Source organism: Cornus florida, unplaced genomic scaffold, assembly GCF_030987335.1.
Source record: "Cornus florida cultivar Cherokee Brave unplaced genomic scaffold, ASM3098733v1 CherokeeBrave_3.0.0_Hap2_Chr02, whole genome shotgun sequence".
In the NCBI taxonomy this organism is placed as follows: Eukaryota; Viridiplantae; Streptophyta; class Magnoliopsida; order Cornales; family Cornaceae; genus Cornus; species Cornus florida.
In genome coordinates, this window is record NW_026775572.1 from 50687073 (window position 1) to 50831251 (window position 144179).

At 37.7% G+C, this 144179-nt stretch overlaps 5 protein-coding genes and 3 pseudogenes across 6 annotated transcripts; 4 read left to right on the forward strand and 4 right to left on the reverse strand.

Annotated features, from left to right (window-relative positions):
* Positions 1-1091: 1091 nt before the first annotated feature.
* Positions 1092-5575, reverse strand: LOC132296224 (F-box protein SKIP23-like). Its single transcript, XM_059794435.1, has 4 exons — positions 5561-5575; positions 2077-2303; positions 1505-1962; positions 1092-1384 (listed from the first exon to the last, which is right to left on the reverse strand). Exons 1-4 carry the CDS (start codon positions 5573-5575, stop codon positions 1092-1094), a joined length of 993 nt encoding a protein of 330 aa, XP_059650418.1.
* Positions 5576-34676: 29101 nt separating this feature from the next.
* On the reverse strand, positions 34677-36385 carry LOC132296225 (F-box protein At2g17036-like). The gene is made up of 2 exons (XM_059794437.1): positions 35568-36385; positions 34677-34836 (listed from the first exon to the last, which is right to left on the reverse strand). Exons 1-2 carry the CDS (start codon positions 36383-36385, stop codon positions 34677-34679), a joined length of 978 nt encoding a protein of 325 aa, XP_059650420.1.
* A 3848-nt stretch (positions 36386-40233) lies between these two features.
* LOC132287038 (F-box protein SKIP23-like) lies at positions 40234-44483 on the forward strand. Its single transcript, XM_059789503.1, has 2 exons — positions 40234-41650; positions 43884-44483. The coding sequence occupies exon 1, from the start codon at positions 40278-40280 to the stop codon at positions 41619-41621; it is 1344 nt and encodes a 447-aa protein (XP_059645486.1). The 5' UTR covers positions 40234-40277; the 3' UTR covers positions 41622-41650; positions 43884-44483.
* Positions 44484-45496: 1013 nt separating this feature from the next.
* LOC132294953 (F-box protein SKIP23-like) lies at positions 45497-48409 on the forward strand (annotated as a pseudogene).
* Positions 48410-50818: 2409 nt separating this feature from the next.
* LOC132294954 (F-box protein SKIP23-like) lies at positions 50819-56022 on the forward strand (annotated as a pseudogene).
* A 1431-nt stretch (positions 56023-57453) lies between these two features.
* On the reverse strand, positions 57454-96151 carry LOC132294955 (AP-1 complex subunit gamma-2-like). 2 transcript variants are annotated; one of them, XM_059793005.1, is made up of 19 exons: positions 95783-96151; positions 92659-92961; positions 92331-92472; positions 90810-90983; positions 89898-90077; positions 85974-86128; positions 83027-83117; positions 82476-82639; positions 74944-74998; positions 74597-74719; positions 74369-74464; positions 65609-65736; positions 63170-63274; positions 62781-63040; positions 59381-59626; positions 59122-59297; positions 58383-58487; positions 57917-58008; positions 57454-57718 (listed from the first exon to the last, which is right to left on the reverse strand). In XM_059793005.1, exons 1-19 carry the CDS (start codon positions 95812-95814, stop codon positions 57715-57717), a joined length of 2631 nt encoding a protein of 876 aa, XP_059648988.1. In that variant the 5' UTR covers positions 95815-96151; the 3' UTR covers positions 57454-57714. The 2 variants fall into 2 exon arrangements, with proteins under 2 accessions (XP_059648988.1, XP_059648987.1); XM_059793004.1 differs by having other exon boundaries at positions 57454-58008; positions 95783-96150.
* A 7701-nt stretch (positions 96152-103852) lies between these two features.
* On the forward strand, positions 103853-114043 carry LOC132294958 (uncharacterized; annotated as a pseudogene).
* Positions 114044-115071: 1028 nt separating this feature from the next.
* Positions 115072-119099, reverse strand: LOC132294956 (uncharacterized). Its single transcript, XM_059793006.1, has 7 exons — positions 118731-119099; positions 118529-118609; positions 118241-118417; positions 117276-117446; positions 116694-116906; positions 116527-116615; positions 115072-116081 (listed from the first exon to the last, which is right to left on the reverse strand). Exons 1-7 carry the CDS (start codon positions 118822-118824, stop codon positions 115395-115397), a joined length of 1512 nt encoding a protein of 503 aa, XP_059648989.1. The 5' UTR covers positions 118825-119099; the 3' UTR covers positions 115072-115394.
* Between the last annotated feature and the right edge of the window lie 25080 nt (positions 119100-144179).

Genomic DNA, 144179 nt, shown 5'->3' on the forward strand with positions numbered 1-144179 from the left:
ATGCCGATATGGGTTTTGAACCTTTGATTGTTGCAGATAGATAACCCATGTAAAAAAAAAAAAAAAAAGTTTTCAACCCGTCAACCCGACCCAACCCATCCAAAAATATTCGGGCTGGGTTATAATCATAACCTACGTTGAATATAATTCGGGTTGGCCCAACCCAACCTGATTTGGGTTGAGGTTAGGTTGGGACTGGGCTAGGTTGGGCCAACCCAACTTGCAGCCCTACCTCTCAGCCACTTATTTAATCAAGTGCAAGCATTAGAAAAGGAAAAGATTCATTGCTTCATGGCACATGATCTTGGGTTAAGCCAAGCTAGGGGTGACCAAAAGACCTGCCAATGGTTTGGAAAAGAGAGTACACAACTGATCGACGATACTTGTAATGAATTTTGAAGCAAGAAATATGAGAAAAGGATTTTTATTTTTTTTGTACTCTGTTGTTCCATTTGACTATCATATATTAACCCCTTGAAAAACATTATATGTATGAATATAGAATTTCCTATCCTCTTAAAAGGACCACAACTTCCTAAGTCATGAAAGTTGAAATTGATTAGAAAGAACTATAAGAATGAAAACATTCAGTTGACGAAGATAATTAAAGCCGTTATTAATGATAAATCAAATCGCTGCAGTCGGAATACACTCAACTGACCATTAAATGAGGTATGAGAAAAACCTTCTTTGACTTGGCTACGAACTTCTTTTTCTCTCTTGAACCTCGTTGACTTGATAGCCGTCTCCTGAACCTCGTTGAGTTGATAGCTGTTTTTGTTTTGGAGAGTCGTTCCGGACCGCTCGAATTTCTTCCCCAACAATTACTATTCTGAATATGACATATAATGAACATAGGTGTGCACATTCACCATTAGAGAAAAATTCTGCACATAAATTATAATGATAACATTCATTTCATGTCATGTTTGGGGACCGTGGAATGGGGGTCTTGTAATTGTAATTGTCGAGAAAAATGGTTCAGACATTAAAGTCAGATAATTTAAATCAAAATCCCCAAAGGAAACATCAAAAGAATTTTTCTTCAATTTCACCATGTCTAAACTTAGATATTGAGAATGACTTGACATTCATTTCTTGATGGCACATGCTGTTGGCTTAAGCCAAGGGGGCGGTGGCCAAAAGATCTGTGAATGGTCCGGAAAATAAGCTAGAGGCCTGCACTTGTTATCCACAAAGCTGAAAACGCCAGTGCCCTCATACTCAGCAAACAAAGGTTCAGAAAAGTAAATGCAATCCCCTTTCAAACCAGAGAAATCTGGAGCCGAAACAGAATAGGAGCAGGCATCAAAAGCAAACAGCACTCGATCACCCAAACTTAGAATCTGCTCCCATTTCTTTTCCGTCTCATTCAACTTAAAAACTTTCAAATAAACCTTGTTAAGAGGATCATCTCTAGCTTACGACTCAATGGGATCCCATATCTCATCTTCATATTGGTATGTAAAAATATTTTTTCCCTTATCAATCAAAAACAAATCACCACACGACTTCACCAAACGTAGTCTTTCATCACAGCCATAATGAGGCCCAAACGATGCAATTGGCTTAGGGTTCAAGTCTGGACCAATCACTAGAGTCATTCCTCTACACCCAACTGCATAAAACTGTCCCTTGTGATGCACCAAGTCATGGTAAGAATATTGAGACTGCTCCCAACCAGCAATTCTGGTCCATTCCTTATCTCCCAACTTGAAAAACCACAACTTTCCATCTTCGATAGCCATGACCACCTGATCATCAACACCAGACCATGGACTCGAGGACACAACCACTTTCTCAAAAAGTGGAGAATCATCATCACTAGAAGAAGAATAAAAAGAATAGTAGGGTTCATCTTCCTCCAATTCCTCACTTGGATCAATATTAAAACAAAGACGATAGGATTTACCTATTTTGGTGATACGAAAGTTGAGCAAATTAAGTTGTTTAGGAAACTTTCTGGACATTTTAGTTCCAGAGAGAGGATGAAGGGCACGAAATTTGCCAATTTCAATTTCTTCAACCCTAACCAACCAGGGAATGGAATTTGGTGTGGGATTTTGTTAATTGGGCGGTTGGAGGAGGTAGATGGTGCTTTTGATGGGAGAGAAGTAACCGTCGACGCCTTTGCAGTTTCTAAATCGGAGAGGCACAGGAGGACGAGGAGGAAGGGGTTTGTTATAGAGTGGAATTGAGGAACGCCATGAACGACAGACGGAGCGCAATCGGAGATTGTCGATGCGAGTGTTGAGATGTTTTTCTATCATCACTGACAGGAGATCTTCTGGCAGTTGAGACCACTGGACTCTTCTGTCTCTCTACGCCATTCTTATGCTCTGAAACCAAAAGTTTCTCGAGGTGCTCGGTGACGGCGAGCTTACCGGAGAACACAATGACTGTTCGCGATGGCGACGCTGAACCACAGGGGCAGACGGCAGTGAGTTGAACTGAAACAGCGGCGGCAAGCAAGGATGAACCCACCGGACGGCGACTTTTGTTCTTAACGATGGTCGCGGATTAGAACGGTGGCGGTAACGACGGTATGAGTCGTGAAGCTTCAATGAATTACGACAATGGTGGCGATGAACTTGGAAGATGCCGGTGAGCTTACCGATGAGCAATGGAACTGAACTGGATATGGAGATTTGAGATCGAGTCACCTGAATACGGAGATTTGAAAGCAAATGAGAAGGATTTGTTGAAAATCAATGGCGAATGAGAGGATTTGCTAAGACTGAAAATTAGGGTTTCGAATTTGGGGGTTCTCTGTACAATGCGATATATATATATATATATATATATATATATATATATATATCCAAACTCAAGACCAAGTCCTCGCCTGCAATTTATTGGGTTTGTTCTTAGCACATGATGCTCTCAATGGAGAGAGACCCAGCACCAAATCCGATCAACCCCAGTATACAACCTGTTTAAATTGGAACCCATTTTGATGTTATAACTTCACAATTTCCTCTCATCTCCTTCAATTTCTTGTTGGCCCCAACAAATGCTACGAGATGGACACGGAGAGGAGGGTGGTGGAGGCTGCCGATAGAGAAGAAATACAATTACTATTTTATATATATATATATATATATATATATATATATATAATTCTCCACTAATTGAGTTGTCATTCTCTTATTGATGGAGAATTGTTTTTGTCCACTTCAATAAAATAATTCTGGGCAATTTTCATTGGACACAAGATTACAATTGTTACATCAGCCTATTCAAAAAAATAATAAAAATAAAATAAAATAATATATATATATATATATATATATATATATATTTAACACGAGGGTTAAATGGTAATTTTCATTTTCTGTTAACGGCTGCTTCACGGTTGCTTAACGGTTCTTGACTAAGTGTAACAAAACGATAGTTTAGAGGGTTTTACTTACTTCAGGAAGTTTCTTGTAATCGGGTTATAATTGAGGGTGAGTTTAATACCCTTAACCCTATAATATATATAATCCTTTTTCTTTTTTCTTTTTCTTTTTTTTTTTTTCCTGGCAAACAACAACAACAACTAAAGCCTCAAAAATCACTGTAAGTCAAGCTGTGCACGATGGAGGATATCCAATGGAATATGAGAAAGAATAATGTCTTCGTGACTATAACTTTGAGAAAGTTTAGTAATCATATGGGCTACCTCATTGCCATGTCTACGCACATGGCTAAGTCGAAACGAGAGAACTCTCTGAAGTCCACACTGAATATCATGAATCACAGCCGCCATTTCCACGGAACAAACATCAGCGTCCAAAACAGCCTTACAAACAATCAAAGAGTCAGTCTCAAACCAATAGCGAGGAAATGAAAAATGATGAGCCCATAACAGAGCCTTACGAAGGCACACAGCTTCAGCCAAAGAAGCATTCTGAGCTTTGAAAGAACAAAACACAACTGCATACATAATGAACCTATTTTCATCACGAAACACGGCCCTACCACCCCCCTAAAGGGAAGTTGAAGAGAACGAGGCATCCACATTACATTTGATCTCACCAACATGAGGGAGGGTCCATCCAGAAGCTGAGGGAAAAGAATTGATATTCGCTGTGACAGTAGCCATGGAGAGAGGAAGTCCAGACACCGAAGCTTCCAAAAATTCCCAATAAAGAGAGCTGGCTGAATTAACTATTCGAATATCATCCTAACATTCATTCTTAAAAATAACGGAGTTTCGAGCTTTTCAAATTTGCTAACAAAAAGTAGCAACAAAACTCAGAGCTTTAAGGCCTTCTGCTGAAATGCCCCACAAAGAAATTAGGCTCCCCCACCACTCTTGAAAAAAAGAAGGCTGAGTCAAAGTAAAATCAAACCAAAATGGCGACAATTTCCAACCACTAACAGAAGAGGGTCATAAAAATAACATATGAATTAAATTTTCCTCTGCAAGACCGCAGCGACAACATATAGAGTCCTTGCCAATTCCTCGGGAAACAAGATTAGCATAAACTGAAAGAGCATTTTTGCAGCATTTCTAGACAAAGATCTTAATTTTCTCTGTTGCTTTGCATCACCAAATTCCACACCATACTTTATTAGACGAAGCTAATAATTGATTGCCATCATCGGTTGGAGAAGACACAAAATTACTCCCATGCAAAAGTTTAGTAGCTAGATAATACGCAGATCGAACCGAAAAAATACCTTTCGATCCGGGGCCCAAATTTGTGTATCTCCCATATTAAAGAAACTAAAATGGCAGTGATGGATATGATTAACAATCGAAGTAGGCATCCATTTTACCACCTCATGCATATTCCAAGTGTTAGAAGAAGGATCAATAAGTTGAGAAACTTTTTGGGGACAAGCGGGGGATGAGGGCTTTTGAAGCGTACCAAGAAAATTTGGGATCCATTTGTCAAACCATATATCAATAGATTGGCCATTCCCAACAATCCAATGAGTTCCTTCTTTCAAAAGGCGCTGTGTGGACCAAATGCTCTGCCATGCCCAAGATGGATTGGATCCGAAGGAAGCTTGGAGAAAAGAACAATTCTTAAAATATTTAGCTTTGAAAAGCTGAAAAGCTAACCCTTGTTTCTGCACCTGGAAATTCTATCCATGTTTAGCGAGAAGTGCTACATTATAACTTGTAAAATCACGGAAGCCCAAACCACCAACATCCTTGCTTGTACAGAGATCGTTCTACTTCACCCAACATAGTTTCTTGGAAAAATTCTGGGAACCCCACCAAAACCGCCGGACAATAAAAGTTAAGGATGAATAAAGCTTCCTTAGAAGTTTAAAACACGATATCACATAGGTCGGGAGGGCACTTTACACAGCTTGGATAAAAACCTTGCGGCCTGCTGAAGAAAGAAGGCGGGATTGCCAGCTTGCCAAACGATTAACGACTCGTTGATAGACAAAGTGAAACACATCCCATTTTGATCTCCCAATGATGGCTGGCATGCCTAGATATTTCGCCTTCAGACCTTCTTAACGAATACCAGAATATTACATATCTCTTTTTTTCCCTGCTAAGGCATATTTTTAGAAAATAAAATGGAAGATTTTTGAAAATTAACTTGCTAACCTGAGGCTTGCTCATATCGATGAAGACTATTTTTTATAGAGGTAACTTCAGACTTGGAAGCTTTACAGAAAAATAATGAAGTCATCTACAAAAAAGAGGTGGGAAATTTTCGGAGCCTGTCTGCAAATTTTAATACCGGAAATAACATGATGATGACAAACAACTCGCAAAGAACATGATAATGCTTCAGCACAAAGAATAAATAAGTATGGAGAAAGAAGATCACCTTGTCGCAAACCTCGTGATGGTTTAAAGAAACCCACTGGATTACCATTAAAGATAATTGACATTGATACAGTGGAAACACAAGACATAATAAGGTTAATCCAATGAGCATGAAACCCAAGTTTTTCCATAATAGCTTACAAAAAAGCCCATTCAATACGATTACACGTCTTACTTATATCAAGTTTTAAGGCAAGAAAAGCTTTTATTCCTTTTTGTTTCTTTTTCAAGTAATGAAGAAGCTCATGAGTGACTAAAATATTATCAGTTATTTGATGGCCCGAAACAAAAGCGCTTTAAGACTCATGAATAAGACTCATGAATAATTCCATAAAGGATGGGTTTCAATCGATTTGCTAATACTTTAGCAATAATTTTGTAAGAAACATTGCATAACGTAATGGGCCTGAAATGTGATACTTGTGTTGGAGCCTCAGTTTTAGGTATGAGAACCAGGTTAGTATGATTTAAACATTTAAGCAAACTTCCAGAATGTATAAAACTAGTGACAGCTCCAACCACATCATTTTTAATTAACGTCCAATAACTTTGAAAAAAAAAAGGGGTTATACCATCTGGACCAGGAGCTTTACAAGGCTGCATCTAAAACACGGCGTGCTTTATTTCATCTTCAGTAGGAGGACGAAGAAGACGCTGGTTCATATCAGCAGCAACACATTGAGGGATCTTCCGGAGGAATTGAGCAATACCCATCGGGTTTTGAGACTGATAAAGACCGGAAATATTGAAGAAAGATATTTTGCACAATAGGTTCTTGATCAATCCAATGCCCATCCAGGTCCTCAATCCAGAAATGAAATTACGCTGACGACGACGCACTGTTGAAGCATGAAAAAATTTAGAATTCCGATCACCTAATTTTAGCCACTGGACGCGAGATTTTTGAGACCAATAAAGCTCCTCATCCTTCCAAAATCATGTAACTGTTGTTCTGCAATCTGGACCTGGTCTGGATAATACGGAAACACCTCTTCCTTGAGATGTTTTAGATTATGTTCAGCCTCCACAATCTTCCTTCGCGAATTAAATCATTTGCTTTGAGCCCATATAATAAGAGCTTTCTTACAGAATTGTAATTTTTTTGACAATTGAAACATGCGAGACCTATGAATATTAACATCCCATGCCCTCTGAATAACATCTCGGCATTGTTCATCGGGCACCCATCTAGCATCAAAATAAAATTGTTTCGCTGGACACTGGAAACGGGGCAATACATCAAGAAGGAGAGCACAATAATCAGATCCTGCCACCATTAAATGAGAGAGTTTTGCATTCGGAAACAAACCTCTCCATGCTTCTCCAGCCAACGCCGGATCGAGACATTGTTGAATATTTGCCAAACCATTCCTGTGATTACACCAAGTGTAAGGATAACCAATATAACCTATATCAAGGAGCATTCCTCCAATAACTCCTTGAAATTCTAAAAAACCCACGTTGGTTTAGCACGTCCACCATACTTCTCAGCCAGTGCTAAAATTTCATTAAAATCACCCAAAAGAAGCCATCAATCTCCCCAAGAAGTCTTTTTAGACTTCAGATAATGCCATTGATTGGCCCTAATTTGATCCACTGAACTGGCATACAAAATAGTTAGGAACTAATTCCCTTGACGTGGATTTTGAAAATCCATGGTGATTTGAAAATTAGTCCAAACAATAATTTGAAAAAGAGATTCATCATTCCAAAAAATAGCCAAACCCCCTGCTCTACCTATTGGATCAACACTCCAATGAAAACTATAACCAAGAGAGTGCTGCAAATTAGTAATATAATTCAGTGAATTCTTGGTTTCCAACAATGCCACAAAGGATGGAGAATGATTCCTAATAAGCTTTTTGAGTTGTTGGACTGTTGAGGATTACCCACCCCTTGGCAATTCTAGACCAGAATCTTTATGGGACTCGAGGGGGTCAATTTAGCATGAAGGACTGGACCAGTTTGAAAATTATTTGATGTAGTAGTGAATTCCAAAGTGGCTGGCAAAGAGTAAGGCGCATGGAGAACCGGACAACCCGTCGACGTCCCCTGATCAGCTAGATTGCCAACTAGAGCTAAATCTAAAACATGACTATCTCTGAGATCATTAGACAAAGAAGTAACACAAACCTGGGCTTGAGAAGGGGGTCCAATATCCAAGTCCGAGTTAACCATATCTCCATAACCACTATTCAAAACATGGGCCCCTAAAGGAGAAGACCCGATTCCGGATGAAGGGACAGGCCTAGCACTAGCCCAATCCGGTACAGTACCCATCCGTTTTGACCACAGTCAATAGCGTACTCCAGACGCCTCTTGAAGACCTAGGGTTTGGGCTCAACACCGGTAAACACCGCCGCTGGCCAATCAAACAAGCAACACACTACCCCACAACCCTTACTGTAGATGCCCAAAGTAAATACAAGCTCCAATGAATATTGAATCACAAATACTACAACAGTTACAGAACAAAAGCACAATCACCCAAAGAGACAAATCGATTCCCCACAATAAGACCCACAAACAATATTCTCAAGACACAGACCCAAATCTAAAAGAAAGGTAAGGAGGAGAGATAACAGAGAACAAGAATTTAACCAATAAGCTTCAGATACCAAGATCTAACACAACAACCACATGTAGCAGTACCCAGAACAAGAGAGCAACAAGCTACCTAAATCAGAAGGCCAAGCAACCAAGCTGGATACCAGCCCAACGAACAACCAAAGAGACTAAATATACAAAGAAGGAAAAGAACAAAACTCAAAGTGAGACAAGCTCACAACAAAAACTCCGACAAGCAGAGAACTCTTCAAAGTGAAGAGGAAGCTCTTATGGAAAAGGAGAAACAAAACCCATATATATAATCCTTGGTGAGCGGTACGTAAGCTGACTTTTAATCGTAACATTATAATCCTACTTCAATTTATTAATAAATTTTCCTTTTTTATATTCTAAGTAACTTCTTTATTTATTTTCTTACCATTATATTATTTATTATGAATGAAGAAAAATAAAACTAAATCTAAAACTAAAACTAAAACTAATCCAATTTAGTTAGGATTTTCGTCTCTGTTACTTGCCATGCCTCGCCAAAAAAAATAATTAAAAAAAAAAAAAAAAATCTTTCCTATGGCTAACAGCCGTTCAACCAAAGGCTAATTAAGATATTCGCAAAGCCAATAAAATTCTAGCGGCTGCAGTAATTAATTTGGTTTAATAACTTTTGAAATTATGATGATTATTGGAGGGACTAACTTGGTTTCACAATATGTGATTAGTAGTAATTTTATAATTTAATAGTTAATAACTTTATAAATAATATCATCAATCTTGTAAAAGTATTATGGGTAATTTACACTGATCTCTCCTATGATTTGTCATAATTACATGGACCTATCCACTTATTTGAGAATTTACACGTACCTCACCTAAAAATGAAACTAACCTACACGAATCTCCCCTCGTAGTGACGGACCGTTAAATGGATTAACAGTCCTGTTTAATTTACTAAAATGCCCTTAAGTTATTATAGTAAATGACTGGATTACCCATTCCGCTCTCTCTGTATCAACACCACCCACCACCATACTCTCCGGCAATAAATTCCGACAAACCACCACCATAACAGTGATAAGACATAAATTACCTTGCTCTCTATCCTCAAAACCGCTGCCACCACACCTCGACCACCACCCCCCAGCGAACCACCACCAATTAGATGAAAGGTCCCAAATCTTTGTTTAGTTCAAAATTTTAATTGCATATTCTATTTTATAGACCTTAGAATCAATTATAACTAATTGAAATGTAACAACTAACAAGAACAAAATTTTAATTATGGAATGGACAATATTTGAAAATGCACAATTCATGAACTATAAACAATCACAGAATCAGTAGTAGTTCTAATTATTGCAAGGTGTAACATCGTAACACTTGCGAGCCAACTTAATGTAATCCAATCAATGCAATATCTCTGCATTCGGGTCTTTCTCAATCACAACATCAGAAACCGTAATTTGAAGGGTACCTCTGTAGGCGTTGATCCGACCGTGAACCCGAGTGACCACGCCAAGTTGGATCTAGGAGGCAAAAGTGGCGGCCATATCGGTAATTAATCGAACATCTGATGGGTTGCGACGAGAGAAGTGTGGGGAATTGAGTTAGTTGAGCAAGAGCACGCAGGGGACACAACCAGTGTCATTGTCAACATTGAATCTGAGGAATCAATCGTATTTAAGCTTTCGGCAGGTGATGACACCGAGGGTTTCAGCACGTGAGAAGGGCGTGCCTCTGTAAGAAAGAGAGAAAATAAAATAAAATAAAAAATAATAATAATAAGTGGATCTGAGGAGGTTGGAGTGAGAAAAAGCAAATAGAAGGCTAGGAACTTTATGTGAGTGTTGTAGAGAGCATCCATGAGATAAAGAGAGAGAGAGAGAGAGAGAGAGAAAAAAAGTATTTTGGTGGATTGTTGTGTGTATATAGTAATATAAAGCAAGATGGGTAAAGAGAGAAAGGAAGAGGGCGGCGAGTAGAGTGTTCGGCTGCCGTAATGACTACTCCGGCTATGAATAGAGACATCAGCGACGACAATAGACCAGGCGAATTGGTAAGAGGCAGAGAAAGGAGAGAGAAACAATATATGGTAGGGATAATGGTATTATGGTCATTTAACTTAAATAAGTGGATGAGATCAGCAGAAACTGTCATTGACTGGCATTGATCGTATCGAAAGGAGGGTCCGTGTAAGATAGTTTCATTTTTAGGGGAGGTTCGTGTAAATTCTCAAACCAGGGGGAGGTCCCTATAATTATGGCAAACAATAGGGGAAGTCCGTGTAAATTACCCACGTACTATTTACACTAACTTGAAATACATATACAAATACAAATAGGCTTTAAAAAGAAAAATAGTAAAATCCTGCATTGTCATACTTTGCCTGGTGAAATTTTAATCAATATCAATCTATATACTAGCAATTCCAGACTTAACCACCAACATCTAAGCTACAATTTGCCTGTTGGTATGACTAAGAAACATAAGAAGTTTTTTTAATTAATGAAGTGGTAGGAATATTGTTGAAATATTTCTTTTCATTTTCTCTTCTTACATATAGGAAGTTACAACAATGCTTGATTAATTAAAAGTCAAACTAGTCTAGTAGTTAATTGCTGTATTAATTTAATGAATTTTCTCATTATTAAATTATTAACTATAACAAAATAATAATAATAATAATAATAATAAGAGAGATTGGTGTACAATCTATGTTCAACCTTTCTGAATCCTTTATCAACTTTTGTTGATGGCAGACGGATAGATAGATGTAACGGGTGGGCACTTACCCATTTGCCTAAAAGTTTAAGTTGTTGAGTAGTGCTACATACCCATATATTTATACCCCTCTCACTTTCCATCCGGACCCGATGTGGGACAAATATCCCTTATAACATTCTCCCCAACCTGAACTCACAACGTTTTCATTGCGATCGGGCCACCCTGCCTACCCAGATGGCTCACCCGGACGCCTTCCAGGCCGAGCGCTTGGTGTGGCACAGAATCAAAGACTGGGTCTGTCTTTGATACCAACTGTAACAGGTGAGCGTTTACCTAATTACCCAAAAGCTTAAGTTGTTAGGTAATGTTGCATACCCAACCATTTATACCCCTTTCACTTTCCATCTGGATCCTATGTGGGACAAATATCCCTTGTAACATTCTCCCCCACCTGAATAGAGGTTAGTGAGACCCTTGACAGCCATGAGGGTGCTCAGGTAGGCTGTCAGCATGCATTGAAGGTGTTCAATGGCATTTTTGTAATTATGCTAAAAAAATGAAGTTTGAAGTTTAGACTCGAGAATTTAATGGGAGGTACTTTGAGACCTTAGAAGACTGTTGGTGAAAATAGAATTCAATTTAGAGGTCCAAAGAATCTAATGTGGCCATTGTACCTCATCGGATATATGTGATATCTGTTCCTGTAAGAGTTATAATATCCATTATATCTAAGCTATGAAGTGTGGGAGTTGAAGACACCCCTCAGCAGCTATGCCCCTCAGATAGGCTATGGTATGCCTTGCATGAAACACGCATAGAGTGTTTTGCCAATGTGTTTAGGCACGGGTTGTACCACCCCAAGCTGGTGGCGCGAGATGGCTGGATCCAGACACTTAAGGGCAGACCAGCATGCGTCAAGTGCATGCATGTGACACTCTCAGAGCACATGTGCGAGTGTCCCCAGCCTTGTGCATGGCTTTGCACGCCATGCACCCATGGGCTGTTATGTGTGCTAACTTGCCTTTGGGCAATGATTGATCTGACTAAGACATGTGTTCAGTTGTAGGATTGTTTCGCATCACATCCTTCTAAACTCATGGTGCACATTCACATGGTGTGGACATGGTTTAGCGTTATAGCTAAGACGTTGGCATGGTTCAGTGCCATGTCCCAGACCAAGGAATGGTCAATGTGGAGTTGGCATAGTTCAAGGCCATGTCCTAACACACCAAGGTGTGGTTTATAAAAGGTGTGGACTTAATTGGTTCAACGCTAAGTCTTAATAAACTAAGGTATGGGTTCAACTTGGTTAGATTGTGGGGGTTCAGATTTATGGGTCATGGCACCCACATATCTCTTAGTGGGCAGCAAGTGTGCCTATCAGGCAAGCATCCAATCAGAATTAGGCATGTAGGAGCAGTTGAGATATGAGCAAAGACTTATGATCAGTTGTTCCAAAGAAGCCTTGTGAGTTCTGTTCGGTTGTGATAGCATATGCAGATATGCAATATGGCTTATGCTCAGGTATTACTATGGCATATTTTCATTGGTTGGTTTCCTGTAAGTTGGGGGATCTCCAACTAAACATATGTATCTATGTCAGACACAGATAGGTGATTGAGAGAGAAACTTCCATGATGTGCTTTAGGATTCTAATTGGGTTATTTGGCTAAAAGGTTGGGCCACACAACCTTTCATATTGTGTCTGGTTACAAACACATACATGCCAGTTATGGACAATTTTATTTAAGTGCCTATAAATTGGGATGCAAAGGGCTTGGGTTAGGCAGAATGTACATTGTTATGTATGCAATGAGTGCTTACGTCTCTTGTACGAAATTATGTCCTTTGTATTCTATTCAATAATATCAAAGGTTGAGACTTTGTCTTGTAAACTCTTTGTGCCTATATTTGTGTTTGTGTATTATGTGTGTTGTGTTGGCTGAGACTTGGTAACCCCAAGTGCCATTATAGAGAAAAAAATTCATAGTGTAATTCGTCCTTGTAACAATTGATATCAGAGCCCCGTTCTATGATGGCTGGAGGCAATATTCGAGAAAGAGTTTCCCGGTCGGAGAACTTTATGGGTTTTCCTATAGAAACAGAGACAGAGGCAGATGTTGCAGAAAGCCTTTTTGTCCAAATCAAAAATATGGCTTCTGAAGTACAGATCTTGAAGAATGATTCTAAAGGGGTGAATAATTCCATGCAGGCCACTAAAGAAAAATATATTGACCCATATAATGGAATTTGTTGAGTCTTTAACTGATGTCTTCAAGCAGAATCTGAAGGATGTGGAAGATGATATGTCCCTTGACGCTCCTGCATAGAAAATTAAGGTGCCGGATCTTAAGTCTTTCAGTGGTACCCGAAATGCCAAAAAAGTTAAAAAAAACTTCCTGTGGGACATGGAACAGTACTTTAAGGCTGCCCGGATCCCTGATGGTGAGAAAGTAACCATTACAAGCATGTATCCATTAGGTGATGCAAAGCTTTGGTGGCACACACAGACGGAGCATGATGCTTCGGTGGGCAGGCCTTGATTGAGATCTGGGAAACCCTGAAGAAGGAATTAAAGGATTAGTTCTTGCCTCAGAACACTGTATAGATTGTAAGGGAATTTCTGAAGAAATTGAAGCACATAGGCACAATTCCTGACTACGTGAAGGAATTCAGTTCCTTGATGCCGGACATTCGACATATGTCAGAAGAAGATAAACTATTCAATTTCTTGTCTAGCTTACAACCATGGGCTTAGGTAAAACTTTGTAGGCAAGGTGCGAGGGACCTTCCTACTGCAATGACAACATCAGATTGTCTGGTAGATTTTAAGATGTCGGGATCTACACTTACAGACAAGAAGAAGTCTAAAGATGGGAAGAAAGACAAAGGTCAGCCCTTCAAGTTCAAAGACAAGAAGAAGACAAGACCAAGAAGAGGGATAAGGGTTTTGGCAAGTCAAAGGCAGACTAAAACAAAAGGAGGAACAGTGGGACAAAACCCACCTCTGGTTGTTTTTTCTGCAATGGTCCCCATCGTGTTAGAGACTGCCCTAAAAGGGAAAAACTGAGTGTTATTGTCACTAAGAATTCAAAGGGAGATTCAGACTCGAATAGCCTAACCCGAGTTAATCCTCCACGGTTGATGAATGTTCTTACTGATGAGCAGTCCTTGTTCTAGAAATAACTCATGTTCATTCAAGTGACTCTAAATGGCAAAAAAGTGTTGGCTATGGTAGACACGGGTGCCACTCATAACTTTATTGCGCAAAAGGAAGTAACTTTAATTTAAAGTTGATTGGTAATTCTAATAAGATAAAGGCCGTGAATTCAAAAGCCAAGCCTATCTTAGGTATGGCTATAACTTCTTTGAAAGTTGGGTGTTGGGAGGGCCAAATCAGTCTTATGGTTGTACCCTTAGATGATTTTGATATAATCCTTGGGAATGATTTCTTTCTGAAAGCCAAAGTGGATGTTGTGTCGTATTTAGGAGGAATTTTTATTGGAGAACAGGGTTGTTCATACTTCATTCCATCAGTGGCTTTTTATGGGGATAAGGATAAAGGAAAACGTAAGTACGACATTGAGATGATCTCTACACTGCAAGTGAAAATAGGTTTGAAGAAAGGGAACTCTACCTTTCTTGTAGCCATGATAGAGATCAAACCAGACCAGCTTGTTGAAGTTCTGAATTTTGTTGTTGAGATTCTGAAGGAATTTTCAAACGCGATGTCTCCAAAACTTCCCAAACAATTGCCCCCTCGAAGTGTTGTGGATCATAAGATAGAGTTGGAGCCTGGTGTTAGGCCTCCTACTCAGGGCCCTGACCGGATAACGCCTTCATAATTGGCTGAACTGTGTAAGCAGTTGGATGAGTTGCTCAAGTCTGGCTACATTTAACCATCCAAGGCACCATACCAGAAGAAGCAAGATGGCTAAATGCGAATATGTGTGGACTATAGAGCTCTGAATAAAGTGAATGTGAAGAATAAGTACCCAGTGCCCAATAATATATGCAGACTTATTTGATAGGCTGTCAAGAGCATCCTACTTTACCAAGTTAGACCTGCGTGCAGGCTACTCGCAAGTGCATATAGCAGAAGGAGATGAACCCAAAACTACATGTGTAACTCGTTATAGGTCTTATGATCGAGTTTCTTGTAATGCCGTTTGGGCTAACCGATGCCCTAGCAACCTTCTGTAACTTAATGAATAATATGTTTTATGACTACATCGATCGCTTTGTTGTGGTTTATCTGGATGATATTGTAGTCTATAGTGAGTCCCTAAAAGATAAACACTTGAGATTGGTTTTCTTAAAACTGAAGGAGTTTCAGTTGTATGTCAAGAAAGAGAAATGTGAGTTTTGTCGCCAAGAAGTAATGTTTTTGGGACATTGGGTCAATGAAGGCCATGTCAGGATGGATAAGAGAAAGGTTAAAGCCATCCTTGATTGGTCTTTACCTATTAAAGTTACAGAAATGAGGTATTTTTTGGGTTTGGTAAACTACTACAGAAAGTTTATAAATGAGTATTCCAAGAAGGTCAGTCACTTAGCGGACTTACTGAAGAAGGACAAACAGTGGGTTTGGTCTGAGGAGTGTCAGAAAGCTTTTGAGTAGCTCAAACTGACAGTGTCTACAGAACCGGTTCTTAGACTGCCTGACTTCTGTTTACCATTTGAGGTGCACACTAATTCCTAGAGCAATGTTTTTGGTTCAGGAAGGCCACCTACGTGCCTTTGAAAGTAGGAAGCTTAATGTCACGGGCTTAGAGTTTCAGCACCACTCTAGTTACTCCCGTGCGTCACCAAGACGTTACTTCTACTCTCGCAAATACTTGGTTAGCCTAACTCCCTTAGCCAACACATTCCCTTCTCACTTGGCTTGCACACTCATACACACTAAGGCACTTAAGTTGGCAAGGAAAGAATACTTTTATTACTTTAAAGAATGTTTTGTACAAGGCTAGCACTCAAACTCTCTACAAGGTTCTCAAGACTCACTCTAAGACTTGATGACTACAAAATGAAGTCCTACTCCTATTTATAGGCATCCCCATCCCTAATGGATAGGTAGGATGCATTCTAACCAACGGTAAAGATCGATTCTCTAGAATCTTTTCCTACCTTCTTCACACTTCCATACTTATCCACAAGTATCTATAACATTCTAGAACTCTCCATACTACTCCACACAATTCTAGAGAACTCTAGAATATACTACACATAACTAGAATCTTCCACACAACACTAGACAACTCCGGAAGACTCTAGAAACTCTACTTGCCATGCAGTTGCCATGCAACGTCCTACTCAGCGCCTGCGTGTCGCCTGCGTGGCGTAACCTCCATAGACGGGGCATGACAATCTCCCCTACCCATTTCCGTGACGCCCTCGTCACGATTTTTTCAGCTGACCCAGCCTCTCGCAAGTCATCAGCACTTGCGCATGTGTCCTTGGCCCAAACGTACGTGCCCCCTTCGGGAGATGTGAGGTCTTCACGAGCTCCATCGTGTTGACTGCCACCTCTGGACTCTTCTTCTTACCCACGAGCGGCACCGTGCATGCGGCCTTGCCTTCCTCGCCCCCAAGTATCATTAACGCACCAAGGCATGGTAGTGGCGCGGCGTTGTTCCTGTCCATGAGCTCTAACCCCAGCACCATGTCGTGGTCGTCCATCTCCGCAACCTGGAACTCGGCCCTGCCCTTCCACCCTTGCATGCATAGCTCCACCTCCTTGCACACTCTGCTCACACGTGCCTCCTCAGAGTTGACGACCTTGATCCAGCCCTCTGTCTTGCGCATCTCTAAGCCAAGTCGTTGCACCTCCTTCGGGGTAATGAAGTTGTGCGTGGCGCCCGTGTCCACCAACACTTGCACGGCTTTGCTACCAACCTGCGCATCCACATAGCACACCCCGGCTACCTTCTTCGCCTTGCCCTTCTTCTTGGTGTCATACGCTATGCTATTGAGCATCTACATAGCCCCCATGCACCTGTCTTCATCACTGCCCACATCGTCCACCTTGCCCTTACCTTTATCCTTCACAAGGGCGCTCATGGTCTACTTGTTGGGGCAGTTTCGCAATATGTGCGGCCCTTCGCACAAGTAGCACTTCGGCGGCTCCCACTTGCCCTTGTCGCGGCGCTCCCCTTTGCCACTAGCTTTGGACCTCTCTTCATAGTCCTTGCCCTTGTCATGACGTGGGTGTCTCTTCTCATCGCTGTACTCATCATCACTGGACTTGGGCGAGCCCCTTTTCTTGAAGCGCCGGTCTCCTCCACCTTTGCCGTGGTCCCTCCTTGGAGACGTGCCCCTCTGGTCATCGCGCCTAAAGTCTTCAAGGCGCTCCGCTATAGCCATTGCGGATGCTAAGTCTCTAGGCTCCTTCCTTCTCAGCTCTGTGGCTACCCAAGACTGCAACCCATCAATAAATAAGCATACGCATTGCCGCTCTGGCATCTCTGGGATCTCCAGCATCAAGTTAGAATACTCCTTCACATACTCCCTTATGCTGCCCTTCTGCTTCAGGCGCTTTAGGTTGATTATGACGAGGTCCTCGACGCACTCATGGTAGAACTGCCTCTTGAGCTGCCTCTTGAACTTCTCCCATTTGTCAACCACTCTTGCGCCCCTACCGGTGAAGCGCTACCTCCACCATAGAGCGGTAGTGTCTGTGAGGTACATGGTGCCTGTCTGCACCTTCTCCTCATCATCCTCGATCTCCATACACTCGAAGTACCGCTCCATGTGCCAGAAGAAGTTGTCAATCTGGCGCGCATTCCTTGCCCCATCATACTCCTTGGGCTCCGGCGCCTTCTTCTTCCTTGGCTTCACCATGACCTCGCGCGCCTGGGAGAACTCCTTCTTGCACTCGGCAATCTCCATGTGCAAGTCGTCTACTCGATCATGCAAGTCCCTTTCCTTCTCTCGCGCTTTGTTGGCGATGTCGTCAATCAGCTCGTAAAGCTCCGCCATCCTTCTCTCGAGCCTGTTAACTTGGTCTCCGTGTAGACCAAGTGTGTGGCAAGCTTCTCCTCTAAGCTCTACTCCAAGACGTGGACTTGGTGGTCTCCTTCGCTAGCTATATCTATTCCAACAAAGCTCCCTTAACGAACCTGCTCTGATACCAACTATCACGGGCTTAGAGTTTTAGCACCACTCTAGCTGCTCCTGTGCGGCACCAAGACGTTGCTTCTACTCTAGCAAGTACTTGGTCCACCTAACTCCCGTGCACACCTTAGCCAACACACTCCCTTCGTGCACTTACTAGTGTTGTAGTGGCCATCGCCCTCTCCTCACTTGGCTTACACACTCACACACACTAAGGCATTTAAGTTGGCAAGGAAAAAACACTTCTATTACTTCAAAGAATGCTTTGTACAAGGCTAGCACTCAAACTCTCTACAAGGCTCTCAAGACTCACTCTAGGACTTGATGGCTACAAAATGAAGTCCTACTCCTATTTATAGGCATCCCCATCCCTAATGGATGGCTAGGATGCATTCTAACCAATGGTGGAAATCGATTCTCTAGAATCTTCTCCCACCTTTTTCACACTTCCATACTTATCCACAAGTATCTACAACATTTTAGAACTCTCCATACTACTCCACACAATTCTGGAGAACTCTAGAATATACTACACATAACTAGAATCTTCCACACAACACTAGACAACTCCGGAAGACTCTAGAAACTCCACTTGCCATGCAGTTGCCATGCAGCGTCCTATTCAGCGTCTACGTGTTACCTGCATGGCGTAACCTCCATAGGCAGGACGTGAAATTGAGGATGCTAAAAAGAGGTATTCAACAAATGAGAAAGAGATGACCGCATTGATATACTGTTTGAACACATGGAAGCACTACCAACTGGGGACCAAGTACGTTCACAGTGGTGATTGACAATTTGTCCAATACCTACTTCAAGACATAATTAGTTGGTCAACTGATTTGAACTTGAGGTCCTTCTTAAGATAACAAATTCTACTTTTCATAAGAAACTAGTTTTCCTAAATGTTACATATAAATATGGGCAGGCATGGACCTAGCAGGTGACCAGGGGGACGGATGCCCCTCCTGGGTTTTTAATTTTTTCATTTTATACCCTAATTTTTTTAAAATTTATGCAAAATACCCCCCTAAAATTACAATTAGCCCCCCCACTGGATTCTTTTTTTTAGCATTTTATACTTCAAATTTTGATAATTTATAAAGATGCCCCCACTAGAATTATAATTTGCCCCACTGATTTTTTTTGTTTTTTTTTTTTCATTTTATACTTTAAACTTTTTTAAATTTATTAAAAAAACCTTATTAAAATTACAAAAATGAACCCATCATATAATTTTGCACCCACAAATTAAAAAGCCGCCCCCCCTCACAAAATTTTCTGAGTCCGTCACTGAATATGGGTGATTCTTTTTATGAAAAATGTTCACCGTTAACATTTCTATGCTGCAACTTTTGCGGTGCTTGTAGAGCTGGTCTCATTTACAAGCATAAGAACAACATTTTAAGACCAAGTTGAGAGGTCACAATGTCTCTGTGAAACCACAATCCACTCATGCTTTCCGATGATTTCCATTTCTTTTTATGTTGCAACATAGATTGAAGAGCTTCAATATTCGAGTTCATAGCTTCTCACTTGATTTTCAAAAGCACAGGCGATTTAAACAACAGTCATGTAGTTTCAGTAGCACCACTGTAAAAAAGAGCAACTTGCTCTCTCTCTCTCTCTCTCTCTCTCTATATATATATATATATATATATATATTTATGTATAACTACATATTATTGACACCAAGAAGAGGTACTGATTAATATTAAGTCCGTCTATATCTTGTTCAATCACGTCTTAGAAGCTTTACTGTCTCCAGAAGTGCAAAAAGTCCTTTAATAGCTCACCCTACAAAGATCATGCAAAAGCTGATTCCGTTAGAATGCTAAAATTTTCAAATGTTTGGCGATAAACAGCTTATTTAACAGTTTCAGACACTAAACCAGAAACCTACAAATAAGAAGAAAAAAAAAACAAACAAACAAACAAACAAACCTTGTAACATATTTTATATGTAACACTTCATATGAAACCAGCTGTTAGGTCATATATTCAATATCACAACACACAGGTGCCAAGGTGGTGATGGAAAATAGATGTCTAGTAAGGAAATAGTTATGATGCGATATTTGTGTAGAAAAATTGTTGTCGAACTTAATGATAATGCACTCATTAATTTGTATAAGTGAAACCTACAATTAAGTTTTTTAAAAAATAATTATTAAGTTACGCAATAATAATTAAGGAAAAAATTTTAAAAGCAATAAAAGAAGAAGTTTAGTGCAATTGAGTTCACAAGTCACTTTACTAATACAACACTAAAGGACCCAAAACCCACCCTAAATTGAACACTGCCAGACTCTTCTTCTACGTGCACCGTTTGGTTGACGGAGACAAGCACTTTAAAATGTGTACCCTAACGGAAAAAAAAAGGTTTTATGGGTACTGACAGATTGAGGATCTAAGTTCCAAACACTATAGAGAGTCCATTAGAAGCCTAGACATACAGAACCGGGCGCATTGGCTCCAAGGCTTCTTTAAAGTCAGAAGGTTTTGTCCGTTAGAATGTGACAATTTTATAATTGAGGTACAGTTAATGGCATTTATTAGATTTTATGTGACATTTAATCAAATAATTTAATGCTCTTCCATGTGTTCTAAGTATAATCATCAAAACATGGTACAAAGGACAAATCAGAGAAAAAATTTCATAGAGATTTACACAACAAAACAAGTATTTACGAACCCCTCCCATGCATCCTTTTCCTCAGTTTCTGTCCACTTTTGGAAGGACAAGAAAATCACTGTGCAAGGTTTAGTGAGTCCCTCCTCCTTCCAAATCCTTCAATTTCTCTCCAATTTTTCAAAACAAAAGTTTTCCGCCCAATCACTACCTTTCTTTTCCTCTCGTTTCCTTAAAACAAATGATCACTTAGAAGATTAAATTAACAATAAAGAACTTCAACAATGGATAATTTGCTACTTTACATCAAATTGAATGTGCGATATCAGCATTTCATAGGAAGGTTACCAAGCCCTCCCAATGTATTCTCAATGTCTCATACTACTAGTACTTTATTCCTCCCTCTCCAATCTTTTCGTGGCACCATATTATTTGGTTTAAGCACCACGTACCTGAACATAGCTTCATCTCCTGGTTATCAATAAGGGGAAGGCTTTACACTCTTGATGCTAAGCTAATACTGTATAAGCACTTTACAAATTGTTGTTATCGATCTTTGTCTCTCAGAGTGGGAATCTATAGATAATCTGTTTTTCAAATGTAAGTTCAGTGCTCACATTTGGAAATTCATCCAAGAAGTTGATAGATTCTACATTTTGCAAGAACTGGTCAGAATTGGTTCAGTGGTGTTCATCTCATTGGGATTCTTCAAGTTTTTTGGTCCACAAGTTGCTCTTATCCGCTGCAATCTACTTCATTTGGTTAGAGAGGAATGCAAGGGCCTTCAGAGATCAGGCCACCTCATCGATCTCATCAAATAATTTCTCAAATCAAGTCATGCATCAGAGCAAGACTTGCTACAATTAAACTGAGGCACTGTTCAGATCTGAGGCTAATTACCTCTATATCAGAGCTGCATCTTCTATTCACGCAAGGTTGCTCCACTGCTTGTGGACAATCTTGGCTGCTGTCATAACCTAATTCATCTCCAGTGCTTGCATCTCAAAGTATTGAGATATTAACTTGCGTTCATTGCCAATATATCTTGGACTAAGCCAAGCTGTGTGCGTGGAGGGGGTGGGGGAGGGGCAAAAGACCTGCCAATGGTTCAGAAAAGAGAATACACAACTGATAGATAATTTTATGTATATGTTTGCCCCATTGAAGACTGCTACTACCTCTAGAAGGCCATAGGGCCAGATACAGCAATACTTGTAATGAATTTTGAAACCAGAAATATGAAAAAAGGAATTCAATTTTGTGTGTGTACTCTGTTGTTCCATTTTGAGTATCATATATTAAACTACTTGAAAACCAATATATAGATATATGAATATAGAATTTCCTATCGAACCACAACTTCAAAGTCATGAAAGTTGAAACTAATGAGAAAGAACTCCAATGACAAGTGTTCGCTACTTTTCATCAAATTTGATATGCCCTGTAGCTAGTCTTTGACTTGTGAATTATATTTGCATGTTATGTGACATAATGAACATATGTGTGAGCATTCACCATCGTGCTTATATTACAAAAGGAATGACAGAAAATTTACCATATAATGACAACTCGTGCCATGTTTGGGACTATGGAATAGGGGACCTTGGAATTTTAATTGGTGAAAAAAAAGTTCAAACAAAAGATAGATAATTTAGTTCAAAATTCCCAAAGGCAACATTAAATGGATCTTCCTTCAATTTCAGAGTGTCTAAACTTAGATATTGAGAGTGACTTACATTCACCAGGGAATGGGATTGGGAGTGTTTGGTTTGGGATTTTGATTGGGAGGTTGGAGGAGGTAGATGGTGCTTTTGGTGAGAGAGAAGTAACCGTCGCCTTTGCCGTTTTGACCTAGGAGGGGCAGAGGAGGAGGAGTAGGGGGTTTGTTATAAAGAGGAACTGAGGAACGCCACGAACGACAGACGGAGCGAAATCGGAGATTGTGTATGCGAGTGTTGAGATGTTTATTTAAGATCAGTGACAATAGCTCTCCTGGGAGTTGAGACCACTGGACTCTTCTGTCTCTCTTCGCCATTTTTGTGCTCTGATACCAAAAGTTTCTGAAGTTAGAGAGCCAACTGTAGAGTTTCTGTAACCTAATGATAATATATATATATATATATATATATATATATATATATATAAACCCTAAACCCTAGGCTTCCCATTCTGAAAGGTAAAAGTGGGACGTATGTAGGTTACCCTTCCTCGTGGGAAATTACAACTCGAGTCCTAGTGGGACGTATGTAGGTTACCTTTCTAATGGAAAATTACAACCCGACAAAAAAGTTCCATGTACAAGTTTATGCTTTTATGTACCCGGCGAAGCTATACAATCTAAAAATTTAAGTTATTAAGTGAAGTTAATAAAATATTTAGAATTCGATTTAAAATAATTTTAAAATGAGTAAGTTTCACACAATTCAGATATACTTATTTATTTTTTTATTTAAATTCGATATGCGTCAAATATCCTTCTAAGAGATACATAAGAATTAAAAAAGTTAAGAATGACTTGCACGGGTCAGCAGGATATATAACAATTCTAATGAATTAAACCACCTTTCTATATGCTTGTCCGACAAAAAGCTTTTCTCAATTATCAATTTCATCATGTGAGACAGCAAGTTCCACAACATTTTTTTTTTTTCCCAAATGGTTAAGCAAATATATTAATAATAAAAGAGATACAAGGGGCCCAAGAGAGGCCCAGAGGGAAACAAGAACAGAACAGAAAGCCAACCCAAACAGGGAAAGGCCAAATCCAACTATAGAAGATACATAGAAGGCCAAATCCAGAGAATGGAACAACAACGAGGAAAAGAATCCTCAACAACAATGTGGAGGATAGCCCTTGCTAACAGCGTTGACGGTTAGAAATGAATGTCTCAACAATTTCGGTAACAAGGCTGCTTCCAGTCCCCTTGAGGCTTATTTTAAATAGGGTTAAAATCACATAACTCCGTACTTTCATATTTATGCATAAAATTCCCACCTGAATTTTAAAAAAACAGTACACTTTAAAACATCATCACATTACCCCTACTTTGTGACAGATCCGTTAAGAAAATACACTGGTATGTGGGCCTTGAAGACTGCTAATACCCCTAGAAGGCCATCGGGCGAGATAGAGCAATACTTGTAATATTTTTTTTTTTTTTTTTTTTTTTGTTTGTGTGTACTCTGTTGTTCCATTTTGACTATCATATATTAAACCACTTCGAATTTCCTATACTCTGTTGTTCCATTTTGACTATCATATATTAAACCACTTCGAATTTCCTATCCTTAGAAGAACCAGTTGAAACTGATGAGAAAGAACTCCGACAACAAAGAGTTTGCCACTTTACATCAAATTTGATATGCCCTGTAGCTTGTCAATCATATTTGCATGTTATGTGGCGCATTCTCCACCGTGTTTATATTACAAAATGAATGATAGAGCATTCACCACATAATGACAGTATTCATTTTATGCCATGTTTGGACACCATGAAATCAGAGCTTTGAAATTGTAATTAATGAAAAAATAGTTCAGACATTAAAGTTAGATAATTTAATTCAAAATTCCAAATCAAACATCAAATGAATCTAGCTTCTTTCAATTTCACAGTGTCTAAACTTAGATATTGAGAATAACTTGCATTCATTTCTTGATGGCACATGATGTTAGCTTAATGTCACGTTCCGATTCCTAACGATGCCATGAGCATAGAAGACACGCATGCTGGTTGGCTAAGAACATTCATTGACTAGGAATAGTTCCAGGGAAGGGGCGTGCAGGACCACATAATGGTACTTCTTCAGAGTTCAGGCAGGTCAACTCGGTTCAGTGCGAGATGCTTGTCGCTGGTCGTGGACTTGACTATGAAGAAGGGAGTTGGTCATCCCTGCACAAACTGGTCGGGAGCTGAAGCCGTTCCCCTGACGAGACCAAGGCAGGCTGAAACCAATCAGCATATATTCTTGGGAGGGCAGGTCATGGTGGCTGACCAAGGCGCTTGCGCGAGCTGAAGCAACGCCTTGGTGCCGCATGGGCCGTGCCACTTCACCAAATCTCTAGGCCCATGACAAATGGTATCAGAGCAGGACTTGGGAAAAAGCACAGAGGTGTGCCCCCTTGTCGATCCGGGGGTCTTGAGAATGAAGTGGGTGCACTAAAGCGTCGGTGGGCAATCAATGCTGTTGGAGAAGAGCCTCCATCTTCCCATGAAGGTGCGTCCTTTGAAGTCGGAGGGCCGCGCACATCGGATGGCCAGAGGGCCGCGCACTCCAAAGTTCTTGCAAGTTCAAAAGGCGTGCAAACCGTTGTGAAGGGTGGGTATCAAGTCAGCTGGAGGGCCCTTTGTAATACCCCTAATTTTAAAAGGATAGTCTCGGAAATTTATTTTATGGTTCTATTGTAATTTTTTTCATTTTTATGTGTTTATTTGGCTACTTGTTTATTTGTTTTAATGGTATTTAATTGAATTGAGTTAATTGTAGTATTTGTTTATTTAATTATTTAATTGAGTATTTTGTTTTAATTATTTTTCTGGCTTAAATATATGTTACGTGGAAATTTGATTTAATTGTTTTATTGTTTTCTTTTGCATTATTTTGCTTTTAGGGTTTTAGTTTCTTCATGGTTAGCTGACTTAGTCTCTTCTTAAGATAGGGGAATTAGGTTTTCCTTAAGCCTATAAATATGTCATTAGACATCGACTTAGGGTTAGAAATCACAAACCCTACTTACGTATAGACAGAGAGACGTAACAGTGAGAATTGTGAGGAAAATAGAGAGGGACTTGAGAGAAAACAGAGAGAACTGGTTAATGCTTCGACCGTGGATTAAAGGTCGGACCAGGATGTGACAAAAGGAGTGTTGTTCGTGGTTGGAACCAAGGGCAACAGAGGAGTCGGGAACAGTAGGAATCGCCGGAAACTTTAGGAAGACGACGCTGAGGTTTTGAACCGAAACCTCAAAGGCAAGTTCTATTCCTAACTCTCTCCCTCTGACTTGTGTTCTTTGCATCTCTAACACAATTCCAGGATTAAATAAAGATTAAAATTAATCTAGTTTACATGTCTGAGATGTTTAAACAGTATGTTTTACAAATCTGTTATTGCTTGTTTTAAATTCTTTCCTGCGCAATTCATAATTTAATTGATGTTAATTGATGGACAAAGAATTTAATTAGTTCTAGAACACAATGGGAAACACTAGAATTAATCTGGTTTGCATGATAGAATAGATTAAAACAGTATATGTTCTCGAAACGGTAATTATTGGTTTTAAGTCTTTCATGCTTAATTCTTATGTTAATTGATGTCGGTTAATGAATGATGAATTTTAAAGTTTCTGGAACACACTGGGACTTAGAATTAACCATTACGAACATTAACCATGGAAGACAGAGGGTCTGGAACACGCCGGAGAAGGAAGACAGAGGCTGAGAAGAGTGGAGCCTCCTCTACTTAAAATTAGAGCCCCCTCTACCCAAGTGGAGCCTCCTCTACTTAAAATTGGAGCCCCCTCTACCCAAGTGGAGCCTCCTCTACTTTAAATTGGAGCCCCCTCAACCTTTTGTATTTTCCCAGTACGTGAAATATTAGGATTTTTGTTTCTCCAGGGATAAAGGAAATTCTGGACTTTGATGAGGGTTTTTAAATGAAGTATAAAACACATTGACTTAAAATTATTGGTTTAAGCTTTGGAAGTGGACATCATGATTTCTTTGGATATTAATAGGTGTGCTGTCAAGGATGGAGGAAGGTTTAAATTTTTTCTTTAGTTCTACTCTAGCAAACTAAATAGTTTGGTATGAAAATTAGTTTTTGGGAATTTATGACAATAATGTATATAACATATTTAAGTCCCAGGAACGTTGGTTTAGGATGTGGTTATAGATTTCATGAACTTTAGATATTAAATTGCATGCTGTTGGGAGTTCTAGAAGTTTTAGTTGCTAGTTCTAACTTAGCAAACTAAACGGACTGGTATGGAAGTATTTTTGGAATTCATATAATGTGCTCAGCTTATATTTTCTATGTACCATTATGTTATTCTCAGGATTTATAGTTAAAGATTGAAATTGATGACATGAAATTTAAATATGACTTTGCATGCCATCAAGGATATAAGAGGATTTATTTACTAGGTTTTGTTTTAGAAATTCAAACGAGCTAGTATGGAAGTATCGGTTGGGAATTCTAGTATAATGTGCAGTTTATGATTCTAATATTCATTATACCATGCTATGGACGTTAATTGGTGGACTATATAAATTTATGTTCTGTAAATTTTATGGAAGTGGATAGTTTAAATTGGATATCATTATTTTAGCAATTTAAATGGATGTTTCATGATTTTAATCATGTACTGTATGCATATTAGAATCTTGCTTATATCTGATTGCTATTATGTCGGACTCTGGATGTTTTTGATGTTCTAATGAATGTGCATCATTGATGGATGGATTGTATGCACCGGTATGGGACGGTTTCATACTAGGGGGATTAGCTCAAAAACGCTAAGTTCTACCTACTCTGGAATTAAGGAATGGATTAACTAAAAATTTAATCCTATTTTATTTGTAGTGTTAAGGCAACATATAGTTGAGCGGCACTACTATGGATTTTGGAATGGAATTTAATTATATTTTTATGGCACCACGTTATGAGCCTGAGTCTCAAAGTCGTTGGCTAGGGAGCGTATATGCATTGGGATGCATAGCTGGCTATGATGGTTAGGTGTGTACCCTGCTAGGCCTAGGTAGTCATGCCCACCTCAGGTGCGTTTTGCATAGGGCCTACTAGTCAAGTTGAGACGGGCCTGTAGTCTAGTGAGAGTCCTGTAGTGTGATTATATATATATCTACGGACTATTTAGTTATTATTGAATTGGTTAGGATGTACATGCGTATCGAGTCTCTGTTTGGATTGTAGTAGGATATAACTTGTTTGTGGGTCTGACCCACTTCTATTTTTCAGGTATTCGACAGTTCCAGTCGTAGACTTGATTGTGCTGTGCAGAGACTTTTACTCACTCTTCCGATGATGTAGGACTTCTCTCCATGGTTTAACTTTGGATGTTCTTTTAGTATTTGGATTTTGATTAGAGGTCCACAAGAGATGGATTCCCGAGTTGTATAAGATGGAGGATGATTTGTATAAGATGTTTTTGTTTATCAATAAAAGTTTTTGGGTTATCATTTTAGCTCTCTCAGCATTTTATTTATTTCTGTTTTAACTTAATTGTATTCTGTGTTCATTTATTGCTAATTGGTTTGATATCCTCGGGTGATCGGGCGTGGGCCTGGCCAACCCGCATCCAGAGATCTGGGGGTATCACACCCTTGTTTGCTCGGGGTGTCGCGGAGGCGGCATAACGTGGGGTTGCGTCCCGAAGAAGTGGGCGTCCCTTTAGCCCGAAACCCTATCATTGGGTGAATGCAGCCAAGGAAGCAATGGTGGGCAAGCGAGCATACCACTTGGAGGAGAGAGACTTTGGAATATTGGACGCAATGGAGTCAACGCCGTACTGCGATGAGGGCGTCGCAGGATTTAGGTGGGGGAGAATGTCACGTTCCGATTCCTAACGACGCCATGAGTATAAAAGACACGCATGCTGGTTGGCTAAGAACATTCATTGACTGGGAATGGTTCCAGGGAAGGGGCGTACAGGACCACATGATGGTACCTCTTCAGAGTTCAGGCAAGTCGACTCGGTTCAGTGTGAGATGCTTGACGCTGGTCTTGGACTTGACTATGAAGAATGGAGTTGGCCATACCTGCACAAACTGGTCGGGAGCTGGAGCCGTTCCCCTAACGAGGCCAAGGCAGGCTGAAACCAGTCAGCATATATCCTTGGGAGGGCAGGTCGTGGTGGCTGATCAGGACGCTTACGCGAGCTGAAGTAACGCCTTGGTGCTGCACGGGCCGTGCCGCTGCGCCAAATCTCTAGGCCCGTGACAAATGGTATCAGAGCAGGACTTGGGGAAAAGCACAGAGGTGTGCCCCCTTGTCGATTCGGGGGTCTTGAGAATGAAGTGGGTGCACTAAAACGTCAGTGGGCAATCAATGCTGTTGGATGAGAGCCTCCATCTCCCCATGAAAATGCGTCCCTTGAAGCTGGAGGGCCGCGCGCATCGGATGGCCAGGGCCGCGCGCTCCAAAGTTCTTGCAAGTTCAAGAGGCGTGCAAACCGTTATGAAGGGCGGGTATCAAGTTAGCCGGAGGGCCTTTGTTTGCTCGGGGTGTCGCGGAGGCGGCATAACGTGGGGTTGCGTCCAGAAGAAGTGAACGTCCCTTTAGCCCGAAACCCTATCATTGGGCGAGTGCAGCCAAGGAAGCGATGGTGGGCAAGCGAGCATACCACTTGGAAGAGAGAGACTTTGGAATGTTGGACGCAATGGAGTCAACGCCGTACTGCGACGAGGGCATCGCATGATTTGGGTGGGGGAAAATGTCACGTTCCGATTCCTAATGACGCCATGAGTATAAAAGACACGCATGTTGGTTGGCTAAGAACATTCATTGACTGGGAATGGTTCCAGGGAAGGGGCGTACAGGACCACATGATGGTACCTCTTCAGAGTTCAGGCAGGTCGACTCGGTTCAGTGTGAGGTGCTTGTCGTTGGTCGTGGACTTGACTATGAAGAAGAGAGTTGGCCATCCCTGCACAAACTGGTCGGGAGCTGGAGTCGTTCCCCTGACGAGGCCAAGGCAGGCTGAAACCAGTCAGCATATATCCTTGGGAGGGCAAGTCGTGGTGGCTGACTAGGGCGCTTGCGCGAGCTGAAACAACGCCTTGGTGCCGCACGGGCCGTGCCGCTGCGCCAAATCTCTAGGCCCGTGACAAACAATGTCACGCCCCACAACTAAGAGGTTACGCCACGCAGGCACTACGCAGACGATGACATGGAGCCTGTATGGACCGGAGTTTTCTAGACTTCTCTACACAAGTATGGAACTTTCTAGAATTCTCTAGATTAGTGTGGAGTTGCCTAACCTTTTCTAAACTTGTCTAGAGTTGTATAGAATTCTCTAGACTTGTCTTGAACATTATACATAGTTCTAGAATTGTGTAGAGATTTCTTTGGAGGGTTCTAGACACTTAATCTAGGCCACACATTTGTATACATCTAGAATGTTCTTGTAAGGCCAAAGGCCTATAAATAGGAGGTGGGAGTTCATTTGCTCCTCACCAAGTAACCTAAGTTGTAATCTCCTCTCAAGTAATACAAGTGTTCATACATTCCCAAACTCTCTTGCTCACTTGCCTAATCTCTTCATACACACCCAAGTAAGCAAAACACTTGTCTAGCCTTAGTCTTCACTAAGCTAGCACACTCGGGTAGGCTAACTTAGCGCTTCAAAGGGGCTTGAAAGTGTCTAAGGCCGCACGGGAGCTTGGAAAGGTTCAAGTCCATGATAATTAGTATCAGAGCTAAGGTCGTGAGGCGTCACACCTTGTGTAGAGGAAGCTATGGCGGAGCAATCAGACATGACTAACAACCAAGAGGAGGATCTACATGGAAGGGAAACAAATCTCCCTCCAGTCGGAATGAGGACAAGGGCTAGGTCGAAGGACATCATGGCAGGCTTAGAGGCACGTATGGCAAACATGGAGGGGTCCATAGCCAACGTGTTGGAGCAGCTTGAGGATGTTCACCAACGCATGGATGGGCTGCAATCGGAAGACGCTGAGGTCCAAAATGTTGTCAAATGGTCACTCAATGCCTTAAGTGGTGACTTTCGGCAGGAGCTCCAAGCACTTCGAGAACTTATGTTGGGCGAGTTTGCCACCCTATGTGGCTATGTTGATCAGGAGCTTGGCACCTTCTGCGAGCAAATGGAGGAAATGCGAGCGGACTGGGCATTGTGCAAACGAGCGCTGGCGTCCGGCACGGCTACTACGGGGGTAGTAGCACCCCGTTCGATATTCCTAAGCCTAAGTGCTATGGTGGGAACCGGGTAACGAGGGAGTTGGAGAACTTCCTATTCAATATGGAGCAATACTTTGAGGCTACGGGCATGATGGATGAGACCATCAAGATACACACGGCGACTCACTACCTCACAAACAATGCCATGCTATGGTGGAGGAAGAAGTATGGTGATATGGGCAAAGGTACGGTCTCTATTGATACTTGGGCTGATTTCGTAAAAGAAATTAAGAAGCATTTCTATCCAGAGAATGCCGAGGATGAAGCCAGGGGCAGACTTCGAAAGCTAAAACAGGTTGGGTCGATTCGGGACTATGTGAAAGAATTCACTAACTTGACTCTTGAGATCCCGGATCTATCCGACAAGGACTCTCTTTTCTTCTTCATGAATGGTTTATAGTTGTGGGCTAAGACGGAATTGAGGCGGCGCAATGTGCAAGACCTTGCCATGGCTATTGCAGAAACAGAGTCCTTTATTGATTTCAGCACCAAGAAGGAACCCTCGTCCAAGCCAAAAGACAAGGACAAGGGGAGGTATGCTGGCAAAGGTGGGGGAGACAAGGGTGCTGCACCCCACAAGGATTGGTCCTGTAAGCCAGGTGGTGGCCATGGTGGCAAAGAGGGAAGGGAGAACAAGGAAGGAGCACCCAAGCCTAAGGGTTCTTGCTTCATATGTGATGGACCACATTGGGTAAGAGATTGTTCAAAGTGAAAGACCCTCAATGCCATGACGAGCCATTACGAAAAGCAACAACAGGAGGAAGCACAGATAGGTTCACTGCAAATCCTTAATGCCATCAAGGCTAAAACTGAAGTCCCTAAGGCGAAGGCTAAAGGGCTAATGTTCGTGGAGGCGAACATCAATGGGACACCCACACGTGCTTTGGTGGACACGGGTGCATCCCACAACTTTGTGAGCCTTGACGAGGCCAAGAGGTTGGGCCTCAAGTATAACAAAGAGGGGGGCTCCATGAAGGCAGTTAACTCGGTGGCAAAGGCTATACATGGCGTGGCACACAGCATCTAAGCATGCATTGGCGAGTGGGATGGCCACATAGATCTGTCAGTGGTACCCATGGACGACTTCAAACTAGTCCTTGGGTTAGAATTCTTAGACAAGGTGAGAGCTTTCCCCATTCCTTTGCTAACACTATGTGTATTATGGAAGGCAACACAGCATGCATGGTGCCAGTAGAGCGAGATACCAAGTTGGAAGCCCAAGCCTTGTCAGCCATGCAGTTCAAGAAGGGCTTTAGGAAGGGGGAGACTAGCTATCTTGCTACGTTGATGGAGACACCCGATGATGAGCTAGTCCCTTCCTCGCAAGAAGATGTGCCTAAGGAGATACGAGCCGTGCTAGACGAGTACACAGACGTGATGCCTAAGGAGTTGCCCAAGAAGCTTCCACCTAGGAGAGAAGTGGATCATAAGATTGAGCTGGAACCAGGTTCTAAATCCCCTGCTTTGGTGCCCTACTGGATAGCACCCCTAGAGTTGGAGGAGTTGCGGAGGCAACTCAAGGAGCTGTTAGATGCGGGCTATATTCGACCCTCGAAGGCCCCATATGGCGCACCGGTGCTGTTCCAGAGGAAGAAGAACAGGTCCTTGCGCATGTGCATCGACTACCGGGCGCTCAACAAAGTGACTATCAAAAACAAGTACCCTATCCCTTTCATTGCCGATCTTTTTTATCAGCTTGGTGGAGCACGCTACTTCACTAAGCTAGACTTGCACTCGGGGTACTACCAGGTGCGGATAGTGGACGGGGATGAGCCTAAGACTACATGTGTGACGAGGTATGGCTCTTATAAGTTCCTTGTTATGCCATTTGGTCTCACCAATGCACCTGCTACTTTCTGTACTTTGATGAACAAGCTCTTCCATCCCTACTTGGATTGCTTTGTGGTGGTGTACTTGGATGATATTGTTGTGTATAGCACCACTCTAGAGGAGCACGTACAGCACTTGAGGGCGGTCTTCCAAGTCCTACGGGAAAACGACCTATATGTGAAGACAGAGAAATGCTCCTTTGCCCAAGAAGAGGTGTTGTTCCTAGGGCATAAGATACGGGATGGCAAGCTGATGATAGATGAGGCAAATGTGATGGCCATTCAAGAGTGGGAGCCACCTACTAAGGTGACAGAGCTACGTTCATTTTTTGGGCTTGTCAACTACTACCGTCGCTTTATCAAGGGTTACTCGGCGAGAGCAGCCCCATTGAAAGACTTTCTCAAGAAGGCGCGTGCTTGGAGTTGGACAGAGTCATGCCAGGGGGCATTTGATAACTTGAAGAGGGCAGTCACAGAGTAGCCGGTACTTAGCTTGCCCGACCACTCCAAGCCATATGAGGTGCACACGGATGCATCAGACTTTGCTATTGGGGGCGTGTTGATGCAGGAAGAACACCCCATAGCTTATGAGAGCCGCAAGCTTAATGACACCGAGCGGCGTTGTACGGTGCAGGAGAAAGAGATGACGGCGGTTATCCATTGCCTACGTACTTGGATGCACTACTTGCTTGTGGCACAGTTCGTGATCAAGACTGATAAATGTTGCCACCAGCTACTTCCAGACACAGAAGAAGCTTAGCCCCAAGCAAGCTCAATGGCAGGACTTCCTAGCGGAGTTCACTTATCACTTTGAATACAAGCCGGGCAAGGCTAATGTTGTGGCGGATGCGCTTAGTCGCAAGGCCGAGCTCGCAACTATTAGTCGGCCCCAGCACCCTCTTGTGAAGCGGATCAATGAGGGGTTGCAGCATGACCCTCTAGCCAAAAACCTTATTCAGCTGGCTAAGGAAGAGAAGACTCGGCACTTTTGGATAAGGGATGATTTACTTCTCACGATAGGGGACCGACTCTTTGTGCCCAGGTAGGGCAACTTGTGAAAGGAGTTGATACGGGAGTGCCACGACACCAAATGGGCTGGTCACCCAGGTATACGGCGCACACTAGCACTCCTTGAAGATTCATATTATTGGCCTCGGATGTGCGATGATGTAGAGACATACGTGAAGACTTGTCTTATGTGCCAACAAGACAAGATTGAGCAACAGCATCCCGCAGGCCTACTGGAGCCATTGCCTATTCCAGAGAGACCATGGGAGAGTGTCTCTATGGATTTCATTTCTTGCTTGCCCAAGTCAGAAGGTTGTAGGAGCATTATAGTGGTGGTAGATCGGTTCAGCAAGTATGCCACCTTCATACCTGCACTAGCAGACTGCACAGCAGAGAGGGCAGCAGAGTTATATGTTGACCATGTGGTCAAGCTTTGGGGAGTTCCGCAAAACATTCTCAGTGACAGAGACCCGCGCTTCACGAGTAGATTTTGGATGAGGCTTTTCAAGAAGATGGGAACGGATCTCAACTTCTCTACAAGTTTCCACCCCCAATCAGATGCGCAGACGGAGCGCATCAATACTCTCCTGGAGCTTTATTTGAGGCACTAGGTGAGTGCCAACCAGCGAGATTGGGCCAAACTCCTTGGGGTGGCACAGTTTTCTTACAACTTACAGCGGAGTGAGGCTACCAATCACTGTCCATTTGAGGTTGTTACCGGACGACAGCCTATGACACCCAATACCATTGCTTCGACTTGCGATGGTAAAAGTCTGGCAGCCTACAAGTTTGACAAGAGGTGGCACGAGCAGTCCGACTTGGCTAGGGCGTACCTTGACAAGGCGGCAAAGAAGATGAAAAAGTGGGCCGACACCAAACGAAGGCGGGTGGAGTACATAGTGGGAGACCAGGTGATGGTTAAGTTTCTACCCCAACACTTTAAGTCCTTTCTGAGCGTGCATAAGGGGCTAGTAAGGAAGTACGAGAGCCCGTTCTCCATTGTCAAGTGAGTGGGTAAGGTCTCCTACATGGTGGAGCTTCCACCCAAGTAAAAGATTCATTCAGTCTTCCATGTCAGCATGCTCAAGCCTTATCATGAAGACACGGAAGACCTTACTCGGGGCATATTGCAAAGGGCACCAATGGCAGTTGTAACATCCTTTGACAAAGAAGTTGATTGCATCATTGCGGATCGTGTGATGAGCAGGAGAGGTGTGCCCAAGTATACAGAGTATTTAGTGAAATGGAAGAACCTGCCAGATAGCAAGGCAAGCTGGGAACATGAGGATACACTTTGGCAATTCACGGAGCATTTCCAGCTGTTCAAGCAAGAAGACGCGACGAGGGCGTCGCGAGCTTAGGTGGGGGAGAATGTCACGCCCCGCAACTAAGAGGCTACGCCACGCAGGCGCCACGCAGACGAGCTTTCTAGACTTCTCTACACAAGTATGGAACTTTCCGGATATCTCTAGATTAGTGTGGAGTTGTCTAGCCTTTTATAGACTTGTCTAAAGTTGTATAGAATTCTCTAGACTTGTCTTGAATATTGTACATAGTTCTAGAATTGTGTAGATATTTCTTTGGAGGGTTCTAGACACTTAATCTAGGCCACACATTTGTATACATCTAGAATGTTCTTGTAAGGCCAAAGGCCTATAAATAGGAGGTAGGAGTTCATTTGTTCCTCACCAAGCAACCTAAGTTGTAATCTTCTCTCAAGTAATACAAGTGTTCGTACATTCTTAAACTCTCTTGCTCACTTGCCTAATATCTTCCTACACACCCAAGTAAGCAAAGCACTTGTCTAGCCTTAGTCTTCACTAAGCTAGCACACTCGGGTAGGCTGACTTAGCGCTTTAAGGGGGCTTGAAAGTGTCTAAGGCCGCACAGGAGCTTGGAAAGGTTCAAGTCCGTGACATTAAGCCAAGATGGGGGTGGCCAAAAGATGTGTGAATGGTCAGGAAAATAAGCTAGAGGCTCGCACTTGCCATCCACCGAGCTGAAAACGCCAATGTCCACCCATTGTGGAAGCCATTCATCTTGTTCACCATACCCGTCACAATCCTCAATAAACGAACCTTCGGAAAAATAAATGCAACCCCCGTTCAAACCAGAGAAATCTCGAGCTGAAACAGAATAGGAGAAGGCATCACAAGTAAACAGCACTCGATCACCCAAAGTTCCAACCCTCTCCCATTTCTTTTCGGACTCATTCAGCTTAAAAACTTTCAAGTAAAACTTGTTAAGAGGATCATTGCTGGCTTCTGACTCGATGGGATGCCACATGCAATCACCATCCCACTCGTCAGTGCATTGGTATGTACTTAAATTTTCTTCCTTATCAATCAAAAACAGATCACCACACGATTTCACCAAACGTAGTCTATTGCTACCGGCAGTGTCACTGGCATTATAATGAGGCCCAAGGGATGCAATCGGCTTAACCTTCAAGTCTGAACCAATCACTACAATCCTTCCTTTAGACCCAACAGCATAAAACTGTCCCTTGTGATACACAAAGTCCTGGTACGAATCAGACTCATTCCAACAACCAATTTTGGTCCATTTCTCATCCCCTAACTTGAAAAACCACAACTTTCCATACTGGATTGCCATGATCACGTAATCACCAGCACCAGACCATGGACTCGAGGACACAATCACTTTCTTAAAAAGAGTAGACTCATCATGGTTAAAAGGATAGTGGGATTCCTGATCAATAAAACGAAGACGATAAGCTTTATCTATCTCAGTGATTCGAAAGTCGAGCAAATTGAGTTCTTTTGGAAACGTTTCGGGCATTACCTTTTGAGAGAGAGGATGTAAGGCACGCATTTTGCCATTTTCGATCTCTTCAACCCTAACCAACCAGGAAATAATGGAAATTGAATTGGGAATGGGAGTGTTTGGTTTGGGGTTTTGATTGGGCAGCGGTTGGAGGAGGTAGATGGTGGATTCGTTGAGAGAGAAGTAACCGTCGGGTTTGGCGTTTTGACCTAGGAGACCACGGTTGCGATTGGAGGGGGAAGGAACATGGAGAGGCAGAGGAGGAGGAGAAGGGGGTTTGTTGAAGGGAGGAATTGAGGAACGCCAAGAACCACAGACGGAGCGAAGTCGGAGATTGTGGATGCAAATGTTGAGATATTTCTTTGCGATCAGTGACCAGAGCTCTTTCGGGAGTTGAGATCACTGGACTCTTCTCTCCCTCCCCGCCATTTTTGAGCTCTGGTAGCCAACTGTAGAGTTTATAATGATAGATTCACTGGGGACGGTGGGTGGTCTAACGGTTCCCATTCGAACGTATGTCCATTCGCCTTCTCATTCACTTATATTTACCGCGTAGTTTGACAGGAGGCGCCCAAGGTGTACCATTGTTGGAGCCGTCCACCACCTAATACCTAATTTGCTAGGAATTGAAAAAGATAAATATTTATTTCAAATTTAAAAATAACTAAACTTTTTAGTTTACTTGACAAATAAAAACCGAATCAAAATCACGCTTTGTTTAGAATCAATTATTTTAGGTTTTCAGAAAAGAAATCTGAAATGGAATAGGAATGGGAATTAAAATGAAATTCTATTTATATGTTTGGAACAAATTAGATTTAAAATGGGATTCTGAATAAAAATAATAGATTACCATTTTTGCCCTTATTTAAATAATAAATGAAATATTTATTTTATTGTAAAATATACTCCAAAGTTACAGCAAGAAGATAAATAATGAGAATGATTACATAATGGAACTCTAAAACATCAAATTTATTTTAAAAGAAAAAAAAAACAATTATTAAAGATAATATTGGCTTATATATATATAAATGACTTATCTGTGAATTCTGAAGAATTGGATAATATGATTTTTACTTATAAAATTGTGCTTTAAATTTTTAAGTACACAAATACTAAAGTATTGGATTTCATGACTTTTGGATATAAGTAAAAAAAAATTCAAGGTGGTGGATCAATTGTTAAACGTAGACTTTTTGATTATACAATTTTGTATTGTGGTAGATCAATCTGTTGGGGTATACCAAACAAAAAAAAAAATGGTGTGAAATATGGAGGATTGCAGCAATTGTTTATAGATTTTTCAAACACAAGAATAGAAAAGTAGTGGTAGTGATAGATCAATTTATTAAACACATTTAGATACTGGAGTATACCAAACAAAAAAAATTTATGTGAATTATGGAGGATTGGAGTATGAGTTTTGGTTATAAAATTTTGTATTGTAGATTTTTCAAATATAAGAATACAAAAGTGGTAGTGGATCAATCAGTCAAAGTTCCATAACTTTGAGGATCAATATGTTAAACGTGATTTAAGATACTGAAGTATACAAAAAAAATAAAATAAAATAAAATAAAATTGAATATGGTCAACACTCAGAGGAATATATATATATATATATATACACACACACATTAAAACAACGACGAGGAAGGAAAACGTTACAAATTGAGATATATATTTAATAAGATATGTTTTTAATAAGAAGAATGTTTTAATAGAGAGAAACGTTGGAGGGTTAATTAAGGAAGTATATAATTAATGAATATTTATCGAGTCAAATTCTGTGAAATCCTGGAACAAACCCTTAGGGTGTGTTTGGATAGACAAGGGAGAAAAGAAAAGAAATGATAGTATTAGTTATGAGATAAAAGAAATGAAATGAAATGAAATGATAGTAATAACTTTAATTCGTGTGTGGATATATAGGGGAGAAAAGAAAAGAAAAGATAATTATTCTTGTTTGGATAAGATAGAGAAGAGAAAAGAAAAGAAATGATAGTGACCAAATTACTATCCTATCCTTTCATAACTACTTCACATATTATCCATTTCCAAAATCTCACATAGGACATTTGCAATGTTTCTTTGTGATAGTTCAATACAATGGGTAAAAACAAAAGTAAAAAATAAAAAATAAAAATAATGGATAAAAACAAAATTAGGACATAAATGGAATAATTTTTCTTTATATTGATTTGTGGAGGGTATTTTTGCTATTAAGAATTTACAACTTACTATCCCTCCTTATCTCTCTCTATCTTCTCAAATTAGGAGACAAAACTTATAAGGGATATGGAGGGATAGCTATCCCTCCCTATCTCTCCCTATCCTCTCTTTTCTCTCCAATTAAATTACCCAAACACACTCTCACACTATCCTCTCTTTTCTTTTCTCTCCCTATCCCTCCAAATCAACCCTACCAAACACACCCTTACTCCACCTCTCGTTCCTCTCCTGAATGAAAAAGGAATCTATGAAATGTATGGGTACAATTTGATAATACTATAATTATCAAATTCTATTTGTAATTATGTGGTTTTAAATAAGACAAATCCTGTATCCAAATCCAAATCCCATCAAATTCAGCATTAAAATTTAATTTTATCTCATTTTAGTGACCATAAATATTGAATACATTCTAATCGAGTCAATTTTTTAGTTGAATTTTTATTTGTTTTGTTTGGATTCTGAGAAACTATTTTCTCTGTTTTTTTTTTCTTTTCTTTTTCTTTTTTTACTTTATTTTGTTTTTGATAGTTCTGTTGTCACTCTCAGCCTTAGATGTACTTTATTGTTTTTTTGGTTTATAAAAATTTCCACATTCAAAGTCAAAAGAAAAAGAAAAAGAAAAAATAAATAAATAATTGGCAAAAATACAAAATATTCCCTAAACTATCAAAAATTAGTAAATTACCCTCATTGAACTATAAAAGTGAGCAAGTCAGTAACATGGGTTAAACGGGTTTGTGTTGACCTTAAACGAGTACAACACGATTAACTCGTCTATTTAATTGCATCGTGTTTGAGTTGAGGTGGTTCAACCCGTGTAACTTGTTTATATTCGTTTAATTATAAGTGTCATAAATAAATTATATTTAAGTTCCATAATAACTATCTAAATGTGTATTTTCAGTATTTATTGTTTGATTGAATATTATTAATAATTTAAATAATATAATTTTTTGTTTTAGTAGATAGGTTATTAAACAAATTACACGTACAATTTTTTATTCCAGCAAATAGGTTATTAAACAGGTTATACGTGACATTATTTTATAATCACACGAAGAAAACTCTTTTAAAATGTTGATGTGAACATGAAAAAAATAATGTTCAACATTTTAAAATGAGTAATGATTTATGGATCGAATTTAATTTATGTGAGAGAGGTGATGAGTCCTATCACCTGACGTCATGGTAACTTCACATGATGGACTCCATCACTACAGTCACATAAATTGAATTTAATAATTACCAAATTCGATCATTAAATTATTATTATTTTAAAATGTTACTTTTATACATATAAGTAACCTTTTTTGTGCCCTGGTACCGCCTTTTGTTTAGACCACCTAAACCGGTCATCAAGATAGTCATATTTTGCATTTAAAACAATTAGGCCATTAAAAATGTAAGAACAAACCATTGTGGTGGTGTAGAGATTTTTTCAGTAATTTTACAGATTTTGGATGCGTGCGCATATCAACCCGGCTAATGAAAATCAACATAAAAATTAATTGAAAACACTCCAAATGGTAATTATTTTGAAAATTGAAAACAAACTGTAATTATTTTTAAATTTGAAACACTCCAAATAGATTAGTATGAATCGAATGGGGAAGTCGAACACCCTAGAGTTGGCTTCATCTTCAGAATCTTTTCGTATCAGAGAACAAAAATGGGCAAGAGCGACAGAAGAGTCCAGTGGTCTCAACTCCCAGAAGAGCTCTTGTCACTGATCTCAAAGAAACATCTCAACACTCGCATCCACAATCTCCGTTTACGCTCCGTTTGTCGTTCATGGCGTTCCTCAATTCCTCTCTTCAACAAACCCCCTCCTCCTCCTCCTCCTCATCCTCCTCCTCCTCCTCTGCCTCACCTTGCTCCTTCCCCCACCAATCGCAACCGTCTTGTCCAAGTCCGAAAAGCCAAACTCGACGGGTTCTTCTCTCTCACCGAAACCACCATCTACCTCCTCCAACCGCCCAATCAACAAAACCCCAAACCAAACACTCCAATTTCCATTCCCTGGTTGGTTAGGGTTGAAGAGATCGAAAATGGCAAAAAACGTGCCCTACATCCCGTCTCTCAAAGGAAAATGCCCAAAAGGTTTCCGAAACAACTCAATTTGCTCAACATTCGGATCACTGAAATAGGTAAAGCTTATCGTCTTCGTTTTATTGATCCAACCGAGGAAGAGGAGGAAGAGGAGCCCTACCATTTTTGTAATGATGATGATGATGATTCTACTCGTTTTGAGAAAGTGGTTCCGTCCTCGAGTCCGTGGTCTGGTGCTGGGGATTATGCGGTCATGGCCATCAAAGAAGGAGACTTGTGGTTTTTCAAGTTAGGAGATAAGAAATGGACCAAAATTGCTTGTTGGAAGAAATCTTTTTCTTACGATGACTCTTACCATGACTTTGTGTATCACAAGGGACAGTTTTATGCAGTTGGGGATAAAGGAAGGATTGTAGTGATTGGTTCAGACTTGAAGCCTAAGCCGATTGCATCTCTTGGGCCCCCTTATGGCGGTGACGATGACGATGACAAAAGACTACGTTTGGTGAAGTCCTGTGGTGATTTGTTTTTGATTGATAAGGAAAAAAATATTAATATTGGCCTTTACAATGAGTATGAGGTTGAAGGAAATGACATGTGGGATCCCATCGAGTCTCTAGCAATGGATGATCCTCTGAACAAGGTTTACTTGAAAGTTTATAAGCTGAATGAGACAGAAAAGAAATGGGAGAGGGTTGGAACTTTGGGTGACCGAGTGTTGTTTGCTTGTGATGCCTTCTCCTATTCTGTTTCGGCTCGACATTACTCTGGTTTGAAAGGGGGTTGCATTTATTTTTCCGACGGTTCGTTTATTGAGGATAGTGGAGGATATGATGAAGAAGATGAATGGTCTGCCGAAACTGCAGACACTGGCGTTTTCAGCTTACTGGATGCCAAGTGCGGGCCTCTAGCTTCTTTTCCGGACCATTCTCAGATCTTTTGGCCACCCCCACCTTGGCTTTAGCCAATATCACGTGCCATCAAGAAAGGAATGTAAGTCATTCTCAACATCTAAATTTAAATACTTTGGAATTGAAGGAAGATTCATTTAATGTTGCCTTTGGGAATTTTGAACTAAATTGTACTTTAATGTTATCTATTTTTTCACCAATACTATTCCATGGTCCCAAACATGGCATGAAATGCATGTTGTCATTATGTGGTGAATGCGAACACTTATGTTCATTATATCATATGCACAAAAGTAATAATGTTTTTATAGGGTAATATGATTCACATGTCAAAGACCAGCTGTATTTCAGGGCATATCAAATTTGGTGTAAACTAGGAATGTATTTGTGGTTGGAGTTCTCTCTCATCAGTTTTAACTTTAGGTACTTCTAACGGTAGGAAATTCTATATTCATACATATTATGGTTTTCAAGTGGTTTAATATATGATAGTCAAAACGGAACAATGTAAGATTAATACTATTTTTTCCTTCTTTTATCAACCAAACATGCTGGGAGATTAACACTACCATTTTCTTCTTTTCTTTTCTCTCGTGATCAATGTTATTTTCTCTCTCCCATAATACCAAATACAACCTTAGTTGGTCAATTGATTTTCATGATTTGAACTTGTGGTCTTAGGATAGCAAATTCTCCTTCCATACATAGAATGGTTTTCAAGTGGTTAATATGCACAATATGGATGCGTTGGTCAAAAATTTTAGTTTATTTTCTTATCTCTAGGCAGATTAGTGGGGTCATTAGAGTAGATTAAATAAAGGGTTGAAATTAAACCTTTTTTAGAGGAATCCTAGGATCTTAAAAGGTACTTGTTCCAGTTTTTGAACGACTTGTTGAGTATTGTTAATAAAATTCAGTATATCATCATCTCAATACTTTCAAGTTTTAATGTGAATGCTGGAGACTTCCTCTCTGCAATAGTTATAGATGGCTTACAAATCCAGTAATCCTACATTCTGTGATCTGCAATTGCTCAATTTCTCATTAAATTTTTCCATTATCTACCGTTTTTTGTGTAAATCTTCATGAAAAAAAGTCTCTGGTTTGTCCTTTGTAGCATGTTCAGATGATTATACTTGGAAACACATGAAAGAGCGTTATACTACTTGATTAAGTGTCCCAAAAAAATCACGTAAATGCCATTAATTGAACCTCAATTATAAAATTGACAGTCTAATGGACAAAACGAGGAGTATGTCTGGGATTCATGCTTAAAACCTTCTACTTCTTTCTTCATTTGGGGTACACATTTTAAAGTGCTCGTCTTTGTCAACCAAAAGGTATGTGCACTTAGAAGAAGAGTCTGGCAGCATTCAAGTTTAGGTGGGTTTTGGGTCCTTTTGTGTTGTATTAGTAAATTAACTTATGAACTCAATTGCATTAAACTTTTCTTTTAATTACTTTAAACCTGTTTTTTTCCTTGATAGTTATTTTTTAACTTGCGGTTTCACTTATAAAAATTAGGTTGTGCATTATCATTTAGTCGACAACAAATTTTCTATAGTTTTTTTCAGCACAAATATCTTATCGCAAGTATTTCCTTACAAGACATCTATTTATTCATCACCACCTTGCTGGAACATCCTTTAAAGTGCTGCACATATTGCCTTTGTGGCATGATATTGAATATATGACCTAAAATATGAAGTTTTACGTATTAGTAAATTAACTTATGAACTCAATTGCATTAAACTTTTCTTTTAATTACTTTAAACCTGTTTTTTTCCTTGATAGTTATTTTTTAACTTGCGGTTTCACTTATAAAAATTAGGTTGTGCATTATCATTTAGTCGACAACAAATTTTCTATAGTTTTTTTCAGCACAAATATCTTATCGTAAGTATTTCCTTACAAGACATCTATTTATTCATCACCACCTTGCTGGAACATCCTCTTTTAAAGTGCTGCACATATTGCCTTTGTGGCATGATATTGAATATATGACCTAAAGTATGAAGTTTTACGTATAAAATGTTGTACAGGGCTTTCTCTGCTTATGCATATGTTTCTGATTTAGTTTCTGAAACTGTTTATCGCCAAACCTTTTACGTTGGTGATGATACAAAGGGTGACCATCAGTATTTTTTATTCTTAAGGATTACATTAGTTATTCTGTTAACTATTTTTCTTCTCATTTGAATGATCTTTTAGCTGCCGCCGAAGAGTTGGAAATGTTAAAGATAACCAAAATTAATTGGAGAATCGTTTGAAAATATTACAATTCTAATAGCATCTTTTTTACATGATCTTTACAGGGTGAGTTGTGAAGGGACTTTTTGCACTTCTGGAGATGGTAAAGCTTCTAAGATGTGATTCATCAGTTCCTCTTTTTGGTATCAATGACTATTGTTTACATTTGCTTTTTGAAAATCATGTAAGAAGCTGTGATGTAGGTCAGGATGATGGAAAATTTCGGTGAAAAGTCGAATATTGAAACACTGTAATCTATTATGCAACACAAAAAGGAATGGCAATTGGAGTTGCCTAGTTAGTAGAAAGGATACTTGGAATTTCATTTACCCTCACGGGTTAGCTCAACTGGTAAGGCCTTTGGAGCACTCTCTTTTAGTCTCCGGTTCGAGACCACCAAAGGTCAGGCCTTGACTTAAACGATGCACGTGATTTGTAGACGATTGTGTGCATCCCAAGTTTGCAAACTATTTGAGAATTCAAAATTCAAAGTGACTAGCGGAGTTATTAGATTCTTGGTTATTAAAAAGAATTCTCAAGAATAGTGCACACTTGAAGAGCCATTAACTTGTGTAGGGCCTCATGCAAGAAATCCCCACCGTATAGATAGTAAAAAAAATATTAGTACAAAAGATGCAGTCCCAGTAAGCCTCTCTCTAGTAATAACGAGTGTCTATTATGAGAGTGCCCTGAGTTGCATATAAATGAGTCCAGGTGTAGACGGCCATTGGCATCAAAGGTTTTGGATTATTTTAATGGAGTATTATTAGAGAATTTATTATTTAGATTCTTTTCAGTTTCTTCATTTATTATTTAGACTCGACTGATTAACAGATATATTATATTTTTACATAATATTTAAATAGTAATAATATAATATATGGTACACTTTTATACCACATTTGAACAACAATGATGTCACGTGATGGATTTCATAACCACACTCATCACCACACTTACATAAGTTAAAATGGGTAAATGTCGAATTTGATTTTTAAATTATCATTCTTTTAAAATGCTACTTTATGCCACTTTTTGTGCCCTGGTACCTCGTTTTGTTTAGACTACCTTGAAAGTTCAAATACTGATCACCAGTAATCAAGATAGTCATATTTTGCATTTAAAACAATTAGGCCATTAAAAGTGTAAGAGCAAACCATTGCGGTGGTGTAGAGATATTTTCAGTAATCTTATAGTACTACGTAATAGATATTGAGTGCGGTATCTAGTTGGGCTAATAAAAATTAATTATCTGAGGAATTTTAGAAAGAGAAGTAATAGATCTTTCTACTTTAATTATTGACTATTTTGAGTATAACGTGGTTGGGAGTGACTCGAACAAAAAGAGATGTTTACAAAAAAAATTTTAAGAGTTTTAATGGGATCCAACCATCAGACAATTAATGTCGAAAGAGTTATTATTTTTCTTTTAAAAAAGTAGGTGAGACTAATTTCGTATAATGATACTACGTATATTTCTATTGATTTGACGTGGCATGCCCGGTACGGAATATCTTATTCAAGAATAATTGGAGCGTCATTATTGCTGATTAATTTTAACAAATGGTACTGTAATTATTTAGAAAATTGCAAAACAAACTGTAATTATTTTGAAATTTGAAATTACTCCAGATAGATTAAGTTTGAATCGAATGGGAAGTTGAACGTTGATCATTAATTAGGTCACAGAAACCCTAGAGTTGGCCCCATATTCGGAAACTTTTCGTATCAGATAACAAAAATGGGCAAGAGCGACAGAAGAGACCAGTGGTCTCAACTCCCAGAAGAGCTCTTGTCACTGATCTCAAAGAAACTTCTCAACACTCGCATCGACAATCTCCGTTTTCGCTCCGTTTGTCGTTCATGGCGTTCCTCAGTTCCTCTCTTCAACGAACCCCCTCCTCCTCCTCTTCTGCCTCTCCTTGATCACTACCGTCGTGTCCTAGGTCGGAACGCCAAACGTGACGGTTTCTTCACTCTCACCGAAACCACCATCTACCTCCTCCGGCCGCCCAATCAACAAAACCCCAAACCAAACACTCCAATTTCCATTCCCTGGTTGGTTAGGGTTGAAGAGATCGAAAATGGCAAAAAGCGTGCCCTACATTCTGTCTCTCCAAGGAAAATGCCCAAAAGGTTTCCGAAACAACTCAATTTGCTCAACATTCGGAGCACTGAAATAGGTAAAGCTTATCGTCTTCGTTTTATTGATCCGCCCAACGATTATTTTAACGATGATGATTCTATTAGAGTGGTTATGTCCTCGAGTCCATGGTCTGGTGCTGGTGCTGATGATTATGCTTTCAATATGGAAAGTTGTGGTTTTTCAAGTTAGGAGAAGAGAAATGGACCAAAATTGGTTATTGGAAAAAGTGTGATTCGTACCAGGACATTGTGTATCACAAGGGACAGTTTTATGCAGTTGGGGATAAAGGAAGGACTGTAGTGATTGGTTCAGACTTGAAGCCTAAGCCGATTGCATCTCTTGGGCCTCGTTATGGCGGTGATGGTGACTTTCACAAAAGGCTACGTCTGGTGAAGTCCTGTGGTGATATGTTTTTGATTGATGAGGAAGAAAATATTAATATTGGCCTTTACAATGAGTATGGGGACGAAGGAAATGACATGTGGGATCCCATCGAATCACTAGCCATGATGGATGATCCTCTAAACAAGGTTTACTTAAATGTTTATAAGCTGAATGAGACAGAAAAGAAATGGGAGAGGGTTGGAACTTTGGGTGACCGAGTGCTGTTTGTTTGTGATGCCTTCTCCTATTCTGTTTCGGCTCGAGATTTCTCTGGTTTGAAAGGGGGTTGCATTTATTTTTCCGATGGTTCATTTTCTGATGGTGGTGGAGGATATGTTGAAGAAGATGAATGGCGTGCCGAAACTGCAGACACTGGCGTTTTCAGCTTGCTGGATGCCAAGTGCGGGCCTCTAGCTTCTTTTCCGGACTATTCTCAGATCTTTTGGCCACCCCCACCTTGGCTTTAGCCAACATCACGTGCCATCAAGAAACGGATGTAAGTCATTTTCAACATCTAAATTTAAACACTTTGGAATTGAAGGAAGATTCATTTAAATGTTGCCTTTGGGAATTTTGAACAAAATTATCTAACTTTAATGCTGATCTATTTTTTCACCAATACTATTCCATGGTCCCAAACATGGCATGAAATGCATGTTGTCATTATGTGGTGAATGCGCACACCTATGTTCATTATATCATATGCACAAAAGTAATAATGTTTTTATAGGGTAATATGATTCACATGTCAAAGACCAGCTGTATTTCAGGGCATATCAAATTTGATGTAAATTAGCAATGTCAATGTATTTGTGGTTGGAGTAATCCTACATTCTGTGATCTGCAATTGGCTCACATTCTCATTGAATTTCTCCATTATCTACCGCTTTTGTGTAAATCTTCTTGAAAAAAAGTCTCTGGTTTGTCCTTCGTAGCATGTTCAGATGATTATACTTAGAACACATGGAAGAGCATTATACTACTTGATTAAGTGTCCCAAAAAAATCAAATAAATGCCATTAATTGAACCTCAGTTATAAAGTTGACACAGTCTAATAGACAAAACCAGAAGTATGTCTAGGATTCGTGCTTAAAACCTTCTTCTTTTTTTCATTTGGGGTACATATTTTAAAGTGCTCGTCTCTGTCAAAAGGTATGTGCACTTAGAAGAAGAGTCTGGCAGCATTCAAGTTTAGGTGGGTTTTGGGTCCTTTTGTGTTGTATTAGTAAAGTAACTTGTGAACTCAATTGCATTAAACTTCTTCTTTTAATTACTTTAAACCTGCTTTTTTCCTTGATAATTATTTTTTAACTGACGGTTTCACTTATAAAAATTAAGTTGTGCATTATCATTTAGTCGACAGCAATTTTTCTCTAGTTTTTTTGAGCACAAATATCTTATCGTAACTATTTCCTTACAAGACATCTATTTTTTCTTCGTCACCTTGCTGGACATCCTCTTTTTAAGTGTTGCACATATTACCTTTGTGGCATGATATTGAATTCTCTGCTTATGCATATGTTTCTGGTTTAGTGTCTGAAACTGTTTTATCGCCAGACCTTTTAAGTTGGTGATGATACAAAGGGTGACCATCAGTATTTTTTATTCTTAAGGATTACATTACTTATTGTTTACCAGTATGGAAAATTCATTTCTGTTAACGATTTTTCTTCTCATTTGAATGATCTTTTAGCTGCCCCAAAGAGTTGGAAATGTTAAAGATAACCAAAATTAATTGGAGAGTCGTTTGAAAATATTACAATTCTAATTGCATCAGTGTTTACATATCTTTACAGGGTGAGGTGTTAAGGGACTTTTTGCACTTCTGGAGATGGTAAAACTTCTAAGATGTGATTGAAGAAGATATGCACGGGCTTACTAATATTGTGTAAATTACATTTGCTTTTTGAAAATCATGTAAGAAGCTGTGATGTAGGTCAGGATGATGGCAAATTTCGGTGAAAACTCGAATTCTGAAACTCTGTAATCTATTATGCAATGCAAAAAGGAATGGAAATTGGAGTTGCCTAGTTCAGTAGTTAGTAGAGAGGATATTTGGAATTTCATTTAGCCCTCACAGGTTAGCTCAACTGGTAAGACCTTTGGAGTACTCTCTTTCAGTCTCCGGTTCAAGACCCACCAAAGGTCAGGCCTTGGCTTAAATGATGCACGGGATTTGTGGACGATTGTGTGAACTCGGAGTGAGAGTTCGAACTTCAAAGTGACTAATGAGGTGATTGGATTCTTCGGTATTAAAAATAAATAAATAAATAAATAATCTCGAGAGTAGTGCACAGTTGAAGAGCTTGTGTAGTGCCTCCGCAAGAAATACCCGCCATATAGATAGTAAAAAAAACAACCAATACAAAAGATGGAGACAGTCCGAGAGATAAACCAAAACATAAGCCTCTCTTTAGTGATAATGAGTGTGTAGTAACCCAAAATCTTTTCCCGAACTATGATGCATTTGACTTGAAGTACCGCGCTTTATCATACTTTTCTTTACTAAATCTGTTTGTGTTAACTTTGATCTTCTTCCTTTTAACATTGTCATCACCAACGGGCCAATGAACTAGTGTAAAGGCATGTGTGTGTGAGGATCAATTAAAAAAAAAAAACATCGTCATCAATTTGGACTATGTCACTATTTCTAACTAGCACACTTGGTGATCTTTTATGCAACTTCAATGGAAAAGCAGGACAAAACTTTTTATCATAAATACAAGAAAAACAAAAGCATCATTGTTCTTTATTTAGATGCATGTTGTGTAACACCGCCTGTATTAATTGTAATTAGATGCATGCTGTGTAACACAAACCTGTATTAATTAATTAATTGCTTGTATCAGCAAGCCATAACTCATTCCACTTGATATGTAATGGCGGGTATTAAGCAATACGATATATACATGACCAGGGCGCAAATGAAGTATGAAACCTTTTTTCAAATAAATCTAGTTCGCCATCGCCGGAATGTTTATTACAATTACAGTTCATTCACATAATTGAAGAATAAAGGAGATCGCTTCACATTAATGTTAAAGGAAATCAATATGAATCAAGCAACACCTTCCAATATGCATTTTCTGCAAAATGCAAAAATACTTCCCACAAACTCGTAGTGTATTCTAGTAAACCCCAAAGAGAGTGTTATGTAATTAATTGTGGTGTCCACTATATTGGCGGCGGCGACGCATTATTATGTGAGTGGTATTAGTGAATGGTGCACGAGAATGAATGAATGGAAATTAGCAAGGAAAGTGGGTTTCCATAGATTTTTATAAATAGGGGTCATAGTTGTTTTGTAAGACTTACTCTCGCAGGGAAGAAATAAAATCTCTCTCCCCTCCCTACATTCTTCTATCTATTCTATTGTGGGTCTCTAGTGTTCTATATTTACAACAAGGACAAACCGTTGTGGTGGTGTAGAGATTTTTTTTTTTTCAGGAATTTTACAATGGACCGTTTGAGAACTTTGAGGGAGTAGATATTGGGTTACATAAAAGTTACTATCTCCGTTCTAATATAGTTGTCCACTTTGTAATTTATGACTCACTGTTTACGAAGTGGACAACTATATTGGGATAAAAAGAGTACTCATACAGAGCAATTTTAAAAAATAGGTGAGACCAATAGAATGATATATATTTATGTCTATTCACTCAACATAACAATGACTGGCACTGAATATCTTCTTCGAGAATAGAGTAAAGTACAAAAAAAAAAAACCCTTAAATTATTAACTTTTTGCAACTAATCCTTGAATTAAAGATTCGCCCCTCTAAATTATTGATTTATTGCAATTAAGGACAAATTCATCACAAAAGACTATTTTACTCTTTGTTATTAAATTTGCCATTTTTTTATTAAATTATTTTTTATTATATTTTCTCTTATTTAAATATTAATTATACCATTTACCTTAATCTTATAATTAGTATCAATTAAATATAAAAATGAAAAATAAATAAATAAATTTATAACTATCATTTTCTAAAATGATTAACTTATTATAATAAATTTATTATACTCACTTTAAAAAAAATTTGGGACAAAAAAATATCTTCTTTTTCAAACAATATTCATAAAAAATTAATAAATTATGTAAATAAAAAATATCTTCTTTTTAATGCAATATATATAAAGTGCAATTCAATAAGAAAGGTATTATGATCATTTAATAAAAAATAGGTAAAATAATGTGGCATTTTGTAACTAAATGTAATATTTTAAGTGGTTTTATGCATAAAACATAGTTCAAAAATTTTATTTGCAAATTTAGACACAACCGAGGAAGGATTTTTGCACTTTACCCCCGAGAATATTATCGGGGCGTGATTATTGATGCCTGATTTTAACAAACGGTAATTATTTTGAAAATTGAAAATAAAGTGTAATTATTTTGAAATTTGAAATAGATACTTAAAGATTAAGTTTGAATCAATGGGAAGTCGAACGTTGATCATTAATTAGGTCACATAAACCCTAGAGTTGGCTCCGTCTTCAGAAACTTTTCACATCGGAGAACAAAAATGGGCAAGAGCGACAGAAGAGTCCAGTGGTCTCTACTCCCAGAAGAGCTCGTCACTGATCTCAAAGAAACATCTCAACACTCGGATCGACAATCTCCGTTTTCGCTCCGTTTGTCGTTCATGGCGTTCCTCAATTCCTCTCTTCAACGAACCCCCTCCTCCTCCTCCTCTGCCCCTCCCTGCTCCTTCCTCCACCAATCGCAACCGTCTTGTCCGAGGTAGAAATGCCAAACGCGACGGTTACTTATCTCTCACCAAAACCACCATCTACCTCCTCCAACAAAACCCCAAACCAAGCACTCCAATTTCCATTCCCTGGTTGGTTAGGGTTGAAGAGATCGAAAATGGCAAAAAGCGTGCCCTACATCCTCTATCTCAAAGGAAAATGCCGGAAACGTTTCCGAAACAACTCAATTTGCTCAACTTTCGGATCACTGAAATAGGTAAAGCTTATCCTCTTCGTTTTATTGATCCAACCGACGATTATTTTAAACGATGATGATTCTACTATTTTTGAAAAAGTGGTTGTGTCCTCGAGTCCATGGTCTGGTGCTGGTGCTGATGATTATGCTGTCATGGCCATTCAAGATGGAAAGTTGTGGTTTTTCAAGTTTGGAGATAGGAAATGGACCAAAATTGGTTGTAGGAATCTTACTGATTCGTGCCAGGACTTTGTGTATCACAAGGGACAGTTTTATGCAGTTGGGGATAAAGGAAGGACTGTAGTGATTGGTTCAGACTTGAAGCCTAGGCCGATTGCATCTCTTGGGCCTTGTTATGGCGGTGCCGGTGACGATGACAAAAGACTACGTTTGGTGAAGTCCTGTGGTGATTTGTTTTTGATTGATAAGGAAGAAAATATTAATATCGGCCTTTACAATGAGTATGAGGATGAAGGAAATGACACGTGGGATCCCATCGAGTCACTAGCCATGGATGATCCTCTTAACAAGGTTTACTTGAAAGTTTATAAGCTGAATGAGACAGAAAAGAAATGGGAGAGGGTTGGAACTTTGGGTGACCGAGTGCTGTTTGCTTGTGATCCATTCACCTATTCTGTTTCGGCTCGAGATTTCTCTGGTTTGAAAGGGGGTTGCATTTATTTTCCGATGGTTCATTCACTGAGGATAGTGAAGGAGATGATGAAGAAGATGAATGGCGTGCCGAAACTGCAGACACTGGCGTTTTCAGCTTGCTAGATGCCAAGTGCGGGCCTCTAGCTTCGTTTCTGGACCATTATCAGATCTTTTGGCCACCCCCACCTTGGCTTAAGCCAACATCACATTCCATCAAGAAACGAATGTAAGTCATTCTCAATATCTAAATTTAAACACTTTGGAATTGAAGGAAGATTCATTTAATGTTGCCTTTGGGAATTTTGAACTAAATTATCTAACTTTAATGTTGATCTATTTTTTCACCGATAATGTTCCATGGTCCCAAACATGGCATGAAATTCATGTTGTCATTATGTGGTGAATGCGCACATAATATCATATGCACAAATGTAATAATGTTTTTATAGGGAATATGATTCACATGTCAAAGACTAGCTGTATTTCAGGGCATATCAAATTTGATGCAAACTAGCAATGTAATAATGTTTTTATAGGGTAATATGATTCACATGTCAAAGACCAGCTGTATTTCAGGGCATATCAAATTTGATGTAAACTAGCAATGTATTTGTGGTTGGAGTTCTCTCTCATCAGTTTTAACTTTATTAGTTTCAACACGAAGGAACAGGTCAACTGCTTTTCATGGTTTTGAAGTCGTGATACTTCTAACGACAGGAAATTCTATATTCATACATATTATGGGTTTCAAGTGGTTTAATATATGATAGTCAAAATGGAACAATGTAAGATTAATACTATTTTTTTCTTCTTTTATCAACCAAACATACTGAGAGGTTAACACTACCATTTTCTTCTCGTGACTAATGTTATTTTCTCTCTTTATGACTTGTTGTAGACGCAGTGTGAAAGCATTGTCAGTATTAGCTGCCAATTATGTTCTATTTTTTATTGCTCTTTACGATATTCTTCTTTTTCAGTCATAAGTTGACTTCTAGGAGAAATTGTCAAATGCACTTTTTCCTTTCTTTAAATAACATTCTATGCTAGTTAGACAGTATTATCGCCTTGTTTATAAGCATTAGGACAACATTTTAAGACCAATTTGAGAGGTCACGCGGTATCGCTGTCAGCACACAGTCAACTCATTGGATCTTTCGTCTTCGTTTTTTTTTTTTTTTTTTTTTGAGTCATTTTTCTTGATTCTTAAGCTTGGGTTTTATTTACAGTTCAGTGTTTGTTTTTTTGTTTCTCTATTAGGCTGTAATGTCAGTTAAAAAGTTGTGTTTTTTACCTGAGTCATCTGGCCACTTCATGGTCTGTTTGGTGGGAGAAGAGTTGGAGGAAAGGAAGGGGGAGAGGGAATGAGAGAGAAGGATATGCCTTGCATGGTCTGGAAGTAGGAAGGGCTGAGAAAAAGGAAGAGAGGAGGGTGGCCAGGGAGCATTTTTATGTGGCCCACCATATTTTTTCCTTCCAAAAGTGGGTATAAAAAAGAAAAGGAAAGGGAAAAATACATTTTTTTTTCTTTTAGTTTATTTTCTTATCTCTAGGCAGATTAGTGGGGTTATTAGAGTAGATTAAATAAAGGGTTGAAATTAAACCTTTGTTAGAGCAATCCTAGGATCTTAAAAGGTACTTGTTCCAGTTTTTGAACGATTTGTTGAGTATTGTTAATAAAATTCAGTATATCATTACTTTTAAGTTTTAATGTGAATGCTGGAGACTTCCTGTTATAGATGGCTAACAAACCCAGTAATCCTACGTTCTGTGATCTGCAATTGCTCACATTCTCATTGAATTTCTCCACTATCTGCCCTTTTTGTGTAAATCTTCATGTAAAAATTTCTCCGATTTGTCCTTCGTACCATGTTCAGATGATTATACTTATAACACATGGAAGAGCATTATATTACTTGATTAAGTGTCACAAAAAATCAAATAAATGCCATTAATTGAACCTCAATTATAAAATTGACAGTCTAATGGACAAAACCGGAAGAGTGTCCAGGATTCATGCTTAAAACCTTCTTCTTTTTTTTCGTTTGGGGTACACATTTTAAAGTGCTTGTCTCTATCAACCAAAAGGTATGTGCTCTTAGAAGAAGAGTCTGGCAGCATTCAAGTTTAGGTGGGTTTTGGGTCCTTTTGTGTTGCGTTAGTAAAGTAACTTATGAACTCAATTGCATTAAACTTCTTCTTTTAATTACTTTAGACCTGTGTTTTTCCTTGATAATTATTTTTTAACTTGAGGTTTCACTTATAAAATTTAGGATAAATTGCATTCACACCCCCCTGAGGTTTCAAAAGTCATGTTTACCCCTGAACTTATTAATTGACAAAAATAACCCTAATCAATATTCTGTTTTCCCCTCTCACCCAAAACCGCCACACCCATCCACCGCTGCAACCCACGCACGCCGCCACATCAAACACAACATACCCACCGCCACAACCAACAAAACACACCCACCGCCACAACCACCGCATTTGGGTCAAACCCACACACCCCATGATGACCACCGCCATACCCACACACCCATACATTGCCCGAATAAGTTGTTGGACCACAGAGCCTCTGATCTTAACCCTACCCACGCAAAATTACTGGCGGCGAAGAGATCTCTATTCGCCACTGCAATTGTCGAAACTGTTGGCATCACCAAGTAAATCTTTGTTGCCACTGTAATCATTGATCATGCCTCTAATTCGCGAGCGGTGGTGGTGGTTCTGATTGTTGGTGGTGACGGCAGTGGTGGGTTTCTCTAATTTGCGAACGGTGGTGGCTTTTGCCTCTGATCTTGTCGCTTCTGATCGACGGCAGTGGTGGGTTTCTCTAATTTGCGAACGGTGGTGGCTTTTGCCTCTGATCTTGTCGCTTTTGATCGACGGCAGTGGTGGTGGTTGCTTCTGATTGTTGGTGGCAACGGCGGTGGTATGGTGGGTTTCTCATGAAAGGGGCGGCAATGGTGGTGGTTGGTGTTAGGACAGAGAGGGTATGGGAGGGATAGAGATAGAGACCAAGAGGGCATATGTTGTGGGTATCGGATGGTGTATGAAAGAGACTGAGGGTATGGTGGGTTAGAGAGAGAATGTAAAATGAAGGGTATTTTGGTCCTTTAAAATTTAGGGTTATATTAGGAATTTACCCTTTTATGTAATTGTTGACCAAGTCAAAGGCCAAAATGGTCATTTTCTCGGGTAGAGGGGGTGTTTATGTCAACGTTTGAAACCTCAGGGGGTGTCAATGTAAACTAGTACATTAACCGTTCGCTAAGTGGTGTTGACTCAAACCTTTGAGGAGTGAGTGCAATTTACCCCAAAATTTAAGGCGTGCATTATCATTTAGTTGACAACAATTTTTCTCTAGTTTTTTCCAGCACAAATATCGCATCGTAACTATTTCCTTACAAGACATCTATTTTTCCTTAATAACCTTGCCGGACATCCTCTTTTAAGTGTTGCGCATATTACCTTTGTGGCATGATATTTGAATATATGACCTAAAATAGTGGCAGACTGGTCTATTAGCAATCTGCAGGAAAACCACTGGTTTCATATGAAGTTTTACATATAAAATATGGTACAGGGTTTTCTCTGCTTATGCATATGTTTCTGGTTTAGTGTGTGAAACTGTTCATTGGCAAACATTTACGTTGAGTGACCATCAGTATTTTTTATTCTTAAGGATTACATTAAGTATAGAAAATTCATTTCTGTTAACGATTTTTCTTCTCATTTGAATGATCTTTACAGGGTGAGGTGTTAAAGGGACTTTTTGCACTTCTGGAGATGGTAATGCTTCTAAGATGTGATTGAAGAAGATTGGACGGGCTTAGTAATATTTATCAGTTCCTCTTTTTGGTATCAATGATCTCCTGTAGATATACAAACTACTCTCTTCCACAGTAATTTATTAGTTCCTCTTTTTGGTATCAATGACTATTGTTTAAATTACATTTGCTTTTTGAAAATCAAGTAAGAAGCTGTGATGTAGGTCAGGAATCAGGAGGATGTCAAATTTAGGTGAAAACTCGAATTTTGAAACTTTGTGCAATCTATTATGCAACGTAAAAAGGAATGGAAATTGGAGTTGCCTAGTTAATAGAAAGGATACTTGGAATTTCATTTAGCCCACGCGGGTTAGCTCAACTGGTAAGGCCTTTGGAGTACTCTCTTTCAATCTCCGGTTCAAGACCCACCAAAGGTCAAGCCTCGACTTAAATGATGCATGTGAGTTGTGGACGATTGTGTGCATCCGAAGTTTGCACACCATTTGAGAGTTCAAACTTCATAGTGACTAGCGGAGTGATTAGATTCTTCGTTATTAAAATAAATAAAAATCTCGAGAAAAGTGCACACTTGAAGAGCCATTAGCTTGTGTAGGGCCTATCCAAGAAATCCCCACCATATAGGTAGTAAAAAAAATTTAGTACAAAAGACGAAGACAGTCCCAGAGATCAGCCCAAACATAAGCCTCTCTCTAGTAATAATGAGCGTCTATTATGAGAGCACCAAACATAAGCCTCTCTCTAGCAATAATGAGTGTCTATGATGAGAGTGCTCTGAGTTGCATATAAATGAGTCCAAGTTTCTAAAACGCGCCCTCTTGATCGAGTCCATAAAAACAATCTTCTTGTGTTAACTACTATCTAAAGAAAATTCCAATATTATTTCATAAAGTACTTCAATCAAAATTCATAACTCTTACTCACCAAAATCTTTTTCCCCAACTATGATCCATTTGATTTGAACCATCAGGCTTTATCATACTATTTCTTACTAAATCTATTTACATTAATTTTGGTCTTCTCCCTTTAACATTGTCATCACCAATGGGTTGGACTAGCAGTATCGGACCCTTACTTCTTAAAAAGAGGTCAAAGATTCAAACCATAGTAGAGGCATATGTATAGTCCGCCTATACCAAACATTTATCATACATACAAGAAAAACAAAAAAAAAAACATTCCTGCATAAGACTAATAAAATCATTTTTCTCATTTTTGATTGATTGTGATGCTGAAAATTGCAAAAACATATCTAAGGGGTAAAACTCCTTTGGTTTAGAGTTGTAATCAGTCTGAGCATCATTGTTCTTTATGTAGATGCATGGTGTGTAACACCACCTGAATTAATTGTACTTAGATGCATGCTGAGCAATACCGCCTGTATTAATTGTATTTAGACGCATGCTGTGTAACACAAACCTGTATTAATTAATTGCTTGTATCAGCAAGCCATAACTCATTCCGCTTGATATGTAATGGCGGGTATTAAGCAATACAATATATACATGACCAGGGAATATGCCGTATGAAACATTTTTTCAAATAAATCTAGTTCCGCCAGAATGTTTATTACACTTACAGTTCATTCACAGAACAGAAGAATAAAGGAGATGGTTTCCCATTAATGTTAGAAGGAAATCAATATGAATCAAGCAACACCTTCCAATATGAATCATTTTCTGCATTCGCCTTTCACATTTTAAAATAATTTCATAAGACAGAAAGTTCATGATTAAAATGGAATAATATTTTACAATTTTCGTAATTTGGTATAAATTTTAACAAAATCTTGAAGACCAAAAGTTGCAGATTCCAGAAAAATGAAAAGAAAAACAAAAAAGGGTAAAAGTTCAGCAACAAGAGCACCTCAAGTTCCCAATATAAGACGGAGTTCCTCTACGTGCCTCAAAATGCAAAAATACTTCCCACAAACCCGTACAGGAGATCTTCTCATAATGTACAAATACTACCTTCAACGAGTAAGAAAAGAAATGAAAAGTAAGGCCTACAAGCCACATGACCTCCAAACAATAGAATTTGAAACAAAAGATTGCACTAAACGCTAGACAGCGAGAAGACCTCTGTTGAAGGAAAAAAAAAAAAAAAAGATCATATAAAAGCTCATCTGTCACCGTCTTTAAACAACACTTGGGGACCATTCAACTCACAATCCACGAGGAAAATTGTTGATTTGTCCTTCCTCCAAACAATCTTTGTTATTCATCTTGTAAGCTATCCGTATGCGCATGACAATGGATTTCTGGAAACAAAATAATTATTATATGGTGTCTCAAACGATAAATAAATAGACGAAAATTCTAAACCGTGTTTCAATTGAATTAACGCAGTTCGCCAGACCACACAACATCCGGATATTACTAAATGTCACTCCTGATAGACTGTTTTTTATCAATTGGTGAAGAGCAAGTTCTAACGGGCGCTTACAAACTTGTGCACGGAAAATTATACTCCAATGGATCTTCTAAAATGGTTGATAACGAGAAAAGACTTTCACTTGAGGATAGGGGTCTCTCACATTAAACAATAGAGAATTTAATACCTTACTCACGTCATGAAGACCATAATCTGGTCAAAAAGAATAACAAAGATCAAAATAATATACAATATCCATACCTTGCCATGTTGGCTGTTGGTAACTCGCAAAGTTTGTGTGATTGAACCATTGTCACTTGTAGGGAGAGTATTACTGCTAGCTGGATCTAAGTGCAGCTGAAGAAACTATGGGATGAAAGCACCAGATGTATCAGAAAAGCATGCTCAAGAAAACAATTAAAATAATAATAATAGAAATAAAATAAATGGTATCTAAATTAATTGTCCGAATAAGCAATTGAACAAATTTGGAGTTGTCGTTCACTGAATAAAGAGGTAGTGAAAACGAATGCTGGTAAATGCAAATGTTTTTACATAAAAATACAGAATCTATGTCGAAAATTTTGTACATAAGAAAGGCTCAATATGACGACGCTTATAAACTGCCTATATACTCTAATGCATACAAGAAGACACGCTATTAAGAGAGAGGAGAACTTAAATTTCAGAAGTCATAGATTTTCACATGCTGAACAAAGAGAGAGCAAAAGATGAAAATGAAAATGCATCAAAACTACTAAAGAATTGTATTTTTCCATTTTAATTTATATTTATACAGAACATGAACAATTGGGCATACGAACATTACAACTTGAATGGGGGATAAAGAGCACGAAAGGAACAAAATTACACAAATTCAAATGAGAAGTTAGAAAGTGTAAGCAGAAGAGATGCAGAAGTCCACTTATAAGTTAAACTTTGTGGAAAGAAAGTATATAATAGCATGAAAGTTTAATTGATGACCGTTGCCTGGTACTACCTTCGGTACAGCTGCCTGGAAAATGAAATCTGTATAAACATTAGGTGACTTGTTTGTAAAAGTAGCTTGGATATGGGTTGCTTGTGGATCTCCAGATGGTTTTGAGAAGTTGAACATTAATCTCAACGAGCTGCTCTCAAATGCAACTAATGGCGGATAAGCATGACCATTGTCTCCTGTTTATTGAAAAGACGTTATCAATATTTGAAGAACTAAATGTACTGCCTAACAAAGTTCAAGTAATATTAAAAGGTTATACCAGGCTTTGGTGGATCTGGAGAAAAGCCATCTAACAAATCCATCATGGAAGAACCCCCAGCAGGAGAAGGGGTTTGTGCAGAAGATGCAGGTGATGACAATCTCTCTAGTGCACCAGCTGCAGTTTTGTTATCCTGACTGGAGGATAAAATATCAGGTGTAGATAAGCTGTTTTGAGCTGGAGGCATTCCAATTGACAAAAGGTCCAATAGGACATCCGTGCCACTTTTTTGAGCCTGACTCCCACCTATAAATACAGGGAAAAAAATAGAACACCCACTGTTTAGAATTCAATTGATCTATTTACAAGATATAATTAAGAGACAAAGGTATTTTAGAAGAATGAAGTTATACTTAAACCAAAGCTTCCCGTGGTACTAGCAAAACCACTAATTGCACAAGCAGTAGTCATCACAGAGAACAAAGAAACTCTGCAATTCTAACAGCTAATAGTGCATATTCAATGATGACTTTTTTTTTCAGAATGTATATTCAATGATGACTTGCTAAAGAAGTGTTGGCATGTAAATAAACCTTTGTTGCTCTGATGAAATCATATTCTCAAAGACTTCAATGGGGATTAAAAGATCAAAAAAATGGAACCTACTTGACTAGATTCCAACCCGTTATCTGGTTTTTAAATATTCTAATCCCCTCCACCTTGGCTTAAATGGTAAAAGAGATGGCCTGAGGTTGGAGTATGTCTTAGGTTCAATCCTTTACTGATGAACTAGGAAGCACTGGCACGTCTCCCAGGGGGGACGTACTAGTGTCGGACACGCGTGTCCCAAGCTTGGCCACATGTCCGACACGCCGCTAGCCGTGTCCTGTTCTTTTTAACATATCAGAGCCGACCGGACACTGATCGAACACGCCCGACACCAGTCGGACACGCTGAAGACACGGGCCTTTTTGTTTCAAATAGAGAGAAAGAAGATGAACAGAGCCAGAGATGAAGAAGTTGAAGAGGGAGCCAATGTGGGTTATATATATCTACAATTCAAATTGATTTTATTTGTTTAGAAATCTGAAAATTAAGAAGTAGAGGGGAGGAGAGAACGGCCGGAAAAGATGGAGCACCCCTGTATTTTGAATGAAAAAATAGCGTAGGGTTTCCTGAAGATAGAGTGGGATGAGAGAGGAGGAGAGAACTGCAGTAAGGGGGAAAGATGGAGTGTGCTATATATATATATATATATATATATATATTATGTTTGTTTTAGAATGGAATCTGCTTGGCTGATGTTTTTATTATATATATTATTTTTGAAAAGAAAGGTGGTGCACCTAATTTAAATGAGCTATATTTATTGTATAATATATATAAAAGAATAAGAAAGAGTATAAGTTAATTTTTTTATATATAATAATAAAATATTATTATTTTATTGTTGTATCCGTGTCCTATTTTTTTTAAATTTGCCATATCGCCATATCCGTGTCGTACCCGTGTCACGTGTCCGTGCTTCATAGCTGATGAATGTGTGTAATTTTAAGGCCACTCTTACTGCCAAAGCAGCATTTGCTATCTCCTCCCCTCCATCCCACCAACTAACAAAGGGTTTCACTCTTTCCTCCCCTTCCAATCAACCAAGTAATAATATTCAAAACCTTCCCCTCTCTAGCGATACCTATTCCATCCCTTTTCCCTTCCCTTTCATCCACGTTTCCATACCTCCTACCAAACAGATTATATTTATACAACAACCAAGCCTTTTCTCAGTTACTTGACATATTATTTACAAAGACATGTATTAACACTAAAAAACATGTTTCACAGAGATTTAGATTTTGATTGAAAGAGAGAGAGAGAGAGAGAAGTACCGAAGAAAAAAGCTACGTTCTTACAGAACACGGCACAATTTTGCTGAGTTTTTTCTGAGTTTACTTTTACAGCAAACTTACCATTTTGAAAAGGTTTTCATCACACACAAATACTTGAAAAAGTGAGCTCATAGATATTATATTTCGTCAATATGGAGTATAGTTGAACAATACAATCAAGCATCATTTGAATTTGCAGAAGGTAAACTTAATTATGGGTTTGGCAAATAATCACTGTGAAGAGAAGATGAATTGTGGTTTAATTGCATTGACTGAAGTAACAGGCTAGTAGGTGAATGTTTTTGCCAGCTGTAAATCAACTGGCTAGAGGTTCTAAAGTTTGAATATGATCTAGTAACGCAAGGCTGTACTCTTTTTACATAATCAATTATATCCCTATGGTTCTTCCACGTGGTATTCCAACCTGTTCCTCCAAACACCATTGATCAACAGGGAGAACACAGTGTTTTAAACAACACGAAAATTCAATCAAATGGCAAAATAACCTATTTTTACCATTGGGTCCTTGGCCTAGGTGGTATGACCTTCACCACTGCAAATGAGAGGTCAAGGGTTCAAGCCCCAAGCTGGCCAAAATAGGTGTGTGGGTTGCTAACTTGCCAAAAAGAAAAACCAACTATTCGCCACCCCTTTAAACTCTATAACAAAGAGTAAATCCAATCGGGAACTTTCAATGGCATATCTCACGTGGAGAAAAGCAAAAGAAGTCCCGTCAGTCGTTTACTGATTGAAAATTTCAACAGATTATGGACCCAAGGATCTTGTACCAAGATTCCAATGAAAGAAGTCATCTCTAAATCGGATTTGGATCCAGAAAACTGCAATGCCAAGCTTGACTTATCTGAACTGGTCCTCCCACTTTTTCTTCTTGTATGAAGATAACTGTCTATGTCGCCATTGCTTCCATGAACACTGTCACTACCTTTCTGAGCTTGATGATTTCAACAAAACACTTAGCTATCAAACAATCATCATAGTTTGCCACCACCGAACTCCATGAGGTCTAACCCAATATTTCACTAATACCAAGTGTAGAAAACAATGTGTGTGTGTGTGTGTGTGTGTATAATTGAACAACAATCTTTCTTATTTAAGGGTATAATTGACTTCTTGTAATAGATGAAAAAAGCCGTCAAAACAGCAAATGCTTCTCCGGCAAGATCATTACCACATTCTGAATAAGTGCATTTGTTTGGGTTGAAATTCGTACATTTTGGGCTTTACTCAGATGCAATTGCCTTAACCCTATTACCAACTCTAATTACAAAAAAGAAATTGTGGTTTGACTAAGTGACAAATAATAGTAGCAGTTCTTAATGGTGGACTGAATGGTTAAAGAGTTCATCCAATAATTTTTACATTAAAAGAATGAAAATGAGAAATTTAGGTTCTAAAATAATGGCTCGGACTTTTGAAATTGCTAATTATTGCCATAATGCTGCAAGAAAATAACTCTTAAATGAAAGGATAGGAAACACAGAAAACGAATGGAAAAAAAGAATGCAGTTTTACAGGCATTGTATTATGATTATGCCTTGATGCGTTCCAAACCTGACCTGATTGTGGCGAAACTGGTGACAGATCAACACCAAGAAGATCCTGAAGAAAATTACCGCCAGATGAGCTAGGTTCCAAGGCCTCATCTGAACTGAGATCAAGTAAATCAACAAGTGGAGCAGCAGCAGGTTTGGCAACTCCATTTGGAAGATTAATTGCAGCCCCATTTGAAGTTGAAACAGTTGCTGGCAGAGAACCAGCCCTCCTTCCAACGTAAGTTGCTTCATCAAGAACTGGCATCCTCTCCAGAAGTTGAGACCTGCATCACACATCCAGCAGGTTTGTAAGTTTAGATATGCACTATCTAGGAAAATTTTCAAAAGAGGGGCAAATGGAAAATGAACTGGTTAAAGAATAGAGATCTTGGTGAGGTAAGCTAAAAGAATACCTGATATTCTGATGCTTCTCGATAATAGAATTGAATTCAATGGATCTCTGCTGCAATTCAAGCACAAGGCTTCCTTTAGATTGAACAATGATATCCTTTATCCTCCTGCAGAAAATAGTAAACATACAATCATATTTTTGACTCGGAAAGAGATTAACAGAATCAACCGGACAATATCAATGTATCATATATATAGGATATAAATAGTGGTCGAAAATAACAGATGCTAGAAAATGTATAAAAAAATGCATGAAAAAAAATTCCTTGATTGAAAGAAGAAATAATTTTCAGCAATGCAAGTGATAGACACATCAAATTTAGTTGAATCAGAATGAAGCTAAGAAATAAGAAAAGTCTTTCAAGATTGGACATTGTAATAATACAAGTAGAACTAATAACACAAAGAAATATGACACGCCAACATTTAAGATTCATTGCTAGAATATTATGACAAAACGAGTAAGCAAAAGAAAAGGGAAGAAATTTATTTAACAAAATTATGAACAAGGTTGATATGTCTGTAATCGTCCCCTCCCAACACCCGCCGTAAGAAGGACATATAATGGCTGATGCATTCAGAAGAAGTGCAGAGTGACATTTTAATGCATGAGGCCGATAGACCAGTTAAACAATCTTATCAGACGGGATAATAGGAGATGCCCTTGTACAAACAGGACGAGCAGAATGTAAATATACAAGAAACCCAAGTCCAATTAGAACAAACAGTGATGATGGTTAGACATCCCTAAATAAAAAGAAGTGGAACTGTTTTGCTTTGAGAAAAAAGAAACAAGTACTCATCACAAGTCCATCGTAATTCAGATTATTACTCAATATATATATTCAAGTGTTTTCTTCATTCTTTCTTATATATATATATAAATTTGGAAACTAAAAGCAAAGAACTGGAGGGCACCAAAAAATGGAGTCTAACCCATGTATACAAGAAGTATATAACAATGGCCACCTATTTGTCCACAAGTATGCATAGACCACCCAAAAACTCTGCCGAAAAAGGATTGGAAAAAAAAAAAAAAACAAACAAACAAACTGTAAGAAGAGGAAGAGGGTTCCCTAGCCAAAAGCAAGAACTCGACATCAAATGCTTCAACTTGTGAATTGTGAGCTTCACTCCCTCAAAAGACCGTAAATTCCACTCATTCCATATGTACTACATCACACAAGAGGGCACAGCTTCCGAGGCTTTCCCAGTACTACTAAGTTACTCTTACTCCAACTCCTCAACGATTTGGCATAAGTGCCGCATAGCCCCTTCAAAACTGAACAAAGAAATCATAAGCTCCATAGCTCCCTATCCACCTCACATTGAAGTCGGTGAATACTCTTTCTTCTACCCTTTTACACATGCATCAATTCACCATCACTTGACCTCTTTCCCCAAAATCGTTGGTGGTCAGATTGGCATTTAGAGAAGTTGTCACAAAAACAAAAACAAAAACAAAAAACAAAAAACAAAAAAGGAAAGAAAGAAAGGGGGAAAAAAACAAAAGAGGGGGAAGAAAAAAAGGAAAAAAGAAAAATAAAGAGAACACCGACAACAGAGCCTCTGTCCACAAATGCCCTTCCAAGGGAAAGGAGTCCCCCTCACCACAAAGCACATTATATAGAACTTACCATTCCTAGGCATCTTCCGCCTCACTAATCCATTGCCTCACCCTGGAAAACAACGACATCCAGCTGCTGCAAAAAACCATCTGGCGACTAATTCTCACACCTCAAAAGCTCACATATATAGTAGGAGCCTTCACAACTCTGTTCTCCAAAAGGTTTACATATTCCACAACGGAAGCTTCTTTATTAGCTGCTATACAGCTAGGATATTGCACCTTCAATGAAGAGGTCCCACACCAAAAGATATCTCGCTCTTGATGGTAAGTAATACTTGTACAAGTTCTATGGATGGAGTGAGTTAAGAACAACTAAGGAGATTAATTATGGGGTCCATTTATTCAGAAAAGACACATTGCTGTTATTAGAGTCTGGATGATATTTTTGGATAATTAAGTCCACGAAAAAAAATCTGAACAGAAATAGCAGCTCAAAAACTCCTTTATTGTGAAGTATATTCAAGCAATGTTTAGCCGCAGATAATGAAATACAATGGAAAACCGCATGGAGAGAGAGGAAAATGGAACATAACACACTATACATGGAAATAAAAGATCCAAGAGAGAATGAGATGCCCATATTAGAAAACCATTAGCAAACCTTATGAATAAACAGAATATTTAGATATATTTCAAACTAACTTGAGCAACATTAATATCAGATGCATTCAAAACCCCATATCTGAGTTTTATCTAAAACTTAAAAGATCCTGCATAACTTAGCAGGCCACTAAGAATACATTCATCTGGAAAATTGGATGCTGCTTTGGCAATAAACATTTAAAGGGAACATGAGAAAACACAAACATACTGTGAACAAGTTGGAAAACGACAAGACAGCTTTAACAAAGCAATCAAACACATTGCTCGTGTGGTAAGATCTGAGGTGTGGCGCTTAATAGCAATCTCTACAACATCCACAGCATCAGACTCTGTTACCTGCTAAGAATAACCAGATCAATTAAATATCCGGCTGAAAAAAAAGACATTGATGCAAAAAATAAAAAATAACCAGAAGTAACTAAAAGTTATAAACTGAAAGGTTTAAACAGATTTTGAGATAAAACAATCCCATTATCATGCTGCATATTATAGGATTCGTTAGAGAATATAAAATATTAAAGCTACACCCTCTTCAATAGCTTAAGCTTTTGGAGTAGATGGTAGTTAACATGGCATCAGAGCCAAAGGTCTCGAGTTCTTGCCGTCACCCTGATAATTAAAATTGAAAAACACGTGTTGGACCAAAAGAAGGCTACACATGAGGGGGGCGTGTTAGAGGATATAAAATATTAAAGTTACACCCTCTCCAACAGCTTAAAGTTTTGGAGTAGATGGTAGTTAACAGGATTATTTGGACATTTGAACAAAAGATCTGTCAACTAGAAGAGACTATTAAATCAACCCCAATTTTTGTCATACAATAAGGAGATGTCATTATGGACTAGGTACTGAGTGCTATAAGTTTCATTAAATTATCATCTAGAACCTATACGATAACACAAGAAAAAGCACAGGAGAAGAGATATTTCCAAAGTCTCTAAACCTATATGATTCCATTGGGAAGCTCATCATGATTAGATCGTGTCACTGAACACATCAAAAAGCTCACAACATTTTCCATAAGCACGAGTCCTCTTTACCCCTGGATAACCCACCCACTGAGCATCATGGGTTTCCTTTAACAACTCTCTACGCAGTCCCCCGCTAGAACTATAGAAAAACATATTGAAGAGACAAATATAAAAAAAGAACTGGCAAAAATTTCACATCAGCAAGAAATAAGACAAACATGGCAGAGGATGGGCTGGTAATCAGACAGACAGAGGGACCCAGCATTGAAGATGCCAGGCGTGAACATGTCCCATTTAAATTATTTAATCTATAACATAAAAAGTAAATAAAGGAAGATGAGGGAAGGGAGAAGGATGGAGGAAAAAGACCCTTTCCCTATTTATGGAAAAGAAGCAAGACAAAGTTTTCTATATACAGTCTCTTCATATAGTTAAATCAGGATTAAAGCTATCAGTGCTTCTTCAATGAGAGAATGCTTTTAAAGCAAGTAAGCTGACGAGGACTAATGTTTAATTTTAACAAGCACTCATCCGAGCTACGCCAACTTCCAGACAGAGCTGGATGGGGCAAAATCCAACCTAACCAAAATACTCTCTCTCTCTCTCTCTCTCTCTCTCTCTCTCTCTCCCTCCCTTGATCACACTCCATCCCCCCGTGTGCAAATGTCTGACAAAGGAAACTAAAAACCAGAATTTGGAGAGGGAGAAAGAGGAGAGCAACAAAGGAAAACTATAAGACCATATCTAAATAACAAGAACTAATATAGCACACCATAGTTAAAATAGGAAGCAAAAGACAAGAAGCAAGAAACCAATGAAAGGACAGCAAAACATTGTTTCTCAACTCACTTCAATGATGGAAAATTGGAGTAGTTCCAGGAAATGTTAGAGGAAAGCTAGGTACAAACTGCAGCTAGGCTCCCTCCTAACATGCTCCTATAACTACCAACATAGTACACTTGGGGGAAGAATAGAATTCCACAAGAAACTGTGTTACATGGACTTGGTACCAGAGCCAGCTATGAAAGCATGGTCATGCACAGTATCTATATATATATATATATATATATTGACAAGTAAAATTTCAGTAAAGGTGCTCAAGAGGGGAGCGCACCCAAAAGAACACAAAAAAAGACAAAGGTGGCTACCTATAATTTCACAAAATTAACCATTGATAGTATTAATGTGACTAACATGCAACCAGTGGCTTCACAATATATATATATATATATATTGACAAATAAAATTTCATTAAAGGCACTCAAGAGGGGAGCGCGCCTAAAAGAATACACAAAAAGCCGAAGGCGGCTAGCTATATTTTCCCAAAATTAACCATTATTTTTAAGAGTCTTTAGGTGTTTCCATATGTTGCACTCATCTGCTTTTGTCAACCTTGTGCCTCATCGACACGGAACTGAAAGTTCCAGGTCACATACACACAAACAGAATATCAGTCAATGCAAAATAAATAATTATGGAATTGTTAAACTCAATAGAATAGCCAATGCATATATATATATATATATATATATATATATTTGTGTAAATAAACCATTCTAGTAACTGACCTAGACAAAGACACTGACATATATTGTTATGACAAACAGCAGCGAACCCAAGCAACAATTACGAAACACGACAGAAAAATAGACACACCACACACAAAGAACAAAGAGATTTATACGTGGTTCGGGAAAGCCTACGTCCACGGTGGAGATCCAGCGGAAGTCTTCACTATGTGTAAAATCGGAGATTATAAGTTTCAGCCCCTCACTCTCTTTCTAGACAATTTTCAGTGTCTCTCATTCTTCCCACTTCAAACCCTAAACGCCCTTATATATCAGGCTACAAGAGAGTATTAATTAGAGTACACAACATCACTCATATATCGGGCACCAAATTCGGGCCACGCCATCACATATATATTGTTGTCTGGCACATCTTGGAGCGGAACGAGTGTAAATATGACTTGTGTGTGTTGGTGCACAAAATGTGTCAATCTGTTGGTGTGTCACATGGGAGTAAAATGTTGACCAAGGAGTTCCTGAGTTGATGTGCTCTTAAAATCTAATTAAATTATAGAACTAACAAGCAACTTACAAATAACAGTTGATCTCCACTTTCCAGTGCTAAAACTAAGACTTCTGGAATGTTAGACATTCAAATCAAATTTTGACTAAGGACGTAAACATTCACCGATTAATCACTATAGACTTTCAGAAAATACGTAAATCTCATGCAACCTTGGATTCATTCAGGGGAGAGAGAGAAGGGGGGGTTGTAAAATCTATAGATGCTTCATTAGCTTGAAATGTTGACGCAAAGTATAATGAAAAGATTACTCCGTCTGTCCCAAAATTCTAGTCCATTTTTCCATTTATGGATGTCCCAAAATTCATGTCCTATTTGAAAAGTCCATGTAGAAAGTTCGTATATTTTCCAGATATCCTTAACTTCTAAAAAATTTCCCAACCAACAATATGAACTTTTAAACTAAAATGGGTAGTTTTGGAATTTCAGGGGGGGGGGGGGGGGGGGGGGGGGGGGAGATTCGTGTCCCCTTAAAAGAGGAATCCCAAAAGCGGACAAGAATTTTGAGATGGAAGGAGATAATATTATTTATTTGTCACCATTTTTGGTCCACTTTCCTCGAGATGGTGTTTCATGATCCATACATGAGTACCCCGCGTATGAGAACACGACTGGATCAAACTCTCTCAATCAAAGAGGACCTCCTCAAGTTTTTTGTAATTTGATTTTTTTAAGGATAAAATCAACTTTAATGTTGTGGCCTGAATTTGGTGTCCGGTCGCAACTCCCTGCGACTCATTGATTGAGTCTTGTGTGGGCCTAAGCCCACCAAAGGCATAATTAAAGGAGAACTTTGTCTCTCAAATTTTGGTATGCTTTGGCAACCGTAGAATGCCCACATTTATAGGAGAAGTGGGAGACAAACAACACTATTCCTCTTTTCTTTTCTTTCTTTTCTTTTCTTTTCTTTTTTTTTCGACTATTTTGAGTGGATTTGATATAAATGGAATATATATCTTTCTTTTTTCTTTAGAAAGTGGGATATAAATGTCCATATATCTATATCCATTGTTTTTCTCCCGTAGCATTGCCAAAAGTAGGGAAACTTGGGAAGTGGTGTACTTAGGCTTTTACATATTTTGTCTTTTTGTAATAAATGGAATGCTGATTTGCGTTTCTTCAATTGTCTTCTATGGAGAAATTTCCGGAGCCTTGTTTCACTTGCACATTGTTTCTGACACACTTGCATGTGAAGGCCTGAAAATTTCTTCTTTTCTGACAGTTTTGTTCTTGTGATTAGTGTAGGGAAATCCAATAGCAGTTACCAATGTTCAGCAAGAATGTCATAAGCAAACTACAAGCTCTGGAAATTTCACGAAAGCTTTACACCTTTTCCCACTTACTTCTTCTATAAATGTGGGCATTCTACGGATATGCCAAAACATACCAAAATTTGAGAGAGAATTTTCAGCTTCTCGATAGCTTCTCTCTCTCAAGATTACACAAGTTTCCTTTCTCCCTCTTTCTCTTTCTCCACCATTTCCCACTAAGGAACCCAAAAACTTCTTTGCAAGTTTTTTATGTATTCAAGCTTTATTGTTTAAGCTTCAATTTGTATTAATCTTTTCAATTCAATACAAGATTAAACTTCTGATTTCAATATTAGTTTAATGTTTAAGATTTTTTTTTTTTTTTTGATAAGTAAAAATGTATAGAAAGCGTTCAAAGGGGAACGCGTCCCTAGAATACACAAAGGCCGAAACCAAAGCCAAAGCCAAAGCCAAAAAAAGGATCCTAAGGACCCACAGAGGCCAAGAAATCAACAATCTCCTCTATAGATGTAAAATATCTGCCCATACCCCAACAAAAAATGAACCTAATAATACGGAATTTCAAAGTTCCTATGGGAGACTCCTCCCCATCAAAAGATCTGTTATTTCACTCCTTCCAAATGCACCACCAAACACATAGAGGAGCTACCCTCCAAAAAAAGACAAGCGTGAGAACCTACCCCACACCCTCTCCAAGAGTCAATCAAACCTCTCGCCGTCCGGGGCATAACCCACAGCACTCCAAACAAGCCAAAAATCAAACTCCAGCAGTCGTGAGCCACAGGGCAATGCAACAACAAGTGATCCACTAACTCACCATCCTTTTTGCACATGCAAGTAGTATTATTATTATTGTTGTTGTTGTTGTTGTTGTTTAATATCTTAAATAGTTTGTTTTAATGGTTTAATATAGTTTTGTTATTATAGTTTTATTATTATTATTGTTTTGTTGTGCTTTTTATGTTAAGTTTAAGTAATGGTTTAACATGCTATAATTCTACTCCGAATGGTATCAAAGCCTAAAAGATCTAGGAATATACAGAGATTTAGTTTTAAGTTCTAAAGCTAGTGTCTGGTTATTAGTTTAAAGTAGTGTTTGGATTTTAATTCTTTACTAGTTTCTGGACAATAGTTGATCTAAAAAATAGTGTCTTGAAAGGCTAAGGATATTTAAAGAATTCTTCAAGTTATTATCTTAGTTTAAGCTATGTTTTTCAAAATTTAAGGTCACCAATAGATCAAACATTTGAACAGAAAAATGTGTTGGAAAACCATGAGCTTCGTGGGATGCATAGATTGCTCAAACACCACTTGTAACTGACTCCAGTGAGTTTCGATCGATAAATTGGTCGACTGAACTCGTCAGGCACACGCTCAAAGGCTAATGGAACAAGTTTGATCGCTGTCCTGATCAATTGAGCTCAAGTCAATTGAACAGGGCAGAATAGTTTTACAAACTATCAAACATCATCATCATCCTTGCCTCAATCCCTTATGAATGGGGTCGGCGGCGGCCAAATGGATTCTCTCTCCAATCTTTTCAAACTCTCAAAACATCAGAATTTTAATTTATTTTACTTTCCTAATTCACATAAGACACTTACATTGCTATAAATATGGGTTATAGTCTGCTTAGAGTATCTTTTTACACATAATTGAGAGTTCATATCTTTGTAGAGAGAGAGCTTTCCAAAAAATAGATTGGGATGAGCTCCCCTTTTGAGGGCTTTTCAATGAAATTTTCTTAATTATCAAATAAATAAATAAATAATGTAGGGTATTTATAGTACACCAGTATTTTATACAACACCATAAACTATGTAATTAAGAGATTCAAAACGAGGAGCTAATCAGAGAGTAATCTATAACCAATCAAGTGGTAATATTGTGAAGAACAATGATTTGAACAACCATGGAGAGCAAGCTTGTGGGTGATCAAGTTGTTGACAGGCAGCAACAGATTCGAAAGAGATCATCTGACATGAGTATGAGTACGAAGTAGAATATTCTGGGGCTAGAGTCTGCTAATTTAGTATTGTACGCATTTCTCCATGGATGGTTCAAGGGTCCCGTGGTTTCCCCCTTTCTAGGATTTTTCATGTAAAACTTGTCTTTTTGATTTACAAATTTTATAAGATCGTGATTTTGATCGACACATGAATAGCGAAATAAACGGAAAATCAGACGAAAAGTAAATTCTCAGAAAATGTATCCATAAGACCTATTCCCCCGTCTAGGTCTGAATTGAGCCGTGGAAACTATGACATATCTGGGCCTATGGTGCTGGTCCGTTCTCACTTCTCACAAATGCTATCAATTTCATACCATATGCCTATTATCTCAGTCATTTAAAAGAATTGCTAAACCCACTGTCTCCTAAAACGCAGTTCATTTCAACATATGAGACGGTAACTGCAACCATTTATGCCCCAACGGTGAGACACAGAGCAGGATAGCGTCCATTTTCAAAATAACAGTATAGACGAGTGACTCGAGTATCTTAATACGATATTTAAGAGCATATAAGGTAGAGAGAACATAAGAAAAATGGAAAGGTCAAACATATTCATGTTCCTTGGTTGGAAATAAGGCCTACTTTGGTATGCAGAAATGAAATGGAATGGAATGGTCATTCTCATTCTATTGTTTGGTTGCAAATATGAAATGATATAGGAATGAAATGATAATCACCATTCTAAATGGCGGCGGAGGGCGGCGGCGGGGGTGGCAACGACGGCGGCAGTGGTGGCTGCGGAAGGCGGGGGTGGCGACGGAAAGTAGTTGCAACGGCAGTGGTGGTGGCAGGCGAAGGTGGAGGGCAGTGGCGGAAGGCGGTGACAGTGGTGGTAGTGGTGGTGGAAGGCGGTGACCAAGAATTTCATTCCATCAGTTTAGATGTGAAATGGATTTTCATTTCAAGGGAATGGTTGGAATGGAATGCCCATTCCATTCCTGCATACCAAACTAGGCCTAAGAATAATGATCCTTCAATGGTTATCCTGATCTATGTTACATGGACTCTTCAAAAGTAGTGAAGTACCCGTGTCGGACACGTTTTGCTTGGACATGGTTATAGGCTATGTGTCCGACACTTTTGGTTGGACATATACCTAAAAAGCATATCCAATCATTCAATTATATTGTATTATTACTTTAAAATGAGTTAAAAATCTATATTGAACACTATATTAGATAAAAACGATAAAAACATTATTGTACTGTAGAAATAAAATAAACTAACTAAATAAAATGATTATTTAACAGTGTCCACGTGTCCTTCGGTTTAGAGCTTTGACACGTCCGACGCATGGATACATACCCGTACCCGAGTCCATGTAACATAAATCCTGATATAAATGCCTTATTTATGCTGATTTAGGTCCTGCTACCTTATTCTTTTATACCTTGATGTACACTGTAAATAAAGCAACTTTGTAAAACTATGCACCACCTCTACTACTCCCAGCCCCCAAAAACCTCAGGTTAACAAATTGGGCATATGTTTTCATGTTATGCCCACACAATCAGCAAATCAGACCCAACCTGTCACCCGATGTAACAAATAGGTATCCTAGGATACCACATAATGTAAAATCGGGCATGGTAGAGTAGGTTCATATAGAGTATATGGTTTGGAAAAAGGCATGTTGAATGTCAAAAATGATTATGTATTCATGAAGGAACAACTAATGGAACACTAAAATGCACAATTTGTCAATACTTTTGGAATTTTGTTGTATCTGTTCTGAATTGGATTATGTTAAATCATAGGATTTATCAATGTGCTATGGCCCTTTCCTCAAATTTATTTTCTACAAGACTATATATATATATATATATATATATATATATTTTTTTTTTTGATAAGTATTTTCTACAAGACTATCTGATTATATCTAAACTTGCTAATTTTATGTTCTCTTCTTATTATATGAAAAAGAAAAAAAGGAGATTAAGGAAAATAATTCTAGATTGTGAAGTTAAGTGTTCACCAATGATGGTTTACTATAGGGGGAACCCTTTTATAGTAACTCCGGCTAATTGTTTTTTCTTAATGTACACTGTGACTATGTTACATGAACTCAAATATGTGTATTATGTGCAGTTTTGTGTTTAGGTGTCAGACCACCCTGAACCCAAATCTCATGATATGGAGACTCCACTTGAAGTGTGTCTAAAAGTTGTGTCTTATTTATCCGCAAACATAGACATTAAAATACATTATATGTTGTATAGAAATTATAATATATGATATTCTTGTAATTAAGGATATATGTAATTAGATTTTGATGAATAACTGGATTTCCATCTTTCCTTCCATATAAGAAGTAGGAAATCTTTCTTTAATATCAAATTTGATCTTTGTCTTCTTGCAATATCAATGCATGTAGAGGATTGGTGTGGTGAGTTAGAATCACAACCCATACCCATACCAATGTGGAATCCAGTTGATATGAGTACCTTGGGGGAACAAGACATTCTATATAATAGAGCATGGTGATAAATCTCTAACAATTGAAAACTTCATATAGCATATCCATATTCCCAATTTGCTATCGCATAGCTCACCACTGGTGCAATTTAAAATCAACCACAAATTCAAATGTCAAAAAGTATGGAAAAGGGTGAACTTACAGTAATTGGTTCCTCTATATCAAGCATTCCGACATTACTGACCAACATTTCTCCATATTCTCCAATGCACCAAACTGCCACTCGAACAAGACTTTCCTGATGAAGATATATAAGGATAAAATAAAAATATAGTGTAATAGGGTGTGTATATATGACAACACATTTAATCATTCAAAATAATGTGATAATCATATCAGACTTATCTTTCAAAGAAAAAAAATTAAGTACCTGTTCACCTGATGTTTGAACAGCTCTGTATAGGGACCGTACTGTATATCCATGGAGGTTAGAAGCATTGCTAATAACAACAATAAGGGCGTGCCAAACTTCATCCTTCACAAAATTTCCAGCCTACAAATCAAGATAGAAGGCACAGAGGTGACATGATGGAGTACAACATTATAGTTGAAGGCTGTAGTATCTGGTAGGAATGTAGGATGGGGACAAAGGGAGGGGACCAATGCTTTTAACTCAATATAACTGGGTTACATATCACAAGCACTGAACATCAAAGACAAGCAGAAAAAATACAGCCTAAATCAATAAGTTAGACAACCTGCAATATTAACGCATACCTCAGAGAGAACCTTGAGCATCTGATCAATGTACCAAATTTTCTCTTGGGAAAACCTACACTAAGAGACAATATTGTTAAGAGGCTAAACATTACAACAGACATGAAAGCCAAAAGATGATTTCAATCTATTTTAATGGTTTCATTTTCAACCAATCATATCACAAAGCCTTAGTTAGGCAAAAATAATAACAGATTTGGGGAATGGGAGCAAAACATGGGAACAAAACATAACTAGAAACATAGGCCCTGTTCGGTATGTGTTCTGTTCTGTTTTGTTTTGTTCTAGGCCTGCTACAGTACCCTTGTTTTGGCCCAAATCATGTTTGTCTAGACTTGTTTTATTCCCAACAGTATCAGAACAAATCCATTATTTGGCCAAAAAGCTGAAACAAAAATTGTGTTTTATGTTGTTCCAGGCCCATTTTTTACTGTAGTGGGGGTAATAATAAATTTTTTTAGGGCAAATCATTTCAGCCTCGCAATCGCCTCCATCTCTATTCCCGTTCTCAACTCTGGAACTTGCCCCCTCTCTCTCTCTGCAACTGCAAACTACAAAATCTACAAGAATCAGAAGTTCGAAACCCGCCTCCATCTCTATTCTCGTTCTCAACTCTGAACTTGCCCTCTCTCTCTCTCTCTGCCTTTGCAAACTACAAAATCTACAAGAATCAGAAGTTCAAAACCCATATATTTCAGTTTATCTATCTGTCTGCAAGAATCAAAAGTTCAAAACCTATTACCTATTTCAAAACCCATAACGGCATATCATTTCAGATTCTTCAAAAAATCAAAACACATTTATGTCGTTTGATTTACCATCGGAGTGAGCCTCGCAGCCTGTATCATGAGGGATATCGATGCCGCCGATGATGAGGGGTTTCCAGGTTCCAATCTGTGGAGGTCGAAGCCGTGGCCGACCCGGAAAGGCAGGGACTTGGAAGGAGTGGCGGCGGTGGTTTGCGGCTCTACTTCTATGGTGGCAGTGGTGGCGAATGCCGTAATCGGAGATGATCTGGGTGTTGCTCGGAGAGATAGAGGAGGCGATGAGAGGAGAGTGAGATGGGTGCGAGGAAAGAGTGGAGGAGGAGAGAGAGAGAGATTGGGTTCGTGGATGTTTGGATGTTTTGATCCTCGCCAAACATGTTTTGTTCTCATTTTAGAACAAAACATGACAAAACACTTGTTCTGTTGTAGACTAAAACAAAACACAATGCATACCAAACGGGCCCATAGTAACAAACTCCTAGGGAGTATTAAATTAAGTTCCTTGGATGGGGTATCAGCTGTGGGAGTACCCTACAAAATGCTCCCCCCTCTTTCTCGAACATCAACCCACCCACCCAAAAATAAATAAACAAACTGCTTTAAGTGGAGGATGCCTCCAGAACAATAGTTTTTCCTCATCGATCAAGGGAACAACCACAATGTTACGCCTCAAAATCAAAATATATGTAGCCTCTTCCAAATGACCTATAATGTAGTATATACTACATTAGCCATGAAAGAGTGTAGCAGACTGCATTTGCCGCTGGAGGTGAGTGGATGAGGGATAAAAAACTAGAAAGATATAGCTTATAAAAGGTGCTTGTTCATAAATTCACCTGACAATTGTTCGTCTTGTTACACTGCACAACACAACTCCAAAGTGAGGATTGAGTGTTGGTAGTTCAAGTGAAAATTTATTAGACAGTCAAACCAAGATGGCGGGGAAAGTAACTTTTGAGACCTGCTATTACCTCGGTAATGACCTAATGAGAGAGGTCTATAATACTTGTCAAAAAAAATAAATAAATGACCTAATGAGAGAGAGAGATGATGCAAAAGCAACCGATTAGCAAGGAGAGGTCATATAGACTTACCTCCGCTGACTAGGTTTATATGAACTGAAAGCCACAGACATAGCATAGTAAGGTAGCGCCGTTACCAGGGAAGGTTGTTTCAAGGTAATCCTACTACACCCAAATCGCATAATTGGCACACTTGCTATATCCACTAACGCTTCATCCTACTTCTTATTACCAACTATACCTGATATAAAGTATTCTATAACAATTCAAGACAGCAAGAAAGCATAAAAAGATAGTGATCGGTTTGGAAGCATCAAGGGGGAGAAGGAAGGTAAACCTATGACACTGGGTAGATAAACTGTTTCTCCCACCTCAGTTTCAAGATGGGAGGCGGGCGACAGCTGAACTGAAACACTCTATTCTTTTTCCCAACTTTTTCTCCAGCTAAAGATGAGCTGGAGGAAACTGTAGTCTGTTTGGCTTATAGTTTCAACTGTATCCCACAGACCAGGGTTCGAAACTTAGAGAGAGAGAGAGATCAATGTGTGAGTGAGTGTGTGTGTGTGTTGGGTGTTGGGTTGGGGGGGGAGGTACACTCTCTGTCTAGGATTTCTGTGGCATGAGTTAAGCATATAGTTGGGGTGTTCTTTCTTTTAATTGCGAGTCAATACTTTCAGAGCATCTCTTTGTAAACATGAAAAACAACAATCTCCCTACTCTACAGGGCAGTGAAGTGAACAATTGTAACGGGTGGGCGCTTGCCCATTTACCCAAAAGCTCAAATTATTGGGTAGTGCTGCATACCTACCCATTTATACCCAATCACTTTCCCATCCGTATCTAATATGGGACAAATGACCCCTTATAACATTCTCCCCCACCTGAACTCGCAGCACCCTCGTTGCGGTCGGGCCACCCTGCCTACCAGGGGTGGCTCACCCGGATGCCTTTCGAGCCGGGCGCTTGGCGTGGCATTAAGGAGTGGTCTGGCTCTGATACCAACTGTAACGGGTGAACGCTTGCCCATTTACTCAAAAATTCAAGTTGTTGGGTAGTGCTGCATACCCACCCATTTATACCCAATTACTTTCCCATTCGGATCCGATGTGGGACAAATGGCCCCTTGTCACAACAATCCTTTACTCCAGCTTCAGAGGAGCATACTAAGTCCTTAGTCAAATGACCTTCAATTTAGGAGATTAAAGCATAAGAACTTTGTACAGCAAAGAAAGGTTCCACCATAAATCCCAAATATTTCTGATTGTGTTTAAGATATTTCTAGTTAGAACTTGATTAAGGGGCTTGCCATTTTTAGCTGCATTACAATGACGCGTAAACAGTGGATCCCGCTTGGTAGGGATGAACAACCTTCCCTGGAAAAGAATAGAGAAAAGCCATGTCAGTTGGAAAGAAACTGGTTGCTTGCTTACTTTTAGAGGGATCACTTTGGTAAGCAATTATCTAATTACATAGGCATGGATGGTTGCTTGACAAGGATTAGCTTCTCCCTCAGTGTCTTTCCACTTCCATCATTCAGGAACTAACACTTTGCCAAATTCTTTTAAAACCCAGCCTGGTACTTCCCCACTAAGTAATTGTGTTACAACCACACAACTATGAGCTAACATTGCGCCTTTCACGAGACTATGAGCTAACATTGAGTCTTTCTTGGCGTCACCATGTTTTTTTTTTTTTTGATAAGTAAAAACATATTAGAAAAACGTTCAAAAGGGGAACGCGTCCCTAATACTAGAAGAAAAAAGATCTAAGGACCAATAGAATCCAAGAGATCAAAGAAATCATCAATCGAGGAGCATGCATTTCCTCTTACATAGCAGAACAAAGAACGAAGAATATGAATTTTTAAATTAGCTAAAGACGATTCTTTTCCTTCAAAGGATCTGCTATTTCTCTCACGCCACAAACACCACTAGACACCGTGTGGAACAATCCTCCAATAATCACGAGCTTGTTCTTTAACAGGACACCTTTTCCAAGCGTTAATCAATTGTGAGGAGTGCTTAGGCATTACCCAAAAAATGCCAAACATGCAAAAAATAAAGCTCCAACAATTATACGCCACAGGACAATGAAAAAGAATATGATCCACGGATTCACTATCAGCTTTACATAACACCAATTAACAATGATGTTGCCTCTCTTTCTCAAATTGTCCAATGTCAAAATCTTTCCCAAACGAAGAATGTGTTTCAAATAGGAGCTTTAGAACGCCAAACAGACTTCCAAGGAAACTCGTGACCAACGAAATTGGACAAACACAAGAACATGGATCGGACACCATACCTACCATGAGCTAAAGGAACCCACAAAATATCATCACACCCTTTGCCAATATCCTTCTGCCTATACAACATATCCATAAAAACACAAGCTTCCTCCATTTCCCAATCCTGAAAGGGGCGCCTAAACCGCACATCCCACGTAACTCCATTGTTATCAAGTTGATAACAATCAATCACGTAGACATGCTTATTGGCTGCAATACTGTAAAGTCTAGGAAAGGAGTGAGACAACAACTGATCTCTACACCAAAGGTCCTCCCAAAAACGAACATGTCTGCCATCACGAGCTTTGAATCTAATGTGTGTGGAGAAAACATCCCAGCCCTTTCGAATGAATTTCCACACACCAACGCCTCCCATAATAGTGACTGGAAGAGATGACCAGCCCCCACTCTCCTCACCAAAACGACACGAGACAACTCTTCTCCACTGACGATGGCGTTCCTTTCCAAATCTCCATAACCACTTTCCCAAGAGAGCACGATTAAAAGGAACGATTTTTCAAAATGCCTAACCTCAACGGTTGCCAGACATGATCCCAATTAACAAGATGATACTTAAACTCGTCTCCCCTTCCACCCCAGAGAAAATCCCTCTGAATTTTTTCAATCCTTTCAGCAACAGAGCATGGAATTTGAAACAAAGATAAAAAGTAGGTAGGAAGGGATGAGAGAGTACTCTTAATAAGTGTGACTTTCCCCCCTTTAGATAGATACTGCTTTTCCATCCTGCTAATCTTTTCTCATATCTACTAATCACTGGATCCCAATTCCCAACTCGTGTAGAAGAAACTCCCAAAGGCAATCCTAAGTAAGGAAGAGGAAAAGCACCAACTCCACACCCTAGGACAGCAGCTAAGGAGGAAATATCTGAAACATCCCCCACTAGGACAAGCACACTCTTTCCAACATTAATCTTTAACCCAGAAACCGCTTGGAAGCAAGCAAAAATGCACCTCAGATATCTAAGTTGAGAAACTTCAGCATCACAAAAAACCAAAGTATCATCCGCGAACAACAAATGGGAGATCTGCATCTGATGTTCAATATCTCTGCCAACACTGAACCCCCTGATGTAACCCAAATCTTCCGTTTTTCTCATTAATCTGCTCAGACCTTCTATGATAATAAGGAAAAGAAAAGACGATAATGGGTCTCCTTGTCACAGACCACGCGAGCTAGTAAAAAAAACCCACAGGTGAACCATTCACGAGCGCAGAAAACATAACTGACGAGATACAAGTTTCAATCCATTTTATCCACCTATCACCAAACCCCATCCTCCTAAGCAGATACAGAACAAATTTCCAATTAACATGATCATAAGCTTTCTCGATATCAAGCTTACACAAAACGCCAGGAACCCCACTTTTTAATCTAGAGTCAACACATTCCCCTGCAATAAAAACAGAATCCAAAATCTGCCTCCCGCCAACAAAAGCATTCTGTGATTCTGAAATGAGACCATCCAAAACCTTACTCATCCTGGAGACGAGAACCTTGGCAATAAGCTTATACAAACATCCAATTAAGCTAATTGGCCGAAAGTCCTTAATATCAGAGGCACCGCCCTTCTTGGGAATGAGAGCAATGAAAGATGCGTTTAGTGATTTCTCAAATGTGCCATGAGAATAAAAATCCTGAAAGGTGCCCATCACCTCAGCTCGCACCACCTCCCAAATGTGCTTGAATGAGAACTCTGAGTGCATCATCACACCCTTGAAAAAAGGTTTAACCAAGTGTCGAAAACAAGACATTGTGTTCCCCTTCTGCTCCGCTTTTGGCATTAATAAAGGCCATAAATACATATAGGACTCCCAGCCATAAAAAAAATTGTGCCCTCACCCCAGGGAGGTTTGATGTCCGCTCTTTCTATAGGCATCGTTTAGATTCTCCGGGACCTACCTTCCCGTGTAAGGCCATATGGAGTACCAAGGCTCCTCTTAAGATGGCCTTTTTTTGTTCGGAACGACAATTCTGGGGAGGATTCTGACGTTATATGAACTGAGGAGGAAGAGACAGGTTATTATCAAATGGTGCTGCATGTGCAAGAGAAATGAAGAGTTGTTAGATCATGTTCTTCTGCATTGCCCAGTGGCCTGGGAAAGAGGGAGCAGGAGCTCTGATCGCACGGTGCAAGAGAGCACCCGGCCCGGAGACCCGGGTCCTTCTTATGAGAGGCTCCTCCTCTGGATCGACTTCACCCTTTGGACAAGTATGATGCCCTTTATTTTTTTTTCAAAAAAAAAAAAAAAGGAAAAAAATCCCAATATCAGCGTGCACTGGTTTTCGGAGTTTGGAGTAGATTTGTTTTTTTTAGATCTGTTTGGCAACCATTAAAATGTCCCTACTGGAAAATATGCTGGGAATTGCTTTTGGGTCTGTTCAGGGTCCAGTGGATCATGCCTCATTCCTCGAGAGGCATGACAGAGGCTAGGAGAGATTCTCCAGTGGGCTCCCAAGTCCATGACTTCTGGATGGTATCGCTCTTGTGTGTTTGGTGGTGCTTGTGGAGAAGACGAAATAGGATATCCTTTGACGGCGAGGAGACTCCTATTGGGGCATTGAAATTCTCTTTGTTGTTGGGTCTTCGGGAGGAATAGTAAATCTTTGGGGGGAAGAGAGTTGATTTTTTGCCTATATTGAGAGTTAAGGGGCCCTATTTGGTCCTTGTGTAGCTTTTGTGGGATGCATTCCCCTTTTGAACGCCTTCTAACGATATCTTACTTATTTGGGGAAAAATAAAAGAGTAAGATATGGCATAAACCACAACTTCATAATTAATACCTCGATGCATTATGGTGTAACAGGCTCCTTCCTTTTCAATAAAGATTTATGGGTGTTGCTTTATTCCCCAATCAGATGTTTTCATGTAAGCTACATACCCTAAGGAGCCAAATGGAAGCCCCAAAACCAACAAAAAGCAAACACCTACTCCTAACAAGATTAATATGCAGCAAGCTCTGCAACAAAAGTGAAGTAACAACACTGTTAGTGAACATCAGGCTTACAACTGGCTTCAAATCAAAGCTTGGCCAATCAGGGTGCGCTTGGTCACCACTAATAACACGAGAAGGATAATCAAAGCTGGAGGGATGCCCTTGCCCAAGAGTTATTTTGTGTTCCGGGGAGAAGGGGTATTATGTTAGGTGGGGGACACTTGGGAAGAATGGAGGGAACAAAACTCCTATTGAAGAAAAGGCATAATAATGGGAACCACGGGAATGATAATTGTTGCTGAAGTCATCCACCATTTTTCTAACCAGGGAAAGATATCAGTCGAATGCCAAGTTATATTCTTATCGGAAGTGGCCCTATGTGCTAGAATGACTTATACATCTAGAAAGATATATACATTATACACTTAAGTTCATAACCATTCTCCTATTACTCATATCATAGAAAATTCCAAAATATTTAAATGGCAACTTTACTGCTTACTTTTCAACGATAGAGCAAATTTTGGCGGTAAGATCTCCCTTGAATTCCTGGTCGCTTACTTCCAGATATTCAATTAGCTCTTTTGTCAAAGCCTTTGCATTGCTTTCATTCACAAGAAGATATACAAGCTCAAGGGCCCTTTTACGAATTGAAGCATCTGAATCCTGAAAAATAAAAAAGCAAGTCATCAGCTTCTCATTTGTAAATTAGAAAACGAGGCTCTTGTTGATAATAATGCAACAGAGATAAGTATACAGGGAATGTGATTTCAAAAAGTGAAGTGAGAACTGAAGACAAGAACCCAAGAAAACTAATGTAAGCAAAATATTATTTCTGCTCTAAGCCCTTCCACCCACCCACCAAAAACAAAAGGAAATGATAAAATTAGCCAAAGCAATCCCGAGGGAGATATTACAATTTACTAATCAAAGCCCTGAATCATAGAGTGCCGGACAATCATGTGGAGAAGAAAGATTTATTAATGTTAACATATATTTCAGCCATAGAAAGAACAAGAAAAATAAGTAAAACCAAACCCGCCCAAACAATACCTTCACGCATTCCAAGATTGTTGCCCTGTGCCTCTGCACTGCTTGTGCATCTACTGTAATAGCTTTCATCAGCATGTTCAATGCAACATATCTGATGGAAAAGGTAATGTTAATATTTACAAGACACAAGCAAACAGCCTGTTTGGAATAGTGAATATTTACAAGACACACGCAAACATCTAAACAATTGAAAATATGGAATGTAAGGATTAAAGTAGCAAAAATTATAATTTTGTGATCGAAGTAAAAGAAAATTACATATTGTGCACGGACAATGTACTATTGTAATGATGCAGATGATATCAATGGTCACTTTTATTGCTTTACAGTAACCACGGTCAATAGGACAAAAAATGTTTTTAGGTTTAGTCATTAAATTATAATTTTCTTATTTAAGTAACTAAAGGTATCAAAGTACAAGGGGCTATGATATACATTTCAGGTTCTAAAATAAATTAAATTAAATTAAAATAAAAACAAAGCAAAATATACATATGTCGTTGTGGTTCACAATATACATGCAATACTGATTACATAAGAGGCACTAAAACGTTTTTTGCTGAGAATTCCTATGCACTGGCGTAGGCAAACTTACACCATGTTCAGCACTAAAGCTATTTTACAAAATCAAAGGCACCAAAACTCGCTTTTCTCTCAAACAAAAACTCCTCACACATAACTCTTGAAGTTGAATCCATTGGTCAAGATGAACTTTATGATCATTATCTCAGTCATGTTTACTTTACCTTGACAAAGAAGGGCTATGGTTTACTGATATTGCATGTAGGGCTCGCTATTAATATTAAATATCATTTACCTGTCACTAAGGGATTGCGGTAAGTCAAGATTAACTATTGAGATTATTACTAGATTCCTATAACTGAATATTTACTTCTGAAATAAATGCTCTCCACATCTCATTCTTCTCAGTAAAAGATGAGCATAGCAAGGCCAATGCAGAGGCCAGCTGGTATTTCGACGACCAGACCACACAAAAAATTCTCTCAACTGTGAGTTAATCTCGACTGTAATTAGCTCAATTATGTGTAATTAGAAAACATACATAATTAAATTACAGTGTCTTGGCAAAATAACAAGACCCCAAATGTGAAATCTGCTGCAAAAGCAAAAGTATAGGATCACAAAACACTGTCATTACTCTAAAAATAATAATTGGAGATACAGCTAACCAACAAGTTCAAGGTAAACATGAACATACGGATATTTAACCAATCCATATACTTTAAAGCATGCTTGGGCATCAGAATATCCTAAGATGCAGCCATGCCCGGCTCAGTGCCTTGCCTAGGTTGAGGTGAGGCACTTTCAAGCAGGTATGAAACTAAGCGCCAGGCATGCATGCCTAAGCACAAGGCTCCCAAGAGGCACGCCTCTGTTAACTGTTTATTAGTTTAACAATTGGATCTTTAGTGAGCCATTTATTCTCAACTATGGGCAACTCGGTGCGCTACTACACACCTTAGCAAACTTTTCATTGTTTGGACTAAAGAACAACACAACAGCTTATCTCCCTATACCAAACAATACAATAAAGAAGAGGATAAGAAGAAATATGAATGTCCGAGGAAAAAAAAGGTTGAGACGATGACTGTTTGACTGACCTCTCTCTCTCTCTCTCTCTCTCTCTCTCTCTCTCTCTCTCTCTGTGTGTTATTTTTTTTGGTGGGTAGTAGGGAGAAATTATAGATCTTTAGAGGAGATTGTAAATTTTTTGGACCCTTTGAAAGTTTAGAGGCCCTATTTGGCCTTGTGTAGTTCTCTTGGGATGCGCTCCCCTTTTGAGCGCTTTTATACAATTTTACTTATCAAAAAAAAAAAAAATCAAAGCCACAAGATATTGATTGCTCTGCTTTCTTCCTTTCCTTAACAAAGTCAAAACTCTCTCTCTCTCTCTCTATTTTCTTCTTTTTCTGAAAAAAGCCCTCTCATTTTCCCTGATCAAAACCCTAAGCTGTTGTGCACTTTTTTCTTTTTCTGGACTGAGACTGGCTTTCTTTGCTGCTTTGTCCCCCCCCTTCTTTCCTTCTCCAATTTTTTTGTTCCTCTTCCACCTATTTTGCTTCAATTCCATGTTATTTTTGCTGCAATTTGCCAATTACACTTTGTTCATTTAGTTTTTACTTGGTCTGTCATATTTTGGTGTTCAATTAACTTGATGTGGCTTGTAATAAAGTACTCTTTTTGTGGTTCATGCTTTCCTGCTCATTTATTAAATAATTTCAACAGTAAGTTGGCCTTTTTTCCTTTTTCTTAAAATGCCTCGTGCATATAATTACTGAATTTTACTGGATTAGGTTTTCAATCAAGCATTTTGGAACTTTTGTATATATACATGTGATTTATTTGATATCTCATGTTCTTGATTCTTAAAGATTGTTAATCTTGTGATTACATATAACATGAATTCTAAAAATTTAGAAGACAAACAACATTCTAAGGTAGAATGCAATGTTATTTGCGGTATGCGAATGTGCTACACAACATGTGACTTATTTCACTCAAGTTACAGTGCTATCTTGCACCTTGTGCCTAGTCTCCAGGAGACCTTGGTGCCTTATTGTGCCTTTTGCATTCATATGAACAATACCTTTCCGATTAATTATACAATGTTGTTGTTGGTAGCTATACATAATTAAAGCATACTGTCTTGGAAAAAATAATAAGACCTTAAACATGAAATTTAACCAAAAAACAGGTATAGGATCAGGAATCGGTCATCGCATTAAAGAAAGCAGTTACAGATAATCACTAACCAATAAATTCAAGGTAAAACAAAATTTTGGATGTAAAAATAATTTAACAGATCACTAATATAGATCCTTCTTGCGTTCGGGCAAACAATACCTTCACATCGATAATACAATTTAGTTTCTCAAAGACAAAATCAACCAACCACAACAATCATTCTCAATGAATACAAAGTTACCTGATATTATTGTCACGGTTTGACAGGAATCTTCCCAAAATATTTATAGCAAGCACCCGCAAGCCACTATTATCTTCAATGCTCATAATGGTTTCAACACATTCATAAAGAATCGCGTTGCCCGCATTTTTGTTTGACTCAGTTTTTGTTGCAACCTAGAATTGGAATGCAGCATGATGCAGTAAACGTAAGTGAACTTTGCTATATGTACAGAGAATTTTCTTTAAATATTAACATCCAAAATTTTCGAGTGTTGATAATCCATCAATAAAAAGTTCATGGCCAATTAAAATGAATGTACTAATCCACTTTGACATTGACGAGAGAAACAAAATCAAGAATGCCAAGTATTTTATGATTAAAGAATAAAATATCAGATCAGAAGAAGATTATTCAAATATCATAGTGATCAAAAAACATGTGTAAGCTAAGGCGCATTTTTGCATGTACCAAGAACTCACATTCGTGCATTACCATCTATTCCAATCAAGTCTGACTATGTAGCTTATTTGCACAAGGGATAAGGTGCCCAAAGAAACCCTAACTAAACACTGGCATGGTTTTTTTTTATAAGTAAAGATGTATTAGAAAGGTGCATTATCGAGTCCGACTATGTAGCTTATTTGCACAAGGGATAAGGTGCCCAAAGAAACCCTAACTAAACACTGGCATGGATTTTTTTTTTTTTATAAGTAAAGATGTATTAGAAAGTGTTCAAAAGGAGAATGCATCCCGAAGATTACACAAAGGAGGGCCAAAGAAAAAGGTCCTATGGGGCCAAGGAACCCAAAAAATCAACAAACTCCTCTATAGAATTACAATTTCACCACATCACCCAACTAAAAAGAGAGCCAATAAATAGAAATTTCAAAGCCCCAATGGAGGATTCCTCCCCATCAAAAGATCTTCTATTCCGCTCCTTCCAAACGCATAAGAATTCCTCCTAAAGTTTGACGGGGTTAATTTTGACTGATGCCACAGACAGGAAGTGTGCAACAACATGTTACCCTTCAGGGCTAGTTTGGTGCGGTGGAATGGAATACAAAGAAAGTGGAATGGAATGGTTTTTATTCCATTCTTGTGTTTGGTGTCCAATTTTAAACTTGGAATCGTCATTCTCCAACATTCTTGGAGAATGATCATTCCATCAAAATCATTCCACCTTTTCACAAAAGGAATGACCATTCCATTCCTACTTTAAAAAAAATACAAAGTAAAAAAATATTAAAAAATAAAACCTAACAAATTACAAACCCACCGCCGGCGTCATCATCTCCTCCATCAAACCCACCGCCGGCGTCATCATCTCCTCTATCAAACCCAACCCAACCCATTGTCTAACAAACATAATATTGATCTTGAACTTCAAAGTGATGGACCAAGACACAATAAAAAATCAAAAGTAGATCTGAGTGAAGCAAACAGTGAACAAGGCCCAAAAGCAAGCTTTTTCGTGATTCTCTCATTGATTTTGTGAAAGAATTGCTGAAACCATTCTTTCCAAATCGGATCCGTCCTCACCCTTGTTCGATCGTACTGAAGTTTGTAAATCGGATCACCATTCTTTACAAATCGGATCTTTCCAAAAGCACTGAAGTTTGTAATGGAGCTTGGATCACCGCTGTTCGTTGCCGCCTATCAAATCGGATCCGTTAGTTTCTTTCTTCTCTCTACTTTCTCTCTCTATCTATTGCCCACAATTTCATTCTTACATACCTCTTTCTAACCACTGGATTGGAAAAAATTTGATGTTAATTTTTTAGTTAATTTTTTTTAATTAATGATAAAGGTAATTTGGAGAAAACATGATAAAGGTAAAACAATATAAATTCATTCCATTTTAATTTTTAGTCCAACCAAACAAGTAAATGGAAATTATCATTTTATTTTTTTACATTCCATTCCATGTTTGCAACCAAACATGGAATGGGAATCATCATTCCCACTCCGTACCATTCCCATTCCATTCCCACCTCCATTCCCATTCCATTCCAATTCATTCCACCACACCAAACTAGCCCTTAGTCTATTAAAGCCAGATTAACATTAAAATTTTCTATATTTTCTTTTTTTAAATGCCAAATGTTCTTTCTGATTGACTTCTAATTACGAGAATGGGTATGATAGATGTGCCAAAGTGGAAAACTCTAAAATACAAGGAAACTGAACAGACATGTTAAAGGCACAACAATATATGAATATATAGTTATAGTATATGTGTTTTGTGCACGACAAATATATTACGATCAATTAGATTCAGATTTCTAGAAAAAACAATTGCACAACTTGGAAGGCAAATCTCAGCAAGTCGATATATATACAGTATTCAAATTTCTTTTGGAAAAACTTTTAGACATGAATCTAGGATTGTCAGAGGTAAGATACAAATCAATGGGTAGGCGTGGCAGATTTTCCTTTAATCTGCAGAGTGGAAGGATCAAAACAGAATCCACGGAATTCGTGCTTTCACTTGGTCAAGTGTGGGATATGAAAATGGATCTATTTATTTACTCGTTAGTTAGTTAACAATGGAATAGTTATGCAAAAGTTTGGACTCAAACCCCCATCCAGGAGGTTATCTTCATTGTTAGCTAACTCACCTGCTCTTTGTTTCATTTAATAGAAAACTTCTTTTTTTTATCAGTAACACCACAGCCACCACCATCTGTTACATTTGCCATCAACTCACCAGCCTGGAAGCTTCATCATCAATGTTCAAGAAAACTCTAGGGTTAGATAGGGGTGAAAAAAAGCATCTTATTTTTCTCCCAGCTTAGGAGTTAAGACTAATTGGCTTCACAGAAGCTATGTAAAGTCCACGATATCTCTCAGTCAAATTCAGAGTTAGAGAGGTCAGAGCTGGGCATGTGTGAAGAACTTCGCCTCTCAAATAAGATGGAGAAGGAATCAGACTCCCAAACTTCGTGAATCCGATACTTCTTCCCCCCACACCCCAGCCCCGCAAAACCTCCCAAACAAGAAACGGTCATTCCAAAAGACCATGATGACAAAGATGAACATTTATGGAGCTGTTGTGCAATGACAGGAGAGAGAGGAGGAAAAGGGGAGTGAGGCGGGAAAGAGAAATAGTATCTAGATGTTATGCACGTGCTTGGAGACCAAAATGGTCAAGTATGAAAATTACAAGACCGTGATGTGAGTGCCACATGCCAACTGTACATTAAAGAAGCGAGTCTAAGCAACAAGTTACTTTGGCAGGGAATATCTTCTGTTAGCTAAACAAACGAAATTTAGCTATGAAGTTAATTCCAGGGATAAAATAATTGTTTATACCCTTCTTTTTAATTTCACACCGTTGCCGGTCCCCTCTTGCTCTGTATTCTAATTGCAAAGGGGTTTAAGGGTTGCCACAACTCCTTGCCAGCTTTTCCCTTCTTGATACAACCATTGCATTCACAAATAATAAGACAATAAAGAAATCTCTCTCTCTTGAGATTACTAGAGAGTGCTTCACAATTACATCCATCAGTTTTTTCTTTTGCAAATTTAACCATTTTTTTTGTAAGAAGTGGCCCTTTTACAGATTTTCCTGGTGATAAGAATTGTCTTCTCCATCACTTTTTGTTACTCAAGAATAGGATTAAAAGGAAACAGCCTCTTGACTTCCATTTTAAGAAAGTACCATTGCGGATCAATGAAACAAGCATTCTGACACAGCAAAGACTTTTAGGAAAAATGGACCGAATGCGTGATTTGCCATACTTACATATGCAGAGAATACAGTGACAAATGAATTGCAGGAGGGGGAAATATATTAAAAAACAGTCGATATTTTCAACAGATTCACTTTGATTGCTGAAGTTAACAATTTGGAAAAGACAAATTGACAGTAAATAAAAAATTTCTATATCACCTAATAGAACATGACATGATAGCAAGAGGGCATAGGACACTGCAGCTGACCTGAGCAAGAATATCATTCATAAAATCACTAGCATCTGCATCTCCTTGGCCCAACACGCGCAAAAGCCTAAGCAATCTGATATGGAGAAAGGGGTCTGTGATCCCAGAAATATCATACTCAGGTGCATATGGACTGTTCACAACATCCTTTAGGACTTTGACCAGACCCTCTGTGCATTTCTATAGTCACAGGAAAAAAAAAAATGTCACATTAAAAAAAAAAAAATCAAAATTAGCAATATCATATAGTTCTCTCCTCTGAAGATGCAGTAGAATAATAAGGTCAACTACTTAAAAATTGTACAAACAAACATCAAGCTCTTTAGTGTTAAAGTTTTAGTCAATGACTGTGCTCTTCATAATACAAATATTTTCCAAACCAACTTTCCATATAGTCCCCCAAGGGTGGATATAACTACATCACAAACTTAGCTTGAAAGCTGTTTGAGGACTAAATTTCTTAAAGTATGTGATATAGACACTCAGAGTGGTGATGTATCCAGTACGCAACCTTTGAGAGTCTTCAGTCACTGCAACCCATTCTCTTTTACGGATAAACAAGGAAAAACGTGTATGATGTATCTTCTTGATCACAATTGTAAACCTTGGTATCCTTAATCTCCAAGGGAATTCCAGGACTCCATTTTTCAGGGAAAAGAAGGTGGTGCAACCCCCCCCCCCCCCCCCCCCCCCCAACCACCCCCCACCCCAAAAATTATTATCCCAAAATATATATATCTACAGTTATGCTTGTTAGCATTAATGATGTGCCTTATGAGGTGAATGAACAAACTGATGATGTCAATATCTTTTAAAGATGATCAGCACCACATCACTCAGCAAAATCTTGTGTACAACTCAAAATGGAGCATGCTTCTCTTTTTTCTACTACTACAGGCATGATCAGGTTACCTTTCTGAAAAACTCAAGGGCCTCTGCACTGACTCTACATAGATCTATACAAAGCTGAACTCCAGTTATCAGTACTCCATGGTGCTTTTCTCTAAGTAATGCAGCAGCAGGGTTTACAAAATTTTCTGCCAGGTCAGGCACTTTCCTTATAATCCTTATAGAGCATAATGCTGCCTGCATTACACAAGAACTTCAGTAAGTGTTACGAAATATAAATACATTCAAGAGGACCGAATAGAAGGAAAAGAAACATAAAGTATCAAATAGAACAAAAAATTACTTAAGGTTCAACTGTCTAATTTTTGCCAATAAAGTCAAAGCCATCAACTTATAACTTCTCACATGATTTCATCAGGATAAAAGGGGGAGGGGAACATAAAATGTTAAGCAAAGTAAAATGCCACTTGAACAACATGGTAACTGGTAAAGTGCAATCAATATTTTAACAGACAAGAAAAGTCCAAATTTGTCAACCATTCTTGCAGAGCTTCTAACAGTAAAACACCATGAAGAGGATAATGAACTTGCTCAAACCACTTAAAAATAGACTTCAGTGACAAAAGATTTTAGTGCTACAGAAGATACAGGACTTGTTTGGTGGGGAAAAAAAAAAAGTACTACAGGAGACATAGAATAACAAATTCCACCAGTGCCTGCTTGCCATTGTCCACAATGAAAGCTCATATGACTATGACATGTATCATATTAAGGGCACAAATCTTTCCCCCATGAGAAAGATGGCAGAAGGCTGGGAGCCTGGGATATTGTTCCAGCCTTCCAGGTAAAATACACAATAGGGAAAGGTTCGATATGCTTGATAGAATTCCTGCCATCAAACAGGATAGGAGTTTCAAATGGTTTAAAAATTTTTACAACAGATACTGCCGGACAGATGGTACACCACATCTTATGGTAGTTTTATCAAGAGTCGAGATCTGATAAATATTTGTGTTTTGTTGAAAGAAAGACTGTATATAGCACCTAAATTCATTCTTCTTTTTTGTTGAGAAGATTAGTTCTATGGTGTTGCCTCTGGAAGTAAAATACACTCACCCATGATAGCAAGAAAGATAAATTCAAGGGTGAATATTGTCATTTGTGATTTGTCAGCTTTCCCAAAAGTAATTAGGTCGATGCAAATTCTTTCTCAAAATTGCTATGACGACTATGTGGAAGTAAAAAGTTCTAGGGTCATCAAAGATTTTATGTCTCAAAAAAAGTAGCCACTACTACTCTATAGGTGTAAATTTTTCCCCTCGCTCTCCTTGTTAATCACTCTAATCCTGTCAGATAATTGCATCTTCTGAATAAATTTGTATATGTAGTATTCAGTCTCAATTTCACAAAACTGTCAGATTTTCCACCTGATATAAATACAATTACTTGCCAATAGTAAAAAGGAAAGAACATAGACATAACCTGTTGGCATTGAAAGTCAAACATATAAATTGATTACATGAATTTGTAGAATATGAAGTGCCTTGTAGAAGGCCACAAAAGGTACTTATTAGAACAACTTACTTTCTTCCTAACATTTGGATCTCGAAATTGCAGCAATCTTTCAACCTCCGGTGCAAGATCACGAGCCATTTCTGCAGAACATATATTCCCCAAAGCACAAAGAGCAAGTCCCACAATATATTGATTGGAATGATTAAGGTCTCTGTGCACAAGTTAAGGTTTTTAAAGGGCAAAATAAATTTTCATTTTTAAACCTGATTCCTGGTAAGAATAAAATTTAAATTTGGTAGAGGAGAAGAACGTGGAGACTATAAGTACAACATGTACGGGCAAGTGACCTAATAATAAAAACACAAAGCAAAAGGAGGAATTCACTTAGACTGGATACTGCTTTAGTGAGTTTGTGACCAACATTAGAACTTCCTGTCTTTCATCCAGAAGCAACATTAGGCCAAGATATCCTATTCTCTTCTCTGGAAATCCAGCAGAAGCAATTAACTTCAGGCATTCCATTTGACCAAAATGTGTGGGGTAACCAAGCATGTGAATGAACATGAGCTTTGCCAGATTACGGTGCATATAATCTTGATCATTTTCACTAATTGCTGAACGAATAGCAGCACATTCTTTTCTTACAACAGCGCGTTCCTCTGCTGCAGTTTTGCAAGCACGTATAGCCCGAATCATGTCCCTGCATTGGAACAGTAAGCATAAGCCACATCATGAAATAAACATGTTGAAGTTAATGATAGAGCTTGGATAGCCAAAGTTAATGAAAGAGAATAAACTAAATGTACGGTAATCAAAATTTTGATTTGGGTATTACCATTTCTGTTTATATAGGCAGATTGAATGGAGGAACTCTAGCAAAAACAAATTTTGATATAAAATACATATCATGAGGAAATCTAACGAGAGGTATTAGGTGGGGAAAGGAAAGAAGCAAAAAATAAAAATATAAAACTTAGGATAATAGATAAATAAATAAGGAAAATAAAAGAATTTCATGTTACAAGCCATGACTCAGAATTGAAGTTAGAGAGATATATACTTCATGAAGTCCATTTATTATCGAATCTTTAACGAACCTGTCTTAAAAATCAAAATTGCAATATTATTGTAATTTGTAAACAAATTTGCAGTATCTCCGGTACCATTTTCTATAAATTTAACCCTCAAACACACTTCAATAAAACAATTCCCCAAAACTAAAAAATTCCATGGCCCAGAAAATCATTACCTTCCACTTCTCATGGTGTTCTTGACAAACTTTTATGCTGAAAATTGTAAAATTAAGTTACATTTAATTTAGAAGCATATATTTTTTAAAAAAATAATAATAATAATCCAAGTTTGACAGATTTAATGCTTATTCGAAGATCAATTTCTTCTACCATAGCTTAAGAGTAACAGTTATGGTAACTTATGCAAAGCCGCAAATTAGGCCTCTTGAGTCTTGAGCTATTGTTCAAAAAAACTTTTATCCATGCTTTAACATATACCTTCTCCAACCTAATTCAATACTCAAGTTCCTCCACAAATTTCAACTTATCTTATTGCTGCTAAACTATTCACATGATGTAAACATAGATCCCAGTAGCCAAAAGCAACCATTTCAATGGCATTTGCTTCTTTGCTTTCCAGTCAACTGCCGGTCATTGCGAGTTCAAACTTTAGGGTGGATTTTACATGTTCTATTAGAGTGGATATGTATGGTTGTTGTTGGGTAGTCAAACAGGCTTCAGCCCCATTACCTTGGTGTGGATTTGTTACCAATGAGAATTCAAGTATTTATGATGATTCAAAAAGAAGATGTGCAAATTCTGTACCTAGTACAGGATATAGCACACTACAACCACATACAGATGTCCAAGAATCTAAGGGGAAAAAATGGAGTGCTATTCAAACCAGACCAGGCAGATAGCAGCTACCATGTTCATAATTAGCCACAACAACAGCCAAGCCTTTTTCCAATTATTTGGGGTCGGCTACATGAATTCCATGTTTCCATTCCGCTCTATTTAAGGCCATAGCCTCAGTCAATCCACATGCCGTCATATCCTTCTTTACTAACTCTACCCACGTTAACTTTGGTCTTTCTCTTCACCTAGTATTACCCTTAATGTGGACTATGTCACTTTTCCCAACCGGCGCACTTAAAGGTTTTCTTTGCACATGTCCAAACCATCTTAACCGATTTTCTCTCATTTTATCTCCAATTGGTGCCACTCCAACTATCTCCCGAATGTGATCGTTTCTATTTCTATCCTTTCTAGTCTTACCGCACATCCATCTCAACATTTGCATTCTCGCCACACTAACTTTATGCAAATGTTGTTTCCTAGCTGTCCAGTATTCGGTACCATAAAGTATGGTTGGCATTATTTTAAATTATCTTATACTCAGTTCCTTTTCTTTTTTTTTAAGAAATCTTAATGGTGAGCAGGTTGGTAATTAAATATCAGATTATTTTTAACCCAAATGTATTATTCCAAGTTACGCACCACATTGAATTAACATTCATTTAGTTGTTTTCCTTTCCCATATTTCCTTCGCAGATTCGGGTTTTAATGGGCTATGCATTTCTTGTTAAGGGAAATTTTGAAGGGCTTGTGGGGAAGCGCAGTAGGGCATGGGTTTGGAAGGCAGAAAATGCAGAAAGTTGATTTTTTGCAAGTCTTTGGCTGTTCATAGAGTATGAAATATTAAATTTCTAAAGATAAGCAAAAATTTACACAGACTAAGTGGGCTAAAATCAACATATGTCCTAATTTAATATAGTTCACATTAAGACACTAGTAGAACTGTTTTCGGTTTACATCTTATACATTTTTATATAGTACTTTAAATAAGGTTGATTAACAAAAGAAAGAAGAAAAAAAATCCTTAGTTACAAGATCCAAACAACTTCAAAGTTGAGAAAAACCCTGAAACAAACATAACATAGCTACACCATCCAATGTGTTCCAGCCGATACAGGAAGCTACAAGAGGTAGACTATATGTAAACCTAACCTCCAACATAATTCACGTGAGCCCCTACTGTGATACTGAAATGTGCTATCTCTGATAGACAACCCAAGCATTTACCATCCCTCCAAGCAATGGCCCAGCTAATCACATTATGAAATACAAGGCCCCAACCAGAAATGGAGATTTCTAAAAGAAGAAACTACAGCACAATTTCATCCTTCCCATGATTGGTTCACTTGTTGAAACCAAAACCAACACCACCATAGTTAATTATTCGCCAGCAACAGTAAAATTCTCACTCATTATTGGAAGTTTTAATTCCTAAAACCACTAGCCAATTATGAAACTATGTGCATACACATGCACTTATCATCTTCAATGTTCCAACAATTGAATGGCATCCACTATCAATTTCATTAATATTCAAGTTAGTGCAGTTGAATTAACCCAAACAAGCCCGCTAATAGCAATTTACGCAGGATTTGAGCACTTGATCTGATATGTATGACGAAAAGCAAGATTGAAGAATTGTTGGCTCACCTTAAACGCGTACCAGATGAGAAGGGATTCATGATTGGGTCCGTTTCGAAGCTCTACAATAGCTTGATCAGATCCGGATGCGAAGACGAACGCGAAACCGATCAATCACCGATAGCCCAATTATAAATATGTACGTGTATATATATATATATGAACAATATATATAAGCGAAGCTTAGAATCGAGATCTGGAGAGGTCAATTGGAGGATCTGGAATGGAATTACAGACTTGTACAGACGGATTTGGATCTAGAGAGAGAGAGGGAAAGGGTAGAAATGAGTTTAATGTGCTGATTGTGTAATGAATCTATTTGGGGAGTCTCTTTCCACTTACGATGGAATGCTGTGTGTGTGTGTGTGTGTGTGAAACAAACGAAATGAAACGGAGGCACTAAGAAATTCTAATGAGTAACGATTCGGTCACTGGTGGTGACTTTACTTATATCACCCTTGAAATATGATTGCAGAAATTCTTGTAGAGTTAAAAATATGGGTAAATTACATTCACCTCCCCTCCAGTTAGCTAAAAGCTCAAACAACTCCCCTCAATTTTTAGAAATATCATTTACCTCCCCTAAATGAACGTCCGTTAGAATCAATTAACCGACCATAGGATTTTTACCAAAAGACCTTACATTTGACCTAATTATTTTAATACAATAATAAAACTTTTCTTATATGACGATCGTGCCCTTAACACCATCCATTACAAACAAGTTCCTTAACCTCACCATTGTTGCCAAATTCACCCTACAAGCCACGCAATCAAGATGCCATCTTCTTCACCTCTTACGCTTTAAAGTTTAAACATCGACCGTATGTGTTGCAGAGCCCATAAACCTCAAGAAATAAAGTACATGAGGAAAAGAAACAAAGTAAAAATGACCCCAACTTCGTTTTTAACCAAAAACACCATTATCAAACTGAAGATGCGGCGGGGTCAGTGGTCTCCAAGGCAAAGGAAGAAAGAATAAGGTGGCAGAGACAACACACAGTATAAGAGATAAACGAAGTAGACGTGTAGGAAACGTGGGGGTAGTGAATGAGACTACCTATAAGATCAAATAAATTGTTATTGGCATGTTTAAGGAAGGTGAGAAATCCATTGATGATTATGTGGAATATGATGTGAGGAAGGCTTGGTTTGGTCTTTGGACCGGCATCACCTACCAAACCCTAATCTCTCTCACCATTATCGTTTGTCACTCTTCACTTCTCTCTGACAGCTCGATCGATCTCAGACTCCACTATTGCGTTTGAGGAGGGAATCATTGGCACCGTTAGCCGGCTAATACTTCATGTACCTGGGTTTGCGATTTTGACACCATTTTTTGGGATTTCTTTATGAAAAGTAGTGCATGTTATCAATTTAAAGGGGTGTGTACTGTAGATTTAGGGCTTGGATTCAGACTATCGATTCAACACTCATTCATGTTCATTGTAATAATACTGTGAAATGAGTAATTTGGTGCAAGGGTGTTGGTGGAATCCCTATAAATTACAGCACGACACGTGAATTGGGAACATTGTTTGTTAATATCAATAGTTGTATATAACAAAAATAAGTAAATTGGTGTTTTGGTTTTTTATTTGATTGTTTCAAGGTTAAATATGTATTTTTGACAAAGTCAGAGGGCAATATGAACTTTCTGGATTCTTAGCATGGTGACAGTAACTGACCAACTTTGACTTGGACGGACATCATTTTAGGGGAGGTAAATGATATTCTTGAAAATCGAGGGGAGTTGTTTGAACTTTTATCTAACTAGATGGGAGGTGAGCGTAATTTACTCTAAAAATAATATTTAATTTATTATTATTTTGGGTAAAATTCATTTATACCCTTGTGTTTTGCCTTTAATATAGTTAAACCCCCCCTAAATATGCATAATTCCAGTAAGACCCGTGTCATACATTGTCAAAATGAAATGACTAGTTTACCCTCATTATTAAATATAATATTTTACCATTTCTCATACTTTATACTCTACACCGAATATTTTACACTCACACCAAATACTCCGTTTTGCTCACCTGCCTATCCAAGGAACACGTGGTCAAGGATTGCATTTTGAAATCTAAAACCCTCTTTTTGGCCATTTTTACCATGTTCTTACCTTTATATCAACATAATTCTTTTATGTTTAAGAGATTAAGGCTAGTTTTTAGCCTTTTAGTGTCCTTTTATCAACAAAGTAACGTTAGGTTTGCTTTGGTGCCTTAACCAAGAAAGGGAGAGTTGTTAATATATGCACATGGTTGATTAATGATTCTTATTTGTCATTTTTAGACAAGTGGAGCAAGAAAATTGGAGAATCAGGAAACTCAAAGGAATCATTGCATCTTAAGGTGCAACTGTTGCAAAAAAATGAGCAATTTTGATTTTGTTGCACTCAATTTAGGTAGAGAAGGCATCATTGGCCTTCTCTAAAAGCATGTGTAAGCTTGTGGCAGCTCCCTAGAGTTCTCCCATGTGATTGTTTGGTCTTTAATTTTGTTATAATATATATATATATATATATGGGTATTTTAATTAACCATATTTTGCTGATTTGTGCAAAGATGGTGTTAGGCGTTGAATGATTATGAACGACCAACGTGTTGATTATCAAGATCAAGGGATTTGTTCACTGATTAGATGGCCAAATATGCTTGATCTACCTTGATACATAGAAAAGATTTCCATTTGCAACTTAGTTGTGGTTATATAACATTTATCATGTACCCTAATGTATGATAATGTCTTACTAGTACGATTGTGCCATTCATGATCATCGAAACTTTATCGCGATGATGAATATGTGCTCGTTATAATTATATTTTCCCTTCATTTATGATTCCAGACATGTGTGGATGTAAAAATTATGATTTTATACTACCCCTTTGTTGGAATGAAAATTGTGAAAATACTTCTGTCAAATAGATTGGGCAAAATTGAATGTCTACATATAAAATATTAAGTTAAAACATGTAATAACTCGGATTTTTATTTAGGTTTTAAGTGTGATTATTTGTTGATTTAGTATTATTGGAAACTATATTATAAATTGTGGGAATTTTGTTTGGAGATTTTGTATTAAGTTAGAGTTATTGTGGAAGTTTATAGAATTAGGAGGAGTGGATTAATGGGCTTTTAGGCGGCAACCTTGTAGAGAACTTGGATGATATATGTTATGTCCCTCAGATGTATAGTCAAGACTTGTATACATCTTATGACTTGCACCAAAATGGGTGTCAAAAAGAAAAAAAAAAAACCGTATAGAGTTTGAAGAGAAATAGCCTGAGAAAAGAAACAAATGGAAGGAAAATAGCCATAACCGAATACTAGAGATGGAAAGGATGAGCAGGCCATTAGGAGAAAGAGATGAGAAGGGCTATGGGATCTTCAACCTCATTCTCACCAATTTCAACTACCATTTGACCTTAGGCAGGGTTTCTCTAATTTGTGTTACCACATGTGATTTTGTGTTCCTATCCTTCATACTTTATATTGGATTTGTTATTTTCAAGTGCTATACGTAATTTGCCCTATAATTTGACTTGATTCCCTTGATGTCATGTGCTGAATTTTCGATTCCTTGTTGATTTAATTTTGTTTTAATTCGTCCTCCTCCATCACAAATATATCTAAACTTCTTGTTCAGTTATTGGAACATGCCCCTATATGTGTTATTGATGTTCGTATGATCCTACTCTTGTAAAGCATGTTCTTTTGTGTTCAAAATCCTGTAAGAACACGTATTAGATTTTTCCTACTAGGACTTCTAATCTCACCCTACCATCATTGCAGGTTTCATTAACCAGAGGAAGAATTGGAGTTGCTGGAAATGCTAATTGGACACCATCTTGTTCATGTAGATAATTTGTTTGATGAAATGCTTGTTAGAAACTAGTTTGAGGAATTTGATGTAAATTTTAGAAATTGTGGATTTCATATGATGATGTTGTATTTAAATTATTTGATGGACATTTTAGAGATAAATGTTTACCCCTCATATGAGTTGTAGCTTGAAGTGGGTATTTGGGGACAAACAAATATTTTGTACTGTGCTGATATTCAATAATTTCTCCAAGGAGCTGTATTGATCTGAATGCTTTCAAATTTTTATCACGGCTTTCTTTATTTATCTAGTATTTCTCCATAAAAATTCGTAATTTGTAGCTCAGTAGATATTTTTCTAAAAATTCGAGAGCACCTGCTGTCCATCTTTAAATCGTTGCTGGAAAACAGATTTTAAATGAATTATTTGACCAATTTCTTGACATCGGATTTTTATCAAAATTTTCAGATTTATTCTTTCATAATCTATTGTCAAAATAAATTTACTTTGCCCAATTCAGAGATTGAACGAATTTTTTGAAGTATTTGTTGCCCAGATTGTCTTCGAACTATGTACTGCTGATTTACTCCTCAAATCTGATTTAATTGGAAAATCTTCAGCCTCCGTGAGTTGCTCAGTTGTGTTCCACTTTGAATCTAGTTCTAAATCATTTTTGTTTGCTCTGTTTCGATTTAAAATGAATTTTCTACAAATTTTCAAGTAGTTGTTGCACAAATTTTGTTTTGAGGATGATTTGTGATGTGTTTAAATTGATAATTATCGGAGTAGCGCAGCGGGATTTTGTTTGTGGTTATTTGGGTTGAAGTAGGACCAAGAATGGTTTGAAAATTTATTCGGACGGTTTTCGAACCTTGTTTTGTCATAGTCCCTAATTTCAGGTGGTTGCAAAACATGTATACCATTAAGGTGTATTTTTTTTAAAACACTCTTACTATAGTCACAGAAGTTTAATAGTATTTGAAGAGAGTTGAAATGGACTTTGGTAGGACCTAATAAAAATTTTATTTTTTATTTTATAATAACATCAGGTTCTTATTTAGGCGATATAATAGGAAGATGTGATCAAACCTCAAGTGGTACAAAGCAAGTGCATTTACTTTTTTTCTTCTTCTTTATACTACTAATAAATATCACATCGAGACTTTTGTGTAACTTAATAATCAGCTTTCACTTAGGCTTTGTTTGGATTGAGGGATTTGGAGGGATTTGGAGAGAAAAGAAAGGGAAGGATAGTGTATATTGTGTTTGGATGAGAGGAATTGAGTAGAAAATAAATGATTGGGAAGGATTTGGAGGGATAAATCCCTCAAATTGTATCCCTCCAAAATTGATAAGATTTGGAGGGAAAAGAAACTAGGTTAAGTAGTTGTTTCATTATGACAAAAGTATCCCTCCAAAATTGATCAAGTCTTGCATTGAGTTGTTGGGGACAGGTCACCTGAAACGAAGAAGCAACCTGCTTAAAAACAGTAGATAGGCAAGCTTATTAATGGCATATGGCCGAGTAATCACTTCCATATGCAAAGTGGTGGGCCATGGAAGTTTTGCAGGACTAGAGACCCCGTTGCTCGATATCTTCGTTTGATTTTAAGGTTGCAATAAAGTTAAACCCACAACAACTTAGAGAAAACTGGCCATTGCTGCTAGAGAAAATCTGTATGCTGGCATTTGAAGGATAAGACATCGGTAGAGCTATTGGTGTTTCCCAGATATATAGTCAACTTGGTCTATTCTGGTTGAAGAGATTGACAAGTGAGTTTAGATGCCACTGATACAACTATTTGCCATTTTTTAGTCATGATTAACTAGATGACTTTGCTCAGATGAAGCTTTGAGCCTTGGAAGATGAATGAGGCTCTAAGCTTGACATATCCATAATTAACTGCTGCATCTCCCGTACACAATTAAGAATATTTTTAAAACAATAACCAATTAAGGATAGGTTTCAAACAGAATGTCCATGTTGTGTTATGATTAGAACTGAGTGGTGTTCTTGCTATTTTTTTATCTAGGTTTTGTGAATTGAATTGGGGAATTCCCAATTTTCAAAGAATTAAATCAGTAGAGATAGAAACAGTTTTCATATAAAGAAAACAGATTAAACTTGTTTGGTTTTGGGTGACTAAGAATCACGGCACACATGGACAAATAATGAAGTTTATCTCTATAAACACACACATATGTATATATAATTAATAGTAACTTGGATTTTCATGTACAAATAATGAAGGTTATCTTGGATATCTATATAAACATAAAAAGGCTTTAGAACCGTAGAAAGGTAGACTTTGAAAACAAGATATTTGATTTAGATTAGATACAAAAGAGTAAGATAATAATTTGATTATTATCATTTTTTTTTTTCCTCTCATATCTATCCAAACATTAATATAAATTATAGTTATCATTTTATTTCCTTTCTTTTCTCTCATAACTAATGTTATTTTTTCCTTTCATTTCTCTCTTGTGTATCCAATCGAAGTCAGAAATGAGAAGAAAAAATAAATGAAAGAAAATTGTATTGCTAATCATTTGTAGTGCTTGGTTGACTAATGAAGAAAAAAAATAATAGTTATCATGCTTCGATAAAAGAAAGGAAATAAAATTATTTTAATAAGAAAATGCTAAAATCTCAAATAATGTATCATGAAATTAATTTTTATCAATATTTTTTTCTTATTTTTGAATATATATATATATATATATATATATAATGTGTCTCCAGGGAACAAATGGATCGGAGAAGTAGTCGGGAAAACACCTAAACCACGGTAGTCCGAAAAGGCCTTTAACAATGGCAGTATCTCAGGGTTTATGGTGATTGGATATGCGTTTAAATCTAGGGTTATATATTATATTATATATATATATACATATCAATATATCTCTACGTATATCACTTTCCCTACGTACATAGCTACATCATAAAAATGACAATTGTGATCATGGCAGCTGTTGTAGTGATAAAGCAATTGATTTCGTAACCTAAAAGCGAAGATGATGGAGAAGGGCTCTCTAACATGAAATAATTAATGTTTTAGAGTTTTAAATGCTGGTGTGTATTTTTTATTAACTAAACACCATGTCAATGCGTGGTGTCAGCAACCACATAGATTCAAGACATATACCTCAAAATTTATTCGAGACATGTAACCGTGCTCTTTTAATAAATTTAGTACCATATATAGCCTTCCTTCCGATCCATCATTTTTGGAAGGATAACAAAACAAAGTAACGAAATCCCTCAAAATCTTTTCATCTTCTTTCCAAAATTATATATATATATATATATATATATATATATAACCATATCCTCTATTTTATTTCATCCATTACTTTCCGGCTAATCTTGGTGGTGGGCTAGGAAGCACAGGTACAGACACATGTACGACATGACAAGAACACGGGTACGACATGATACAGATATGACAATATGGCAAATTTTTAAAAAGTAGGAGACGAAATGCGTTAAAAAATAACAATACAATATATTATTATATATAAAAATAGTTATTTTTACTTATTTTGTATGTGATGATTAAGATCACTAATAATTAAAAGTTTCTTATTTTTATTTTCTTAAATTATACACTATGTCATTATTTTTAAATTTACTCATAAATATATTTAAAATTGCATTAAATTTTTTTTTTTTTATAAAATAATTATAAAATCACTTTTTAAAATATTCAAAACATGTCATTGTCGTATTCAAGAAAAACATAAAAAATTTAAATTTCAAGACACTTCTCATCTAAGTCACACAATCTTTCTCAACAGGTGTCTTTCCGAGCGCGCTTCGCTCTCAGGTTCTGCGCTCTCGCTCAAATTCTCCTCATTTAAGATTAAATTATGCCGCTCTTACGCTCTTGTTGTCGAATTTGCTTTCGCTCCAGCTCCCGCTCCCGCTCTCGCTCTCACTCCCACTCCCGCTCCTGCTCCTACTCTTACTCCTGCTTTATGTGACTTAGCTCTCGACCATATCTGGTCACAACATTACTCCTAGCTATAGTGCCTGTGCTTTTGTAGGTAGTGGGAAATACTTTATTGGTTTAGGGATCAACGGGCTAGTGGTCTAACACTTCTTAAAAAAAAAGGTCAGTGGTGTAAGTATCAGAAGAGACGTGCATGTAAGTAACAGGAAAGAAAAAAAAAAAAAAAAACAGAGGATAAAAAAAAGGGTGGTGGGCGTTCGCTTATTACTCCTATAATTTAAATTCTATAAAAAAGAATAAGAAAAAGATAAAGGGAAGTCAGAGAGTAAAGTAAATTTCCTTCGTTGCAAAGCTTTCGTCACAGTTCGACACTTCCACGATCATGGCTTCACACGTCTCTCCACTCGTTCTCTTCCTTCTCTTCAGCGTCGTTTCAACTCTCGGTACACCAATTATAACTGCATTCAATTTCTCACAGCTTCACTACACAATCTTTATTTTTATTTCTAAAACCCCCTTAAATTTTATGTTTTTTTTTTTTCAGTTTCCAGTTCTGACCTCGTCTTCGAAGACGGTTACACAGTGACCACAGTGTTGGACGGCCACAAGCTAAACATAAACCCACACTCGGTGCGCTCTCAACCAGGATCGTCTGATCTCATCATCCTCGATTCATCGGGCAGTTCCTTTTACACCGTTTCATTTTCCTCATCCCAAGGTACTTTCGGTCCTCACTGGATTATAGCCCATGTTTATTCATATAAATAATCTATATCTATATCTATATCTATCTCTCTCTATATATATATTGTTTTTGCAGATACTGCGATCGAACGGATTGCTGGGAATGGCACTGCCGGGTTTTCGGATGGTGATTCTGGGTCTTCCATGTTCAATAAGCCGAGAAGCTTTGCTGTTGATCTCAAAGGAAATATTTATGTTGCTGATAAGGGGAATAATGCTATTAGAAAGATCAGCAAGTCAGGTAATAGTTAGCTACTATTCATACAAATACAACCACAATTACACACGGCGATACTATGTGTCTGTGAAATATTGGTTTTTATTTGGGTTCTATGTTTGACACGAATCTATACTGCTGGTGGTTTTTAGTTTTATCGGTATCTCGTTGTAACACTCATATATATCAATATGTTGCATTTTTTTATACAAGTGGTAGGTAGGTTGCTAATTATTTTGTTACTTGTCAAGGGCTGTGTAAAAAGTGTTTTGTGAATTGAAGTTTGGCTAGGTTGTTAGTTAACTTAACTAGCTTGGTTTGTCAGCAAAATTGTTATTGAAGATTGAAGACCGAGTCAAAATATGTATGAGTCAATGTGGTTCTTCAAAGCTTATACGATTACACATTTTAAGGAGATGCAAAGGAAGACCTGAAATTTTGTGAACAATGCAGAGTCGAATTTATTGATTCTCGGATACGTAGATATCAAATGGGCTACATCAAACTGGCATTCCTATTTGAAACGCCTTCCTAGTTATATTGCAATTCTTTTAGATAAACCTCTTAAAGAATTAAAAGGCCTAGTATACTGCGATGTATGATTTGATCGAAATTCTGATTTTACAGATTCAGAATGAGAAACGATCATCCCATTCAACCCTTTTAGAAGCTATAATGGTAAATTATAGATTAGATGGCCTAAAAAATTCCAAATTGATCATGGTATTTAGATGAACCCATTTGATATTTAGTTAGGAATTTTGTTTTGAAAATTATGCATAGGCTGACTGAGTTAAAGAAGTGGATTGGTCGAAGGTCAAGTGGTAGCTACTTGATTGATTGTTCGGTCAAATATTGTCTAATATCTACCTGATTGATCAATGTCTTCATTATCTTGGGTAAATTGGTCGAGCTTATCCCCGTAACTCACTAATTTATCAAACTAAAGCACTGGGGGTGATCGAGCATTAAATGGTCATTAAAATATATCTATCTATATATATATTTTAAATCTAATTACAGTTCCAAAAACTTCCTAAAAGTATTTCAATCTATATGCAATCACCTAGGGTTCTTTTAAATGGAAAAAAGAGAAAAGCATGTAGGAGAGAAATTCATGGAGAAATCTTCTCACCATGTAGGGGAGAAATTCATGGAGAAATCTTCTTACTAGATTATGAGAATTACGCAATGCGGAAGTAGACAGTTGGATTCCTTATAGCAGGGGGTGAACATGTCTACTTGCTTCTTTTTGTGATTGATAAAATTTGAGGTTCAATTTAATCTCATCTATGTCAAGCAATTACATCAACAATCCAACAAGCTATAAAGTAAAGCAAGTGCAGGAAATTATATACCAGGAAACAATAACCTAGGTCAAGGAAGGTCCAAACCATCTAAGTCATTACAAACCTAACTATTAAGTTCACTAAGGTCTCACTTACTCTTTTGACTGAATCTCATGGACCTCATTGTTGAGATTTTTCTTTGTAGCTACCATCTCTATTCTTCAATTCTCACTTTGAGTTTGAGTTTCATCTCCATTGGCAAGGTGACCTGTAAGGACTTGTGACCAACAAGACTCACATTATATTTTGTACAAATATCCTATTATAAAACTTAACTTTGAAACAGAATTGCCAACAATACAAGAATTATCCTAACAGATCCTATACACACAAAGCGTTTGTTGTTCATCTAGGCTATAGAGGACTATTTGTACTTTGTGTTGCTATCAAGTATCAACTACACCACCAAGCAGTCAAACACTTTCGTTTGTGATTGTTGTAGTAAACGAGTGTTGATTTGCGAGGAACAGATCATAGCTGATAATCAGTGTTAGTATGGCTGTGGAATTAGTGCATATAGAATACAAGCAGTGAGTGGTGAGGAACGGATGGATTGTGGTGACGAGTACTTTTGGGTTCAGGTGGAAGTGGAAATGGAATTGCTCGTGGAATTGAGTGGAAGCAGTGGTGAATGCTGTAGGAGGAATCAGAGGCTGGGATCTTGGGGTAGAGTGGTAACCAGTAGGTAAGTTATAGCATTTGATGAACCTTTGTATTTGTACTTGGCTTGATGACTTTATTAACTCTGGACCATTGGTGGTGGTGTTATTATTATTATTATTATTATTACGGGGTGTTCCATTTAAAAGATCTCGTAAGCCTTATTTTTTATGGTAGCTTAAAATATTTACTTGTTTGATCAATTGGTTAATATCTGCTTAATTGATTAGTGTATCTAATTAAGGTTAATTGGCGGCATAGTTGTTAAAGGCTTGAGGCGCACTAAGGCGCCAAAGGCCTTCTGGAGCCTAAGCGCAAGGCACAGTATAAGGCGTGGGCCTGATCGAAGTAAGGCGCATGTATATGATATTGCATATTTAAACATATATTAAACGATACAATATGATATACAATATATGATATAGAACCTAAACAAGCAGTAAGTGACCATAAACAAGCAGTAATTGCTGTTATTGTAAGTAGTGACCATAAGTTTATGAATTTTGTCAAATAGGTCATAAGGCTAAACAATACAATATATGACATAGAACCTTTTATTTAGTAGTCATTAAGTAAAAAAGAAAATGATATGAATAAAAAAAAAAAAAAAATACAAGGCGCGCCTTTTTTGATCCTTGAGCCTACTAAAAAACATGAGTCTGAGGGTTTTATGTGAGCCTGAGAGCTTTATATGAGCCTGATTGAAGGACCTGGCCTGTAGTAGGTTGAGGCACTCTAGCTGAGCCTGGGGCTTTTTTGGAGCCTGGGCGCGCCTTTAACAACTATATGGCCATTAGGGTTAAGTTCATTAAACCCCCTTGAACTATGACCTGATTGCAAAAAAACCCCTTAAACTAAGAAAAGCCCCCTTGGACTATAAGAATGTTGCACTTATGGACAATCCGTCAAAGGAGACGTTATGGAAAAAAGTAAATTACTTATTTGCCCTTTAATTATTTTCTAACTTAATATACTGATGTGGCAATTATAATCTCTATGTTCAATTAACTCAGAATAATTTTACTCATGTGGATAAACAAAATTCTCCACCAATAAGAGAATGACAACTCAATTGGACAATTATATATATATATATATATAAAGACTATACTACTGCTCAATCGGCAACCATGTCCATCCAGCCACCCCACCCTTCCTCTTTCTTTCTCCACCACCATCGTCCACCCTATCACCAGTATTTCTTAGCACCAACAAGAAATTAAAGGAGACGAGAGTGAAATTGTAAAGTTATACCTTCAAAAATATCAAAATGGGTTTCAATTTAAATAGGTTATATATTGGGCTTAATCGGATTTGGTGAGTGATGGGTCTCTCTCCATTGACGATGATTTTGGGAATTGACATCGTCTCTCTGATCCATTGACCATATCATATGGTGAGAACGAGCATAGAAATTGGGGTGAGGACTTGGTCTTGAGTTTCGGCAAAGAACAATGATGTTGGGGTTAATCAGGATGTGTGTTTGTTGTAGAAGAAGATGATAATGGAAGGAACGTAATTACAGATATCATATAGTGCATTTTATTTTCATTTATTTTCTGATCATTTGGTGGATTTGGTGTAATTATTTTTACGGGATGTGGGTTTTAAGGAATGCAATTGCAGGTCAAGATGATGCAAATTCAACCCAGTCCTTGGAGCAAGAATGCAAATCCACCTATGGAGCTTGGGATGGATCTGATGCATGAAGAAATGAAAGAAGGTGGTGTTTTACACAAGAAAGACCATATGAGATAAGTTAGTTTTTAGGTTTGCAGGTGGGAGGAGGGATATGTGGCTGAGGGGAGTGATGCCAGTCACGCCAGAGGAATATATATGCAAGGGTAATAATGTCTTTTTTAAAAGATGGGTTGGTCATGTGACTTGCACAATCTATTTAGCGTCATTGAATCAATAGAAAATTAACGGCATGGGATTTTTTGCAACAAAAGAAATAGTTCAGGGGGTTAAGTGTCATAACGATAGTTCAGGGGGGTTTCTTGGGAGAGAGAAGGTTGTTCAGGGGGGTTTAATGTACTTAACCCTGGGCATTATAAGCATTATGGATTTAATAATCACTGTGATTCCATATTGTCTATCACTATCTGGGATTTGTTTTTGCGATTGGCATAAGTGCAGGTACACTCATTTGAGTAAAATTCATTTTTTTTAAGATAGGCGGCATGAGTTTATAGATTCAAGACAATCCTATTCCTGGTTATTAGGATTGTCACAACATAGGCCGTAGCTCATGAATTCTTGGGAATAGATTTAAAGAAAAATCTAGTGCTGTGAAAGCTACCGAACAATGAGCCCAAGTTGGAGTAGATTCTGAGTTGCTCTCCTGTTAAGGAATCTGTTAATTCCATTTCCTTTCAATTAAGAAATTCACTGGAGATCCACCAGCCCATGAAGGAGTCTTGTCATTGGATCTGACCGCGAGGGGCAGCTTCCAATGACTACAAACAACTTCAGGGAGATTGGTCTTGTACGGGCTGAACTTCACAAGTCAGTGAATGGAACGAGCTGAACTAGGCTTTGAAGAGATGCTAGTATAGAAGCCTCAAATTGTTACTTATATAAATTCTATGTATTCTAGGTCAGTTAAAATCATGTTACCCGACAGATGTGAAAGCGATTCTGAAGTTGATGAAGTTAGTTCTAGTTTGCGGACTGCTTACATTACATTGTTAGATGAGAGTCAAACTGAAAATGACAAATAAGTAATTGAATGTTCAACTTGAGATTATTGAGGGGCGTGATGTTTTTAGGTCAAATGGAAAAACTTATGGTCACTTAACTTGAATGTGATGTTTTCAAATTTGAAAACGAAAAGTCCCTTGTCTTAGTTGAACTGTTTGACAGCTGAAAAAAAAAAAAATCATTTCTAAACAAAGTGAAGTTTTTGGATGATGAGCTCGATCAGATTAATAACATTATAATTTTTGTTGAGATGAATGTAGAAACATTAGTGATTGAATTTTGTAAATAAGTAGCAACTGTTCAGTCTGTTCCAAACTTTAGCAATTGCACTGAAAAGTAAACTTTTAAGGATGAACAAACTTGTAGGATATAAGATAGGTTTAGTTTTGTTGATAATTATAGCACACCACTTCTAGCTCTAGGTTTGTGAATGCAGAAGAAAGTCTAAAGTTGCGGTTGACCTGTGGGATTAATGGGTCACATCAAGTACCTGTACCGCTGTCAGTAAGAAAAAATCCTACAAATTCAGACTAGAATCTTGGTTACAAGATCATAAATAGAATTTTGGTTGAAAAACAAGAGGCCTTGAACATGGTATCACCATATGCGTGTCTTGGTTAAAATGCATATCAAGTGTGTGAAGCAACAATTACAGCTACTCTCTCTCTCTCACACACACAAACACATGCATGTTGGAGCTTGATATATATTGTTGGGCCCATTCTCTTACAGTTCAAGCTTTTGGAGCAATTTCTAGCCTAACATGGTATTGGAGCTAGAAGGTCTCGAGTTCAAACCTCACCCTACCTAGATAATTATAATTGCTACACACGTTGGACCCAAATTCGGTCACACATGACGGGATGTGTTAGAGGAAATAAATAATTAAGTTACACCCTCTCTAACAACTTAAGTTTTTAGAGTAGATGGTGGTTGACAACACACACCTGCTCGCTCGCGTGCGCACATTGACACACACTCTTTTCCACTTGTTTTTTGTCCTATTTTATTTTTAAAACCCAGTGTCATTTTTATTTTACCTTTTCCTGAAGTAATAAAAATAATGATTGATGATCCTAATATCTAAACAAGTACCTAGTGATGTTTGTTTCATGAAAAACCGCATTTGTATGGACTTAATTTCTTTTTCATTCACTTCTATACGTTGTTTTTTATGAACGGTGGCTTCTATACATTGTTGGTATAGTGGATTAGTTGCTTCATTTTCTAGTTACTTGTGGTTTTCTATTGGACAAACAAAATTTTTTCATATACTGTCTGGAAAAAAGGGTTCATCCCATTTATCAGTAGATATGATCTATTTCAATAAATTTGCATTGATATGAAGATATTGATTATTGTATCCAATTGGTCAAATGATGTGATATTTAATATTCTGTATGAACTAAAAAATTCATTACTCATAATAGTGTGTTGACGGTCTCCTTTAGGGTTGTTTTATAACTGATAACTCTTTTCTTTCATGAACGACATACTTTTAGGTGTGACCACAATTGCTGGAGGTCCTTCACAAGAAGGCCATGTTGATGGACCTGGACAGAATGCATCATTCTCAACTGATTTTGAGCTGGCTTTCTTTCCTGAAAGATGTGCTTTACTGATCTCTGATCATGGAAATCAATTGGTCCGCCAGATTAATCTGAGGCAGGAGGATTGTGCAAGAGGTTCTCGATTTGGTAAGCTATTTGGAACTTATTATATGTTATATATTCTAAATGCATTTATCATATTTATTTTATTGAGGATGATAAATGTGAGGCTCTTTAATCACTTTATATTACATCTTAATGAAACCTGCCTGCGAACAGCCGTTGACCCATCTTGTAGGAGTGTAGTGGTTTGAAGGTTCAGTGTCTGGTTATAGGTTACAGATTTCAATTTAACTTTAAAACTGTTCCTACAGATCGAGAACATAAAGATGTAGATGGTCAATGTTCATTAGATGCTTAATCTTTGTTCCCAAGTTTTTGAAGGTGTGGCTATTAGCTTTACATAATGTTAGGCATGTAACATATCAAATCCTTCACGACTTGAAGAAAAAGAGTCACGTGTAAGCATATTCCGTTAGCAAACGTTGTGTTGTGGTCTATATATTATATGTGCTGTCACTTCAGTGAAAGATTCTCATCGACATTGAGGCTGTGATTGTAGATTGAAGACGGATCTGAAGATTGTATCTACATCTTATTTTAAGTTTAATCAGTTCCACAATATAAAGAATGGGAGTACAATATAAAGGAGGTGAGTTACCTAAGGGACCATAGGATTCATAGTGACTAATTAATGCTTAAGTTGATTTATAAGACTTTACTTGGTTATGAAAATTTGACTAAAATGACGTAGAATAATTAGGAAACTTGAATTAGTTTGGAGTGTATAAAACTAATTATTAATTAGAAGTTTAAAATTGAATATTATTCCACTAGAAATGAATTTCTAAACTTTAATGTTGGTTAGAAAGCTTAGTTTTTGAGATTTAGTTGAAAATCGATTTAAAGGTTGATTTTGATAAGGATTTGAAGTCATGAAAACTAATCTGTCTTTTTTGAATTAAGTTCCCTCACTTTTTATAGAAAATCATTAAAACTAAAATACTTGGAATCTTGTGATGAGTTCTATATATGCAAAAACTAGACTTGATAAGCTTTCCAGTGATATATTTTATGCCTAATTTCGAGTCAGTGTGACCTCTTAACGAAGTGCTCGAAGTCAGGTTTTGCACAGTTTGTTTCTGCAGAAAAGTTCGATAGATCAAATTTTAGTTTGATCAATCAAAATTATTCTAGAATAGCTTGAATACTTTGATCGATCGAACGGATGTCCAGTGTGGGTAAAATACGTGTTTTCATGTCCGGAAATGTTTCTCAACTTTCAAAATTCATCCAAAAAATTCCCGATCACTCCAACAATATAAAAAATGGATGTTCTAGGGTTCGGAAAACATAAGAAAACTACACCATTGTGAGTGAGAATGAGAGCTTTATTTTTCAATCACAAATGAGGTTCCTCATAGAATAGCCTGTTATATTGTGTGATTGAGTTCTAAAGTAAAAAGCTTCATTGAAGCACAACTTCTACACATCAAACAAAAGCTTGGACGACTAGCCACGGAGATCGATGTGCTTGAGGAGAAGCAGATTGCGTGAGGAGCAGGCGGCCTAAAAACTCGAGTGGAGAGTTTGGCATCAGTTTGTGTCAGGAGTTAACTAGGAGTTTTCTAAGATTTGGAAAACTAGTAACCTGGTTGTAAAATTATTTTCTCATAGCGGATTTAATATGTTTGGATTTGGTCCCGCAATTTTTTCTTATTGGAGTTTTTCATGTAAATCTTTGTGTCTGATTTACTTTGCTTTATTGCTTGGTGGTTTGGGTTGTTCGATTTACATCAACATGATTAATTGTTTGTTTTAAATTGATTGAAATTGAGATTATGTAAAAAATATCAAGATTAATTATTTGGTTTAAATTGATTAAAATTGAAATTATGTAAAAATTATCAGTGTGTGCAAAAGAACTATTCATTCCCCCTCTAGGTGTAATCAGGCCTTGTGCATACTCTCACATCAATCCTCAGATTCCTCATGTCCATTACTCATTATTGTTGACTGAGTTTCTATGTAAATAATTATATACCTGTAGGTTTGTTTTTGTTGTGGCCTTACCATAGTTGTGTTCTTATTCTTTTCATTATGATTATACTTTTCACTTTGTTCTTATTATCTTTCCCTCCAATTTATTGGTTTGTTGTTTTAGTTTTTCTTTTCTTCTGAGCTTTAGAAAAAATTTGTGCTAATTAGGATATCTAGATTTTTACTGAGGAAATGTTGGAATTTCTCCTGGCTTGCGGCAGAGGATTTACTCTTAATTCTATAATATACTATCTTTTTGGGATCTCAAGTTTTATTCTGAGTCTTAAGGAGAATTAACACATGCTTTATATCTTTTCCAGCACTTGGATCGACCTTGTATCGGATTCTGATTTCAGGAGTATCTTGTTTACTTGGCTTGTTCATTGGGTTTGCAGCTCGTCCTTATATAATCACTCATGTAAGTGTCTCCTCTACCTGTATGATAATATGCGACAAAACTGGATTACTTACTCATGTCTACCCAAACTTTATAGACAGGAAGGCTTCAGACTCTCCCTCAGCGAGACATGGAAGCATTCCCGAATCAGTCTGGGGAGGCAAATATGGGTGCTCTGCTTCGACTGGAAGCATTACCGAATCAGTCTGGGGAGGCAAATACAGATGCTCTGCTTCGACATACGAAGCGCAATTGTTAGCTCAACGCTCACGACACTTGTAAGGAGGCTCGTTATGTTGAGCTTATCTTACCTCTTTCTTGTGTATGGTATCAGCACAATAGAATCCAAAACTTTGCGTGAGAAACCTGTATCTTTGCTAGACAATGATGTGTTAAGTAGCAGTGAGATAACAAAATCGCAGATGTTCGATGACCAATTAAAGGATTTGATAAGTTTGGATGGAGGCCTGGAAACGTCAGAATCTACCGACAGAACCATTGAGCGAGGAGATAATTTATTTTCTGACAGTCATCAAAGGATAGATAATATGATACAAGCCAACATTATGGGATTTGCAGAGCAGGCTACAAGAATTTCACCGGAGTTATCTTTGATGAGCAGTTCAAGGTTTGTTAAAAGGAGACAGAAAGTATTTTAACAGAGGCCCTTTCCATGAAGCGTTTTATTTTCTACTACTCTAGTAAGTGCTGTGAAATGTGAATGTTTGAATAGTGTGTTAAATGAAGCTAAGGTTTATGAGTGAACTCGTCTGTCTGCTCAAACACTAGATTGAACCAATTTGGCACATACGGAAATAAGATACATTGGATATGCGCAATCATCTGCAAATCACACATTATTTGGAGTGTTTTTTTGCGTGCAGCAAAAGTCATACTTAGGACGTCCTAGTTTACGGCTCTTGAGACTCCTTAACCATTAGGCCGGGTTTGCTGGGGATGATATTTGCTAATGCAAGTTGTTGGCCATGAGGTATCATCAATTGGAACTCAGTCTGCCCCAATCTGAAAATTTCTTAAATTCAACTCAATTGACTGTAAGAACAAGTGGAGTTACCATTCAAAGGGTAAGAATGATTTTGTTGTCATTCATTCTAATGCATCCAAAGTAAATTAGAAAATAATAACTTCAGTTTATCAATGGATCCCGGTGTGGTATGAGTCTCTCTAATGTTTTTTCTTACCTGAATTTACAATAATTTCGTTGTGACTAGACCTACTTACTCATGTCCGGAGGCTTGACATGACACTGAATCAAAGACTCCACTTTATTTATAGCCGTGACCCACTTGACAAATTTCGCTTTAAAATATAGCACTTGTCCTATGCGCACCTACCTATTTATGGTCTATTCTGTTCACATCACGTGGGATGAGCTAACAAGGTAGCACTAAGCCTTTTAACCAAAAAAAAAAAAAAGAAAAAGAAAAAAGAAGGTAGCACTAGGCCTTGTGGTCCATGGGTTGTGTTAAAAAGCAAAAAAGGATAGATAAAAGGGCATCTTTGTGGAACCATATATGACAAGGGTTGTGTGTTTGCACTTACACATGAATTGCGATCTTGGATCAATAGATTAAATTATTTGATTTAACACTACCTTGTTGACTGAACATTTATTCTTCTAAAAAAAAAATTTGAAAAGATTCCTGACATTCTTGATCCCACTGTATTATTATAGAACCAAAAATTGGTAATATGTGCAATTTGCCAATTAATTAGCCCATAATGCTGTTAGATTCAGCACATGCCAGACCATGAATCAGGAAAACAAAAAATAAAAGTAATAAGTAATAATTAATAATAAAAAAAGAACACATGCTAGGTACATTGACTACTGTTTCAAGTACAATAATACCAGCAAGATCTTGTCTGTTTCTCAAGTTTGATAGCCAAGAATACACATTACTGCAACTTTTCTTGAAGCATAGGCCAGCAAGTGACTAAACAATACTTGGTACCAAAGCTGCTTCCCACAAACACTCCTTACTCCAAAATAATATTTTGACACCTACCATGATCTAAATTTTCATGGAAATATCAAGAAGGAATGAGGTTGATGGAACAAAATTACTTTTAGGTAGATTATCAATGTCCTTAACTACAAGCCAGAATTGGTCCGGGAGCGGATGTTCTGACGAAGACTATAAGGAGGATTACCATGATCCAAGGGCTTGATTACCACAGTTTCACGTCGCCCTTCCTGCTCTTGAACTGCCCCAAACACAATCTCATTGGTTTTCTCGGAGCATTGCTCATAGTAAGTTTGTGGGGCGGATGAGTAGTGTCGATGGTGATGCTGCTGCTGCTGAAAGTCAACGTCCCATCCACTATGGTGCTGCTGCTGTTTCTGCACTTGCTGCTGCTGAAAGTCTTGATCCCATCCGTTATAGAGAGTACGGCTTTGCCAGAGGTGTTGCATTTTTCCAGCATCCTTTGACATGAATGCATAGGTTTTCTGAGGGGTAGGGGTCCTTGCTTCGATGTAAGGAGGCTCATCTTCATGTGGTATCACAAAACTCTCTTGCATTGGCCAATCATTTGTATTCTGCTGTTGCTGGTACTGCTGTTCGTGCTGATATTGATAGTTCAATGGCTTCTTCCTAAATCCAAAGATTTCTGCCGCTGATGCCCTAGTATTGACAAGAAGCTTCCCAATAGATCCAAAGAAGCCTTCTTCTTGCTTTTCTGGTTCTTCTTCAGTGGGGAATAATGGAGGCCTAACCAAAGATTTCAGAGGCTCCTGATATGGACTTGGTGGCATGCTTGTTTTCATTGTTTTCTTGTCCTAAAAGAGCAAAAAAAAAAAAAAAAATATTTAAGGGAAAAAATAAGTTTCATGCTGCTCAAAAGATACTAGAAACATATTATAATCTTTTATGGTTCAGAAGGAAATGAAGGCCGCGCTTGTAACTCCAGAAAAGTTATCCGAAATATCCTTGATATGAAGCTGCTATACTCACCGAGTTAATGCATGATATGAAATGAATAGCAGAGTGTAGCTAACTTATGTTCTAGAAAGTAAGTTCTCCCCGAAACAAATGTTTTGTGGTCCTTCAGATCAGAGAATATTTCTTTTGTTGAGGACAGAATAATAGGGGAATTCTTGAACCTTATCTGGATTTACTTTTATGCTTTTCAAACACGTTCAAATCTATACACACACATTTATTGAGAATCCTAAGTTCTTCAACCTTTTACTCTTAACACTGAGAGTATAATTTACAACTCACATTTTGAGAAGACACCAAGGTACCAACCCTGCGTTGCAGCAATGCCAGCATGTAACCAAAGAAGCCAGCTGCTACAAGCACTACAATTCCTGCAGTGAAATTTGACATGTCTCGTAAATCTGCGAGTGACAAATATAAATAATTTAAAATTGGACAAGATGATTTACCAAGAGGGAAATCGCTTCCGTATTGATAAGCACAGTCCTCAAAATGGAGTTGGATCTCCCGGATCGCCTGGTTTCCTCTGTCTATGACAAGGAGGGAACAACTGCTTCCGCTATAAACCACATCAAAATCATTTGAAAATTTTGCATCTCCACTCGGTCCATCTACATGCCCCTTTCCATGGCCCCATTTGCCTCCTGCAATTGTTGTAACCCCTGCATGGGGAGAAAAAAGCCAATCATTTCAGCAATGGAGAACTACTCTTCCTGGAATTTCAATTTCAAAACATATATCACAACTATCCTTGCAACAGAAACAATCCTATAGAAATGAAGCATGCCTATCATGCTCTAGAAAAGAAATATAGCAATGATAAAGGGGTAAGGTGGTCATAAAGTGTTAATTGGTCAGAAATATGAAAGACAATCAAGATTTTGCTAAAGTTGTTAACAGTTTTAATATACATAAACATGAAGAAGAGTACCAAAATAATATGATTATCTTGACATAATTTCATAACACAAAGGAGAACAAGAATCTTCTAGCTGTGGGAATGCCCAAGACAAAACTCAACTTGCATTTACCTGCATCAGATATCTTCCTGATTGCCATGTTCACGGTGTCTGCAACATAGATGTTTCCTTTGTCATCCACTGTGAGCCCCTTTGGATGGTTCATTCTCGCCTCTCTAGGTTTCCCATCTACATGTCCAGAGTATCCTTCGGCAGATCCAGCAACCAGCTTTGGTCTGCTGTCTGCATTTTTCCCATTATCTTTTGTCAATTTTCTACTCAGGTTAAAACACACAACAGACACACACATTCAGGAAAAAAAATTGAATAGGCCACAAAAATATATCAAAATGGAATGCAACAATAGAGGAACTTTTACTATATAATAGTTCTTTAGCGAACCTTATAAGCATGAGCTACACAAGGGATAAATCGAGCTTTACAGAAAAGATAAAATGCATTTCGAGTGGAAGGAGACATTCAACATCTCAGATGTCCATTTGTTCGACAATCATTTAGACAGGTAAATCATACTTCTAGTCAAGTATGTAAGAATTGGAGAAAGTTGCTCCATAACAAAAGAGAACAAATGATTTGAACTTTGTGCACTAATTCAAACTTAAAAGTAGTTGGCTTAAAAAAAAAAAAAAAAAAAAAAAAAAGCAATCCTTCATAAATTAATAAGAAAAAAGATTGGATGGGATCCTCAAAATTAAACAAAAGGTTGAATGTAGTTTGTTAAATGGAGGAATCTAACACAAGCAAAAGCAAACTTGAGACCTCCAAAGTGTACTACTTCATGATAATGAGATTAATTCACAAAAACTAAAGATCTAGACAAGACAGCATGAGGTTGTGAATTTGGACGAACGGAGTGAAATCTGGTTTATTTCTTACAACTGCTCACTAATTAGAAGAAAGAGAAAAAATGCAAAATGCACAATTGAGTCAAATACTTGAAGAAATTAGTAAATGAAAATCAACAATCAAGACCAACCCAGAAAAGTTCCGAACATTTGCAACAAAAATCTACTTACACTGAGACAAAGAGGAAGAGAATCTGTAGAGATTACTGTTAACAGAGTCCAGAACCAGAAGATCCCCACTAGGCAACACTTCGACAGAAAAGGGTTCAATCCCAAGCTTACTTCCATCAAACACTGTCTCTACGGTGTATCCACCCTCAAATTTCATCATCGGACGGCCAGTAATTGCTGAACATAAAAGATCATGTAAGCTCCACCATTCGAGATAACAATCTCCAACACCCATTCACACACACACAGCCAATGTCAGTTGTACCATCGTATCAGAGAGATCTATACCTGTTTTGGTGGTAGCTTTGAGTGACCACAGCCATTTCAGAAGAACAGAGAAAGCATTTGAGAGGAACCCATTAACAATTTCTGCATCAAATAATGTGTAGATGCAAAAACACAACAGTAATCACAGAGAGATTGAAGCCCAAAAGTAGATCAATTGAAGGGGCTACTACAAGCAAATATAAGTGTGTGTGTGTGTACTCACTTGCTGGGGAAGCAGCTGAAGCGGATGAGAAAGGTGCGAACAGAACCACTAGGGTGAGAATTAACACCAATCCATTGTTACCCATGACCCTCATTTTCTAGGGAAAGTGCGAGAAAAAGCTCAGAACTGAAAACTCAAGCTGTGCATTATACATGAAACCCTCTAGTTTGATATGGTAGGTGGACAAGTAGGGAATGTATGAAGGGTGGGTTAATGAAGAAGTGCTCTTATGGGGGTGTGTGTGTGTGTGTTTCAATCAAAAGCTAAAGAGTTTTTGGGAGTGTGGGAGTGAATGGGAGGATAGAAAAAGATGAAAAGAGACGGGAGAAAAGAAGGGAGCAAAAGCACGAGGGCCACCAAGGAACAGAATTTCTGAACAATGTGGTCATTAGAATCTATCACGTCAATTAAATACAGTAAACAAAAATTGTTTCATCATTATATTTTTAACTTGAAAAATATAATAAAACTTAAAAAATTTGAGTAATCCTTAGGTCCACATAGGATATGTTTTTATCATGTACGTAAATAAATTTAAGTACAGAACTCACTCATTAACATTAACGGACTAAATTTTTATTTTTGGTATCTTACAAATACCTAAGAATCATTTTTCCTAAAATTTTGTACCTGAGGTTTTTAATTTCTTATTGCATTAGATTTTGAGATATGCAAAAAGCAAATAAATTTAAAGTAAAATCTGTGTATTGAGAAGAGGGATAAGAAAAATCTATAGCCTTATTCTCTAGAAATAAAAGCTAAATCTACTTCATTTATGGTGTACCAATAATGTACCATGAATGATGCCTGATATTCAAGAGCGCGTGACCCGTTGGTGGAGTGATCAGAGATTTATTTATTTATTTTACAGGTAGCTTGCAATTAAAAATTGAATAAAACTGTTGGCATTGACATTTTAATATTTTTAAGGTTAAAGTACAAAAAATCTCCCTATAATATTGATATAGTACAAAAAAAAAAAAAAATCCTTGGGTAAACACCTATTTATTTTTAATTTGGTGTAAATAGTCATTGTCTATGTAAAAGACTATAATACCTTCTGCCAATAAATTGAAATAATATTAAAAATATAAAGGAAGGTAAAATAACAAATTTAGATAAGAACTCGTGTCTTTCAACCCTGATTGGTTAGGTGACTCAATAAAAAAAGGGTTAATTACAGTCAAACCCTCTAAGGTTTGTTCTATTAACGCTCAGATGAAAATTAGCTCAATTTTACACAATCACACCCTTCAATTTTGATAAAGTTCGCAAACACACCCCGATCATATGCCCATAGTGAATTGACATTGTTACCCTTTGACTTGTGAGTTGACCATGTTAAATAATTAAATTACCTTTTTTAACCTTTCTTGGACCAAAGTACCCATTCTCTCTATCCACCTGTGGTCACCATCTTCCTCTACCCCACCACCGCCAAGATCAATTACCCCTTCTCCATTATCTCTCCCCTCTCTCTTTTTCCCTTCTTGTAATACCCCTAATTTCAAAAGGGATAAAAATAGAATTTAAATTTTATTTTTGTGCATTTTAAATTGATTTTGTATCTATATTCTTATGTGTCCAATTGTTTGTTTATTTTAATTCATTATGTTATTTTTTTTAATTGTTTGTTTATTTTAATTAAGGGTGTAATTCTTTATTTGTTTGTTTATTTTAATTAATTGTTTTATTTATTTTATGTGTTTTAAGTGATTCGTTGCTTGCTTATTTGATTTAATTAATGGGTTTTATTAAATTAATTATTTATTAAGTATTTAATTTTTGAATAGGGTAATTATGTAATTCCCATTAACTGGGGTTTTAGATACGTTTTAGTTAGGATTTTTGGAGCCGTCTCATAAGCATCTGATATGTAACTAAACTGGGTTACTTTGTGGGCCGACGAAGTTAGGGCTCTGTGGATTAGGGTTTTAATCTTGCAATTATAAATACCTCAGTATATGTTAAACCTAGGGTTACATATTGTCGTAACTTTTACACGGAAAAGTCTACCAAATAGAGAGAGTTACAGAGGGAGTTTTGGTGAGAACAAAGCAGTTTGTGAGAATTTCGACTGGGGTTCCAAGGTTTAACCAAGGAGAAGGAAGGAGCAGAGGTTCTAGGAGGTTAGACAAGTTTCAGTGGATGTCGGAAAAAAAAACTGAGACCAACGGCAACAAGGGTTTGTTTGCAAACCTATTCAGGCAAGTTCTATCTTCCTCTTTCCCTTTGAGCCGTGTTCTGTGCACTTAGATATGCTCTAGGGTTTTAAGGAAATTAACAACTAAATCATTCATGTATGTTATACATCAAATTAATCATATGTATGCTTTGAATTATTTCTGTGATGATTTCTGCAATATCTGTTACAGTGCATGCAAGTTGGTCCAGTTTTATGTCCTTTAAGCATGAGGGTTCTTGTCGTAGTTTTGGTCTCTGTTTTTTTTATTGCAACTACTGTAAACTAAGTATGGAAAGACTACGGGAGTTATGTAAATCTCATAGGAAGGTTGCTATTTCTGTTTTAGATCTCTGTTGCATTTTGCTTCGTTGTAATCCATGCATGAGGTTTCAGTTTTTGCACAAGTTTACTTCTGTTCATTGATTTAAATTGCTATAATCAAACCTTGGGGATGCTATCAGGAGGGTGTTAGATCCTTTAGATCAGTTTAAGAAACAAGCAGAGGGGTAGGAATTGATCGGAGAAGGAGCAGATTGACGGAAACGGAGCAGGGATGAACTGGAGGCTCTCAAGAGGGAGAGAGCCGGCTCTAGGAAGTCAAGAGCCGGCTCCCCTTCAGCAAGAGCCGGCTCCTAGGGAATTGGAGCCGGCTCCAATAGGGGAAGAGCCGGCTCTTCCATTCCAAGAGCCGGCTCCAATTTGTTTTACGTCCAGAAAGTGTTTTCTAGGGCTCTGTTTGGTGTTTTGAGCATTGTTTGAGCTTCTGAGTGATTCTAATGAACTGTAGGGACTTAACAGAGGATCTAAGTAGTTAATTCTAAGTGTTATTAAACTTATTGTTGTATGGTTTAAGTCTCTAAGATAAAGGATGAAGCAGTGTAAAAATATACAACGGTGTATGCTACTAACAGAGAAAGGAACTAAATGGCTTGATTAAATTTTAGAAATTTAATGAGACTTCACGGAGGGATTAAATAGTTAATTTTTGGGTGTTATTAAGACCCTAAATTGATTTAAGGTTAATTCTAAATTAACGGATCAAACTGTATAACACTTATGTACATTGTATACGGTTAGTGGATAGAAGAAGTTTTAAATACTTAAGCTTATTTTTAGGCATTCCAGTGGGATTTAATATATTTATAAAATGGTTTTAAATATATTATAGGGTCATTGATGTGTTAGATGTGATCTATGCAGGCTCTGGATGTTAGTTGTTGATTTATTAAATCATCTCCTGCAACTATATGGTTAATTGTTTGGATTTAAATTGCTGAAACACTTAAAAATCTTCTGTAATTATTTAGATATTGGTTTTGGATTTTAAATTATTGTACTATTATTTATAGCCTGTAATTTACATGGTTTTGGATTTAAGTTATTGGAATACTAAATACTATTCTGCAACGATGTGGATGGTTGGTTTTGGACTATAAATTACGTGCTTATTATTTATGCCTTGTAATTTACCTGGAATTATGTATTGGAACATAATTGCTGAATTTTTATACTTAATTCGGTCAATTATTTGGAATCATATATTGGATTATAATTGCTGAATTCTTATATTAAATTTGACCAATTATTTGGAATTATGTATTGGATTTTAATTGCTGAATTCTCACATTAAAATTCTGTCAATTATCTGGGTTTGGTTTTGCATTGTAAATTACTTGCTTATCATTTGAATGTTGTAATTTACATGGATATGGAGGATGGTATGCACCGGTATGGGATGGTGGCATACTAGGTATGGTTTAGCTCAAAATGCTAATTCCTACCTTATGGATTTAATTGGTGAACAGTATGACTGGTTCTATCAATTATATGGACTTTGTGGATTGTATGCACCGGTATGGGACGGTGGCATACTAGGGACAGACTGATTTAAAATACTCAGTCCTACCTATTTTGGAATAAGGGAACGGGTTGTTAAATAAATCCTCCTTATATATATATAAGTCGGTACGGTTGAATACGCCGAATGACTTATTGGATTTCTTGTGAATGGTTAGGAACGGAGTTTAGATATATATGTTTATGGTACCACGAGTTGAGCTTGAGTCTCAAACTTGTTGGTTAGGGCGCGTATATGCAGTGGATGTGTAGCTGGTTATAGTAGGTTGGGTGTACCCTGTTAGGCCTAGGTACTCATGCCCACCTTTGGGTGCGTTTTCGCATGTTGCCTTCTGTGATACCCCTGGATTTCCGGATGCGGGTTGGCCAGGCCCACGCTCGACTACCCGAGGATATCAAACAAATTAGCAATAATCGAACACAGAATATAATTAAGATAAACATGAGTAAATGAAATTCGCTGGAAAGAAACTAAATGAAAATCCCTTATTGAAAACTTCAGAATAAATCTGATAAATAAGAACTAGTCTGTTACATCCTACTTCTCCATTTCTATTACAACTCGGGAATCCATCTAGTGGACCCCTAATATATCTCACTGAACTCAAAAGATTGGAAATGAAACCCAAGTCTAAAATATGAAATAAAACCCTGGTCATCGGCGGAGTGAATAACTGTATCTGCTCAGCACGATCCAGCTCCAAGTCTGGAACTAACAAACACCTGTAAAAATAAGAGTGGGTCAGACCCACATGCAAATTCTTCTCTAACTACAATCTAAACAGTGACTCGATACGCAGATACACCCTAGATATCTCAACAATAGCTATCTAGTCCATACATATAGATATATCCACACTAAGGGACATTCACTGGACTTCAGTAGGGGTCTCAACCTGAATAGAAGGCAACATACGAAAACGCACCCAAAGGTGGGCATGAGTACCTATACCTAACAGGGTACACCTCAACTACTATAGCCAGCTACGCATCCACTGCATATACGCACCCTAACCAACGAGTCTGAGACTCAAGCTCATCTCGTGGTACCATAAACATATATATAAAGTCCGTCCAGAACCAGGGTATGTAGTTCAAATATTTATTAAACTGACATACAATAAACCAGTTAGTTAGTCTCTCAACTTATTCAGTTGACATGACTTAACTATCATCCATTAATCCAGGAAGTCACCCAACTTGATTACAGCTGATCTGACTTAGTCACAATTAGGATTCGATATCTTTCAATCCATTCCATTAATCCATTAGGTTAGGTTTATGCGTTTTGAGCTAAACCGTCCCTAGTATGTCACCGTCCCATACCGGTACATACAATCCTCCATATCCATGTAAATTACAACATATATAACAGTTCAATAATTTACAGACCCAAAAACCACCATCCAAATAATTGCAGAAAAATATTTAAAGCTTCCGCAATTTAAATCCAAGCATTTAACCATATAGTTGCAGGAGACGATTTGATAAATCAACAACTAATATCCAGAGCATGTATAGACCAAATTTAATATGTCAGGGACTCCATCATGCATGTGAATAGGTTAAATAATCCTATTATTATCCAATAAATTGCTAAAACAACTTCGGAAGATTGTTTAATATTTCAGCAATTTAAATCCAAGCATTAACCATATAGTTGCAGGAAACGATTTAATAATTCAGCAACTAGCCTCCTAAGCATGCATAGACCAAAATTAATAATTAAATGACCTTATCATGCACTTGAATGCATTCTAAAATAAGTTTTATAAACACATTATATTCCATCAAATTGCTGAAATTTAATTCAACAATTAATTTATCTTCCATTTGTTAACAACATAGGGAGTGTCCTAATTTTACACTGTTTGTCCCGACAATTTAGAATTAAACCCTAATCAATTTAAGGTCCTAAAAACACCCAAATTCAGCCTTCTAAACTCTCTAAGGAACCCCAGACTCAACAGATTTAAAACCCATGCTCCAATAGTAAGCACAGTACGTAGAAAATTAAAAAAAAAATTAAAACAAATCATAAATTAAAAAGGGAGCCTGCTCCAAAATTTGGAGCAGGCTCTTTTTAGAGCATGGAGCCGGCTCTAAACATCATAGAGCCGGCTCTTTTAGATGGGGGAGCCGGCTCCTTCCATTGTGGAGCCGGCTCTCTCCTCTTTGAGAGCCTACCGTCTGTCTGTTCTTCGTTTCAGTCTGTTTGCTCTGTCTCTGGACCATCCCTACCATTCTGTTGATTTCTAAAACTCATCTTAAGAGTCTTATTTGAGTCTAGAAGCATCCCCATGGTTGTTTACAATAACTGGGACCAATTACAGAGGTTAGATTTAGCCATTAAACTAGCATGTTTATAGTACGAAATTTAAGCTAACTTGCACCGTCCATTCCATTGTAACTCCTCTGTTCCTCTTTAGCCTTGAACCTAAAGATCTTATATCATCATAGTAACATCCCCATGATTTATTTACAGAGGTTAAAGGCAATTATAGAGACTAAAATTGCTTAACAACATAACATGCTTAACAGAGAAAACTGATCAAGGCTTGAAACAAGCTTGCACGCACTATACCATAATCAAATTTAACACGTAAAGATCATCAATATATTATATCGCAAACATGTAAGTTCCGATTTAAAAATTAATTAAACCCTAGAGATTATCTAGGTGCACAAAACACAAGCCAGAGGGAAGGAGGAAGAGAAGAACTTGCCTGTGATTTCAGTAATGAAATCTCAGCGTCGTCTCTAAGTTTCCAGCAACTGTTAGCTTCCTTCAAGCCTCCTATGGGTTTGACTTAATCCACCACAACCCTCCCTTTTTCCTTTCTATTCTTCTCCCTGGTAGCTCTTATGATTTCCTCTGTTCTCTTAACTCTCTCTTTGTTCTGTTTTATTTCCACTGTGCCGTAAATAAGGTTCTCCCCACCCTCAGTAAAAACTCATACACGTATCTATATAGGCACTTAGAAAACCCTAATTAAACTAGATCTAAGGCAGAAACCCTAATCAAACTAGAGTCAGCCGATAAAATCATAATCATATACATATATAACAGATACCTATATGACGTCCCAATAAAACCCTAATCTTAAATAAAGAAAAGAAAACAAACAATTAAATTAAAATAATAAATCAAAGAATTAAAACTACGTCATTTAAATCAACTTACCAAATAAACCAATTCAATTAAATCAAATAACCAATTAAATTACACAATTAAATCAAATAATGAAAGAAAACAATTAAACACCCAAGCAACTAGTCACATAAAAATGAAATGAAAATAAGCAACTAGTCACATAAAAATGAAATGAAAATAATTAAATTATAATTTTATCCTTTTTAAAACTAGGGGTATTACATTCTTCCCCCTAACAAACGGAATTTCGTCCTCGAAATTCACGAAACCTTGAATTATTTTAAAATTCATTTCCGTTTCGTTGTGGACTCTGCCTCTGTGTATAGGCTCCCCCACATTCCAAATCTTCCAAGAATAATTTATGGGTCCAATATAAAGGAAACACAAAAATTATTCAACACTTAAATCGTATGTAGCAACTACGCATTCTGACCCAAATTTTGATATAGGGTAAATATCCATATACCGCCAAATTCCATAGCATAGATGTGTAAAACTTCTATGCAGCCCATCCCAATGTTGAAAACATTAACCAATAGGCTACCGCCTAAATGAAGAGAAACCATCAATGAGAAGTCAATTTAATTAATACATAAGAACTGACCTTCCTTAATAACACTCCTTGCTTTCGATATGGAAGACATTCCAAATCAACTATTTCCTGATAGGAAAAACTATAGTGTACGAGCGGAACTAGTTACCACATCCTACTACCGCCTCCAAACTACGCGCAATCTAACATAAAGAAGCGTATATCTCTCAAATGTATCATTAAATGAAGTTAGGGTCTAATTGTATAACCCCTGCTTCCATGTCAAACCAACAGGTAAGAGGTCTGCACCATATAAAATACAAAACCTTCTACGTTGTCATGCTATCCTCCTTGTGCCAACAATATGAGAAGTGAAATAAGCACTTCCAACTTCCCATAAAAACCTAGGATACCTATCCCAAGTATCTCCTCCATGATTGAATATACATTCCCGATTCAATCCCTCGTCGAGAGATATGAAGCACAACTATACCTCCGTTATAAATGCAATGTAGAACTAATGCGAAATACCAAAGTGAACATTACGAGAATTAGGGCTAGCAGCAAACTTGCTCAATCCGCCACTCTTAATCCGTATGGAATTAAAATTCCAATAGATATCGACAAGTTCTACCAACCTTCCACTTCTGATTAGTCCTACCCCCATTTTAATTTAGGCAATGGCAAAAATCACTAATGAGATTTGGTTATCCATTTACTAGAACCGACATTTGATGTCTTGATGTTCCTTATAACCGTCCGTGTGCATCGAGAAAATTTCTACGAATTTTATACCTCAGTCACTCCCGATAACACTCACCGAATCAACGAATCCTCCCCTAGTACCTTAAGCTCTTTTCTGAATAAGGTAACACTGCCTCTAGGGTCAACTCCGACATTGGAGGGTGACCCCCCCCCTAATTTCCTTGATAAAAGCAAGTGTCATTAGTTCACAAGCTAAGATCCCCAACTCCTAATGTAACAACTAACGACAAACTCCTATCGGTTGTTACAAACGTCCTCATCCATGTTCCCTTCCACCAGACAGAACTTAACGCAAAGTGCGAATCACCACGTTGATGCATCTAAGTCATCTTGTAATCCCCTCTATTCATATGAACTGGGAGTTCATTAGCTCGAAATAAACAAGATCTGAGCTGGTTTAATTTATAACTTAACCCTCAACTAAATCTGTAATGATGTTCTATCATTTTCACCTCAGTACATAAAATAACTGCAAGGATTTTGTGATCTCTGATGATCCATCTCGACCATCTAATTTTGTTAGTCTAGAAGAAAACCACTTTGTCCCTCCTCCTGACCCTTAAAAACTGCTTCAGACCGTGAGTGCATCATATTATCCGCCAGAATGAAGAAAGAACTAAGTGTTGTAACCCTCAGTCTTTGCATCCTCCTTCTATCCTGCCTACCGAAAGTAGCATTAGTTTGGTACCACCAGTTTCCGTCTGCTCCCATTGTATAAATCGGAGCATCTACCAAACTAACTCCGCAAACAAACATGTAGATACGGACCCGTGATAACCTTACCGATATAGAAAATCAATCGGTAATTCTGTTCGCTGATAGTCAACTAACTATGACTTTTTCATGCACATCGTGTACCGCTCCCTTATGATAGGTGACCGGTCTCACCATCCTATCTTCGACACACCCTACCTTGGTACCATAAGTAGTGTCAATTTGACTCCTTGTCCCGCTTCTAAAACTTATGAAACTTTTTTCATCCTCCATATAGTCATCAATGTCCTAGCAACAACTAATTGTTGCCAATTATGACCCTAAAAATTTCTACATTTTATATAGTGTAAAACCTTTGGTTCCTCCTCCAAGTGCAACACTAACAACTCCTCCAAATAACGCCCTCATGAATAGTGTCATAACTACGAATAGGCTGATGAAGATTTAACCAATCCACTATCTTTTCTCGGCGTCATTCTAATAAGTACCTACCAGCACAAAATCCTCCATCCGAACCATAATGGCATTACAGTGATCTTCACCTACCACATCCTCACGAATCCCCAAAGCATTAACAATCACCATTATTATAGCGTTGTAAAAACGAATCCCTACCTAGCATAGAGCATATCAAACTAATCATTGTAGATTATTTAACTCATATTAGTAGTGTAACCATCCCTTCCTAAGTAGCATATCGTAATAATGCATATCCAGGTCTAATAGATGGGCTAGAAGTTTGTATCTCTACCCAATCCTATGACCCTATATCCACCAATCCTAGCGCATATAGCGCTATTACTCCATGTTATTATAATAATAGTTGGCTGACATACTTGTGCCCCAACCAAATCCTATTCCAAATCCTGAACCAATTAACAAAAATGAAACACGTACCAACAAAATGCAACATAAAATAACAAATTCAAACACATAGATACACACAATACAACAAAACAACCAAAATGTAATTCTACTTAAGACATACTCCATTCCAGAGAAGAAAAACCTCCTTTGACATCAAGTTGCCAAACTAGGTCACAAAAGGTCATTTCGTAGTTTCGTTTGTAATCATCTAACCTTGAAACCTATCCATTAACCATAGCTTAACAGCAACATTCTTTTGCCTAAGCAAATACCAAAGGCTTACCCCTTATCCTCCTTATACTCGGAATGCCAACCATCTATCGTGGCTTTACAATGCAACGTAGAACGTCATAACCTAATCCCCATTCGCTCTAAAATATGATATAAAATCACATCTTTGTTCTGATAAGAACTCCATTCGATTCCCAAACGCCTAAAGAGTACTTTTCAATTAACTCTCTGAAAGACGACACGAAAATTCATCCATATGTAGATTGGGTCACACTAACGTTACCAGTATCATTCACTATACTGCTGGTGAATGAGAGCACCCTCGTGCGATCCTTCATCTTCAAGCTTCAATATCCCCTTTCTTGAGGACGCTGATATCTCCCCTCTTAGGATCCTCTTCAGAATCCTACTATTCACTTGTCTATTTTTTTGAGAACAACTGAAGTTATGTTGGTCCCAATAAGCGGTGACCTAACACCTACACTGTAATCCTTCCATGGTGTATACTTTCTAAGTATTACCAACCTTGGAACTAAACCTTCGATCCCAAGTTCTGCTTCTCACAAAGAACTTAACAACCTACTCCTTTGGGTCCGTATCGCTTTCGCCTTGAACCCTATCCTCCACTTAGTGTCAACCATTTATGGAAATTGACATCAACTCCTTCGAACGATCCGTAAAGAGAGTACAACGAATCCTAACATGGCTCTAAGTTTTAAGAGACACAACGCGGAAGTCTTATGATAAAAACACTCCTAAGGACACTAGAACCTGGAGTGCTCTGATACGAACTGTGATACCCCCGGATTTCCGGATGCGGGTTGGCCAGGCCCACGCTCGACTACCCGAGGATATCAAACAAATTAGCAATAATTGAACACAGAATATAATTAAGATAAACATGAGTAAATGAAATTCGCTGGAAAGAAACTAAATGAAAATCCCTTATTGAAAACTTCAGAATAAATCTGATAAATAAGAACTAGTCTGTTACATCCTACTTCTCCATTTCTATTACAACTCGGGAATCCATCTAGTGGACCCCTAATATATCTCACTGAACTCAAAAGATTGGAAACGAAACCCAAGTCTAAAATATGAAATAAAACCCTGGTCATCGGCGGAGTGAATAACTGTATCTGCTCAGTACGATCCAGCTCCAAGTCTGGAACTAACAAACACCTGTAAAAATAAGAGTGGGTCAGGCCCACATGCAAATTCTTCTCTAACTACAATTCAAACAGTGACTCGATACGCAGATACACCCTAGATATCTCAACAATAGCTATCTAGTCCATACATATAGATATATCCACACTAAGGGACATTCACTGGACTTCAGTAGGGGTCTCAACCTGAATAGAAGGCAACATGCGAAAACGCACCCAAAGGTGGGCATGAGTACCTATACCTAACAGGGTACACCTCAACTACTATAGCCAGCTATACATCCACTGCATATACGCACCCTAACCAACGAGTCTGAGACTCAAGCTCATCTCGTGGTACCATAAACATATATATAAAGTCCGTCCAGAACCAGGGTATGTAGTTCAAATATTTATTAAACTGACATACAATAAACCAGTTAGTTAGTCTCTCAACTTATTCAGTTGACATGACTTAACTATCATCCATTAATCCAGGAAGTCACCCAACTTGATTACAGCTGATCTGACTTAGTCACAATTAGGATTCGATATCTTTCAATCCATTCCATTAATCCATTAGGTTAGGTTTATGCGTTTTGAGCTAAACCGTCCCTAGTATGTCACCGTCCCATACCGATACATACAATCCTCCATATCCATGTAAATTACAACATATATAACAGTTCAATAATTTACAGACCCAAAAACCACCATCCAAGTAATTGCAGAAAAATATTTAAAGCTTCCGCAATTTAAATCCAAGCATTTAACCATATAGTTGCAGGAGACGATTTGATAAATCAACAACTAACATCCAGAGCATGTGTAGACCAAATTTAATATGTCAGGGACTCCATCATGCATGTGAATAGGTTAAATAATCCTATTATTATCCAATAAATTGCTAAAACAACTTCGGAAGATTGTTTAATATTTCAGCAATTTAAGTCCAAGCATTAACCATATAGTTGCAGGAAACGATTTAATAATTCAGCAACTAGCCTCCTAAGCATGCATAGACCAAAATTAATAATTAAATGACCTTATCATGCACTTGAATGCATTCTAAAACAAGTTTTATAAACTCATTATATTCCATCAAATTGCTGAAATTTAATTCAACAATTAATTTATCTTCCATTTGTTAACAACATAGGGAGTGTCCTAATTTTACACTGTTTGTCCCGACAATTTAGAATTAAACCCTAATCAATTTAAGGTCCTAAGAACACCCAAATTCAGCCTTCTAAACTCTCTGAGGAACCCCAGACCCAACAGATTTAAAACCCATGCTCCAATAGTAAGCACAGTACGTAGAAAATTAAAAAAAAAATTAAAACAAATCATAAATTAAAAAGGGAGCCTGCTCCAAAATTTGGAGCAGGCTCTTTTTAGAGCATGGAGCCGGCTCTAAACATCATAGAGCCGGCTCTTTTAGATGGGGGAGCCGGCTCCTTCCATTGTGGAGCCGGCTCTCTCCTCTTTGAGAGCCTACCGTCCGTCTGTTCTTCGTTTCAGTCTGTTTGCTCTGTCTCTGGACCATCCCTACCATTCTGTTGATTTCTAAAACTCATCTTAAGAGTCTTATTTGAGTCTAGAAGCATCCCCAAGGTTGTTTACAATAACTGGGACCAATTACAGAGGTTAGATTTAGCCATTAAACTAGCATGTTTACAGTACGAAATTTAAGCTAACTTGCACCGTCCATTCCATTCTAACTCCTCTGTTCCTCTTTAGCCTTGAACCTAAAGATCTTATATCATCATAGTAACATCCCCATGATTTATTTACAGAGGTTAAAGGCAATTACAGAGACTAAAATTGCTTAACAACATAACATGCTTAAAAGAGAAAACTGATCAAGGCTTGAAACAAGCTTGCACGCACTATACCATAATCAAATTTAACACGTAAAGATCATCAATATATTATATCGGAAGCATGTAAGTTCCGATTTAAAAATTAATTAAACCCTAGAGATTATCTAGGTGCACAGAACACAAGCCAGAGGGAAGGAGGAAGAGAAGAACTTGCCTGTGATTTCAATAATGAAATCTCAGCGTCGTCTCTAAGTTTCCGGCAACTGTTAGCTTCCTTCAAGCCTCTTATGGGTTTGACTTAATCCACCACAACCCTCCCTTGATCCTTTCTATTCTTCTCCCTGGTAGCTCTTATGATTTCCTCTGTTCTCTCAACTCTCTCTTTGTTCTGTTTTATTTCCACTGTGCCGTAAATAAGGTTCTCCCCACCCTTAGTAAAAACTCATACACGTATCTATATAGGCACTTAGAAAACCCTAATTAAACTAGATCTAAGGCAGAAACCCTAATCAAACTAGAGTCAGCCGATAAAATCATAATCATATACATATATAACAGATACCTATATGACGTCCCAATAAAACCCTAATCTTAAATAAAGAAAAGAAAACAAACAATTAAATTAAAATAATAAATCAAAGAATTAAAACTACGTCATTTAAATCAACTTACCAAATAAACCAATTCAATTAAATCAAATAACCAATTAAATTACACAATTAAATCAAATAATGAAAGAAAACAATTAAACACCCAAGCAACTAGTCACATAAAAATGAAATGAAAATAAGCAACTAGTCACATAAAAATGAAATGAAAATAATTAAATTCCAATTTTATCCTTTTTAAAACTAGGGGTATTGCATCTTCTATTCAGGTTGAGACCCCTATTGTAGTTCAGTGAATGTCCCATAGTGTGGATATATATATGTATGGACTAGATAGATATTGTGAGGTATCTACGGTGTATTTGCGTATCGGGTCACTGTATGGATTGCAGCAAGATTAGAACTTGCTCGTGGGCCTGACCCACCCTTTTATTATTATTTTCAGGTGTTCGTCAGTTCTGGGCTGTAGAGCTTGATCGTGCTGAGCAGATACAGTTATTCACTTTACTGATGGCATAGGATTTTATTTCATGTTAAGACTTGGGTTTTGTTCCAGTCTTTTGAGTACCATTGGATATTTTAGGGGTCCACTAGATGGATTCCCGAGTTGTATAAATTGGAGAACGATTTCCATTCGTGATGGATCAGTTGTATCAAAATAGTTTTAATTATCAATGAAATTATTTATTTTGAGGTTTTCAATTATTGGATTATCATTCTAGGTTCTTTTCAGCAAAATTTTATTCATTCTGGTTTTCTATATTGTATTCTGTGTTCATTAAATTGCTAATTGTTTTGATATCCTCGGGTAATCGGGCGTGGGCCTGGCCAACCCGCATCCGGAAATCCGGGGGTATCACACTTCTCCATTATCTTCCCGTGAACAAATCAATATTCATTTCAATGACCTTAAGTAAGTTATTATATAATTAATATTTATTTTAATTCTAATTTTAGGGTTAATGTTGGGAAAGAAAAAAGGGAAGCACTAGCACCACCACTAGTCCATAACTAGCCACCAGCACTACCAACCAAGTCCAAAATTGCCACCAACCCAACACCCTTCACTGTCATCCTCACCCTCCTCGCTCAATCGATGAAAACTAGAGGAAAGTTACCAAAAGATGGCATCATCAGACTGAAACCTAAAAATAAAGAAGGACACTGTGAACATGCAACCAGTGGGTCATCGTCTCTCCGGCTAGAGCTCAACGACCTTCCTATTTCAAATTCAAATCTAACCCCAACCCAACAACAACAAAATGAATGAATTATTCAGCAAATTTACGAACTGGGTTTAAAAAATTACTTTGTGATGATTATGAGAGAGGGAGGGTTTAACTTATTACTGCGATTGATATTAAATAATAGAACTCAATAGCATCTATATGGATATCGGGATTCTGAACCATATAAGAATTGTGAACTAAAAATAAATAGAAATACAGTAATTGAAGAACACAAAACCAACCCCAAATATAATTAACGAATTGGGTCTATATATATTTAAATTTCGTAAGTAAAAAATTAGAAGAAATCAAGATAGGTAGTGCCCATGCCGATTGATATGAATGCGTCAAATCTGAACTTTTCTTCAACAAATTACAATCAGAGAATGAATGAATATATGATTTATATATATATACACATCTTGATGGTTTACATATATATTTACAAACATGTTTTACATCTATATATGTGTGTAAATAGACTTGATGTAAAAGAAAAATTGCATTTTACTAATAATGGCTTAGTGGATGTAGAGAGACAGAGTTGCAGATTTTTGGTTTTTTTGGAGAGAAACGTATGGTTAATAATGTTCAAGGGTAATTTTGTCATTTAAATATTTTAATTTTTTTATAGATAAAAGTTAATATTTTATTGAAGGGCTATCTCGTCTTTTTACATTTCTTAAAGGTTTGTTTGGATCAATTTTTTGACAGGAGGTGTGAGTGTTCAAAAATAATCTAACTTTCATCTAGCTGTCAATAAGGCAAACCTCAGGTAGTGTGATTGTAATTAACCCTTAAAAAAATACATGTGTACAAAAATTTATGTTATATTAAAAAAATAAAAAATTTGGAGAAAACCCTTTGTTAAATGGGTGAAACCAAACTGATAAAAAAAAGGGAATTTTACAAAAAAGTGGTAGTAATAAAAGTACATTACCAATACATTAACGTAGTTTGCATATTTACCATATCATGAACCAAAAGTCAAGACTTTCTATTGGAACCCTATAATAAGAAAAAAAATTATATTTTCACTTCTAAATTTTATTTTATGCACAACTTACCCAAATAACAACTTGTGGAAGTTCTAGAATTTTGTCAAATAGCACTTAACGCTGAAATAGATCTAGCAGGTAACGCAGCCATCGTAAGATGTATCCCCAATTACACGATGAATACTAGAGTATTCAGTAAACATATCAAGATAGCTATATTAACTTTTTGATTATTTCTTACGATTTATACAAATCGGCAACTTTATACCGACCATAATTTTATTAGACATATACCTTATTTTTTACTGCCCTATTGATATAACCAGAAAAACTTATTTTTCCACGAGAACGACCAGATGTTTCGTAAGCAAACTCTTAGAATTAGGAATGGTCAACAACATTTCTATACCAAAAGATATGCCATTATAATATTTAAACTCCCTAGGAAACCTTCCCAATCGTTTAAACCAAACCATTGTTTTCGAACAAAAGATAACCCAAAATCTCATGCTAGAAAGTCCAATTCTTCTTCAAATCCACAGTATTCCTCCAGAATGGGTAAAAGATGGAGCTATAATTCTCGGATAACATCAAATTTACATTCATTCTGATCCCACAGAAGTCCAAGTTCTGTCAAGACATATCAATTTTGTAAATAATTTTCATAATAATCTTGACCCAGCTACCTTTAACCATTTGATGTACTACAAAGCCTATCGACAGGTTAACCTAAGCTATAATCCTGGTTTCAGACTTTTTAACCATAATATAAATATGGAAATTTTTATCAAAGCCAGAATTCCCCATGTCATCAAATCTCCTCCAGAGATTGAGATATCTTTAGAAGTTGACGATTGACGAAGTAATAAATAAAGAAAAAATGTTGATTGAACAGAATGAACTGGCTTACAGAAATAAAGAAACCAGCTCACTCGATATTTCACTTGACAGTGATACTGACAGAAATTTGTCCAATATGACAAAAGTCTAAAGATCATCCAAAGAAAAAGCAAATTCTCCATCAGTATACAGTATTAAGATAAAAGCAGATCCACCGAAAGCAGATTCTTTACAGTAAAAGATAAAAACAGATTTATAGGAACATTCTGGACACAATGATATTGGTAGTTTTTCATTATTGTATTGACTCATATTAACATTTTAATTTAATTTTATTAATGTTTCATCTGGTACTAAATGTTTTTGAATTATGCCTTTAGATGCTCCAGTATTTAACATAGCTGAGGTTTAGACTAATCTTTCTTTGAATTCTAATGTTACGGGGAATTGGATTAAACTAGAAGGTTTATATATTGAATTTATGGGTTCAACAAGTGTATGTTTTAGGGTATTTTCATATTTCAAATAACAATCGTGACATAATAAGGTTTTACAATAGTTTCTACAATAATGTCCTTCCTTAATGGAGGAATTACATTGTTTACAGGTATGTTAGAGTTGCATTGCACAATCAACCGAATTTAATTCCAGTTCTTGTGGTGAAAACGTAAAATAACAAAGCACGCTGTTCTAGGAATAATCAAGCAATCACAAAGGAAAAAAAATCACACACAAGAATACAAGATATACATGGTTCACCCAAATCTTAGGGCTATGTCCATGGAGCACACCGAACAAATTTACTATGAAAAAGATGAAGAATTACAAGGAGAATTCTCTCTCAATCTCTCTCAGTTGTTCTCTCTTGTATTGGCACAAATTTCTCTTTAATTTTCACACACTCTAAAATCTGATTAGAGTTGATATTTATAGAGTCCCAAACTTGTCTTACAAGAACTTGCCTTTTGTAGAATCCAAAACCAATAAAGAAGTTAAATCAGATCAGGAAACTGAATTTTCCTTAAACCAATAAGGAAGTTAAAGTAGATCAGGAAACTAAATTTTTCCTAAACTAATAAGGAAGTTAAATCAGATCAGGAAAATAAAATTTTCCTAAAATTCAGCAGTGTTGAAGTTTCCATATAATTAAACATTCCTAAAAATTAATCAGACTCCACAAAACCATAACAATCTCCCACTTGAGGCTGAAACACTTGTAAACCTATTCCATCTTCTTCTCATATATGTTGGTGCGCTTCTTTCTGTTTTCAAGCTAAAAAACCGACTGAAGTTGCGCACAACTTCAGTTTCTCTATGGTCACTGTATTGGTCAACATATCAGCTGGATTCTTAGTGCCAAGTATTTTCTCAAGTGTCAACACCCCATCTTCTAACAAATATCTGGTAAAGTGATACCGAAGTCCTATATGCTTGGTCCTTGAATGAAATGCTGAATTCTTTGCCAAATGTATCGCACTCTGACTATCACTGTGCAAAATTTTATTCACCTGTTCGAATCCCAACTCTGTCAACAGACCTTGTAACCAAATCATCTCTTTGCTAGCCTCTATCATCACCACATACTCTGCCTCTGTAGTAGATAACGCTACAATCCTCTGTATTTGCGAAACCCGACTAACTGCAGTTGTACCCACCATGAACACATACCCTGCAGTATTTCTTCTGTGGTCCACCTCACTAGCAAAGTCTGAATCTACATAACCATGTAGCTTCATTTTGCCCCTTCTGAAACATAAGCATTTGTCTGTGGTACCCCGTAGATATCTCAATATCGACTTTACTGCTTCCCAGTGTAGCTTGCTTGGATCCTTCATAAACCTGCTTACTGCTCCCACTGCATATGTAATGTCCGGTCTTGTGCACACCATGTCATACATCAAACTTCCAATGGCTGAGGCATATGGAATTTTAGCCATGAAGTTTTTTTCATCCTCTGTCTTCGGACACTGATAGTGAGATAATCGGAAGTGATTAACTAAGGGAGTACTCACCACCTTAGCATTATTCATGTTGAACCTTTTCAGAACCCGTTCAACATACTCAGCCTGAGACAACTGCAAAGTACCTTTTTGTTTGTCTCTGCTAATCCTTATCCCAAGAATCTGCTTTGCTGTACCAAGATCCTTTATCTCGAATTCACTAGACAACTGCTTCTTTAATTTGTTGATTTCTTCAAAATCAGAACCTGCCACTAACATGTCATCAACATAAAGTAAAAGGATAATGAAACTTGATTTAAACCTCTTAAAGTAGCAGCAATGGTCAGCATTGCACTTGTTGTAGCTATGTCGCTTCATAAAACCATCAAACTTCTTATACCATTGCCTCGGGGCTTATTTCAAATCATACAAGATTTTCTTTAACTTGCACACTGGTTTCTCTTTCCCTTTGACTGAGAAACCCTCCGGTTGTTGTATTAAATCTCCTCCTCAAGGTCACCATGGAGGAAAACAGTTTTGACATCTAGCTGCTTGAGGTGCAACCCTTCTGCTATAACAATGCTAAAAACTGAGCGAATGGTACTCAGTTTCACAACTGGGAAAAAAATTTCTGTGTAGTCAATGTTTTACTTTTGCTGAAAGCCTTTGACCACCATTCTTGCCTTGTATCTCTTGGAACCATCATGTTCCTCTTTCACCCTGTACACCCATTTGTTGTGAAGAGCTTTCTTCCCCATGGGCAACTTGGCTAGTTCCCATGTTTTGTTGGAGATAAGGGACTTCATCTCATCTTCCATTATAAGCTCCCACTTGCTAGCATCTTCAACCTGACATGCTTCATCATAGCATTCAGGCTCACCATCATCTGTGAGCAACATATAATCCAAATATTTCCTATTCGGTACATGAGTTTGCGTAGACCTTTTGGGTGCAGGCATAGGAGCTGGAATCTGCGGTGAACTATGCTCTGTGAGTTCTGGCCAAAAACCTTCATCTTTCTGCTCCTCATCAATACTCTCTGGATCATCATCCAACTTAACAAACTCAGGCTTACTCTGTACAGGACTAGTTAACTATGCTGCATCTCTATCCTTGTATATCACATTTTCGTTGAAAATCACATCTCTACTTCTGATGATTTTCTTGTTCTGATTATCCTAGAGTCGATAACCAAACTTATCTCTGCCATACCTAACAGAGATGCATTTTAGTGACTTAGGGTCAAGCTTTCCCCTAGCATGGTCACTAATATGCGCATATGCAATACAACCAAAAACTTTCAACCATGAAAGATTTACCTTTTTACCATTCCATACCTCTTCTGGTATTCGATGCTCCAAAGGCACCGATGGTCCACGATTAATTAGGTAGGATGATGTATTGACTGCTTCTGACCAAAACTGTTTGGGTAGACCTGAATGTATACGCATGCTTCTGGCTCTCTCTGTCAATATTCTGTTCATCCGTTCTACCACCCCATTCTGCTGTAGGGTTTCTTGCACAGTCCTTTCTAATCTGATCCCATTATCAAAAAAGAATTTCCTGAATCTGGTGTCTTCATACTTACCACCATTGTTTGACCTCAACCTCTTGATCTTCAAACCTGTCTCATTCTCCACCATGGCCTTCTACTTCTTGAACACATCAAATACATTAGATTTGTGCTTCAAAAAATAAACCCACACCTTCCTCGTGTGATCATCAATGAAAGTTACGAAGTAGGATTTTCCGCCAATGGATAAAACAGTGGTTGGCCCCCAAACATCTGTGTGAACTAGCTCAAGTTTTTCCTTTCTAAGATCTCTGCCACTCTTCTTGAAACTGATCCTCTTCTGCTTGCCCATCACGCAACTCTTACAGAGGTTAATATCAATTGCCCGTATGCTTGGTAGTTTCTCCTTTGAGTGCATAATCTTGAACCCCCTTTCACTCATATAACCTAGTCTTTGGTGCCAAAGGTTGTGATCTTCTCAGTTTTCTGCAACTGCTATAGACCCACAAACACTGGTAGTTGTGTAGAGAGTGCCAGATTTCTTACCACGTGCAATGTTCATAGCCCATCTGGAAACTTTCCACGAGTCTCCATTGAAGGTTATAACAAAACCTTCATCTGACAATTGTCCTACCGAAATCAGATTCTTCCTCAAGTCAGGGATGTGTCTCACATCCTTTAACTTCCAAGCTGACCCATTCAACTTGATTTGCACTTTACCCTTGCCAATGACGCTGCAAGGTTGATCATCACCAAGATACACCTTGCCAAGGTTACTCGGTTCATAACTAGTAAATAGCTCTTTGCTTGAGGTGCTATGAAATGATGCGCCGAAATCTAAAACCCATGACTCCGTCTTGCTCTCCGAAGAGCATATCAATGCATCATCTGATTCTTCTGAGACAACATTTGCTTTAGTTTTTCTTTCGGTTCCCTTCTTTAGAAGTTTGTAATTAACACGGTAATGTCCCTTCTTTCCACAATTCCAACACTCAACGTCACTGAGATATGTGGAATTCCTGAAATTTTGAGACTGTATCCTTCTATTCCTTGACTTGGATCTGCCTCTGTTTCTATTACTGTTACCTTTCTTCTTGTTTGAACCCTTGCCTCTACTTTCAACATTCAATGCCGAACCACTAGTGGAAACCCCTGCTGTTTGCTTTGTGATTTCTTCAGTCAGAATCATGCTCACAACTTCATCAAACTTTAACTTGGTCTTCCATGCTAAGCTACTGATCGCTGTAACTGTGCCACTCCAACTCTCGGGTAACTGCCCTAGAATTAGCAGTGCTCGGACCTCGTCTTTGAAGTCGATATCAACAGACTCTAATTGCCCATCTATCTCGTTGAACGCATTTAGATGTTCGTTGAACTTGCCACCTTCGACCCTCTTCATGTTGATCAACTTCTTGATCAAATGCACCTTGTTTGCTGCAGAAGACTGTTCATACATATTAGAAAGGGTTGCCATGAGAAACATCGTCGTCTTCTCGTTCTAAATGTTGAAGGCGACTGACTTTGACAACGTCAATTTGACGGTGCCAAGAGCCTTCCTATCAAGTAATTCCTAATCTGCATCCTTTGTATTATTTGGTTTCTCTTCCAAAGGTTGATACAGATTTTTCTGAAACAAGAGATCTTCAATTTGCATCTTCCAAAAACTGAAGTTTGTGCCATCAAACTTCTCGATCATGGATGTGGATGTCTTATCTTCTGATGCCTTTACTCCCACTCGAACGAACAGATCTGATCGAAAGACTTTTGGAATTTTGTTAAACACCTTATGTGCCCTAGGTTCTCAACCAAAGGCTTTGATACCAGTTGTTAGAATTGCACTGCACAATCAACCGAATTTGATTCCAGTTATTGTGGTGGAAACGCAAAATAACAACGCATGCTGTTCGAGGAATAATCAAGCAATCACAAAGGAAAAAAAAAATCACACACAAGAATACAAGATAAACATGGTTCACCTAAATTTTAGGGCTACGTCCATGGAGCACACTGAACAAATTTACTATGAAAAAGATGAGGAGAATTCTATCTCAATCTCTCTCAATTGTTCTCTCTTGTATTGGCACAAATTTCTATCTAATTTTCACACACTCTAAAATCTGATTAGAATTGATATTTATAGAGTCCCAAACTTGTCCTACAAGAAATTACTTTTTGTAAATCCAAAACCAATAAGGAAGTTAAATCAGATCAGGAAACTGAATTTTCCTTAAACCAATAAGGAAATTAAAGAAGACCAGGAAACTAAATTTTCCTTAAATCAATAAGGAAGTTAAACCAGATTAGGAAACTGAATTTTTCCTAAAATTCAGCAGTGTTGAAGTTTCCATATAATTAAACATTCCTAAAAATTAATCAGACTCCACAAAACCATAACAATGTATAGGTTGAGAAATGAAAATTAACTAGATCATAATGATAAGAGGGATTGCTTACGGTACAAATAAAATCTTCTATAGAATGAAGTCCGAGCCATAGTTTCCTAGTGTGATTTCTTTCAGTGTTTTTCATTTTGTAAAATATTGTGTAAGAGTGTATCCATGTATAAACAGTGTGTATCCATGTACATATTTTTCATGAAATAAATCATTCAGTTTGCTCTTATTCAAAATTTTCTTATCCCCATTTAGTATTTTCAGTACTTTTGGGTAAAAGACTTTTGTTGACAAAAAGATCAAATAAATAGATTTTATTTAGCCAGACAGTGTAGATCCTAGAATTTTCTTGAATCCAACCAGTACAAGCAGCCTTAGTTTTAATTTAGCAATTTCTTCTGTGAATTGACTCGAATTATCAGCTTGTTGGCCCGTTCTTGCCGTTGTTCAGGTGTTTTTATAGGGCGTTATCAGAGCGTTATCAGGTTCGATAGTCATTTCTGTGATTTAATTGTTAATTTTATCTCTATGTTATCTCTATGATATTGCATGCTTCTATCTTGGTAGTGTTCAATTTAAGTTTGGTATCAGAGCCTATACTGTTTCGTTAAATTTAATTTATATATAAGATCTTTTGTCTAAAGAAGTCTATAATTCCATATTAATCTACTGTGAACTTTTAATTTATTGCGAAAAAAATTAAAAAAATCAAATAGTTTGTTCAAGAGCTTATTTCAAACTTTAAGGTTTTTATGAAATACAAGTATTGTTTTGGGTCACTAATAATAATATTGTTTGTTGTGTGGTATAAAATAGAAAGTATAATTCATTTTATAGAAATAGTTTAGTGGTCCATCTAATTATTGAAACTTCATGACTTTGACCTCATGAACATGTAGTATACACCCACTAAGTCCATGTACTGATAGTTTACCCTAAAAAAAATCTCCATTCTCCATCCTCCGAGGATTTGCCTGCGACGACAACGGTGAGGGGTTGCAAAGGAGGAGGTGACGGTAATGAAAAGGGTTAAGGGTTATGGGTTACGGGTGATCAGCGAATCAATTGTTCATCTTTGGTTTAGTCGCCTACTGGCGGCGCAATCATCGTCGGAGACTCCCGCTTAGACCGTGAGTATCCACCGCCGGCGCGATAGGGCACTAAGGATGATGTAGTTGTCTCGTTATCGTATCCACATTGTCGCTGACCAACTCTCTGGTCAATACCCACCTCGCATCATTTTCATACTTCTCTACCATAACGAATCAAAATTCATCGTTGTCTATAGTCCTCGCGTCCTCAGTTTCTCCTCGTCGGAATCTACTCGTTTCCATTAACCACTCGTCGTCGTCCCTATAATTTCATTACGCCATCATCAAAAAATTAGATCTGATAAGTGATGTGGCTTTATTCAATGACATAGTGAGTCAACTCAACAAATTGGCGCCGAACTTTGGCTATGAAGATTTCACTGTTGGTTATGAGATTGAATTAAATGTCCAAAATAAACATAGTGGTGGTGGTAGTTGTGGTGAGGAAGATAGTGGTGGTGGGGTTGGGGATGGTGGTTATGGTGTCATTGGTGGTTGAGGGGTGGCGATGATGGTGGCTGTTAAGAGATGGGTATTGCCGCCACCGGTGAAGAGCTCTTCAATCTCCGATTTGGGAGTTTTCTTGGATTTGGAGGTAGCTGCAGAAGGGGTCTGTTTGTATTTGGTTACTTGTTGTGGTTGTGAAACTGCTGTAACTGGTGCCGCTGTGACTGGTGTTGGTAACTGCTGGGGAAATTCTCCCTCAAGGTAACCAATGATTCTGTCAATTTGGAATGCGTCCCACCATTTAACATAGTAACGACGGATAACTAGTGTGCCTTGGATATCATATTGCCATTTGAAAATCCAAGGAACTTTGTATTTGCAGGAGAACAAGAGGAGGATAGGGAATTGAGAATTGTGTTTACTAACTTTGTAAACAGTGTGGAAATATTTGATTTGGTTGGCAAGAGTTAGGGGCAATATTTCAGGAATGGAGCCATACTGAGACCACCATTTTATGAACCAGGTAGGGATGGGAGATTTGTAATTGAATTGCTTATCAAAATTGAGAAACCAGGAATGAGTGAAGGACTTATTTTGGTGAAGCAGGATGATGAACCAGGCATTCATGTAGTCATGGTAATTAAAGACATAATCATGATCAGGTAATGGTTTGCATAAAGCAGGGTGACTATCCCATTCATTTAAGGACATGATTTTTTGTATATAGAGAGAATGGTAGAGAACTTTTGTTTTATCAATTTTATCAAAAATTTTGTTAATACGGATGGACTTGGTGGAATATAGAATATGTTTGTAAAATTGGAGTGACTTAAAGGGTTGACTAGAGAGGTAATGAAGATTAGGAGGAAAATAGGACCGGGCTAGTTCAATGGGGTCCTGTATGTGACTAAGAGAGGGCTCAATGTAGAATAAGGGTTAAATTGGTTTTTCAATATAGTTACTGGGTGATTTGGTAGTATCTCTTGGCACAGGTGACTGGTGTGAGCGTCTAGTAGTATCTTGGAAAGGGTCAGGTGCAGGATCAACTAGAGCGGACTTGAAAGTGGGTAACTAAGAAGTAAGTGGTTGAAATCTGTTTGTGACAACTAGAGCA

What these genes read in the sequence shown, in the direction of transcription:
- LOC132296224 (XM_059794435.1), bottom strand. An exon ending in ACCATCTACCTCCTCCAACC is followed by an intron (nt 1,963 to 2,076) that starts GCCCAATTAACA and finishes TAAAATGTCCAG; the next exon opens with AAAGTTTCCTAAACAACTTA. An exon ending in ACGTTTGGTGAAGTCGTGTG is followed by an intron (nt 1,385 to 1,504) that starts GTGATTTGTTTT and finishes TTTATTTGAAAG; the next exon opens with TTTTTAAGTTGAATGAGACG.
- LOC132296225 (XM_059794437.1), bottom strand. Translation starts at nt 36,385, where the DNA reads ATGCCCGAAACGTTTCCAAAAGAACTCAATTTGCTCGACTTTCGAATC. An exon ending in TTCAGCTCGGTGGATGGCAA is followed by an intron (nt 34,837 to 35,567) that starts GTGCGAGCCTCT and finishes GCTATCTGGCAG; the next exon opens with GTTCTTCCATTTCACTAAAT.
- LOC132287038 (XM_059789503.1), top strand. Translation starts at nt 40,278, where the DNA reads ATGGGCAAGAGCGACAGAAGAGTCCAGTGGTCTCAACTCCCAGAAGAG.
- LOC132294955 (XM_059793005.1), bottom strand. Translation starts at nt 95,814, where the DNA reads ATGAATCCCTTCTCATCTGGTACGCGTTTAAG. An exon ending in ATCCAAATGTTAGGAAGAAA is followed by an intron (nt 90,984 to 92,330) that starts GTAAGTTGTTCT and finishes TGTGTAATGCAG; the next exon opens with GCAGCATTATGCTCTATAAG. An exon ending in TGAATGATATTCTTGCTCAG is followed by an intron (nt 86,129 to 89,897) that starts GTCAGCTGCAGT and finishes TTCCAATTCTAG; the next exon opens with GTTGCAACAAAAACTGAGTC.
- LOC132294956 (XM_059793006.1), bottom strand. Translation starts at nt 118,824, where the DNA reads ATGAGGGTCATGGGTAACAATGGATTGGTGTTAATTCTCACCCTAGTG. An exon ending in CAAAGCTACCACCAAAACAG is followed by an intron (nt 118,418 to 118,528) that starts GTATAGATCTCT and finishes TTTTATGTTCAG; the next exon opens with CAATTACTGGCCGTCCGATG. An exon ending in CCTTGGTGTCTTCTCAAAAT is followed by an intron (nt 116,082 to 116,526) that starts GTGAGTTGTAAA and finishes TTGCTCTTTTAG; the next exon opens with GACAAGAAAACAATGAAAAC.